The sequence below is a fragment of the Anopheles merus genome, chromosome 3R (assembly GCF_017562075.2).
Source record: "Anopheles merus strain MAF chromosome 3R, AmerM5.1, whole genome shotgun sequence".
NCBI lineage: Eukaryota > Metazoa > Arthropoda > Insecta > Diptera > Culicidae > Anopheles > Anopheles merus.
In genome coordinates this window covers 499668-621563 of record NC_054084.1, presented here as the reverse complement: position 1 = coordinate 621563, position 121896 = coordinate 499668, and the positions used below count along the sequence as shown (strand labels likewise).

At 46.0% G+C, this 121896-nt stretch overlaps 12 protein-coding genes and 1 long non-coding RNA gene across 44 annotated transcripts; 6 read left to right on the top strand and 7 right to left on the bottom strand.

Annotated features, from left to right (window-relative positions):
* Positions 1-4192: 4192 nt before the first annotated feature.
* Positions 4193-14598, top strand: LOC121596048. The gene is made up of 6 exons (XM_041920639.1): positions 4193-4354; positions 5711-6760; positions 10991-11122; positions 11198-11406; positions 11481-11814; positions 11885-14598. Exons 1-6 carry the CDS (start codon positions 4264-4266, stop codon positions 14002-14004), a joined length of 3936 nt encoding a protein of 1311 aa, XP_041776573.1. The 5' UTR covers positions 4193-4263; the 3' UTR covers positions 14005-14598.
* Positions 14324-15802, bottom strand: LOC121596049. The gene is made up of 3 exons (XM_041920640.1): positions 15157-15802; positions 14920-15082; positions 14324-14465 (listed from the first exon to the last, which is right to left on the bottom strand). The coding sequence occupies exons 1-3, from the start codon at positions 15632-15634 to the stop codon at positions 14432-14434; spliced, it is 675 nt and encodes a 224-aa protein (XP_041776574.1). The 5' UTR covers positions 15635-15802; the 3' UTR covers positions 14324-14431.
* Positions 15803-16833: 1031 nt separating this feature from the next.
* Positions 16834-21147, bottom strand: LOC121597223 (UV radiation resistance-associated gene protein). 3 transcript variants are annotated; one of them, XM_041922826.1, is made up of 6 exons: positions 20783-21147; positions 18334-19980; positions 18117-18268; positions 17947-18021; positions 17535-17867; positions 16834-17455 (listed from the first exon to the last, which is right to left on the bottom strand). In XM_041922826.1, the coding sequence occupies exons 2-6, from the start codon at positions 19975-19977 to the stop codon at positions 17194-17196; spliced, it is 2466 nt and encodes an 821-aa protein (XP_041778760.1). In that variant the 5' UTR covers positions 19978-19980; positions 20783-21147; the 3' UTR covers positions 16834-17193. The 3 variants fall into 3 exon arrangements, with proteins under 3 accessions (XP_041778760.1, XP_041778761.1, XP_041778762.1); XM_041922827.1 differs by lacking the exon at positions 20783-21147 and adding an exon at positions 20242-20373; XM_041922828.1 differs by lacking the exon at positions 20783-21147 and adding an exon at positions 20089-20217.
* A 3233-nt stretch (positions 21148-24380) lies between these two features.
* Positions 24381-41493, bottom strand: LOC121597979 (serine-rich adhesin for platelets). 9 transcript variants are annotated; one of them, XM_041924371.1, is made up of 6 exons: positions 40875-41208; positions 36352-36673; positions 36079-36265; positions 28158-35984; positions 27030-27920; positions 24381-26952 (listed from the first exon to the last, which is right to left on the bottom strand). In XM_041924371.1, exons 1-6 carry the CDS (start codon positions 40907-40909, stop codon positions 26891-26893), a joined length of 9324 nt encoding a protein of 3107 aa, XP_041780305.1. In that variant the 5' UTR covers positions 40910-41208; the 3' UTR covers positions 24381-26890. The 9 variants fall into 9 exon arrangements, with proteins under 9 accessions (XP_041780305.1, XP_041780306.1, XP_041780301.1 ...); XM_041924372.1 differs by having other exon boundaries at positions 27030-27917; XM_041924367.1 differs by lacking the exon at positions 40875-41208 and adding an exon at positions 41229-41493 and having other exon boundaries at positions 27030-35984.
* A 373-nt stretch (positions 41494-41866) lies between these two features.
* On the top strand, positions 41867-44446 carry LOC121597334 (fidgetin-like protein 1). The gene is made up of 4 exons (XM_041923014.1): positions 41867-41925; positions 42013-42339; positions 42414-42996; positions 43067-44446. The coding sequence occupies exons 2-4, from the start codon at positions 42197-42199 to the stop codon at positions 44207-44209; spliced, it is 1869 nt and encodes a 622-aa protein (XP_041778948.1). The 5' UTR covers positions 41867-41925; positions 42013-42196; the 3' UTR covers positions 44210-44446.
* A 72-nt stretch (positions 44447-44518) lies between these two features.
* LOC121597335 (cytochrome c oxidase subunit 6C) lies at positions 44519-45349 on the bottom strand. 2 transcript variants are annotated; one of them, XM_041923015.1, is made up of 3 exons: positions 45238-45349; positions 44884-45050; positions 44519-44797 (listed from the first exon to the last, which is right to left on the bottom strand). In XM_041923015.1, exons 2-3 carry the CDS (start codon positions 45048-45050, stop codon positions 44728-44730), a joined length of 237 nt encoding a protein of 78 aa, XP_041778949.1. In that variant the 5' UTR covers positions 45238-45349; the 3' UTR covers positions 44519-44727. The 2 variants fall into 2 exon arrangements, with proteins under 2 accessions (XP_041778949.1, XP_041778950.1); XM_041923016.1 differs by lacking the exon at positions 45238-45349 and adding an exon at positions 45133-45231.
* Positions 45350-47580: 2231 nt separating this feature from the next.
* LOC121596598 lies at positions 47581-50107 on the top strand. 2 transcript variants are annotated; one of them, XM_041921681.1, is made up of 3 exons: positions 47581-47648; positions 48701-49545; positions 49637-50107. In XM_041921681.1, exons 1-3 carry the CDS (start codon positions 47617-47619, stop codon positions 49921-49923), a joined length of 1164 nt encoding a protein of 387 aa, XP_041777615.1. In that variant the 5' UTR covers positions 47581-47616; the 3' UTR covers positions 49924-50107. The 2 variants fall into 2 exon arrangements, with proteins under 2 accessions (XP_041777615.1, XP_041777616.1); XM_041921682.1 differs by lacking the exon at positions 47581-47648 and adding an exon at positions 48008-48218.
* Positions 50108-50202: 95 nt separating this feature from the next.
* Positions 50203-52446, bottom strand: LOC121596599 (bifunctional peptidase and (3S)-lysyl hydroxylase Jmjd7). Of its 3 annotated transcripts, XM_041921684.1 has the most exons (7): positions 52355-52446; positions 51972-52158; positions 51751-51904; positions 51052-51204; positions 50798-50967; positions 50562-50726; positions 50203-50496 (listed from the first exon to the last, which is right to left on the bottom strand). In XM_041921684.1, exons 2-7 carry the CDS (start codon positions 52024-52026, stop codon positions 50234-50236), a joined length of 960 nt encoding a protein of 319 aa, XP_041777618.1. In that variant the 5' UTR covers positions 52027-52158; positions 52355-52446; the 3' UTR covers positions 50203-50233. The 3 variants fall into 3 exon arrangements, with proteins under 3 accessions (XP_041777618.1, XP_041777620.1, XP_041777619.1); XM_041921686.1 differs by lacking the exons at positions 51972-52158; positions 52355-52446 and having other exon boundaries at positions 51052-51212; positions 51751-51865; XM_041921685.1 differs by lacking the exons at positions 51972-52158; positions 52355-52446 and having other exon boundaries at positions 51052-51212; positions 51698-51769.
* A 3-nt stretch (positions 52447-52449) lies between these two features.
* LOC121596596 (MTOR-associated protein MEAK7) lies at positions 52450-58171 on the top strand. 3 transcript variants are annotated; one of them, XM_041921680.1, is made up of 8 exons: positions 52450-52875; positions 54269-54428; positions 54645-54872; positions 55033-55220; positions 55704-56008; positions 56099-56325; positions 56396-56578; positions 56645-58171. In XM_041921680.1, exons 2-8 carry the CDS (start codon positions 54300-54302, stop codon positions 56762-56764), a joined length of 1380 nt encoding a protein of 459 aa, XP_041777614.1. In that variant the 5' UTR covers positions 52450-52875; positions 54269-54299; the 3' UTR covers positions 56765-58171. The 3 variants fall into 3 exon arrangements, with proteins under 3 accessions (XP_041777614.1, XP_041777612.1, XP_041777613.1); XM_041921678.1 differs by having other exon boundaries at positions 54192-54428; XM_041921679.1 differs by lacking the exon at positions 52450-52875 and adding an exon at positions 53598-53670 and having other exon boundaries at positions 54192-54428.
* A 1191-nt stretch (positions 58172-59362) lies between these two features.
* LOC121597993 lies at positions 59363-75365 on the top strand. 14 transcript variants are annotated; one of them, XR_006005499.1, is made up of 17 exons: positions 59363-59807; positions 64535-65456; positions 66661-66893; positions 67154-67318; positions 68087-68508; positions 68578-68688; positions 68750-68899; positions 68965-69356; positions 69424-69529; positions 69597-69986; positions 70051-70255; positions 70335-70542; positions 70615-71166; positions 71239-71559; positions 71669-72006; positions 72077-72535; positions 72618-75365. XR_006005499.1 is itself a non-coding variant. In XM_041924404.1 (16 exons), exons 2-16 carry the CDS (start codon positions 65389-65391, stop codon positions 72427-72429), a joined length of 4014 nt encoding a protein of 1337 aa, XP_041780338.1. In that variant the 5' UTR covers positions 59363-59571; positions 64535-65388; the 3' UTR covers positions 72430-75365. The 14 variants fall into 14 exon arrangements, 13 of the variants coding, with proteins under 13 accessions (XP_041780338.1, XP_041780340.1, XP_041780339.1 ...); XM_041924404.1 differs by having other exon boundaries at positions 59363-59571; positions 72077-75365; XM_041924406.1 differs by having other exon boundaries at positions 59363-59645; positions 72077-75365.
* A 1489-nt stretch (positions 75366-76854) lies between these two features.
* LOC121597992 (sushi, von Willebrand factor type A, EGF and pentraxin domain-containing protein 1) lies at positions 76855-93262 on the top strand. The gene is made up of 18 exons (XM_041924402.1): positions 76855-77548; positions 80313-80482; positions 80551-80833; positions 80897-81088; positions 81171-81347; positions 83293-83475; positions 83549-85642; positions 85710-85876; positions 85942-86049; positions 86125-86218; positions 86291-86629; positions 86707-86857; positions 91268-91386; positions 91465-91624; positions 91697-91847; positions 91928-92291; positions 92362-92532; positions 92680-93262. Exons 1-18 carry the CDS (start codon positions 77485-77487, stop codon positions 92919-92921), a joined length of 5229 nt encoding a protein of 1742 aa, XP_041780336.1. The 5' UTR covers positions 76855-77484; the 3' UTR covers positions 92922-93262.
* Positions 86805-88858, bottom strand: LOC121597995. Its single transcript, XM_041924417.1, has 4 exons — positions 87940-88858; positions 87223-87726; positions 87031-87160; positions 86805-86963 (listed from the first exon to the last, which is right to left on the bottom strand). The coding sequence occupies exons 1-4, from the start codon at positions 88207-88209 to the stop codon at positions 86878-86880; spliced, it is 990 nt and encodes a 329-aa protein (XP_041780351.1). The 5' UTR covers positions 88210-88858; the 3' UTR covers positions 86805-86877.
* Positions 93263-94631: 1369 nt separating the features above from the next.
* Positions 94632-108787, bottom strand: LOC121597996. 3 transcript variants are annotated; one of them, XR_006005500.1, is made up of 3 exons: positions 108495-108787; positions 107669-107826; positions 94632-94964 (listed from the first exon to the last, which is right to left on the bottom strand). It is a non-coding gene; the product is annotated as an uncharacterized LOC121597996 (long non-coding RNA). The 3 variants fall into 3 exon arrangements; XR_006005501.1 differs by lacking the exon at positions 94632-94964 and adding an exon at positions 105173-105210; XR_006005502.1 differs by lacking the exon at positions 94632-94964 and adding an exon at positions 107377-107515.
* Between the last annotated feature and the right edge of the window lie 13109 nt (positions 108788-121896).

Below are 121896 nucleotides of genomic sequence, written 5' to 3'. Positions count from 1 at the left end.
CCACCCCTTCGGCACAAGAGAGTTTGCGTGAGTTTGTACTTCATAAATTGCTACAAAAAAAAAAAAACATTCTCAACCAGACGGGGGCCAAGGGGGCACTCTAATGGAGCATTGTCAGGTTTGACAGAGGGTAGAATGAAACGATGGACATGAGCTTAAATAATGATAATGGTGTTGTGGATTTTTATTTTCCCGCGTTAGATGGTGCAAAACGGTCATTAAATCCATTAGGGACAAAGCAAAGGCATTATAAAATCAATATCGCACAAAAAAAAAAACAAAAGTAAATTCCAACGGTACACTTCTGTTATGGCGAGAAAGTCACCGCCCAACAGCGACGTGATCTTGACGTTACATGCAAAACTCTTACCAGCTTAACGCATCGATATTGTTATGTCGTATTCATCAACGATCCTTTACTCACTCGTTACTCGATGGCTGGCTGCCAGCTCTGCCAATTCCTGCACGTTTTTCAATTGTAATCCCTCCTGTCGCGTGCATATATGATGTCAATTTTCGGACTACACGTAAGATAAACCCCTGCATGTATGCAAACGGTGCAGCGATTATCTGTTTTTATGCAAATTACATACTCTTCACTCTAGGCCTCTGTTTATGCCTTTTCTGCGAAATCGAAATGGAAAGTTGCTGTGTGCGTTAACGTGTGATTCAATTGCAAACGTGCGTGCAGATATATCGGCATTTGAAAGTAGTAGAGTGGTGTGCGCACACGCGGCATTGATCGTGCAATGATTTATTCAGCATGAAATCCGCACGAATTTATCACCCACTCAAGGGGCCAGCATTAAGGGGCGTCGAAATCAATAAGACGTTTAAAGGGACCATCCGTTGCGTGAGAGGCCATTTTCACCTTTCCGTGTGTGTTACTGCTGTTCGAATGTGAAAAATAGACAAGCTCCAGATAAAGGCTAACGAGACCTTATGATACCGACTTTAATTACATCGGTCAGAGTAAAAATCGATTCCACATATATCGGTGCTCGACTCGTGCTTATCACAATTTGTACAACGCAAAGCAGCAGCAGCAGCAGCAGCAGCAGGGACAGCAGCATCACGACGAACGCTTAATCTTTTTCGCCGAGTGCAGCTTTTATTGCGTTTGCGATATAAAAAAGCAAAGTGATCGTGCGCGCCCATCCGGTTCGTGGGATGCCGTTTTCACTCTTGCTCGCTGGCCTGCTTATCGTCGTAAACTATGAGCATGAATCCAATGATTAATACGCATCCGATAGAAAATGCAACCAATGCATCGAGGCAGACTCCTTGCGTGATTCATCACGGCAACACACACATGCCCCAGTCGAAGAAAGATAGAATGAACGCGGCTCATTAGTGGCAAATGGTTCATCATTTTCTTTTCCATCATCAGCCCGTATCTGGTGTGGTCTTCAAGGGAGGAGAGGGATGTTTTGTGGTCTGCGCGCTGCTTTGTCCTGCTGCTTCATCTCACATTTCACACCGTGATGAATTGCAATCGGTGCGCCATGTAATGACGTTCGCCTCTCGAGGGCGTTGGGTTGTGGGGTCGTTTATTGCGATCTCCATTGCCCCCTCTCAAACACTCCAGTGCGACAGAAAGCTTACCCTTTCAGTGCTTTTCTCTAATTGGCCATTCATTAGAGTGGTCGTCGGTGAATGCAGAATGCAGGTTGGTGGAATGAAGGAAACGAAAATGCATTGCAAATGCAACTGCTCGCTGCTGTTTGCGTGCGTGTATTAGATGCGTGTGCTCATTAATCAGCGAGGTGAATCGTACATCACACCGATCGGCTTTAGTGAGGGCTTAGTGCGCCGGTAATCGAGATCCTTCAACAGTCCTGAAGTGTTAGAGGGATCAGGATTACTTTAAAACAGCGTGCAGCGTGCAAGTGTCGTAAGTGATTTTAAAGTGGCTTTAATGAGAAAAAGCGCATTGCTGCTTATTGGGGCAAGTGTTAAACAGTTTTCACACGCAAAGGTGGTCCAACAAGACGAATTTAAAAAGCACCTTCACCATTAAAACGCTTTTTTGTTTGTTTCTGTGCTGCAGTTTGCATACTATCAGGCGACTTCATAAAACGACCTTTTTGCAAATCTTCTCTGACTAAAAAACACCAAACTACTTCTCTCCTTATCGTATTACTTAACACACTCGTTTCCTTGCCCAACCTTTGCCACTCAGTCTGGTGAAATCTAACGGCATCATCGCACAGCACTCCCCATGTATGTGTGTCTGTGTGTGTGCGACCGTACGTGATTGCATTTGCAATTCACCTTCGCCCGAAAAAAATGAACATAAATCATCATCGCATCGCTACCGGCGTTTATTAGTCCACTCGACCGGCTTTCTGCTGCGTGCGTGTGTGCCGATCGATGGCGGTGGTTGTGTTTTCAATTCGCAATCGGGCGACTCTGGGACTGGTCCGGAGCGCTTAAAATTGAAAGCTCCCCACCACCAGCTCCACCACGCCAAGTTTGGCTGCCTGTGGGGCATGCATTATGCATCGATGTGCGGAATTCGAACACGATCACGCGCCCGACCCGCCGTTCACGTGCGCTGTGCGCGAAATGGAAAGAAAACAAACGCAAAAGTTTAAAAGAAATGATCCATATGCGGGCATGATGCCGTCGCCTTTTCCCACCTGTACGGGTTTGTGTCTTTTTTGAGAGATTTGGTGTAAAATTGCCATTCCATTGTGGGTGGAAGTAGAGGGAGCAAGGAGTGGCGAGTGAAAGATATTTTTTCCTAACACCTTCATTCCATAGCAACGATCAGCGACAATTGGTGGAATATTGTGATAAATGGTTGGTGTAAATAATATTTCCACACAGCTTGCGCCTGTCCGGGTGGCGTTGATTTTTGGGTGGTCTACTGCTTACCGTCTTGTGCCATCGCTAAACAACCCCTCCTTCCAGAGGGGTTCGTAATTCGACACGATTAGTGGACTGCGGCACCTCGCACAACACAACACAGACACAAAACTGATCCATCGGAATCGGAAACAAAAAATGCAATTAATGCACTTTTTCCCTACTACGGTATTGGGTGCGGCCCTATGATGAGAGGGGAGGGGGGGGGGGGGGGGATAGGGAGGGCATGAAAACACTTAACCAGAGAACTGAATCGTCATTTGATGCAGCAGCAGCGTCATTCGGACCGGGGGCGCCAGCCACTTGCAAAACGAGCCGGCTGCCCCAATGGTTGTCGCTTTTTTTGTTGTTTGTTGATTCAAGCAAAACCCTCGCAACCCAAAAAGAAAACGTCGAAATTGAAACTGATGCGCTTTTTTGTAGGCGCACGGTGGGTGCAACTATGCAACTGCAACGAAATGGATGATTCATCAGAGCGATCCGTTTGCGGCAAAGATGAGGTAGCGCGTTTTTCAGCTCTTTATTTTATCAAGGGTGCGTTTTGATGAAACGATTTTTCTCATTTTACGCTTCAGGCTGAGATAACAAAAAAACACGCGAAATGAAATCTTTGCCAAATGGGGATGTGAAGACGCCCAATGCCAATAGGGGTTGGAAAATAAATAAAAATTGATATTTTTTATAACTAAAGATTGTGATTCTTCTCTCTGTCTTGCATAACAGTGAGATAATTTAACACCCCCTGCACACTAATCAAGCCTATAATCATTTGAAAATCCTTTTAAAGTTAACTCATTTGGAATAAATCGGCCCAAAATGTTTCACACCAACTTCCCATTTTGCCCGCCAAACAACGAATTAACAAGCATGGCTGCCGAACCTTAATGCACAATGCTTTCCAAAGCATCGATCTTTCCTCGAGCAAAAAGCACCATATCAATTTCCACTCAGCAGCCTTTCCCTTTGAAGGTCGATCGAGGCTTTGGAAAAGAAAAGAGGGGGCGGGGGCAGGGGGGGGGAAGGTAACTCAAATTATTAGCTGATTGCTAAAAATTAACCACCTAAATCCGACTAAACACAACCCACTAAAAAATCGGGGCCACCCTTTCCGTCCGACGCCTCCGCGAGCCTGCACACTCACACACGTACACGGCGCAGTGATGGGGCACGGCAGGGAGGAAAAACGATGCGCTCGATCGACGGTCCGTGCGCGCGTGAATAAATTTGCAAACGAAAGCAAAACAAGAAGCTTTCCGGACCGTTTTGGGCTTCATCGCCAGGCATCGGTTCGGGAAGGGTCTACGGTCAGTCAGTTGCGCTGGTGAGTTCGTGGTGTGTACAGTGTGTGGTGTTGTGTCCAAGGCGCCCAGCCCAGCGCCCGCTTAAGCGACCATGCCCGTGTTACTGTTGGTGAATCTTGAATCAAAGCAAAAGAAGCAGCATGCGTCCTTCTTCAAGGCCGTCGCAACCGGTGATACAAAGTGTGAGGAAACAATAAATAGTTCATGTACTTTGATGTAGTTGATAAATGCAAGTGTTTAGGCTTACATGATAAACTCCACAAGCTCCAATTGTCCGTACTCTGTGACTCTGTATCTAAGATATGACTACAAAAAAGATAAAAAAAAACTCAAGCAACCCTAGAACTCCCGGCTTTGCTGAGCACAAAAATATCGTTCCAACGATAAGTGAATTTCGCCCCTTCTGTGGCAGCCTCCCATACACACACACACACTCTTCAATGCCCAACCAGACCGGTGAAAATGGCAAACATAAAACGTGACGGCTCAATTCCATCGCATAACCGCCGACAGCGCCTAATTGGGGATTGAATTATTTTCTAGTTTTACTTCCATCCTCGGGGGAGCAATGCAGCATCTCCAGCAAGAGGAGAGGTAGAGAGTGCATCTAAAAATAGGGCCCTCTGGGGTCCGTTTTGGTTTCAGATTCACTTCACGGTTGCGCTTTTTTGCGCAAGGCGTGTTCTGTCGTTGCGTGGGTTTGGCCCACCGAAGGCGAAATATGACACTGATGCAAACACAGCCAGTTCCACAGTTCTTTGGTGCAGTATCTCACCATTTCGATCACTTTCTCTGGGGAGAGTAGGGGGGCGTTGAGCGAATTTGCGCAAATCTTAGAATCAAAATCACACTCCGGCGTGATCGTTCCATGCGGAACCAAACCAAGCAATTGTATAGGGTGTGGCGTGAATATATTTTAATAAATTTCAAACAATTTATTACACACCACCAGGCCGATGGCCAGAGGGCACATTTGGTCCTTGCTGGAAAACAGGTCGGACCAACTAATGCACAGCTCGCTGGTTGCTCTAGTGGCGGAGAGTGCACGAGTTTGGTTTCGTTTTACTTTCTTTTGTTTGGGTGTTTGGAATAGAGTCATTTGTGAAAGTTGAGAGGGCACCAATGCAAGGAACAGCAAGACAGAAACTGTTCCTGTTTGCTATTCAAGTTGTATATATTCGAGAGCAATGTTTTATATTTTAGTAGGTTAGTTAGCAAAAAGCAAAGGAAATATTTTAAACATTTTATGTAACTCACTTACAACAACTCAAAGCATCTTTTTAACCTGAAACCCGTTCGCTCCTCCTTAGGAGGAACTCCTTAAACTCTGGTCCATTGAATTTAGTTCTCCATTGAACTCTTGTCCACCGAATGCGCCATAGTGCCCCGCCCGGGGGTCGAAGAAAGTGCAGGAAATAGATAAAGGAGACAGAACTTATTAATGTTTTTCCACCCGTGACGGCGTGGCAAATGGTGTAAACGTGAGTGTATTAACGATTTTCCATTCTCTTCTACTCGTGCCCTCTCTCCCCATGCAGTACTGATCATGACCGACGCACTCAAGATGACCGACATGCAGCAGCGCGCCAGCATCGAGTACGAGCGGCAGCGCCACCTGGCGAACTGGCTGATCGAGTCGAGCCCGCACATGCCCAAACCGACCGCCGCCCAGCAGAAGCAACTCCAGCAGCACCAGGCCCAGCTGCAGCAGCAACAACTCCAGCAGCTGGCGGCCGGCGGTGCCATCACCAGCAAGCAGTCGAAAGCGGCCAGCAAGCTGCTGAAGCAAAACCCCATGTTCCTGCTGGCCAAGATCGGACACAACATGAACCTAGCGGTCGGTGGTGGTGGTGGTGGTGGTGCGGGTGTTGGTGCCGGTACTGGTGGCGCTCCCGCGGGTGGAAATTCGCTCGGCGCCGGATCCACCTTCAACTCGCAAACGAACCTACCGCTGCAGATCCTAGCCCCGGGGAGTGGCCGCGAAGGCAACAAACCGAAGCTGCGACGCTTCAACTCGCACGACACTAGCGCCAACATGTTCTCGGTGGCGGAGTTTGAAAACGCGCGAATGGCACGGCGCAACGAGCTGGAAAATGCGGCCCTGCTCCGGCAGCGCGCCCGCTACAAGCTGAACTCACTGTCCTCTGGGGGTGGTGGTGGAGGCGGAGGAGGAGGCGACTGTTCGACGGGCGAAAGCAAAGGCTCCAAGCTGAGCTCGAGCGAGTCCACCACGGAGCCACTGTTTGCGGAACAGTTTCTCGAGCGCTTCTCGCTGCCGCGCGTCATCCGGCTGTCGTACACCTCCTCCTCATCGTCGTCGTCCGTCTCGCCGGCAGCGGGCAGTGGCCATCAGGGCGACCAGACGATGACGTCGTCCAGTTCGGCCGAATCGAGCAGCACGGCGGAGCGGCCGACCAGCGGCTCGAAGGGCAAGGGCAAGAAGGGAAAGGCAGGACAGGGCGGCCCGATCGGCGGCGATCTGTTTCTGCTGTACCGGTACATGCGCGGCTATCGAAGTTACCACGTCTTCAACACGAAGGCGGGCACCAGCCGGAAAAAGGGCTACAAGATACCGCACGATTTTCCCGGTAAGTCACTACGCAGCGTTAAGAATGTCTTTCGGGAGTTTTGGGTGTCAATTACAGGCGAGCGCGGATTGAGCTTTAATGCGCACTGTGATGTGCTCTTAACCTTAAATGTTAATGTGATGTGCTGTTCGGGAGAAAGTTGGCGCCGCTGTCCGCTTCAATCAACTTAATTGAGTTTAAGTGTTTCAACAACCACAAAAAAGGAATTTCCTCCATAAGTCGTTGGTCACGCTAAATAGTTTTAACTGCTCGTATGATAATTTGTTGCACGATCGGACGACAAAGACGATCCGCTTCAAAAGGGCCGCAAAGTCTGTGTATTTGGGTCCGTTTTTTTGGAAATTTTGTGTCTTTACTAAAGTATTGCAATTTGAATTACGAAAAGACGCTCTATTCCTCTCGTTTTCTCATTCAAAGTGAAAACAACCACTCTTCTCTCTCCTCAAACGCTCCCAGCTGATTAACGCAAGCGATCTATCATGCTGCCATTCTTCGCACCTTTTTTTTGCACGCGAACGCACCGGTCGGGATACACACAAACCCCAAAACGTCCCCTCCCAATACCCACCCACACAGACACCCTAAAAAAGCTCCACGCGCGAGCTTCCGACGCGTAACCTGGCAAATGGTTTCGTTCGCGCAATAATTTTCTACGCTTCGCGCTACAGTTCCCGTCCGCCCGGCCGGAGCGCACCACACGCCGGCGTCGATAGCATTTGCATAATTCCGCTTGAAAGCGGAGGAAGAGAAGGAAAGGGGCAGCAGAAACGGTGAGAGGGCTCCAGGCATGTGGGTGTTTGTTGCTGGCTTTGCCTTTTCTTCTGCAAGATTGGCAATGAAAATTACATTATTTCACCGACCGCCCGTTGAGGGTGGCAAACAATTGCCTCCGCCTTCCTCTCTCTTTCTCTCTCGGCGATGCACAATCGAAGGAAGAGGAGGGGCTGGTGGGATGGTGCAATGGAACGCAAACTCGAACGATAGATACCAATCATGCTAATATGCGCACAACACTCTCCCAACACTATCGCCCCGTACCAATCAATCTGTGTGCATGGCTTTCCTTTGGCCGTGGGTTTTCTTTTCAACGAGAGGGGGTTGGGCTTGCTGATTCATCTCTTCCAAGCGCAACAGCAAACTCACCCCGCCCCCCTTCCCCTCCTACCAGCAATGCCACAGAGAAGATCACGTGTAAAGAATGTGTTCTAAAACAGCATGCGTAGGCAAATAATATTGGGAGAGGTAAAAAAGCGAACCACCAAACATGCACCCTCCCACACAATCCCTCCTACCGTGTGACGATGCATTTTTAATTGAATGCAAACAGAGGGAGAGCAGATGAGAAAAAGAGAGGGGGGGGGGGGGGCAGCACGAATGGAAGAGGGAAAATTGCATACCACGCTGCTTCTTTTTCTGCTGCGTGTGTGATACCGTTGCGTTGTGCACCATCACTTAGATTGCCTTTGCGCGCTCTGGCTTGTGTGGCGGCTTCGCTTTCCTTTCCTGTCTTTGCGCCTTATTGTTAGCTCGGTGCCGTTTGACGCCGCGGCAGGATGGTGGGCAAAAGTGCAACGTCAAACACTCTATCGTTAGCATTGCGCATTATCGCCTCGCGCATCGCCTCCGATACGTTGCGTTGCTAGGCTAGATCCACCTGCTGTGCCAAGCAGCAAGCGGCGCTCCAAAAAGTGCAGAAAATACAGATCAGCAAACGCAACAAGGTGGGCTCGGGTGGGGAAGACAAGGGAGGTTGGTGGTTGGACGAACTGTATCAGAATAGAATCTGTGGCTGGGGCTGAGGCCGTGTCATCATTAATCAAACATGGCGGCACCGGTTGCCTAGCAACAGCAGCGTGCTGCATCGGCTGCAGTAATCTGCATGTGTTGCTGTCAGGGGGAGTAGGGAAGCTTTGTGTGTGGATCGTTGTCAAACGTTTGCGATCTTGCATCTCGTTGAGGATTCTTTTTTTTTATACCCAACTCTTCCCGGGTCGTTAAAGCGTATTGTGTGTCTCAACACCCTCCCAAGAACCATCGAGGTGATTATCTTTTTTTAGAATTTTAATTGGAATTCAAAGGCCGCCTTTCTGCTCCGCTTACAATCCAAAGGCTGCTCGGCCCCTGGTAAAGGTATAAAATTAGGGAGGAATGCGTCATCGCAGCTACTAACAGCAAACAATGCACACCACCGACCGATGCGTCGTCTCATTGAGCAACGTACAAACCCGCATTTTAACAACAAACAGCGGATATGAACTTGAACCTCGGGACAGGGGGGGAGAAGGTGCTTGTGTTTGATCGGTTTCGGTTCCTTAGCTCACACCATTGCACTGCACACAATGCACAGCAGAAAATGCAGTTTCATATTCAAGGGCATGTGGTGTGTGTGTGCGCCTTGTGTAACGCGATTATCGTGATCAATCGATCCCGTTTAATGACACACGATACTCCATTAGTTTTGGGCGACATATGAGGGAAACGGAGAAGAGTAGCAGCAGCAGCAGTAAAGAAGAAGAGCGAATGAGATCACAATCGGTGTTTGGTTTCACATAGCTCCAAACGAAGTGTTTGAGTTAAGCAAGAATGAAGCACTTTTTTTTAATTTCCTGGGACAATTTTAATTTTTTATGAATTATGTTTGATTACATAGACAGAACATACGGTGATATATATTTTGGCATTGCAATAGAATATGCCTCTAATAGATCTGCATTGAATGATAGCATAATTCTGTTACATCGCGAGATTTGAAATCATGACAACTGCTTCGTTCAGTCTTGCTCTTACCAACTGCTCTAAAGAATACACTGAAGATGCCGGTTGATCAAGAGCTAATAAAAATGGCGTTAAAACACTCATCTCATATAACCATTCTCGAGTTGACAACGAAAGTACTACTTACCTTTAAACACAGTACTTTTCCACATGTTCCAGTAAGCTATTAATTTCTGCTCAACAAATCTCCGTATTTTCCCTCAGATTGATGATAGAAAGAAAAATTACGACACTTTCTTCTATTTGTAGTTAGCAAGAAGGTTATAATTTCCACACATCATTAAAAACAGAGCTGCAGTTTAATCGATGCAACAGGCATTCCCACGAGAGACCGGACCGTCACATCCCCTTGCCGCAAAAGAGACTTTGTTGTGATGGGAACCCCAACGCCGACCGTTTTGGAATATGCAATGCAGTTTCCCACCGGCTTACTTGCAGCAACGGTTTGCGTTGTTTTTTTGTTTTGTGTTTGTATGAAGACGAACTTTTTTGTAGAACTTCAATCAAAGTCAATTTAAAAAAGCGTGCCTATCTTAATGAAACCCACCCTGAGATATAGTTGGATTAGAAGTTCGTCCACCCACAAGCTGACAGGCGCTTCTTGCGGAGCTTAATAAGCTTACATTACCATTACTGAAAACAAGAGGAGCTATCTCAGGGTCTCTCAGGATAGGCCTCTTTAGGGCGGCAGCAGCACCAAGCAGTCGACAAATCGAACTCGTTTGCTGCTACTGCTAGCAGCGATCCACCGTCCAAATCGGACAACCATTAACCTAATTACTGCTTCTGTCTGACGAGAGGACATCCCACCTCCTACACACACTCAAGGGGAATGATCTTGATCGGCTACCAGAAACGCTCATCAGCGTGCGCTGCCTCTGACAGAGACCATTTGTTTGCATGTTAATAGGGTTTAGGTGCTTCTGGTTGGTCCACAAATGCCAGCCAGCCAGCTAGCCAGTAGCAGGCCAGAAAAACCTGTATCGCACACACCCGCCATTTACGCGCTATCCCATGATCTTCCCCGTGATCCCACGATCGAGTTATGCAACGGGGTTTGTCGGTTGGTCCACATCCACATTCTACCGCCGAACAATAATTCAATCGAGAAAACAATTGCCTCGGTGCATCATCACAAAAAAAGGGGCAAGAGCAGGGACCTTCGTATGCATTCTTTGTCATTATCTGTCACATTTTAATGACCTCCACGGGTGGATGACGGTCCCTTCTCGCTTCTCCCCTCACCCAGCGTATGCACGCTGATATGCAAATGTCGGAGCTTGGGAACTGTGACCAGTGGTGGCAAACAAAAAGGGAAATAGAAAAGCTATAATCAAGCTAGTCCGGCATGTGGGAACTTTGGGGTAGTACTGGTAGTAGCCCCCTTTTTTCCATAGCTCCATTGACAGTCGTACTTTACGGTTTCTTTGTGTGTTGTGTTTCTTTCCCATCCAGGGTACTTCTCGTTCATCAACGACAAGGGCGCACCGACGGCCACCGTCTACACGACGATCGTGCAGCTGGTGCGGGATCAGGTGTACAAGTTCCTGTCGCTGGACAGCCTTTCCGCCTACACCGAGTCGCACGGTAAGTGACAATTGCAAACAATCCCGCCTCAAGATGTGTGCCTTAACGTTGTTTTTCCTCAACGCTCAAACACAGACAACTTTAGCCACAAAACGCACTACGTGAAGGCGACGGCCAAGGCAGGGCAGGTGTACCGGCTGCTGGCCGTTTTCCAGGACGGCGATCACAAATCGGCCACATCGCCCTCTAGTCACAAGGATGGGTCGGGCGCTGGGAACGGTAACGTCGGGGGGCGCGAGAAGGAACGGGGCAAGTATGCGCAGCTGCTGGATGACAATCGGCAGGTAAGTTATTGTGCGGTTCGCTCGAATTTGGCATGTTCACTTTGACCAATTCGCTTCCTCAAACCCATCTCCAGATCTTCTACGTGTCGCTGTCCGCCAAAGGCAAGTTCTACGAGATCGAACAGCACAGTGCGCCGGTACTGCAGAAGCACGGCAACTTTGGCAATCACCATCCACTGCACAGCCTGAACGGGAACAACACGAGCAGCAGTAGCGCCGGCACGAACGCTGGGAATCAATCCAGCCAGCAGCAGCAACACGCACAGTCGTCGCCCCATCGCAAACCGAAACAGCTGAGCCGGGACTGTGTGCATCGGATCGGGTTCATCATGCAGTCGGATCCGTGCCTGCCGCTCAACCTGAAGCTCATCTCGCCGCAAACAGGGACACACTCCTCCACCGTGCCTGGTAAGTGTGCAGCAGCGTGCTCCGGTTCTGGACGCCCTATTTTTAATGGTCGCTCTTTCTCAAAACACAGAGTACGTGACGATCGCGAAGATCAGCGAGGAGAACTTCCTAATTGCGTGCCCACTGGACGAGCAGCAGCTCACGACGACGCTGACGCTGGCCAAGCTGCACCTGACGCCGCAGATGAAGTTCGCCAAGTGTACGATGGGCTTCGAGAACGAGCAGCACATGTTCCTGAACGCGAACGTGCAGACGGTGCTCAAGTTCTGCCAGTTTAACTGCGACAACTTTCTGCGCATAGTCGACCACGAAACGAACGCGATCGAGCTGCAGCAAATGACGGCCCTTTCGGTCGGGCAGCAGCAGCAGCAGCAGCAATCCCTTACCATGACTTCTAACACAACGACGACGACGACGACGACGACGACCGGTCCAAGTTCGCTTGGATCGTCGAGCAACAGCGGTGGTGGCAAGCAGCACGAATCAAAGAGCGGAGGGTCCGATGTGCTGCGAAGGTTTGGCCGGCTGTTTGGCGGTGGTGGGTCCGGTGGTGGCAGTGATCGCAACGGGTCCGGCCACGAGAAGGAAGATTCCATCATATTTTTAAGTAAAAATGACCTGGAAAGTCTGGAATGTGGGGCCGGCGGAATGGACGACAGGCGAGAGCACCACCATCTGCACCACCAGCACCATTCGCTGCACCAAACCACCAACAACACCGCTGCCCACCAACACCACAGTCTGGTGGTGGACGATCGAACGCTCGGCGGACGGTCGGAAGGGGGCGGAAGCACCCACGAGCCACACTCACTGCCGATGCCGAGCTACCGGAGCGAGAAGATGAAGGTGTTTGCCTCGCCGAGCGGCAAGCCGGCGAAGAGCACGACCGCAGCGACCGCAACATCGTCCTCGAGCAGATGGTTCCGTGGCTTCGGCAGCCGATCGAGTGCGAACGAATCCGTGTCGGCGGACGATGAGTGGGATAAGCGCACGAGTCTCGATCGGTACCGGGACATGTCGAAGCTGATCCAGGAACGGTTCGGTACGCTCGGCATGCTTTCGCTATCGTCACGCGCTGCCAGCACCGATCGGATCAGCAGCGCGTTTGACGATGGTACGATCGTGAGCCAAGACCCGTCATCTTCGGTGGCGAGCGTTGGCGCACGGGAAAAGTGTCTTTCGTTGCAGCACATCGAGCAGAAGTGCAAGCCGGATCTGGTACCGCCCCATCATGCGTCCGGCGGTGCACACGAGGATGAGGACGACGACGCTACCAGCGAGCTGACGGCTTCGGAGCTTGGGGACACCATATTCTTCCCGCTGCGCCACAGCACCAACCAGCAGTCGTTCATGACGCAGAAGCTGTACAACGAGTTTCACGTCAAGACGAAGCAGTACAGCAAATCGTCCTCCAGCATTCAGCAGCTGCTCCATCTCGCCAGCAATGGGCACCGATCGCAATCGAGCAATCAGGGTGACCACCACCTGATGATGTTGTCGGGTGGTGGGAAAAAGAGCGCCCTAAAGAGCCGCTTCCGAAGCAGCGCGAACAACCACGACGAGGTGGTGCTTTCCTTTGAGGACCTTCGCTACATCAACAGCGTTTGTGATGAAGAGGCGCAGGAAGCGGCTGGGAAGGAGAAGCGCCGCACCACCACCACCCCGAAGGCTGTCACGCTACGGGAACCTGCCAGCGGAACCGTCGCCGAGAGGACGCTACTGGACGATTTGCCGTACAGCAGTGTGCGGGATTCGATCGTGCTGCAAGCAGGGGACTCCGATCAGGACAGTTGCTCCGTACCGGCGGAAAGCATTTACGCCGAGATTTGTACCGAACATCCGGGCGTGGGTGCGAGCGATGGCGGTAACAGTCCCTCACCGACACCACCAGCACCACCGAAGCCGAAGAAAACTGTCCAACAGCAGCAGCAGCAGCAGCAGCAGGTGCAACCGCGGCCGGAAAAACGGTTCGTCAGCATACGCATCAATGTGCCGCCGTGCGATAGTGTAGCGGCGGCCGGTTCGGTCAGTCTGAATCCGGCAGGGGCAAGCAATATCAACACCACCACCACCACCACCATCAACACCAGTAACAGTAGTAGCAGCAGCTGCAACAGCAACACAAGCAGCCGCTGCTCGTCGGCCGTTTCTAGTCCGATGGAAGACAACATTTACAACACGATCAAGTAGCGTAGCTGTTGCTGTTGTTGTTGTTTGGAAATGAGACGACGACCAAAGTATTACCGGAATTTGTGATAAAGCCAGAACCCGGGGTTGGAGAATGCCTACGCCAAGGGCGTACACTCCAAGAGCCTGGTAGCGGTGTGGAGTAATGGAAGTAATACCGTTTAGAGGGTGCTCCGGCGTCGTGTACGAAATGAAACAGAACCGAACGCGACGCAAGGGAAGGCAGGTATAATTTAGGGTCGTTTTTAAAACGACGAGAAGGTTTATTCGTTCGGAGGAGGGGAACGCGCTTACCAACTAGGAGAAGAAAAGGACAAAAAACTTATCGTCAAGGGCGTGTGTGTGTGTGTGTAACTGTTTATTAAACGCTAGTGGAATTAATGAGATGATGATGGTCGGGAGCGAATTAGCTTACGTTGTTGCTCCTCCTTTAAGCGCTCGTAGACGTTCGTTCGGCACTCTTTCTATAGGAAATAATCAGAAAACCAGACAAAAAATGGAAGTGAGAAAACTGCTAGGATTAAATCTTTTTCAAACACGCTTGCATAAAAGTGGAATATTAAGAAAAGAAAAAGCCCCAACATGTGTGTGTGTGTCCATAACAACTAACACAAACCCGGAGGAGGAGAAGAAAAAAAAGAATTTAGTGTAGCAACGAAACCACACATGTAAAGAGCGAAACAAACGCACGTTTTTAGTGAATAAGATGTGGATTATTTAACTGTGGCTTTGTGTAGTGGGTTTTCTGTGCGAAAAGCGTGGCCAGCCAAGGGAAGGGAAGGGGATTTTAAACTGCACAACACCTCAATAAAAATGTCTTGAATGTAAGAAAGCAAAATCCGCCGCTCTGCGCTAGAGTTTGTTTTTGTGAAATTTTATCCGAAAAGGGTGGGTAGGGGCTTGGACATAGGTACTTACAACATTTCGTCCAATTTGCGCATCATAAGCCACGCAAAATCAAACTGGGCGTAGTTGTCGAACAGGTCGTCCATCACGCGTTTGAGCAGCTGGAGCAGTACGTTAAACTCGCGCAACAGCAGCCCCTGCTTGAGCTGTATGTGTTCGCCAATATCCAAATCATCTGCAAGAAACGGAACGATAAAGGTTCATTACAATCCTACTAGCTACTATAGGGATGGGGAGTATTAGACTCACACTTCGTTCGGGACAGCAGCTCCGTCTCATCCGCTTCGCTCATCGCTTTGTACGTGCGCATCAGCCGTGTCTCCAGGCCCTGCTTGCTGTTGGAAATCTGTTTCAAATTCGATGCTCGGATCGATTTCACCTTCGGCTTGGCAATATTGTCCTGCATGCGCAACACGGCCAGACGCTGCTGCTGCTGCTGTTCGAACGACACTAGCTGACCGTCCACGTACCGGACCGGGTTCGTGAGTATGGTGTCGAAATCGGGCAGCTCGAACTGGCTCGCAAACTGTTGCTCGCTTTTTGTCGGTGGGTTGGGATTTTTGCGCTTATTGGCGGGTTTGGCCAGTGCCATTTGGTGATCGTTTGCGTACTGGTGCTTTTCGATTACCGCTTCGAGCGAGTCTGTAGGTGTGCCGTTCCGATCGAACAGTTTGTAGCCCATCATCTGGAGGGCAATTTCCGTCAGCTCCGATACGCGCATGTTCATCGTGGCTAGGGTACTGGAAACAGCTAAATCTAATCGTTTGGATTGGTCACGATTGTTCCAACAAGTGAAACATTCAGTTGCACTAGGTACTTGAAAGCAGAGGGAAAACGAGCAGATTTCCGTGCGAGCTACTGGCGCAGTCGTTTGTTTACTTCGCGGAAACTGTCATCTGCATTGTTTACCCGTAGAACAAAAACCGCTATTCGCGAGCTCGCCAGCGCACTCTGGCGAGGTTTTTTGAAAGGTGTTGTGAGGATTTTTGACGTTTCGAACGAGGGTTTTTGAGGGTTTAAGATGACCGCTAAAAAGATCGCGCTGATGTGCGATTGTGTTGGCGGACAAATACGCCCTCATGCACCGGAATATGCATCGACAGAAATCGGGATAGATCGCTAGTACAATTCAATGAAGAACCGGGAATATCACGACAGATTCAAAATTGTTGTTGTTGGTTTTTTTTTGTTGCAATTTGCAATGCCCGCGACACGTGGTCGAAACGAATTTGGTACAAATTTCGCGAACGAAAAAGGCGAGCATGATCGTGGAAATCGAGTGAAGAGTCCTGTTTTGGCCGTCGAGAGATTGTCTTCCGGATTGGACGTAGCATCTCGTAATCTCACGGACACGTTCTAAAAAGCCTTGGTACTTGGATATGGCTTTTGATGTTACCCAGTCTACAGAGACTTGCGCCCCTTGCTACAAATTTTGTCGGCAGCTGCCAAGTTGGGTTTGTTTGAGGCTAATCCGCCACCGACCAATTTGTCACTCTACAGCAAATCCTCCAGAAGTGCCGAGAACACCAGATCCTTACGCACCACCTGTTCATCGACTTTCAGGCGGCCTACAACACGATAGCCCGAAATGAGCTATGGGACATCATGCAGCGCTTCCACTTCCCTGGGAAGTTGATCCGGCTTTTAGCCGGCCACCATGAACGGGATGGAGTACAAGGTGAGAGTATCGAACTTGACGTCGGAATCGTTCGAATCTCACAGGGGTCTGAGGCAAGGTGACGGACTCTTCATCGTCGCTCTGGAAGGTGTCATTCGAAGCGCGGGGCTAGTCAACGACGTCCATGACAATATCCTCCACCGGTCTCTCCAATTTCTTAGCTTCGCGGATGACATCGAAATCATCGGCAGGATAACAGCGAAGGTGTGTGAGGTGTACATACGACTCAAAACAAACGCGAAGCAGCAAGAATCGTATGCTGTCTATTGTGTTTAACTCTTCAAATTTATTTATCTTTTTACTCTCACCAATGATACAGCTTTTGCGAATTTAGAATGCGCCGTCCGTTTATTGCTGTATACACCGTTTGCGTTACCAGTTTCGCTAGTTCTCTATATGATTCCTAAGTCCTTCCGAAAAACAACTAGGGAAAGGGCATAATGTTCCAATAAATATTAAATTAAAACTCAAAACAAAAGGGAAGAAAGGATAACAATATTCTTTTGCTTTTAGTGACAACTTAGTGTTAAAGTTCATGCCCCTTTTCCTGCCACACGTTCGAAGGAGGAGATAATTTTCCGCAATGCCCTATTTTCGTCTGTTGAGTGTTAGAACTTTTTACCCCCGTCAAAATCGCACGGTCGCTGTAATGGGACGCTCTGGGCTAGGATGGGATCGGAAGAGAAGGTGCTGTCCCCACAGCCGCGCCTAGCCGGTACGAGATGGTCCTGCTGCTGCTGGTCGACGGCGCTGGCGCTGCTGCTACTGCTCGACAGCCTTTTTGCTTGCTGCAACGGATGTCTATTAAGCTGGTAGTGCCTTTGCATCTGCTGCCTTCGGTCCGTGTAGTTATCAACCGAGCGGGAAATTCTGTTCGGAAGCGAAACAGTATTAATATCCTCTCAATTGTGGTGCAAATAAATGGCTAACGTGCCCTCCTACTCCTCACCTATTACTAGAGGGGCTGTCACGAAGGAACGATCCACTACTGCTGCTACCGCTACTGCTCCCACCGGCCGTGGACAGCGAAATAAACCCGGGCGATGACGCCCCGAACACGGACGAGGGTAGCATTTGGAACGCTTCCTCAAGATCACGCTTCTGCAGCGGCCCGCCGATGCCGGGGATGGTGAGAATGTCCTGCAGATTAACGAGCGTGGCCCGCGGGTCGCCCCGGCTCAGCGAGAGCTGATGCTTAAGCTGGGAAATGTTCTGATTCAACAGGTACACCCCATACAGCAGTGCGTTCGGCGCTGGTCCCGAGCGACAGTGCAGGGGAAAGCTGCAGAAGGGGGGAAAAGAAACATGTTCAGTTGCGAATAAGCGTTTACCGCACTATTTGCATCGTAAATCACACTCACTCTCGATCCATCGTTGGTAGTAGCTTGATTTGGTCCACTATCTTCGAACGGGAACCGTCATACTTAATGGGATTTCTACAACAGGATGAGAATGCATGATAAATTTGAATTTTAGCTTGTGGTGGTGGCGGTGGTGTTGGTGGTGTGCGCACCGCTACACCGATACGCACCGTAAGGGAATATCTAAAAACGAGGAACACATCATCACAGCGTGGGCAACGAAGCCAAGAGCAACGCTGAGGGCCAGTGCCGGCGTTGCGTCCGTGTACGATTCCGCATTCGGCAATGGTACATCGTTAATGGTGTAGATGCCTTGACTCGTCTGCAATAGTAAAAGAACGGCGTATTATCGAACCTCACCTCACCACACTCCACCGCGAAACTTACCGATTTAATGTAATAAATTTCGTTCAGCCCCTTCAGCAACTGATGGCGCACCATTAGCATCTTTGCGCATACCTCGCGCACGCTGTCCTTCTGGCTAGCGTAAGCCATCTTCTGCTGGTACAGCTGCTCCTTCTCCCGCCCATACGTCCGATAGCGCTCCATCAGTGCGGACTCTCGCTCAATGTTGCTATCACAGGCCACATTCAGCCGATTGCGCAGCTGCTGCATTCCACCGCAAATCCGGTCGCGCTCCTGCTCCAGCAGCCGGCAGCGAAACCGAGCCCGCTCGATGTGCCGCCGTAGCTCCTGGCCGCGAAGCAACACCATCGGATCGATCGGTTCGCGCTCCTGGTACAGCAACCGGCTCAGCTGCTTGCCCATTCCGCCCGTCCGGTGCTGGTTCGCTCCCGTCCGGTACACCAAATGCTTGCTCGCGAACAGCTCCATGTTGAGACAGTAGGCACTCTTCATGCAGATGCGCTCGATGAGCGTTTTCACGCTGTCCGCCTCGTAACGGAGCCTTCGCTGCCGTTCCTGGATTGCCAGCAGCCGCGGTACGTCGTAGCTAGCGCGCACCTCCGGAGGGAGGAATTCCATAACAAGGTAGCGCAGCTTCAAGCTCGTCTCGAACGGTTCCGTCCAGCTGAGCGGTGACGAAGGACTGGTTGATCGTGCGGCATGGGGAAGTACACCACCACTGCTTCCCCCGTTGCTAGCCACCGGTGATACGGACAGCTTGTCGAAGCGACCTTCCACACCGAGCAGAGCGCCACCACCACCGTTTGCGAAGTTCCACTGGTGCGGTGACGTAGAGGAAGGCGTCTGGTAGGAGCCGAGCGGAGCCCCGGACATCGTTACCGGGGAGGAATTATTGCTAGTATCACAGTGTAACACGTTCTCGGCGGTATGTCCGCGGCTACCACCACCACGTCGAGCACCCACACCCGCCCCAACGATTGGAATCGTTGCGGAGGGCGAGAATGGCGACGCCTGGCCAGAGGATGCGTTCGGTTTTGGTACAGTCGGGCCTCCCGCTTCTACGGGCAAGTTCACTACCGGCGGTCTTCGTTCTTCCGGCTCGAGGATACAGGCGGCCGAGGTGAAGTAACCGCCGTGCAGCTGAAACACGAGCGTGTTCGGGCGGAGCCGCTTTTCGTTGCGTCGCGCCAGCGGTACCAGACCGGAAAAATATACGCCCCATGCAAACAGTAACCGGTCGGTCTGCTCGTTCGCTGGTTGCGTCGCCTCCTCTTCATCGTTCCTGGTGGCATCGCTGCTCTCGGGAGGCACTTTCGTTCCGGCGGACTGGTCGGGTCGGGCGGTGTGTTCCCACACCCGCACACACACACTCCGGAGGGAGGATTTGATCGTTGCCAGACAGTCGATTTCCGCCCACAGTACGTTGCAGTGCAGGTCAAGCTTTTCGCTCGTGTAAAACGGGGCGGAGTGAGGCGTCTGGTGAAGCGTAAAGTAAACGGTACATTTCAATCTCTCTGCGCCTGGGTCGCAGACTGGTGGCGTTGAGGTGCTGAGGTTACGCTCCGGTACGGTTATGTTGTGGCCGGAGATCTGCATTAGGCTGCGCAACCGTAGCTGCTGCGTCGATAGTGGACACCAGTCGCGACATCTCGGACGGTCAAACATTTTCTGTGGAAATATGTAATGATACGAGGTCAAATGAATGAAATGCATCAGGCTAGGCACCGTCCCCTGAAAACGTGCTTTATCATAGCAAGCAATCGTACGATACGAAACCGTCACATGCGTTCTGCTATACGCCAAGTGATACGACAAGACTTCATTTCGAAAAAGCGTTCGTGCAAAATGTATACAAACGATTACGACTTTCTTTCTGCTTTGTTCCAAGGCATGGTCCCCGAAGCATAGGGAAACACTTAATATCCATACCGGGACGAATAAAAATCCCCTCGAGAAGCTGCGTTAAGCAATGGAGCGCGTGCTCCTTTCTCTCCACCACAGGCTATCAACATTGCAGCTTTCGTTCCACATTTACTTTCTGCGTTGGTGGGTTTCTGGCCTACTCTGTTCACATAATTAGCTCCGATGATACAGTTTCACCCAGATGCCAGCTTACCTACCCCCTCAACCATACCCCATCGAGAAACATACTTCATTGTTGGCCAAAATCGATTGAGACAAACATGAACCTCCCGATCGATGACCTTACACCGGGTAAAATGGGTAATTTAATTAGGAAGATGAACCGTGTTTGGGTGCACCGTATCGGTATCTATTAGTGTATTCCATATGTTTACCACGCAACATCCGTTTTGCTTCAACGCTTCCAAATTTCTATGCACACTGGCAGTGTTTGGATGCCTGGTCTTATCGCGAGTATTCTTGCACACTTACGCTCAAGGTAGGCTGCTTCTCGACACGCTCGCCTAAAGCTAACCCCTCTGTCTGAGACCCCCTCCCTTTGATTTACCTCATCTTTTCTTGTTTCGCACGATTGGAAAACGTTTTCACGAGGAAACCACTCCACCGATATAGCGTCAATGTAGCCTCAATGCACTTGCTGCTGCTGGTGCCCCTGAAACACGATCCAAATTTCTCTCACTCGTTGTGTTGTCGTTGTGTTCGCCCTTTCACGGGGAAACTTAGTCACACGAATGGTCGAGCGCCACACGGATAGTAGGCAATGCGTTAGTTCCGTGCTACAGCGGAACCATCGTTCGGTGTGTAAATGCTGCCCAACTTTATCGAAACGCGTACTATCATCGATATTTCCACTCTTTTTCCACTCTTTCCGAATCGTTTTCTCGCTTTGTTTGCATCGCAGATTTCACACAGTGGGAGCCGACGGGGTTTAAATCGATTGACAGCTGACAGCCCGGAGGCACCCTGTTGCTCAATGTCAAACAAGAAATAACTATCTTTGAATTGCACGTTATTTTTTTAGTCTAGAAAATTGTGGCTTGAAGCAAAGGTTGTTTTTAGTTTAATAACGCTATCTTTCTTTCTCTAAAGCTTAAAACCATTTTATACCTAACGAATCAACAACTTGCATATGCAGTCCTTATTCTGTTAACCATTTTTACAGAAGTCCCCGGAAGAGATGAGAAATTATGACCGCCAGTGCAGCGAAAACCGTGCGCGCTGCGTTTCGCTGCATAATCTCTTCGATAATTCAAATTCACGTTGGAAATACTGTACCTTTCGGAAATCCGTGATGAAGCACAAGTAATTCTGCCGCAATTTTGTTTCATTATTCATTTATTTATATTTTATTCATTATTATCCAGGTTTTGTGTACTTCTTTTTAAAATAAAACAACTTTTCTGTTCTTTTTTTAACACAATTGTATGATATATCTATTCAACAATATTTATATGTATAGAGCTTAGATTATCAACCTGTTCACAAACAAATCTACAAATATTACAATTGTTATCCTTACGTGGGTTTTTCGCGTGTTTTGCTGAAAGGGGGATGAAGGGGGCGCGCGTTCGTATCCGGGTGTTTTTTTAGTGGACTTATGCATTTTTATTGATGCTCTTTTTCCTGCTAGCACTATACGGTGCAAGTGTTTGTGTGTACCGTTGTCTATTATCATACTTACAATGCTTAATGCTTATGTTTTCTTTTTACCATTCGCCACTTACAGAGTGGTGTCTGTTTCCCTTGTTTCTACTTGATTCGCATATCATTTGTTTTCTTATGCATCCCATATACATATATATATAGATATATACCTATACACATACCGTACATACCGTATATTGCTCTGCATATACATATGTATAAATATGCTCGTACGAACGCGTCCTACACATTTCATTCTTTTCCTACTCTCTGTTCGGGGTGGGTGGTATGTGGGTGTATGAATGTTGTGTGAGTGTTATGAGGTGTATTTTTGTGAATGTTAACGTTTTTATAACCTGTGCTACGCATAATATAAGCTTCTGTGTCCTTGCAGCAAAGCGGGATGTGCGAGCTTCCGTGGAAATGCACTTACATTCCTCTGCATATGTGTGATCGACCCCTACTGTTTTCCCATTCCAATAACACCCGTTACCCGGCAGCAGAACGTGGTTCTGTGTACGTTCCCGTCCGCCCGTCAAGAGGATGTGTCACTAGTGAATGGTGCGCGCAACGTATATGGCAATGAAAACGATATATTACAGCAACATAAAACTCCAACAAAAAACCAGCGCAAACAACACAGTGTGATCAACCATGGTCACAAGAAGGAGGAAACGGCAGAACATAGTTGTCTGCTTGCTCAGAAAGATAAGGTTATAGGTGTACTGTAGAATGTATAACCCCCTTTTAACTCGCGTTGACTAAAGAGCCCTCTCATCTGCAGATTACTTATATTTATCTCTGTTTTTCTGTTTCACCGTATTCCTTCTTTTTGGTCCTTTCCTACCAGCAGCGTTGCGTATGCTCTCTTCCATACACAGAGAAGTACAACTTTTGTGCCTAATGTTGTTGCACATTCAAGCACATTTCGGAAGGGAAAATCTGGGAAATTCACGCACACACACACACACAGCTAGCTAGCTAAGTTTGGCCTGTTTCAAGAATTAGTGAATTATATCATTCGGAAGAGTTCGAACAAGCAGCTTCCGTCGGAAGAAAAATGAAACATGAAGCCTTCGTCGCCGATGATGCTGATCATGTTCCTAAATGTGTCAGCGCTAAGATCTATAGAGAGCACACTACAATTCGCCATACGTGAGGGTTGATGATGATGCGAATAAAGTCGTTTGACATTGTACAACAAAATGGAGCGGATATTCTTTGTTTCTTTAGTAGCACTGTGGCAGCTGGCACATGCAGCATGATAAGTTCTCCAATCTATGATAGCAATTCTTTCGAATACAACATGAATGCCGAGGCGTGTAAAACCAAACTAATGTGTATGTGCTTCGTATACGATCGAGCAAACATGAGCATGATCGATACGCACATTTAACCAGTCACGCAATGGCTAAACTAAGCAAATAACCTACTCTTATCGTCCTATCGTATCGATTACCTCTTCCACGAGCCAAATACCATCGGAAGCTGAATAGGTATGATGTTTGCTGTAGCTTTCTCTCAGCCAGCATGTGCGCAATATAATCGGGTTTACACTGCAATGGCAGTACACCATGTACTCGTTTCCGACACAACGCCAATGCTTATACGACAACACTAGCACGTTAGCTGCTGTTAGCTTCATCCTGTCGAGTAGTGTAGAGTTATTAACCGTATCAGTGAACGAATGACTTTAGTAGTACGTGTTGTTATGAAGAATTTGCCTGTGTGTGTGTGTGTGTGTGTGTGTGTGTGTGTGTGTGTGTGTGTGTGTGTGTGTGTGTGTGTGTTTGTGTGTGAAGGGGTCTGCTGTGTGCATATTGTTTACTAAACAAACAAAGGAAGGAGGGCTATTGAGAAAAACTCAGTGACCGTCCTTAGAACGGATTACTTTTATCCTCAATATTACTTGTTGCTGTGCACCTATACTTGATAATAAACCTATATATACACAATCAAATTTTAAGCTCTGCAGCATTCCTGCACTCATCATTACAAATATCTCCCTCCTCTTGTTTGTTTTGTTTTATATTAACCCCCTGTTCACTGTAGCGCGCGGCTGTCTAAATCGTCATCATCATACATCCGTACATCTTCAGAATGATCTCTGATCACACTTCTAACGCACTCTAGTTGACTGACTGTCCGACCTGACGATTGGATGCATCGACAATTGCCCTCCCCCAAACTAATCTACCATCCGCTTCTGTTTATTACACACCACCGCCGCACCAACCAAACCCAATGCGGTTCTCGTTCACAAAACGCGCTCAACGCACTTACTCCCCCGACGCCGCGCACATTCAACTAAACATAATACGGATAAATTATTTTAAACTATAATCGTGTTTTTTTTCTAATCCACTCATTACCCTCTTTCTCCCTTGCTGTGTGCACTAAACATGCATTAATGTGTTGACGCGTCTGCTGCTAACGTGTGCTATTGTAGCGATATTTTGAGTGTTTTTTTATGTGAATATGTACGTGTCTGTGTTTTTTTAATTGTTTTTGTGTATTATTATCTTGCTTTCTAACATGTGTTCTACTTGTTGCCTCTGTCCCATCATATGCTATCTCATTCTGACCGTTTAACAGATCGAACTCAGCTTATACTTCAGTTGTAGAAACACCACGCTCCCCCTTTTTTGAACCAGTTTCGGTATCGAATTACTGAAAGATGATTTATCCATTCTAAAAGAACAGCATTGCAACAGAGATGAAAGAAAAAACAAACACACACACATAAATCGACTCGCTCTGTTTAAACCAAAAGCTTATCCACTACAGATGCACTCTCAAAGCTCGAGAATTGATCATTTGTATTCGAGAATCGCTCAAAAAAAAACAGTCTCACATGTTGATTAGCAAAGATTTTAATGCATGGTCAACATCACTACTATCATCTCCTTCTATATACCCCTGGCCTTTGATATCAGGGGGTTCTTTATTGCACATATTAGCATAATGACAAGCGTTTTCGAGCGATTCCTATCCACATAGGGTGCGTGCAGCAAGTATTATTAAAGTCGTTTGCGTAAGAAATTAATAGTGCCTTATATTCTTACGCACCCTCCCGTCAGTGTTGCGTGTGTGTTTTTGCAAGGAGAGAAAAAATGTATGTGTGTGTGTTTTTATTTGTTTGTTTGTGTGATTCTGTAGTATCCATTTCGCTTGTTCCATTTCAAAATCCGCGTGTATTACTAAACAAAACCTAGCTCAACGCACATTGAGATCAAAAGGTAAGGGTTCCCATTCTAAAACAATATACGAGTGTTCAAAGACAGATCATCTTGGAAGTGCAATTTAAACGATCGGATTTTACCAATGTCATATGCAATTGGTATCATTAAGAGATGAGACATAAAAAAGCGAAATGGGGTTTTTACATTTAAAAAGTAAGAGAACCGATTTGAGCTTTGAGTGTAAACGATGGCGTATAAGTTGACGTCGCTCAATGACGCGAAGGTACAATACTGATCCACACTTTTCCCCGCCACAATCTAACTCCAGCCACTTGCACATTTGTAAATGATGTTCATCGCTCTCTGCTACATTTAATTTCTCTTTAATTCACCATTTCCCCAACTCGCCATCCTCCGATTTCGACAGCAAACCAGATGCGAAAAAAAAACTTCGTTTTTCTATGTGGTACCTAATGTTTGTTTTTCGTATCATTAACTTGGTTCTTGGTTAGCAAATTTTAAGGACCCTCAGGCGCAATAATCTTTTGTTTGGTTTTATCATCATGACTCTTACATCCCTAACGCTATTTATAAGACACTTTTTTCCAACAGCAGCTCTCTTATATTAAGCATGCTTGCTGCCATTATTAGGTAAGCCAAAAGTTGTGTTGTATTTTGTTTTTGTTTTGAGTTTTTGAAGGTGTGCTTTCATCAAATGTTGATTTTCCATCGGGTTTTACTAGATATCGATCATCAAACTCTGACAAAACGAAATCATAATTCCAATCCGCTCGGATAAGTCACATCGCATGTCGCAATCCGAGACAGCGCAGCAATAGAACGAATAAAGCATCAATATAATTGAAGCGTTCACATAAAAGGGGAAAATAAATATATCTTTTTTTTTTTTTTTTCAAAAAATGAATTGTACAAAACACAGTACAATGCCATACCCATACACAAAGGGGAAACAATTAAAAATGGTTCAAAATCAAAGAATTAAAATTACGGAATCACACTACACAAAAAAACATAGAGCACTGGAATCCCTAGAAACAGGGTATTAGTTTTTACCCTAATTACATGCAAACACAACACAAAGGTTCTGTATCCCGTTTGCATTCTCGTTCACTTTCATTTCCTTACCCACACATTCAGTATAGTGAAATAGTTACCACAGATATTTCCAGGTTACTATCGTCATCCGACGACACGAACTCGTCTAGGCTGCAGTCGCTGTTAGTTGTGAGAATGATTTCACTAGCGTACGAATCTTCGTCCTCCGCGTTGCCTCCGGTTTCCTTCGCCGCTGATCGTACTTGGTCACCTGTACCAGCAGTATCATCATTACGACACGTCAAAGTGCCGGATCCCGCAGCCAAAGCATTATCTCCACCATTCAACAGCGCTTTACCGGCGGCACAGTTAGGGGTGGGTTTTGTCATCTCTGCTTTTACGCCTCTTTTCTGCGGCACTTCGCGTAGGTTTTGCGCCTCAGCTTCTTTATGCAACATGCCAACAGATTCATCGACGTGCCAGCTTGCATCACTGCCGCTCTGATCAACATCGTTACACTCCACGATCGTCACTTCATTCTGCTCAGCAAAGTACTGCTGCCTGTCTTCAGTTTCAGCACTTTCACCTTCCATCACAATAGTTCCAGTTGAAACTGGCCCAACATTGTTGACCGCCGTGCAATCGACACTCGTCAGACAATCGTTACGATGATGATCATCAACACAGTTGCAGCGGGCACAGGTAATAATACCTTCTGGCCTATGCCGATAGCGTTGCTCATCGTCGCTAGCGGCTGAGGCGCAAACTGTTGGTCACTTGCTATCTCGGGAGATCCTTCTTCGACGTCCCTCAGTCACGGTGACTTCGAGTCCAGCTGTTGAAAGGAGGAAATAGAAACGTTTTTCATCTTAGCAAATCTACTCGTATTGCAATTGCTGCATTCCGTCATACCTGCACTTCTCGTTTTACGGCGCAGCTCTGTCGCAGTCCCGGTTTCGATGGCCTCTACCCCACCCGAAGTTCCGGACCCCTTCAAACTGGTTCCCACGTGATGATGGTTCACATGATTTACCACTTTGCTGCTATGATTGCCATTGGCTCCGCCCGAACTCAATCCGCCCGATGAGGCTCCGTCCGCATGACCGGCCGCGGCAGCTGATAAACCGCCAGCTCCAGCAACATCGTTCACCACGGCATTATTATTGACCGCGGTACTATTCCCGTGATGGTTACTGTCGTTGTTGTTGGTTGTAGCAGCGGTGGAATTCTGCTGAAGCAATGCATTCGCCGCAGCCTTTGCCTTATTGTTCATCGCCGCCGTGGAAAGCGTCGATGACGTCATACGTACGCTGCGTCGTGTACTGATTTTCTCATCCGCAGAAGTACCCACTGTTGCAGGAGTTGAGGGTGCACCACCAACACTGTTTGTGGCGGATTTTTGTGTACCACCACCACCACCGCCAGCACTATCACTGCCGGGACTCGCATTGGCGTTGTGCGTGGGTCCATTGCTACCAGTGGCATTCGAGGTGGGTGTGATGGAAGATGCAACTGTCATGGTGCTCGTGGTCATCTCAGGAGACGATGCTGTGGAAGACGGTGGTGGCACAATTCCACCCTGCTGCTTGACACCGGACGCATTCTTACTGTGATGGTTGCGAAGTGATTTTTCTTTCTCGCCACTACCACCACCCCCACCTGTCGACTGGTTCGTTGTGGGTGCAGTCCCCTTCGGCAACGAGGCGGATGACGGTGGTATAGTGCTTTCACTGGCACCGGACGAAACGGCGGAATGAGCACCTTTATCTCCCGAACCAGTTGCTGCTGCGGCTGCTGCTGCTGCTAGGATTTTACACGAGGTTGAGGAAGATGAAGTAGAATTTGTAGTCGAAGTGTTGTTGTTGGTGTGGTTGTTGTTGCGAATAGTATTGATGGTCGTGGTAGCAGTAGTAGAATCGAAAGTAGAAGTAGTAATAGAAGAAGTAGCAGTAGAAGATTGTATGGTAGGAGAAGTAGTAGCATTGCTAGTGGTAGAAGTTGAGCTGAGTTTGGAGGTTAGTTTAGAATTTCGAGCTTTACCCGCGATTTCGATCAAAGGCTCATCGCTGTCGGAGGAATCCGCAACAATAGTAACCGTCGGTGGTGCCGTACTAGCGGCGGCTGCTGCCGCGGCAGCAGCAGCGGCTGCCGCATTGGCCGCCTTTCTCGACATGCGACCCTTGGCGAGCGTATTATCTGCCGATCTTCGTAGCGCAGGCTTCGGCGTTTCGGAATGGACTGTCGTGCCCGGGTCGCTAGCTGTCGTTGCTTTACGGGACTTCTTGGCACGCGTCGGAATATCATCGCTAACACCGGACTGGTTGGAGCTCTCCGACCCTTGCCGTTTCCGTTTGTTCGCGGCCGCCGGTCGGATCGCATTTGCAGCCGATTTAGGACTTGACCGATCATTGCCAAGAGTGGCACCGGCTGCTGTGGCTACACTGCCGCCTCCGGCAGCGTTGGACGTGGTAGCAGAAGCGTTTTGCTTCGCGGTACCGCCAGCCGTCCCTGCTGAGCTACAATTTTTAGACGCAGATATTGCACTGCTCCCTGAGTGGGTGGCGTTGCTGGCTCCTGCTCCAGTGGTTGCAACAGCAGTGGAACCATGCGAATCATGTCCCACTGAGGTTACCGCTGACGGACTCTGGCGCGGTGGAAGCTCAAGCGGACTCTCCAATTTGCTAGATGCGCGAGTCCGAATCCGATGTTCTCCACTATCCGAGTTTGATGGAATTTCTATGGAGAGCTGAGTTAGCATCTCCTTACCCTGTTGCTGTTCGCATGTCGAATGACCATCGGCGACACTTTTGCTCGAAGCTCCCGATTGTTCGCTTGCTTTCGCGGTGCGTGTGCTACTCCCTCCAATAGTGGTATTATCGTCTTCCACGCCAGTGCTATTTGCCGATGGTGATTTTTTGCTCGCTGGTGCTCTACTAGGCGACTCGGTCTCAGAATCAACCGATGGGTTGGTCTCACTATTCTCGGCAGGCAACGATGTCACGGACGAGTTTCTACGAGATCTTGCATCATTCCGAGCACTCCCATTAGCTGAAGACTGAATTCCATCACTAGCTGCAGCGGCCGTACGTCTTTCACGCGCTTTTTCACTGGAATAACTGTACAGCGGTGGTTGCTCATGACGCGGTTTCAGATCGATGTGCGGATCAGCCGAATCAGGACTTTTTGGTTCCGCTTTCATTTCGACCGGACTCGCCGTAGCAGATGGCGGCGCAGCTGCAGGCGTCGGAGATGATGATGATGACGATGATTCAAGCTTCACAGTAACGGAGGTGGTCTCGGCGCTTGCTGGCGCAACAGCAACAGCATCAGCAGCAGCAACAGCAGTACAAACAGCCGGTGTGGTAGCCGTGGCGACAACGGTAACTGACTGCCGTTCGTCAGAAGATTTTCTTAAACTCTTCTTTACACTACTAACGATAGCCTCGTCGGGATCAGACTTAACTAAGAGTTTTTTATCGTCCACTACCATTATTACCTTACTATCACATTCGCTTTTCACACTAGGGATATTTTTACTATTGTTGCCGCATTCATCGATACTTTTCTGTGTTGCAGAGATGCTTCCGTCAACATCGCTGGACACATTCACATCGAGAGCTGCATTTGTTGCGACCGGTGACATTTTGTGTTCGTCTTCCGGAAGATTGTTGTTGCCAACAACGTGCTTAGCGAGTAGTTTGTTGTCCATTTTGATGGATTCAGATGGAGACAAGTGCTGCTGAGACTGCTGGGACTGTTGTGACTGCTGCTGCTGCGGCGGCTGCTGCGTATGCTTTTCTCTGCCAGCAACGCCTGCCGCTTTTACAGATGTTTTAGTCTTGCTGCTCCCGATGGAATCATATTTTTCTGCAACGGATTTTTTCTTCCCCATCGTAGTATCGGAAAGTAACTGCTGTTTTTGCTGATGCTGGAGGTGGTTCTGTATCTTTGTATCGTCATCTTTCGTCAACTTAATGCCCTGTTTTTTCTCCGATGGCTGATTGGTGTTCAAGTGGGTGACATCGTTCAATAGATTTTCAGGGTCAATAATACTCTGCTGCTTTGTATCATCTTCGACGTCTATGTCAAGAATTTTTCTCAGATTTGTCTGATCCATGCTCTCCAGAGTTTCGTGATGATTGTGATCGAGCAAATCTCCCGGCTTTAGCAGTATAGAATGATCGCCATTTAGCTTCGCATCGGCACCACTGCAGCTAATCGCGACCGCGAGGTCATTTAAACCCTCCATCTTTGCCAACGCCGCCTCAATATCGTTGTAATGCTCCATACTGGCATCCAACAATGGTGTAGTAGCCAGCTCTTTTCCGTCCTTAGGTGAACCGCCTTTCTCTGACCGCACGGCAACAACATCCGCACCGTTTCCTTCAAGCATTTTTTCATCACACTGTGGACTATCAGCGGAAGGCATTTGCTTTCCTTCTAGCGTGCTGCTATTACTGTTTGTACTGCTGCTGCTGTTGATCACGTTACTGCCTGTGCCACTGCTGCTGTGTAAGCCCTGCGGGCTATGCGATGACAGCTGATGGGGACTTTTCTCCGACAGTGCATCCATCGATTCAATGCCACTATCCTCACCCTGTGCCTGAGATCCTGGTGAGCCCCGGACATTCGTATGGCCAAGCAAATGATGATTTACACCCAATACAACGCCCGCCGCTACCGTCGATGCAGTTGACATCGTTCCCGTCGAGCTGGCACTACCAGTGGTAGTACACACAGCGTTTGCCGTGCCAGGAGAATGGGGCGAACTGGACGTAGACGCCGGATTCGTACCCTTCTCTGCAGCAGTCGGTGGTGGGGCGTCCAATGGGAGCACATCGGCAATGGCACCATCCGCAGTGCTGCTGTCCTGCTGTTTGCTATTCTTTCCACTGTCCTCCAACGGTACGTCTACCAGCAACTGCTCCGGTGGTCGGTTTTTACTATGATGCTCCTGATCCGAATGATGATGGTGATGCTGATGATCGTGATGTACAATGCTGGTGTTAATTTTATTTAGCGTATCTTGCTGTGGCGATTCTTCTTCTCCGCAATGTTGCTGCCCTGAAGGATGACTTTCCAAAACAGTGGAGGATTTCTCACTTGAGGTAGATGTTGTGGTGGTGGTTGTATTGGTGGCGGTTGTGGTGATGATGGTGGTAGTGATGATATTGTTGCGTTCGGCCGTAGTGCTGCCTGTATTAACGGACGCCGCTTCCGCTGAGGATGAAGGTGATGAAGCTAACGTTACAGCTGCACTATCTCCTTTCTTACAGTCTTCCGCAACCGACGGCAGGGCATCCACGGTAGCCGGTTGCGACTGAGGCGCAGTGGCCGCACCCACAGCAACCCCATCTACCGAAGCTTTGACGAGATTTTTTTGAGTCTTACCGTAACTGCCACCATTATTGTTAATATTGATATTGTTATTGTTTATGTTGTTGCTGCCATTGCTGTTAGCATTATTCGCACCGGAGCTCTTGGAGTTTTTTGTAGCCGATTGGAGCAAGTTTGTCGGAGGCACTGTGCCGACGTTGGTCGAACCAATCGGTACGCTCTCACTGGTTGTAACGATCGACTCGTAGATGTCATTGATTTCCTGCACACTGGTAGTTACGGTTGTTGGCGTGGACGCTGTTTCTGCACCACTGCCGCTGCTGTTGCTGCTGACGGTGTTGTCTATACTCGTGCCGGATACAGTCGACACAGTGCTCGCCGCAATGGTACCACCACTGGCGGTTAGACTTATGCTGCTGCCACCGTTACTGAGTCTTCGCTTCTTCTCCGGACAGACGTATCCGTTCGGACTGTGTCCGGCAGAAGATGTGCTGCCGCTGCTGCCTCCAGTTGCAGTCGCATTGCTATGTCCTGCATCTGATGCGGCTCGCTTTTGCGACCCTAACTGTGCCTCGCTTGTCTGGTCGTTGCTCGATTGCACATCGGAGACAGTCATTTTGGACGATCCAGCAGTGTGGTTTTGATAAGCAGGTGGGGATAATGATACTGTTGGGCCTGCCGTTACGGCCACCATGCTCGAGATTGGTGCGTTGAGGTCAATGGAGTTACGTTTGCTGAAGGTGGATCGTTTCGCAACACCACCACCGTCACTACTGTCTTCTTCGCCACCGCTCTGGCTTTTCTTACGATCTTTGCGGGAGTTCTTGATCACCACTGAATTCTTCCCCCGTAAGCTTATGTGCAACGGAGGCACTCGCAACTCCTCGCCTGCTGGAGATGAAGTCTGCATAGCAGTGCCGATACTGTTTGTGCTACCGGTATTTCCGTTGTTTCCCGTCGCATTGGAAACCAGCGGGGCCGGGACAGAAACAAAGCTGCTGCCACCGCTGATACTCCCCATGGCGTTGGTGACTGCCGAGGGGACTGACGTTGCAGCGACGAATTGCTGAGATTGGGAAGCAGGATTTAACTGCAGCGACGTCAGCAACGCTGTGCCATCGCTGTCTGCCGTTAACCTGTCCACCGATGCGCTTGCCGATGCAGCAGGCATACTTCCGGTCGATGCAACCGTTAATGATGGCGATAGAGCGCTTATTCCACCGGAACGGGAGCCAAGGCCGCTTTCGCGTACGCCAATGGAATCTGGTTTTTCAAGCTTCAGCCGCAACTTGAGTTCCGTGCCGTTTTTACTCGGCGAATCACCTGACCCAGCTCCGTCTACTAGCAGCACCGAGGTGGATAGAACTTTCGCCTTTTGCTTGACAACCGTCTTAAGCGATGCTTTCGTTTTTTCCTTGGGCTTGTCCTTGGCCGCTACCGGAGACTTCAGCTTGTCCTTGGCCTTTACAGGTTTCGCACGTTCCTTTTTATGCTTCACCGGTTTGCCTGTGCTTACCACCATCTGCGGTACAGTGACATTGGCGGCACTGGCCGCATTGCTACCAATACCGCTGCCTGTAACGACGGATGTTGAAGGGACAACAGGAGCACCACCATACACAGCATTGCCCATGCTGGCGTTAATGCCCGGTGGTAAGCTTCCAGCATCCATCGCTACTAAACCGGCTGTTGAAAGCGACGGACGTTCCGAATCGCTGGCATCTGAAAAAAGCCGCGACGAAGAAAGCCCACCAACGCTGCCCGTAGTGTCGTCATCCGAATAGAGTGAGTTAGGGATCTCGGGGGGGAAATCGTTTCCACGAACCGCGCCCATCTTGCTGCTCTGCCTTCCACCTGCTTTGCCACCGTTTTCCGATTCTTCATTACCCTCTTCTACTTGCGTTTCTTCCAGCTCGCCCGTTAGCGGGTTGATCAGAAGCTGTGCCTTCCACCGGCGCTCGCGCAGTTGTGCATCGCTCAACGTCGTTCCACCACCACCGGGAGCGCCCATCGGCAGGCCAGAAATTCCAGAAGCCACCGCCTGATTCACGGACGCACCACCAAGAAGTGTACCCGGGACAGTCGAAATATCAGCCGGCTGTTGCAACGACGCTGGACCGAGCAGCGTGTGGTGATGCTGCTGCTGATCCATCAGATCCAGATCGTCTAGATCGTCCAGCTTAGTGTCGAGAAATGCACTGTCAAGATCGCTCGGTAGCAACGAATCCAGATCGTTCTTTGCTAGATCGGGCAGATCAACCAGACAATTGCCTAGCTCGAGCGAATCGGCACCAACGCTTGGGGACGTGGCAACGGTTGATGAAACAGCGTCCAGCGAATGGGATTGTTGTTGTTGTTGTTGTTGTTGTTGCGATTGTCCCAACGCCGCTGTGGGCTTGTTCAATTGTTGTTGACTGAGATTGTACTGCATCTGAAAGCGTGCAAACTCCTGGTAGCCTGACTTGGTGGCCGAATCCATTGGTAGCGTTGGCCACCGTTGAGTATAACCGACTGATTGCAGTCCTTGTTGCTGTTGCTGTTGATGCGATAGTGGCATTGGATTTGGCTGTCGAAAAGGTAGCTGTTGCTGTTGCTGCTGCTGAACTGGAAAACGGTTCAGTTGCTGCTGGGAATGTTGTGGCTGCTGCATTTGCATTTGGTCCTGCAGCTGGAACGCTGTTGGAGATGGGGGTGGCCGCATTCCCTGAGGATGACCATGCGACGACTGTGGTCCCATCACAGGTGCTCGATTGTTAGCGGCTAGCATAACATTGCCACCGCCACCTCCACTGGACATCGTGAGTTGTTGATGTTGCTGCTGCTGCTGTGGAGCTCTCACGGCCGGGCCAATCCCCACCGCTACAGGTCCACCGCTCGTCGATGGACCCGCCACGAGGCTATATCTTTGCATCTTAATGGTGTTCATGGTGGAGGTGGTGTTGCTGCTACTACTGCTGTTGCTATTTGAAGGCACTGACAATGGTGGAGTTACTAGAGAAGAAGGCGACACGTTCAACACACTCTGATTGTTACTGTTACTGTCATTACTATTGGTTGCTGATGCCACAGCACCTGTGGTCACTGCTGCTGTCATCGCAGTCATATTGTTACTTCTATTCACACTACTAGCACTGAGCATTACGCCAGACACACCTGGCACTGTTGTGGGCGCAGCCCCGCGCAAAGGACTGCCACTGTTCACTAACGTCAGCTGCTGCTGTTGCTGGTGAGCAACGGCCGAAACTGTAGCGGCCCTAGCCGAAACCAAGGGTGCGCCCATCGTGGGTGCCCCGCCAATCACTGGATGTTGCACTAGATGTTGCTGCTGCTGCTGCTGCTGCTGATTTACATTCACTACTTGATGGTTCACCGTGCTACCACTCTTGAGAGCTCCACCTCCCATCACGACACCGTGCACACTTGGATCATTGTCACTCGGCACTATCGGACTGCCGCCGCCGACAGCTTGTTGCGTTAACATCGTCGCCGACGGTGGGATGTTTGGAATGACCCCGCTCTTCACCATACCTCCACCCCCTGTACCACTGGCAATCAGCAGTTCCTGCTTCAAAATCGGCTGTCCTACACTGCGCATCAGCTGCTGCTGTTGCTGCAGCTGCAATTGCTGCTGCTGCTGTTGCTGTTGCTGCTGCTGCTGCTGCTGGGATGAACCGGTTTGCTGCTGGCTGTTTTCATTTTGCAGCAAATTCACCAGCAATGGACTGGACATGGCCACATTGTTGCCCGCGCTTGCCGTGCCCACCGGAATGGGCATCGTGGTCCCGACGACCGCAGCTGGAGCAGCAGCTGCCAGGTTCTCCTTCGCTACAACGCTTCCAGTGCAAACGGCGGATTGATATGGCGGCGGTGGTGGAACTGCACCAGTGCCTACCGGTGGTACAAACGCACCATTTGATGGTTGTTTCACTGCTCCTATGCCGACACCGGACACCGGGGCAATGGACGGACCAACCGTTACCGCCCCACCGCTGCTGTTTAATCCGAGCGTATTTTCGCGCCGCTGTATTACCCTTGCTTGTGTCATGCTTTCGAACGGATATTCGCAGGCGTCGACCACATTTGGCACATGGGCTGGAACCTTGCCGTCCATCGGGCAGATAGTGTTTGGCGATTTGAATATTCCGCTCCCGCCTCCACTAGCGCCCACGGTGTCCATTGGCAGTGGACCATTGCTAAGAGGCTTCGGAAGGTTCGGATGGACGACTTTAGAGGTACTGGGGCCGGGCAAACCATCAACAACAGCAGTGCCGTGCAGTAGCTGGTGTTGCTGCTGCTGCTGTTGCAGCTGTAGTTGGTGCTGTTGTTGCATGTGTAGCAGGTGCTGTTGCTGCTGCTGCTGCTGTTGCGCCGGAATCATTGGCTGAGCGTAGACACCCTGAGAATGCCCTTGCAAGACGACACCCGACGAATTTGGCTGGGGTTGCTGTTGCTGCTGGGACAAAACCCGAGCCAGCTCGCCCAAACCGCCAGTACTGTTTCCTGCAACCGCTCCATCAACCGCAGAGTTATCTGCAAAATTAAACCGTAAATCACATTTAGCTACCTGTGTTTCCTTTCAACAGATGTGAGTGTGTGTATCGCTCGAAACAACACAAATACTAACCAGTCCGCAAAACAATTTCCTGCTGTCCGGCTAACCGCAACGATAGAACCGTCTCTCCTTCCAGCTGCACCGACAGAATGCCTAGGGCCCGTAGTGCACTGTTTCCTTCGGCTGCGAGCCTCCGCAGTCGTACCGCCGCTTCCTTCGGTATTGAGAGGGTAACTCGCACACTGTTCCATGGTTCCACCTAGAAGTGAAACGCAGTATGTCGAAGTGGAAGGCAATTAACATTTGGAAACATTTCTCTCCGTAGTATCCCCACCCAACACATACCTTATCGACCGTAAGCTTCCCGGATTCGGATTTTTCCTTTCCATCCTCGTCCGGCTGTTTTTCCTCCACCAGCGTTGTGAGACTTTCTACCAGGCTTTCGAGTCGTGCCGGAAAGTCTGGATCGTGCAGGTTCCCTTCGCATATGACAACCGCCTTTAAAGTGCTGTCATTGCTTTGGATTTCACTGACACTATTGCTGATGTTGCTGCTGCTGCTGCTGTTGGTGCAGCCTCTGCTTCGGTTTGCTTCGTTACCGGCATTTCTACGCTTGCTACTACTGTTTGTCCGTTTCTGTTGATCACCGTCACTATCGGCCGCCATTCTGTAGTAATGGTAAGAACGTAACTTTTCAAATAACCATCGTGTGTGCGCTTAACAAGGGCCCACGCTAGGGATCCGAACGTTGATAGAGTAGCATAGCAATTTCTTAACATGACCATCATAAAAAAAACTTTACCAAAACTACCGGGAGGATATGTTTGACCATGTGCTTGTGTGTATGTATTTGGGTGAGAGCGAGGAGTATATAGCGGCTATCGCATTCGGAACGCGATACGCCAAAACGCAAGACACAGGGGCCTTGATTATTCAAATCCGAAACTTCTTCCCGACCCCTGCGGACCTGTGACATTTCGTGAACTTTTGATACACTCTGCGTCTCTCTTTTTTCGTAGCACAACCCTCATCCATTCATGGCGTGAACGAATATACAATTGGCGCAATGTGGAGTCCCGGGATGAAGAAAAATCTTCAACCAAAACACGACACATACGCACATTAGCTGTTTACTCATTCGATCATAAACCTGTCACGTCATCATTGGATCAGGGATTGGAGAATAGAGCCCCGGCGCAACCTGTTGCGCTATTGATTGTTTATCAGCATTCAATGCAAGATGCTTTCCAGAACGTCCAGGACGCCAAGACACAGTTTCCCGTCCCGCTCCGATCATTATCATCCATTGGTTTGAAACATTTAGGGTATGTCGCGGCGTTGATCTCGGATTTAACCAACACCTCCAAGGATATGGAGCCGGTGTAAATACATAATCAACCACTGATACAATTGATCGTAAACAAATCGTAATTACGAGGCTTCTTCTTCTTTCTATCGCCATACCATCAAACGGGATTCAATTACACGCGCGTGTTTAGGAAATGCTCACACATAGTCATTTCACTCGCTCATACTGTCTGCATCTATCGTGCCTTCCTGCTCTCGGGCCACTTATACTGCTCTCTTATCAAAAAAGATAGGCGTGCGCGCACACAGATTCAACCGTTATGTTGCAATATCGCTCTCGTAAAGGCGGGAACTACCGTCGTACTTTAGCATACTTTACCACCCGGTCCCGAATGTAATATAAAAAAAGGTTATTATTCATATAAACTATCAAAGCGCTGCGGCACGTAGGCCAATTCGCGTGTAAAAACCGGTCCTCCAAAAGAGGGATCTCGTTTGTTGCCCTCCTGTGTGAGGATGGTTGTAGTAGTGTGGTATTGTAACAAGCCCTCTTGGCTCTCCTACAATATAGACACATATCGTTTAGCTCCTTTGCCTTGGGACACACTCGACATCGTTCAGCCGAGAAAATATGAGCTGCGTTAATGTTGTGTTGGTGCACAATGTCGGGTTTCCTGTCGAGAGGGGGTGTTCGCAATACACACCACCAACACATGCACACACCACATCCTCCAAACCTCAACAAAACAAGCTAAGAAATACACTGACCAATTATTGGTGTGTGTAGTTGTGAGGCATGTACGTGTGCGAGGGAAAGAGACGCTAGAGCTTCTAAAACGACAAGGCAAAGCGCAAAGGATGATGATGATGATTGTTGGCAACTCATTGTGTACTTGGTTAATGGACAGTTTCACGAGGTTTGTATCCAAATAAATAGCTGTATTTTGTTAGCTTGTTGTATTTAACTAACCCGAAAGTGAAACCTGAACTTCGTGGACCCTGTCAATTCGAAAGCTCCTGTCAAATCTGTTTCATTTCGGGGGACCTTCCGTCGGCATCATAATTATGTAACCTAGAATCATGAATCGCTACATACAACGAGTGTTGCAGGCGCAGTGCCGTGGTTTTTACACATTGCTGGCACTTTAATATTTACTACACAATAGATATACGTCGTCTTTTTCCAATAATATCGCGCATTACGCTTAGCAGTGTGAACAAGAAACCAACAAACTCAGGGCCCCTGGCCAAAATGTGAGTAGCAGCAGCAGCCATTTTGATTTTAAACAGTGACAAGAAAGGAGAACGAATTCCTGCTTCGATGGAGTGACTGAGACGGACAACGCATCTCTACGCTATATACACGCACTCTCTCACACACACACACTCACGCACGCACGTACGCACACACATGCAAGCAAGCGCTATGCTCAACCTGCTGCGAAACCGAAGGCCAACAAATCTGCGCGCTCTTTCGTTCTCCCTCTTTCTCATACACACATCATCAACACGCACTTATACCGCGACTCTCTCTTGTTCTTTCTATCTCTTTTGCATTCAATCGAAATTACCGCACGCCTCTCTTTCTCCCTTGCGACCTCGCCGTATACACATGCATACCCACACGCACACACAAACACATACACACCTCCGCAACGCTTCAACACACGCACACGAACGTACACACGCCCCTGTACCACACGTTCTTCACACAACTGTGCAAAACCGCTCCATAATCAGTGCGCTGGAAGATTTACTGTTTTTCAAGTTATTCCACGCAGGGGCTTGTAGAGTTTCCCGGAAACGGGACTTTTTATATTAAATTATCTTCATTACATTCCCGTCGGATCTCATCCCATCTCGAAGGCCCACAGATCGGTGAAAAAATGATACACTCTGCACTAAATCGTTCCTGAACTGAGATGAAAGCATTTTTCACACATGTTAGGTGAAGAGGAGGTGTACTTCTTCATACACGTCTAAACTACATACACAACACGCAAGCTGTTGTGCGCTCTCATTTTTTACACACGCACACATACTGACAACTGATTATTATGCAGCAAAAAATGCGTTGGAAAACTCGTGTTCAACCCATCAACGTGCCCGAGGCCAACACATACTCCGTTCTTGCTACTAGCAAACACATTTTCACGCTTTTTATGATACGATGTTGGCGATGTGTTAGGCAAAATTTTCCTTTCGACTGGAACACCAACGTATGTTTTGAGCGTACCGCCGTCAACAGCAGCAGCCGACGAACCGATTCTTTGGGCTTGTATATGTAGGAGTATCTCGGATTGTATATGTGTTTGGTGCGCTTGTCGACCTACGAAACGCTTGTGAAGAACGACTTCTTACTCCCTCTAGCAGCCACTTACGCACTACACCCGCACGCACATACACACACACACATACTCGTACACACTCGCATCTATCCACATGTGTGGAAGCTCAACTCGTATGCTTTACACATGAAGCTGATGCTCACACGGGATCGTATTGCGTACACGCGCACTGTTTGCTTTGATTGTGAAAATACACTTTCTGCATGCCCATTGTCAGTGATTCACACACTTCAGGGTTAGATCTTCACCTACCAAATCGTTCAGAGGTTAGCTTTGCATTGTTCGACAACGTTGTTTCTCGTCCCGTTTACTTTTCACGCGACACGCACGCAAAGGGCAAGCACGCACGACACTATAGCAATGTGGGTAAATTTGTATGACCAGAACCGCATCTCCACACCACACACACGCATCCCAATCCGACCAACTCTGCCAACAACCCACACACACACACACATACACATACACACACAAACACGCGCGCGCGCGTTCTCGTACGTCTCTAGTACGTGTACACCATAAACATCGGTCGCTGTCAAGGAGGATAGCAATCACACACATACGTGCCCGTAACCAACACACACACACTGCCAATCGAATCAACAAAACACACACGCATGCACAACGCGAGCACACCAACAGGAAGCTCCAGTGCACAAACACACACACACACTCTCGCTCAAGCAACCTTTTCACCCAACGGTGTGACAGAGACGGGAAGAGCCCCCGCGGGAATGACCGACAGAGCGAGACAGTCACGACACGAAACACTAAAAAGAACTCCAGCATTTCTTCGTTCTCTTTTTCCTTTTGCAACCCATAATTCCATGGCGCACTCGTGAGGGGGTTTCCGTTTGGAACGGTTTTGGGTGCGCTGAACCAAATATGACCCCCGGAAAGTGTGGTGCATGCTATCCGAATTGCCTAGTTCCAGGCGAAACGGTGAAAATTATTTGTTTCACAAACACAGGCCATGATGGGAGGAACTGTGGACTTGTGGGCCAACATTGACGTGAATCGTTCGATTCAAGTTTCTTCTTTTCTTCACCAGCAGAAAAACCACATACTGCCGCTACCAACACCACCACCATTACCACATCACTACCACTAACGTGATCAAAAGCAACTCACACACAACTATTCCATCGTATAATGCACTTTAGTATAGCGGCCTACAAGCTTCCAATCATATTTAACACATCAGGACATTACCTCCCATCACCCATTCCCCCGCACGGAGGGGACATCAAAAGTGGACACCCCCTTGAACACTAAACGGGGACGGAAGTTATCCCGCTTTCCTTCCCGACGGGGATCTTCAAACACACACACACACACATACACGCACTAACGCACACATACACATGCATGCGTGCAAGCATTCGCTGTGGTAAAAGTGGCCAATTCTTCACGACTTTCCTGACTGGCTGTTAGCACACACACGCGAAATGGAAACCCACTGCATCGAAAAAAAAACGACCCCCGGAGCATTTTCGGAACGGCAATGCGACCCCCCGACGGTACTGGTCTCGTACGCCTGGGTGTACCATACACACTCTTTCTTACCCATTTGAGCCTTGCTCAGCCGAGAAGCCGAGGGTGACACACTTTTTGCGACGACAAATATCCACTTTACACGCTCAGTTGCCGCCAAACAATAACGAAAACACGATCGCCAGATGCCAAATAAACATAGTTTACTAGTTTACGGGCTGCACTGTACGTGGAAAGTCTGCATTTAGCGAAAATTCAGTACGTTTGTTGCAATCGAACAATAACAACGACCGCCATTTGCATTTTTTCCCATTTTCTTTCTCTTCCATCTCAGTGGCGAACGTTAGAGCGAGAGAATGTGCTGAAAAGCGTATGTGTAAGCGAGAGCGCTCGAACGATGAGGCAAAATTCGAACACGACGGGCGAAACGGATGGTCGCCCATGCAGCACATTTGCTGTATGGACGCCCTGATGTTCGAACAATTCGGATACATTATTTATACTCAAATTCATCATTTTCAGCGAGTTATAAAGTGTTTCATCATTTCAAAAATATATCAACTTCTTTCAGTATGCTTATGTCATTCATTTGATCATTCTAAAGAGAACATTTGTTTAAAAACTGTTCGTATAACAGATTATAAATTTCTATTTTCCAACGTTGCAAAATGTGTTGTCATTTTGACATTTAATGTGTTCTACGCATCGAATAGCACAACGGCACTTTCTCATAGGGATCTATCTATTATATTGAATTATTATCATATTGGTAAATTGCCTCATATTTACAACGTTTTTACATTTAAATCAATCTAGAATGTTTTCGATCATTTTTGCTTTTGAATTTACCTAACAGCGGTGCTGAACATGGAACCGCAACCACGCAAACCATCTTGTATGTTCAGCAATGCAATATTATGTGTACATCGCGCATGTACAGTGGACGTTCCACAGTGCCTCAAAAAGAAGCACAAAATCGGCGCGCGCGTGAATGTTTCGAGAGATCCTTCCGTTGATCAACAAAGAGTTACGCTCGTGAAATGGAAGACTCTATTGGAACCGTTGAGGAGATATATCTCTGTTTGCGTACATTGAAAGAAACTTCATCCCACAAAGACGCGAACCAAGCAGTAAACGATGTGCGAAATTTGAACTATCTGCTCCATATGGAATCGCTGCAAATGTATGGAGCAAAAGCACATACTCACGGCTTATCAAATGTATGTTTCATGTTTAATACCTACTGTTTGCTTCCAGAGACGATGAAAGACTATCAGCACAGCTGCTGAGCGAAGGTTTGCACAAGTACCAAGATTTAATGACCAATCCCGACGGCGTTAACAACTACTGTGACGATGTGCTGGAGCTGCTTAACACTCAGCCGTCGGAGGTGGCTGACGATGACTTTGAAATCATCGATACGGCGTTGGATGATCCGGTCTCATATTTGCCAAGCGAGGACTGTGCCTGTTACGGATCGTACGAGAACTGTTGTGAGGACGAACTTTCCCCAACCAAACTTGCGAGCATCCTGCACAAATCGAAACAATGCGAAGAGCAGCACCAACAGCGAATCGTTGATAACCGCGAAACGAAACAACAACCGGCTGCTGCTGCAGCAACCAGTTATACCGTCATTGAGGACATTTCACGTCGTGTATTTGCAAACGGTGGCAATCCAGCATTCACTCCTAAACTTCCTGTTGCCAAACCGGCATCGAAACCGCCACCTGCCGTACCAGTACCAGATCACCAGGAGCCTAAATCTGTTAAGCATGAAGGTTGTAGTGGTAGTGCTTTCCGAACGGCAAAAGATGAATTGCACATACAAAACATGAAGGTAAAGTGTGTAGAGCGTTGCTTGACGAATGCTTGTTGGTAACATATTTCTCTTTGTCGCGATTTTACAGAAATACGGCACTACGAATCCGCCCGGCAAGGCGCCACTATTTGCGTACGGTCGCAAAACGCTCGGAGGGCGGCGAATGCTTGGCAGTAAGTTCGTCTGTCCAGTGCGGTCTGACAATGAGGATCGCTCCACTGGAGCGCCTCACAATGGTTCGGATGATGGTCGGTCAGGGCAGTACCGCGGATATAGCAACGATAACAGCAGCAACGAGGACAGCCAGGAGGATGAGATCGATGAGCGGTTGAGAAACATCGACCCAAAAATGGTGGAATTGATTCGCAGCGAGATCATGGACCGGTTTCAACCACTTTCCTGGGACGATATTGCCGGCTTGGAGTATGCAAAAACCATCATCAAGGAGGCGGTTGTGTGGCCAATTCTGCGGCCAGATATTTTTACCGGTTTGCGCAAACCACCCCGTGGTATACTGCTGTTTGGACCACCCGGTACGGGCAAAACACTTATTGGTAAATGTATAGCGTCGCAGTCGAAATCCACATTCTTTAGCATCAGCGCCTCTTCGCTTACCTCGAAATGGATTGGTGATGGGGAGAAGATGGTGCGGGCCTTGTTTGCGGTGGCAGCTGTTCATCAACCGGCGGTCGTCTTCATCGATGAGATCGATTCCCTACTCTGCCAACGGTCGGAGACCGAACATGAAAGCTCGCGCCGCTTGAAGACGGAATTTTTGGTACAACTGGACGGAGCCGCAACGGCGGAAGACGAGCGAATTCTTATTGTTGGTGCAACGAACCGACCGCAGGAGCTGGACGAAGCAGCACGCCGTCGCCTGGTGAAGAGGCTGTACATTCCACTGCCGGAACGGTCGGCCCGTATACAAATTCTTAATCGACTGCTGGACCGAGAACGCAACAGCTTGGAAACGGATGAAATTGCACGCATTGGCGATCTTACGGAAGGTTTTTCGGGTGCGGACATGAAAGTGTTGTGCCACGAAGCTTCCATGGGGCCAATTCGCTCCATTCCGTTCGACCAGTTGGGTGACATCGCGAAGGATCAGGTTCGACCGATATGTTACGAGGATTTCCGCTTAGCTCTGACAAAGGTGAAGGCCAGCGTATCACAGGACGATTTGCAACAGTACGTAGTTTGGGATCGTACATACGGGGCCGGCGCAATTTAGGGTGTGCTCTATTATCTATCGTATAGGACAACCGCGAAAGGCAAACATATGGGACCGTATTGAGATATTCTAGAAAATGTTTGGCATATTTGATAGGATTTGCTTGAGCTTACGTCTGTTTTTCGTCGGATACGACAGCACTCCCTTGCGATGGTGAAAAGCAGTTACTAAATGAATAAAAAAACCGCACCAGCAAATTTGGCTGTGCTGGATTATTTTGCCTAATTGCATGGATAGTCGTAACGATGTGGAGAAAACGAGATTGAACTGATTGTCCCATGATGACATGATGATAAATCAACCACAAACTAGCATTATCCCGGTTACACTTACACGAGAGCGGAAACCCTTACTCATTCGTTTGGTTTAACCGGAATTTATTTTTATCGCACGATTACCATCAGATGCTGGATTGCAATCAGCTGCAAACTGTCTCCAAGGAATCATACATATCTCTCTCTTTGTTTCTCTCTCTCTCTCTCTCTGTTACTAAATAATGTATGCTGCGGGAGCCGTATCTAATCCTTGACCGATTGCAGCAGACCAGCATCCTTCATGCGCTGGAACGCCTTGTTTGCATCATAGGTTCTGCAAAAACAATGTAACCACATTAACTTAGTCCAGGGACGAGCGGGCCTACGCAACCAATCCCCGCACCACCATTTTGCACTCACTTGTAGAACTCGGCGTAGTCCCGCACCTTCGGGTCGTTGTGCATCACCTTCATCGCAACGACGGCAATGGTGCAGAGGACGCCCGACACGATCAGGTTGCGCTTGATGGTGGCATTGTGCAGGCCGCGCAGCACGGGCTTCGGGATTCTGGTAGCGACTTCAGACATCTTCAAGAAGAAAAGAAAAAAAAACAAACCGAATTTACATTACGTAATTTGGTCGTTCTTCGTAAGGCGTATTTTCCAATACTTTGGCCCACCCACTGCCAGTATGATTAATTCGTAAATATTCACGTAAATCACGTGTGTTTTAAGCGCACTGGAACTGGAATCGAGTTAAATAATCGCTCTTTACCTTGGCTCGTGTGTTCTGTTTTTTCACAGCACCGAATTCTGTTCCGAAAATCACAAGAGTGTGAAAAAAGACAAGAATGACAGTCGAAGTCTACTCGATGTAATGTCCAGTGTGGCCAGATTATTTTGGCGGTTTTCGGTAGGCGCATCAAAATTGTATCGGTAGTTTTCGGTAGGTTCAAGGTGGAATGTATACAGGCGGTCCCCGAGATACACGGTTAATGGGGACCGAAAACGGCCGCAAAAAACCGCGTATCTCGAATTTCCGCGTAAGTCGAATCTCGTGATTTCTAGCCAAAATATCACTAATTTTCGTGTTAATTTGCAACTAGGGGGTGGTTTTAGCCACTTAATCAATTATTTGATATGATTCTGAATGAAATAACAGTTTCAAACCTTTTGAAATAGTTTTTAACATCCGATCAAAACAGAAATTATTTGGCATTTTACAATAGATGTGTCAAATCAGTACAATTTGCTCAAAGAACTGTCAAATTTAGGAAACCGCGTATCTCTGAATCCGCGTATAAGAGGTACCGTGTATCTCGGGGACCGCCTGTAATGAGGTGTAGTTATAGCGCTTTTGGCGATCCCCCCCCCTGGGCTCCGATTTTGACAGATGGTTTTCCGCTTGCATATGTATTGATGGATTGTTTACGTTTTGCATGGTCAATATTTGGTGGAGATCAATTTGGGTGAATATTTTAGTTTATTAGAACACAGCCCGTGATTTAACATGGAAATTTTCCATCGAGAACAAGAAGCGCTCGCCAAACTCGGAAAACTAACTGTCAGTTTTCTTCGTCGATTCTTCTTCCTCCTAGCTGTCAAAACGGGCTTATAACTTGACCTGATATCTTTACGGTCCTTGGGTAGGTTAAAATTCGAAACTTAACTGAGTTAAAAGAAGTAAAAGCGAAAGAAGTGTTGAGTGGGAGGGGGGGGGGGTGCTTATGCGCAAAATGAAAGTTCCATCTCACGAGAATATGCATCCTTTATTTAGGATATGGATTAGATTTGATTCAGCGGTTACACAAATGAAGATTTTTCTGAAGTGTCGATCTGAAAATTGGAATTCTAAGCCAAAGAAGGGCTAAGATGCACATTTTTTTGTGGTGACAAGTTCTTTTTCTCGGGGCTCCACGCGACCGCTTAGGACCGCAGCAGTGCTCCTTGGAGACGATTTTATCGTACGTGCTGTCATTTGATTTTCGCTTTATTATTTAGATTGATTTAATTGTTTGGCTGAGTTTTGTAGTTCAATGATTAAAAAATTGAGATTTTTTTCTTCAAACCCTAGATATATATACATCGGTATTTCTGGTCACTTTGCCCAGGCAAGGCGAGCTTTTTGGTGGCCACCGTCGCAAAACCGTCGCAAAACGTCAAAACCGACGTCACAAGTACTGCAAACCGACGTCGCCAGCGAGCGAAACTCGCAACGATTTCGAGGCGCTGGCGACGGTCGTTTTTGACGTTTTGCGACGGTTATTGACCTTTCGAGTGAGCTTTTGCCCTGCGGGCCAGTGTGGCCAGATTATATTGGCAGATTTCGGCAGGAGCACTGTTGAGAACGCAACCATTTAACCTTCTTTTCTATGACCAAAAATACACCCTCATCTCAGAAATGACTTCAAATTTTCAGGGAAGCTTGAAGTCAGGTGTATCTTGGGGACCGCCTGTATAGGAAAAATAATTTGGAAAATTCCTTGGTAAGCTTTAACCACCTACAGCAAGATTCAAATTCAATTTAAACGATTTTCTTTGACGAGCAATTCTCGGAATCCCCACAACTGACATTTTCTACTTATTATGAATATTAAATTTTAACGGATAAAAATAAAAAATGCCAGGCAAACAAACGTGCATCAGCGCGATAAGTAATAAATGAGGATAGCGATCCTTGAAACAGCATCCCAAGCACCACAGATTAAGTGAGTGCATCTGTGATTTTCGGTAGGATAAATGAAAAATCGGTAGTTTTAGGGCGGTCATCTGTGAATCGGTAGGTAAATCGGTAGATAAATCGGTATTTCTGGTCACTCTGATTGGAAGAAAATTAACCCAATCAAGCAAGATCGCTCAACATGTGAAACCAAATTTGATTGGACCGTTTGCTTTGTATAACAGAAGTGCGCAATGGTGCTATGCTATCGAAGTCTATATAAAAATCAACATAAAAAAAGAAATGTTGCTATTTTAAAGCTTCGTACTGATAAAATTGTATACGTCCTGGTTACATGTTATTTGCAATTTCGTTTAAATTCAAATACCCATTTGCATGTTCAGTTAATTCCCTTGCTTCATCTAAATGCGTGTTTCAAAAAACCGTTGAAATATATCTTTCACTACCCCACAACAAAACCGCCTTTTCACAGCAATGCAATATACCGTTGGAAATTCACAAGCAGGGTAAAAACAAAGAACAAAACTTGACCGTTAATACCTGACTCGAATGTACCATACTTTCACTACCCAATCCAGGCTAATCTAACTTGAGAAAAAAACTAAACTAATGTTACGATTACGGGTAAAATAATGAAGAAAGAGCCAGTCGCCACGTTTTCATAGAAGCCATCCGGCGGGACGTGTTATTTATGTGTGCGAGGGAGCTCGAGCTTTTGTAGGGCGTAGTTTGGTTAGTTTATTCTATCGGGCTAATGCATAACGACCACAACCAAATGCAGGCGGGTAAAGGCATACGGTAGGGCATTTGTTTTAGGGATATCGGGGTTCTTAGTTCTTTATGTACTACCTGAAGATGGATGTGTTTGTGTGCTTTGAAAAAGGGTAACAATTTTTCAGCAATAGAGTTAGTATATAAATTGCTGCTCGGTTCCACCATCGCGTTATTCTTTGTCGGCCGTCCTTTCGTGAACAATTTGTGTGAGTTGCGGAAACTCGGATTTGTGCTTGTTTTTGTGAAAAGTGTGTGTTTTTGTGCGCGTTGAAAGGTGATTAACACCCAAAAAGTACATTGAGGTAAACACCCTTTCATATGTTCAAAGTGTAAAAAAGCTGATCGGTTGTATTTCATGTTGGCTGTGAATATCCCTTGATCGTGTTCGCTACTGCTATGATGCTTTGTAAAGTAGTACGAATACGTACGAGGGATATCTGCATTCCTAGTTCCGAATGCAACGATCGAAACGGTGGAACATGATTGCTTAAGAAAAAAAAACAAACAAACGTTAGAATAATTCTCTGTACTGGGGTTTAGTAACACACATTGCGACCATTGCACACATTCGAAAGGCGAAATGCTTGTCTAAGCTTACACCACCTCTTCTTTGGGCGTCCTTCCCCCCTATCCTAACACGAAGAATGTGACGCATTCATTTCGGCAATGGCAGACATGGCTCGCCTTTTTCGCTCACAGCATGATCTAGTGTTCTTTGGAGGAATTGAATTTGGTCGTAATCTTACCCCAATGTGTTTTGCTCTCTTTCTCTTCGACCTTTCAGATCGATTCTTAAAAAAATCCCCAAAATGACTGATCTGGATGCAGTGTCCGCACTGTTAATGCTGAGCGGAGGACACCAGCCCACACTGGTGCAAATAAACAACTCCACAGCCAATGTAGCATCGTCTGGCACGTCCCCACCGAAGCGGCGGGAAAGAAAGAACGGATCACCCAAGCAACGCATCGTACCGAAATCGACGCTGCGCGTTGCTTCCGTCCATGGCAACATTGCTCAGCACGAACTGTTTACTAGGGATGCGATGAAGCGCCCCGTCATTTCGTTGGTTCCAGTTAACAAATTGGAAGAGACGACTGTCACGAACCGTGCGCTAGCGGTGCGGATGGGCTCGTCTTCACCGGATTTAGAGCGGTGGGAGCGAGCAGATACGTTGTCCCCTATTATTGTACCGCATCCGGAAACATCCCACGGGGGACGATCGATCAGTCCGCGTATCATCGAGACGCCAGGGAACCATTCCCCCCATCTGCTATACGGTAGCCCCGGTATGAACGGATTCGCAATGATGCTGAAATCAGGTGGCAACCAATACACCAGCTCCCCGGAACCACCGTCGGATGGAGCAAGCGGCAACGTAGAGCACGGCGGCGCTGCTGGTGGTACGCTCGTTGCTATAGCGGACAAACCAGCACGATCACCCTCGGATTCGGGTGTCTCTTCCATACTGGACGAGATGTTGCAGCCGAACTTGGTGCTGCAGCGATGGAAGAAGGACAGCGGAATTCCCGATTGCGTGCAGAAGGAGCTGGACAAAATAGTCGAAATTTCCGCCTACAACAAGGATCTCTATACGAAGGCTAAGCTGGCCAAGTTCCCACTAGAAATGGGTAAGTAGCAATCAATGATTTTGTAGTAGCGAGTTATATGGACTTACCAGGTCTCGTGTTTGTGTTGTGTCCCCGCTTATTACCGATTTAGGATTCAACCCGAACAAATCGCGCATCCGGAAGAATTGTGAGAACGAAGCCGACAACCAGGACCGCGTGAAAAACAACGAGGCGTCACGTCGATCACGCCACAAGAAGAAGCTGATGACGCACATGCTAAACACCAGTCTCGAGTTCGATCGGCAGGAAAATCGTCAACTGTACATGCAGGAACGATGGTTGACCAATTTGATTTGCGAGCTGGAGGAAAAGGCACTGAACCGGGGAATCGATGCGCAGCTCGTGCGCAAGTTACGGCACGCGTGCGGATTTCAATGATCAAAACGGTGATCGGCGTCGGAAAGAAGACGAAGGGTTTAGAACCTAGATATTTTTATGTTTTAGCAGTATGCAGGCAAAGAAGAAGAAAGACAAAGGCCAAACCAGGACGGTCTTCTTTATGTGTATGGTTTTTGTACGTTTCCAGTGTAGAGTATTTATTGTGTTTACATTATATTAGCAAAGTGTATTCTTATGTTGTCTAGGAGCCCCTTGTATAGTCTGCGTTGCTTCAAGATTAGTTCTTGTATTTGTAAAGAAAACCCGTTTTAAATATAATATAGTGCGTCATCAGAAACACAGCCCAAATTTATTGTCCATAGTTGCAAAGTTTTTCCATCATTTTGTAGAAACAGTAACGGGCATCGTAGTCCATGTCGTACCAAAAGTTGACCGCAATGCATTTGTGGCTTTGTCGTACGTGATGATACCAAAGGCTGGGAAGGTACAGCAAGTCCCCAGCGTTCAGACGAATTTCGTAGGTTGTTGCATCCGCGTAGCAGGGAAACCGTTCCAGATCTGGCTGCAACGGATCCACGCCGACCCACTCGATCATCCGTGGTTTACCTATTTCTATTCAACGAAAGTGCTTGTTTGTCCTGCTATTCCATTCCCTTTCCAAACCCGTTACGACTCACCGTCCAGAATTGGCTCGATAACTATCGAATCGTCATTTTCCTGCATGTAAATACCCATCGGATACTGGCGCCGGGGTACGTTGTGTAGGTCGATCGGAGGGATCAGGATAAAGTCTTTGTATCCGGAAATCACACAGTAGATATTCTCGTACGGATCCTTGTGCACTGTGGACAATTAGAGCAACAGGTTAGAATCCGTCAGCAGAAAGCTGCTTGCCCTCGGGCACACTACTCACTGGATGTGATAGCCCTTTCATCTCCCATCCAAAAGTTAATGGCATCCGGCTGTTTGTTAAACGCTTCGGACGCAAAATCTAGACTGCTTTCGTTCACATCTATCCACAGCTCTTGAAAATCCTCGGTAAGGTTGGAATTTTGGCGCTGTATGTAGGGAATGACGTCCGGGCTTTTCCATAGCATAGAGCAATAGTGATTAAGTTCGAATTAATTAATGCCTAGTCAATTCCCAATGTCGGGTATTTTTACTCACTGCTTGTGATCAAGGGCGGAAAGGAAATCCTCCATTCGCATCGTTTGCTCGAGCGGCAGGACGAAATATTCTTCATCCTCGTGAAAGGCCAAACCGTCCGCATAGCCGTTGGGCGTGATCGCAACCGTTACCTCTTTGTCGGGAATTGTGTCTCTGTGGAACTTGCAAAACGTAAGGGATTGTTCGATTTCGGGTTATTTTAAGCAATTTACGCTTGCTGAATCAAATACTACTCTAAGGGGGGGGGGGGGGGGGGGGTTTGTGATTGAAACAGCATGGGAAGGCGCGACGTTTGCAAAAACAGATGCACATGCAATGCAACTACCTGGCAATCATAATTTTATCACTTCGTGTTGGTGTGCGCGTACAGGAAGGAAAGCGTTACCCCGTCGGCAATAATTTCATGTTTCACAGCTGTGCGCAGGTTGTCTCCCTCCACAGTCAATGAAAGGTGAGATGATCGTCCAATTAAACTTTCCTCTCTCGCGATGACTGTTTTTGGCAGTGGTTCAAAAATGCAAACGGACCACCAGCATACCATGCCAGCGTGGGATATGACACAGTGCGCGCGGCGTCATCACGCAAACAAACGGTAACATCCCAGTTCCCATACAAACTGCTCGTGAAAATATCACAACATGCGTACCTTGCGTCTAGCACGAGGGAAAAAGATACACGTACAGCTCATGCGTTACTAACCGAAAGTACTTGGAGTTCCATTTGTCCACCGCTGGCCAATCGTTCACAGCGTTGCGCATTATCAGGGGAAGGTTTTTCGCTACGTAGTCGCGCACAAATTCCAGCGAACTCGGGATACCGTACGTCTCCGGTATGTTCGACGGGAGGAACAAATCTGTGAGGGCGAAGAGACGGAGAACATCACATTAGTAAGGATTGTTTGGTGATCAGTGATAACGTACCTTTGGCCTCACTGGTAAGAAATTGAAAAGCATCTCGCAGGTTCGAATTGTTCATCTTTTTGGGAAGAATAACTGTCGTCGAGCTCGGGCCTACTCGCGCCGTTTCACGGGAATAGCTGCGCTCGCTCTGTTTAGGCTACAGAATGCGTTTGTATTTTTTTTCGCGCGGTTATGGCAGCTGATAGACCTGTCAAGAAAAGGTTTGTTTACATGAAGGCGTCTACAGACGGTACCAATCTTGTTCGATTGAAATTTGTGAATATTAAACGTGAAATTGTCGCAGATCTCGTGCAATTTTATTTTTATATTACATGAACACTGTTTAAGCAATACATCGATTAAAAATCAGCTATTTGACTGTAAAACCTTGTAAAATTAGTCACCTATTGCGTTATGTGCCTTAGACACAGCCATATGTCACATGGAGCGAAATGGCAATACCTGCCAAGCGGGTCGTAAATTGCACTGTTTTCGTTCACGGGCCGCAAAAGGTGGAAAAATCTTTGCTCCGAATGGCTCGAATGGCCATCGCTCGCTTATTTCATCCCGGTACGCGATAGTGTTCCGCACGCCGGAGGTTTTTACTGGTGGAGTTTATTTTCCCCAACAAGCTGTACACATCTACCCAGCTGTCCAAGTGATTCAGTTTTACAATTGGCTCTCTGCTACGAAGTAGAAAAAAGCGACACAATCTTCTCTAGTCGGAAGAAAAGAGTGAAAGTAAATAAGGGTACTAGGAAATCGTGAACGCGTGAAAAATTGCACAGACGTTGCCCATAAGTGAGCGGAAAATGTTGTGAAGCCAGGGAATGCGCATTTGTTTACGACAGTAGACTAAAAGCGTGTGTGGCCGGCCGTGGTGCGTTCTAACACCGCCGATAGTAGTTAATATCCAAGTGGAAAGGTAAATATTGTGTAGCTTAAGATTACACGGACACGGATGTGGCAGAATGGAAGGATTTAAGCAGTAGAGGAAGTGGCGATCAATGAGTGAATGTGTGTTTGTTTGTGTGTGTGTGTGTGTGTGTGTGTGTGTGTGTGTGTGTGTGTGTGTGTGTGTGTGTGTGTGGTGCATTTTCATTAGATACTAGAAATGGTAAAATTCCTAGCACTATTCAGTCCCAAAGGAAACTGACACCTGATCAACGCGAGTGGGGAAGGTCTACTATTTGCCATGGCACACAGTGCCTCCTTCCTCCGACTTCAACCCTGTGTAAACAAATGGCCTTCCGTCCTAGAGCGGGTTCGGTGGAGAACGTGGTGTGCTTTAATAATGATGCGGGATATGCTCATGTGATCACATCTTGAAACAAGTGTAGACGTGCAGCTTTCAATCGCAAGCGAGTGCATTCTGAAGAGTTCGAATCGACCTGCCTCATTACTTTCTAAACAGTGAATTTCGTTGGGGTCATCATAATAAAGCGTAACGTAAAGTAACGGATTGTTTGGTGTTGCTTTACTCTAATAGTGCTGTGAGAAAATATATGAAATGGATAGTTGAAAGCAAAGCATTAACATTGCAAAATATAATTACCCTTTTCACTAACTGCTTCATCAACCGTGCCAGCTCCACTCCGAAATAATGGAGCAAGTTTTATTGCTTGTGAATTGATTTGATTCGTTCGTGTTCGCGACGTATCGATCCCTCGCTACCTACGATCCAACGCTTGATAAGGGATCATCATCGCCTGCTGCTTGCGTATGTTGTTCATCATGTGGCCGATTTTTTTTTTTTTGGGTTGGACCAAACAAGTAGATAACAAGCCCCTCAAGCCTTCATCCGGTAATGTGTCGATCGTGTACAATAAACAATTTATGATATCTGTTTTCACCCTTGCACTACCCTCCGACTCTGATGGAGTCCGCAAAATCTGTCGAGTGTGACAATGGGTGGTGGACAAAGACCAAAGAAACCCACATCTACCGTTCGTCTAGAGAGTTTCCCGAGAGCTGATTCACAGTACTGCTGGTGGGGAATTGAGCCAGTTGATTGCAGATGTCGTTGGGTGATGACTTTTTTGCAGTTAACGACGAAATAATGAATTCTAGTCATGAGGGTTTAAAATATACCCGGAACTCGCCACTCGGATGATATACTATTTATTCATTTACGACTGGAAGGGCAAAGGGACGATTCGTGTAATATTCGCTGCCAATTATAAATTTTCTAATATCCTTTCACACCCTCTCTCTCTATCTCATTCTCTCTCGTCCTAGCAGCTTCTCCACACGCTTTGCACGTCAACCGCTACGACAGTTAATACGTCCCGGTGACGTTTTTTAATTACTAATTGCAGAAGCGCGGGTTAGTGAGGAAACAGCGAAACGATGGGAAACTCAAGTACAAAGCTGGCAGAAAAATGTTCCCTGCTGGCGAAGAGCGAAGTGCCCGTGGTGGCAAGCTCCTTTAAGCTAGTCAGCAAAAACTCGGAACGCATCAAGGAAGATGATCTCATGGTTGGTATCTCGCTTGCCGGAGAGCGGTGAGCCAACAAGTTTTGCTGCAGTTTTATTTATTTTCTTTTTCTTTTCCTTTTCCGCGTTCATCTTACCCATTCCCGTTCCTTAATGTCCGGTCTTTTTTGTCGTTGTTGTATCTCTTGGCGGTCGTTGCTATTCGGAATGAACTGGCACTGTTCCATGTTGTTGACTTTGGTGTCTTACCATCGGCAGAAATTCTGGGGCTCACAGATGGATCCTCGGTTGGCGCAGTACATCACCAACTTCCTGTTCGGACCGCTTGGTGCCCGGTCGCCGGTGGTCGAGTTTCAGCGGTTCGCCGAACTGTATGTTTATTGTGTCCGCGGCACTATAGATGAACGGATCAATGTGCTGCTGTGCAGTCTCGGGCAGCAGCCCGAATCGGAATCGACCGAAATTGCGTATCCGCTTATCAAGGAGGTAAGGGTGCATCACCGCCACATAGTAGATCGCCTGTGGTGAAGTGAATCGATTTTATTTTATCTTTATCAAGCAACACGGAGCATGCAAATTGTTTTCTCATGCTTGCGGTTTTTTTTAACCATTTCATACTCATCATGGTTTGCTTATCGACACACAGTACGTGGAAGCGGTCGTCAGCAGCTATATGCGAGCTATCCGGCTGGAAGGTGGCCCACAGTACAAGTCTTGGGAATCGCGAGGTTTCCGCATCGTTAAGGATTGCATCCAGAAGCTGGCGGAAAGTTTAGCGTACGATGTGGTGCAACAGGGCACACAGAAGGTTACCCGCGCCGATGCCGAACGATGGTAAGTGGAATATAATCGGACGCAGCTGACATCCTGCTGCTGCAGCGTGTACGTGTAGTTCCGTAACTTGACCTGCTTTCCGTCTGGCTGTATTTCTGTTGACGCTGGGATAAATGTTTCTCGTTTTTGCTTGGTTACGAGAAAAAAGCATTTCCTTGGATGCTGGGAAACGCAAATAAGCAACGTGTGTTCGAGCGAATGCATTTGAGTTGATTGCAATTTAAAGACAATTTTATTTCTTTTGAAACGTATTTCAAAGTATGTTTTGTAACTAATTTTAGCAGAAAAATCCCAAAAAAGCCCTCAACCAATCGATACTTGTATTTCATTCCTCTAAAGCGCATAAATTTGGTTGCGTAGTCATAGTAGTTTGTGCGGTTTAAAACTCCCTCGAGAAAATGACCGTATGAGAATGTAGATGGTGCTTTAGGTATAGACTGCTGTAGTTGAAGCCGTAACAAAACATGCATTATCCATTGGCAGGTTACATAAAAATCCTACCTTTCTTAAGATGCTGGAACACGTGTTCTCCCATCTGTACCACTATCGCAACGTGAAGAACGCCTCGGAGACGGATGGCAACGCACGGAAAAGCATCATCCCACAGGAAGCACTCCAATCCATGTTGCCCTACTGCGAGGGTCTCCAATATGTGCCGGACTATCCGGCTTTTACCGATTTGTCGCAGATGCTGTTTATCAACTCGAATCTGCCCGGAACACAGCAGAACAAGTGGCGCTTTCTATTTTCATCGCAAATCCACGGTGAAAGTTTTTCCACCCTACTAGGTAAGAGAGTGAGAGAGGAGTTTGTATTGAGAAATGTGTGTTGAAACTTTAAACGCATTTAACGTAAAATTTTCTTTGTGCTACCTTCAGGTCGTATTATGGACCAGGGACCGACGGTAGTAATCGTAGAGGACGCGAATGGATACATCTTCGGTGGGTATGCGACGGACTCGTGGGCACTCAGTCCCAACTATGTCGGCAACGAAAACTCGTTTCTCTTTACGCTGCGGCCCAAAATGCGATGCTTTTCAAGCACCGGCTATAATGACCATTACCAGTATCTGAATTTGCACCAGCAAACCATGCCGAATGGAATGGTACGAGTGTTTGGATTGGAAGTATCAAGCAAACTTGATTTTTATCTTTATACCATTTTCATTTTCGTAGGGTATGGGAGGTCAGCACAACTATTGGGGCATGTGGCTAGACAGCGAGTATGGTCTCGGGGAGTGTTCCGAGTCTTGCACAACGTACAAAGGATACTTTCAACTGAGCGCTACAAAGAAATTCAACATACGCAATGTGGAAGTGTGGGGTGTAGGTGATAAACCCGTGAAGGAAGATGAAGGGGTGCGTTCAACTGTAGTTGAAAACGATTAGAGTTTTTGTTGATGATCTTTTCTTTCTTTTCACCAGGAGGATGAAAAGTCGGGCGCACGGTCGGTGCTGGATGGTAATGCAGACAGTAAGGCAATCCTGAAAATGAGCGGCCGGGAGCAGTACTCGGACGGGTACCGGGAGGAACCGAAAGACTAAGGGTTGCGAAAACACGCCAGAAAGCAAAAGTGTTTCGTGCTGGGTCGCTCGATGGAAATCAACTTGGTGGATGTAACGGATACGTTCAATTTTAACTTTCTGTAATCGTGTTCAAATTCGGTGCACATCTTGACCGATGGCCGTGGCTGCCTAAAGTCAGGGAAAAATGTGCAATGCAAACAAACGACACCTGTCATGGACGTGTCATGCTCTGGGACAAAGTACGGGCCGAAAAGTTGCCGCGTATGAAATATGTAGCGTTTTAAGAACCAAAGTCTGAATAGTTTTCTTAAACGGGTTTACCATTGTAAATGTTTTTGTGTTTTTATGCTCCCTTCATCACGTTGGGGAAGAATTTATTTGAGCTAACAATTAATATAAAACAAGATAACACCAACATGCACCAAGAAACCATCCGTACACCCGCAATATAATCACGAGACTCTTCATCTGGCGTGAGGAACACTAACTTGTTAGATACTGTTTTGATTTGAGCTTTTAGGCGTTCCACGTTTTACTCAACTGTGGGTTTGTTTAGATCGAAACAAAGCAAACAAGCACAACACATAAATTATTTCCCTTTGCACAGCGAAAATAGCGCTGATGATATCAGGTAGCAGTATCCAAGATACGCAGTTAGATAAGTTTTACAGGAACATTTTGATTGAACTACAAGGAATGTAAATTCGCAAAGATAGCGGAAACCGCTCCTGGCGAGGAAAATAAAGTAGCGTAATAGCATAGCGTCAGGTCAAAATTTTGTTTTAAGTCTCTCTCTCTCTCTACCTTTCAACTTCAACAAAGCCTGGCAATTGGACGTGCAATGAACAAACGGTGAATAATTTAAAATATCATTTTCAAATCCTCAGTAGAAAACGGTATGACGTTTGTACAGTTAATTTAGCTTAGTAATGTGCCCTGAATCCGTCGATGTTGTGCAATTAATTCTCCCCCAATAGACACACACAGACACATCCGAGGTTTTCATAAATAGTGGAAAAGATGTCTATGCAGTCGGAAATTGGAGATGCAGAGATGTTTAAGAAGAACATCGATGTATTTATTTATGTATGTTTAATTATAAGGCAATGAGTATAGACCGCGAGGGGTTTAGTTTTGAATGTGCCATACAGGCGATGCGGTATCAAATTCAGGTCATCAGAAAATAGTGCGCCATTCGCCGCCGCAGAATTCTATTCAAATTGTTTCATATGTGCAAAAGGAAAGGCAAAAAGTATCCCATACTGGGAAATCCCATTTTTCCGTATGGTATGTGGCGATCATGACCCTCGTTGTCCCTTTCTCGATATGTGTGTATGTGTGTATTTTATGTAGCAATGTCGCCATTGTTGGCTAGATGCACGGATTTGAATGAATATGAAAATATAAAGCATGTGGATTATGCGATAGGAATGTGTGTTTCTTTTTGTTCACTTACCTGTTATCTGTTAGTTGAGTCCTGTCCTTGCTCTTGTTGTTCCTGCTTGTACCGGTTGCACGCTAGCTGGGTATGGCGCGCTAGAAACCGTTGACTGCCGAACAGCTTATTGCACACCGTACAAACTATTTGCCAATCGTGATGGCCAAACGTACGCTGATGGTTTACCAGTTGAAAGGGGAATTGAAAGTTTCGGCCACACGTCGCTTCCGGGCAAACGTTCAGCTGCTCACCGTTATGGCTGAATGCAACGTGGTACTTCAAATCCGATGGCCACCGGAAGATGGATCTACATTGATAACATCGATGTTTTCCGCCTCCAGCAACTTTGCGCATCTTCTTACGCGTGCCTTTTGGTTTGTAGATCGATTTTGCGCGTAGATTATCATCTTCGGTATCGGCAAACGGATTCCAAAACAGGCGACAAAATTCGGCTAACGAGAGATGAATGTTTACTACTATTGACCCGTTGGTATTGATCGGGATGAACACTTACCATCGTAATGCTTCTTAACGCGGAACAAATCGTCATTATATCTTTGCGAGAGCAAACTTCGGGGCATAATCGATGAGTTTGGATGTGGAGTATGATGTGGAGTGCTCTGGTTTGCAAATTCTGAAAGTTACATACTTAAGGCCTTGTTCAGCCTACTTTGGACCCTCCACTTTCTGTCACCTCGAATTATACAAATTTACACAAATTTACAATACATGGTGGCTTGCCAAATTGTAAAAATGTTAAGATTTAAAAATTAGGATTAAAATTCGTGTGTTTTCATTCGACTTCTTCGGATATTCGAGATTCGCTGAAATCTTGGCAAAACCGCAAAACCGCGAAAGTCGGGAGCAGACGGTGCATTATAGTAACGCTACTGTCCACTAGAGCGCGCGCTATATATTGAGCTGTGATTTAAAAAAAAGTGCTGCTGTCGTTGATTAATTTACATTTTTATTTCCACAGCCCAATTTGTATGGTAAAATATGTGCTTGAAAAGGGGAGGAAAAAGAATATTTCGTTGCTTTCGTAAAAAGATTAAATGACTCATCCACAAATGGCACACATTTTTCCCACCGGCACTGTAGATTGTACGGTAAAGTAAGGTTCTGCGCATGTCCACCCAGTAGTGATAACCTGGAAAATTTCTACTTGCCAGTTGCAAAAGTGTGTGTACTGGTACTGGTGACAAGGGACAGACGTGCGTCCTCACTGTGGAAAAGCGCTAGGAAAACAGAAGTTACATCCGACCACCACAGTACGGGAAGGTCAATCTCTGCTCCTCGCGCACAGTTTTTTGGCACAGCACCGTGGAAGAAGTTTTTGCAGTTTTCGCCCGCCGTCAGTGTGGGCCAATTGTGCGGACAACCGAGCGTGAGCATTAGCATCGAGAGTGTGGAAAAGTAGCTGGTGCTGCTGATGGTTTCCCCATCGAGATAGTGTGGAACGTGGGTCAATCGTAGTTTCGGCAAATGTATCGTTGTACGTGTGATAAGGAAAAAGGGGCTCACTTTCCAACGGAGACGTGGGCTTGTCATTAGGTTCAGCGACGGAACCCGAACAGTTGAATTCGTAACCTGCGAAACAGGCCCTCTTCCTGGTAACCTCATGTACGTCTTCGGATATAGCAAAAACAAAAAGCATAGAAATGATCACAATTGGTAAAGCTACAGTTCCTTATTGTCTTTGAGTCCCGCATCGTCCCGTCGCCCGAGTGAGATGAACATGGGGAATCTTGAGGCGAGCAGCGAAAAGGTGTATGAGATGAGCGGTGAGACGTAAAGAATGTGCTGAGTGTGTTAGTGCGGAAAAATCGTCTGATCGTTTGCCAGTGTTTGTGTGGTATGCATGCGGAATTTGTGAGTATGTGTGTGTGTGTTCTCAGTTTCTCACACATTTCTCACGCTTGCTCGTCCATCCGTCCAGCTCGGTGCTCACTAAGCGTAAAACCCATTCGGAACCGTTTGGTCGTGCAGAGAGACGAAGTACGCTGGCTCGGCCTGGCAACATTTTTTAGCCTGCCGCGTTGAACTTTCGCCTCGTACACGTTCGACGACTTAGGATGTAAAGTGTGCTAAGTCACGGTCGATTGTTTACGTGTATGGAAAAATTGGCGTCGCATGAGTGAAAATTTGTGAAGGTGCATTAATGAAGGTGTATAATTTTTGTTTGTTTGAGTTAAATTTGAAAATGCTGATGCGAAAAATGGTTTATTTCCACCGATCAATGCTGTTAGTAAGTGGCAATAGGTTCCGTTTCCAAAGGGCCTCGAAGTGGTTTATCTGGCCCTGAAACAGTTTCCCGTTGCAGATTCACTCCGTTGAGCGGGAATCGTACGTGTACGAGGTCGCGCCGTATGTGATCTTGCTCTGACCTCGACTGCTACCTTGAAAGAGAGCTAACCAGATGGGTGCCATGGGAGATGGAAGAATGTCGAAACCGGGACAACCATTATCACCCAGAATCTCTCGACATTCTTTATCGGCTCACGCTCACTCCCTCTCTCTCACTGCGGGAGCTCACCCGCTTGCTCCGCGATTCGAAGAGCATTCGAATACGCGTGTGTCCCCGTGTGTGCGCTGATTCCCAGACGGGTGCATCGTGTGTGTATGTGTCTTTATGTTGTAAATACTATTTTCCTTGCGATGCTGCTGTAGAACCTGATAAAAAGCGCACTTCGTATGCTAAACCAGGCAACTGTACGAATGGGAAGTGTGAGTGGAAAAGTGTTCCTGCATGCCTCAATTGCGTTCCAGTTGCCGAAAGTGTGCTCCTCAATGTCATCACCTGTCCCAGGATGTTTGGTGTTGGCGGTGAGCAGGACAGCCGAGAGACGAGAACGGGTGGCAAGAGTTGGCAAACGATGTGTGAGTCGTGGTGCTGCCTCAAGCATAATCTAATTTTGTGTTAAATTGATGAACTAATTTACATGGTGTGTGCCCATCAGAGGGAAGTGGACCGTTTGGTGTGATTTGTGTTTTCATTTTGCTCTTGGTTGCGATCGTTGAAATATTTTTAATAATTGACCTGGCACAGCACCAACGCTTGCGTATGAGGGATGTTGTAAGATTAATCATCTGTTTAGTGCTCAGTGCAGGTTTTGGGAAATTAACGTATCAGTACAAATTGGCATGAAAATATTTTTCGTAAAGGTCACGATAATTTTTCCAGCTTAAAACTGGGTCAACTGGGTGTACTACTGATTGTTTGTTAATTGTATGTAGGCGGTAAAACACACACATTCTGCCACCGAAACGGGAGCATAAACCTGCACATGCTTTTACCTACAGACGAAACGACAACCACATTCCAGTTACAGTAGAGTGGGAAGAAACATAATACTAAAAAAATACTATAACTTTGGTAGCTATTATTAGCCAGCAAAGTGTCGTGGACTGGCGATGCGTAAGTATAGGATCTAGGGGCAGTAAAATCGGATTGACCGCCTTTTTTGCCTTGCAATTGACTTGCATGGGAAAGTGGCGAACGGTCTCTGATGGCCTTCAAACCTTTGGATGGAGAGTTTTATTTTGGATCTGAAAAGTGAAGCCATGAACGAGAAAAAACCTTGCTGCCTCGTGCGAATGCCTTTCCGCATCGATGTTCACGTCGATCTTGTTGCGTCCGTGGTAGAATTTGGTGGACGTGATGATGAGCGAATCGAGGTAAACAGTATGCATATGTTATGTGAATGCTTTTCGCCTTCGTCAATGTGCGTAGAGAATGTCCATTTTATTTGTATTGTACATTATTTGTCAGAGACATTTTTGTATGGGTGTATTCAGCTTATATTAAAAGCTAGTCTAATAATTGTTCTAAGGATAATCTAATATTTATAGAGATTTAAGAGCATATATCATATTAAAAACTTACTACAGCAAACTATAGCAGTTGTTCTGGCAGTCAGATTGTCCATTAAAACAATAATCATGTCCATTAAAACAGAACCAATGGAATACATTTATTGCACCAGCTGCGTGCTTCCTCATCAGGAAACGCTCTCTTCAACGAACCAAGCTCCAAACACACGTATAATTCATCATACCACAATCTCCGTGGCCAATGGTTTGGATGCGCTTAATTGTCCACTCATCAAGGCCCCTCGCAACGAGCACTAGAAAAATTGCATCGATTTTGTATGACGCTGTGAACTGTGACGTTGTTACGTTACCACAGCATACAAGTCGCGTCATTTGGCGACGGCGATTGGGATCAATTGTGGATCTCTAGGTTGAAGAGGGTAGCAAAAAGACCTGTTACCATTACATTCTCAGTCGAGCGACGAGATCGGCATCGAGCCGATAATTATCGTCAACCAGGCGACCCAATGTCGTATGCCGTCATCGTTGCCGTGCATCGCATCGTGTTTTCAGTCACTCTGTGACGCACACGATAACGGTTGTGTGTTTGTGCACGAATTGTTTTGCAGCGTAAGTGACTGATTACGCCGATGCCAAGCGCAGGGGGAAGGATTTGAGGTTCTGTGTCGTCAAATAGTAAATTGGTTTGATAGTGCACACAAAACACACTTTCCAGCCTACACAAACTAACATAGTTCAACTGTTTCCGGAGATGAAGAACCGCTTCAATTCCCCCTTGAGAAAACGTTATATTTTTGGATAGTCTGTGTGTTTGTACTCACCCGTCTCCCCCAGGCTCGCTACAAACACATTAACAAATGCACGGCATGTAACCGTGGTGGTTTGAGGTGCGCTCGAGCTGATGGAGGCGCGACAACACGAGACAGACCATCGAGAGTCAGAGTACGCGGTATGATATTGGTAGGTCAGTGTTTTAGTTGACCCGATAGTTTCGCAGCGTGTGGAGGGTTTGCGCTGTTGCTGGCTCTCTGACACTCTGTGCCTGTGCTGTGCCGCGTTTCGTGTTTTATTGCCAACGGTTTGGCGTGCACCAGCGGGAGAGTGGGTGTCTTCAGCTTCAACTTGAAGTAAATTACTTTGCTTTATCCTATCGAAGGGCAGCACCGTGGAGCGTGGTGGTGTGTGGTGTGTAACGCTCCTTTCTCTCTCTTTCTCACTGCAGAGTACTTGCCCATCGATCAGAAGCTCAGAATGGATAGTAATTATTTAGTATTCAACTCACGAGTACGGTAGTTCGTGGCGCTCCATCGCCGTAATTCGTTTTCTGCGATCTCACCACCAAACCAACCGTTGCCGCAAGTGTGAGTGGCGTGCAATATTGTGCGAGCGTCGAGAGCGTATTAGTCAATCTATGCTGGAGCACCGCTTCGAACGGGAGTGCGCACGACTTAGACCACTGCTGCGGACGTACGGTGACAGATGCCGCAACAGCTGTGTGTTGGCCAGTGCGAGTGAGCGCATCTCCATGAGCGCGTGTGCGAATGAGTGTGTTGAATGGCTTTCGAAAAGTAAACAACCGTTCGTCCGCTTATCCATTATCGTCGTGTTCACCCCGTGTTCCGTGACGTTCTTATCGGTAAAACCCGCGAACGCAAACGCCATCCAACACCACACACAGTAGCAGCCACGGGGGTTTGACGGGGTTTTGTGGTTCAGCTTGTTGCTTTCGGTGCTATAATTGAATCGGACGATGCTTCTTCATAGCCAAACTTATCCACTGCTACGGGAAGGTATTAGATTAGTTGGTTCGTTCGTTCAACCGTTCGTTTCGATTCGATTCGGAAGTGTGCTGTACCGCGTGTGCTGTACGATATGATGACGGAGCCTGTCAGTGGTAATACGCCTAGTAATAGTGTGGGTGGAGAATGAGTTTATCTACCGAACGGTTATCGGTCTACCATATGGTGGTGGGTGCTGTTGACGCGGTCCGGCCAGATATGGCCTAAAGCCATGCGTATGTGGCTGTGTTCGTTGATCTTGTGTACGTGTAGGTTTGTGTTTGTGTGTGCATGAGCGTAGAAACACTAGCGTAATACGATGCACACTTGCGCCTGGTTTGTTCCGCAAGGGTTTCTATTTTGTAGTGACGCTAATAGTTAGAAACTGGCACTTTGTCGCTTGATAAAGAAAGTAAAGTAATTTATTTGGACGAGCGCGATTACGGGTGTGTACCACAGGAAGGGTAAAGAGCGATCGAGCTTGTTGTTTGATAATCACTTGAGTTGAGATGTGTTTTCAACTTGTAAGTGAACCGAGCACGAGCGCCTAGTATTCGATAAGACTGTGCTATTATGCTTCGATCTGTTGGATAGAAAACTACAATGTGTAGAAAATATAGAAGAAACGAACCAAAATTAGTATTATATCTAAATTAAACACCATTAAAAGGTCTGCAGTATCACGGTCATAGCCCTATCCTGTATGTTTCGTTTATTTCTCCTTTTCTCTCTCTACAGTGCTAAATTTATTTCTACCCTGTGAAAAAAGCACAGACGGAGCGAAAGTCGTTTGATCCTGTCCATAGAGTGATAATTAAACAAGTGGAAAATGACGCTAAAGTGTTGAACGCATTAGCAGAATGCTTGGAATCGTTCAAGAAGGCTACGATGTGGATTGGTACGCTTCCCTCATCGGTAGCGCACGGGAAACGAGGCTCGTCGAATCGATCGTTATAATGGTGACAGAGTGCTGCTAAAAGTGAGGTGTACGTCACGGTGTATCAGGTGTACGGTGTTTGCATGTGTTGAAGGAAAATCACAATCTCCGAGAGTAAAGCCTTCGAACCGGAAGCTAAAACGGAACGCTAAACGTGTACGGAAGTGTATATGGAGAGGTGGTTGTGTGTGTGTGTGTGTGTGTGTGTGTGTGTTTGTGAATGAATAAAAGTAAAAAGTAGATAAAAAGCCCCATTACTCAAATTGTGTGTGAATGAGAAAGAATATATATTAAAAACAACCGGGTGAACTTAAAGTGAACATCTCGGCGTGGTGCTGGAGTGTGTACATAATGCATCCGGTGTGGAGCAGTGCTGTAGTTAAGGGATCGTTCTCCAGTGAGACAACACTGCAAACCGTCGAAGCATTACCAGTGGGGAAATGGTACCGATAAAAAGAAAAATGTGGTAAAAAAAGAAAGCACTGGGATAAGAATCTAAATACCAATCGAGTACGGGAAAGGCGGCTTGTACAGTGAAGGAGGGCCTCTGACGAGTGTGTTGTAGAAAAAGGAGAATTTTCTTGACCTGAGACATTGTCCAACAAGAGTTTTTCAGTGTGAGTGTTACGTGTGTAGGCGGAGTCATAGGTGTAAAATGGGCAACTACTGTAGTTCCGGACAGACCAAAAAGGATAAGGATAATGTGTCGGAAAAGTCCGAAGAGTAAGTATCGGTCGAATGAGGAGAGATCTTTGTTTCCGCTTATGTCTAAAAACCATTCCAATAACATTCTGATAGTGAATGAGTAGCGTCAGTATAAGCAATGTAGATGAAAGCAGTTTAAATATTAACGTTATACGCTCACTGTCCCGTATCTCATCTCCTTGTCAACTGCTGCTGTTAGCAAAGATATTTCACACATAGGGTAACACGGTTGCATATGGCACGTCTACCACGAGCCTGCCAGCTATCGATCCGTGCACGAAGACCGCCTCGATGTGAGACATACTATCGGAAAATTAAATTTTATGCCCCATTATAACCGCCTTTGCTCTACTAGGGGTGATGATTTACGTGACGATACTGAACGGTGGGCTCTCTTCTGCTCTGATAAGCAGCTTGTAGCAACATGTGGGTTTTGTGTGCTACCGATACCCATGCGTCTGGGTATATTGATCTCTGTAGCTACCTGAGGCTACCTTTCTGCCAATGGTTTAGTTAGTGCAAAGAAAGGATTTGAGTAGAAATAACAATGGTTCCAATTACACTCCCGCTTCACTTGGCTAGAACTAGAGGTTCATAGGTATTGGTGTACATTATCGTCACAACACCTGCCAACTCATGGAGACGCATGGTATTTTGTGGTGAATTTTAATTTCATTTATTGAATCGGTGCGGGACGACGCAATATTTGCTTGGTTTGATAAAAATAGCTTGACTGGCAAGCGAAAACTAACACCAATTCACGGTAAGCTTAGTTTGTTTTTCCACCCGAGCAATCTCAATTCTTTTTCGCCTCCCATTCGGCGCTTCGCCAATGGAGACGCATGGTGCTGAGTGACGGTGTGCTATTGCTATGTGTGTGTGTGTGTGTGTGTGTGTGTGTGTTAGTTCTTCACGGTAGATTTATTATTGATGCACGGGCACGTTGGCTGTTGCATCGAATTCCGCGTTGTTTACCTTGGCCGAGGGCGTCGTTCGAGTAGCCGCTAATGTTGACGTCAGCCGTCGGCACATAAGTGCACGTACGGACCAATGATGGAGGTGTTTTGATTTCGCATATCATTTATCACTAACTTGTGTATGTTTTTGAGGAAGCGTCCAATGAGTTAAAGCAAGCACAGCATACAATGGTGATTGATTATTTTGTTACATTTTTTCATTGATAATCTTTTAATGTGTTGCCTGATTGTATGTTACATTTCAGATCACCATCTTATCAGCTGGCGGATAAAAACAAGGGCAAGGGGAACGATGTAAAGGAGGCTCCGCTAGCGGCTCCTGAAGTCACATCGGATGCATCCGGCACGGGCCAAATCTCAAACAGCTCCAACGTTACCAATGGCTGCAACTCGTCGACCGTGGCTGGAGGGGTGGGCGGGGATGGGGCCAGAGCTCAACCTAAAGCACTCCAGAATGTGCAATCGATGACACTGTCAGGTAAGCATTGCCGTATGAAATAAAATATATATAAAAAAACATTTCAAATCTCAAAAATACAAAAATGTCACATAAAGGTCAATAAAACCATGTAACTATATCCTTCAAAAGTACCGTTTAAAGTAATCTGCCATCACGTGCCGCATTTCATACCGTGGTACCGTACAGATCGGTGCTAACTAGTGTGCTGAAGATAGTAATTTTTCAATCGCCAATCAACTAACCTATCAATCACAATTTGTTGTCCCACTCTTACCTAGACTCCACCGCCAACAGCCCGATGACCGTGTCGCCACCATGTGATATACCGCCAGTGCATCAAAACTTACCGCAAAACCTAACACCACTGTACGGCAAGCCGACTACTAACAGGCGCACGGATAAGTACAAAAAGATCGTTCTCTACATACTGGCCGCAGACGATGGTAAGCCCTGTTCAGCAGGTTACAGTGTGGGACGTTTTTTTAAGTGTATGGGGAATTCTTTACAACCTTAAACATGGAGCGACGTAGAACATGGAAGTATTAGCAGTAGCTAGATGATGAACGAAACATTCGTTACATACACTGCACTGTAAATGGATACAGCAGCCACGAGGACTACCACAGTGGGCGTGTGGTAGAAGCAGTGATTGAATATGTGCTTGATGTAGCTCATACCACATCCTGATCTGACCTATTTTCGTCCCAATTTGCTACTGCTCCTATCCTTTCCTCCACGATCTCCAATGGTCGGTACACCTCGGTGGGAAGCGGGGATGTCGAAACGTGCATTTACTGGATTTGATTCCCTTGTGTCAATTATGGTCCCGATTTGCGATGGTTAGTTTATTTTTACTTTTACTCTGCTACATCCTCTCTGTAGCTAACGCTTCATGGCACATACATCCCCTACGGTATGGAGCAGGACGCTTCAGTACACTTGCATGACCTCCGGGTGATCGAAAACTCTCGGCAATATCCTCCGGTTATCGCATTGACCCTTTCCGGTGTGTCTGGAGCGTTTTGGCAAGCACAGGAAAAGCGATAAAGGTCCAACAGGAAGACTTTACGGGGAGAGGGAAAAAAGGAAAATGTTTCAATCGGAATAACGACTCGCACGGCACGGCGAGTCGATTGATTCGTGGAATACAACTGTTACTGGCAATTCCGATGGCTTACCAATGTAACGTATGCTCTTCACTATAATCGCAGGATTTCAAACGGAAAAGGCCATGCTGCGAGAGGTGTTTAAGGGGCTGAACCAGAAATGCCAGAGCCGCGGGTTTGAGCTGCATGTGGCCGATCTGCATGTGCAGCAGCCCAAGGGAAACAGCTTCGACGTGAGCAAGTGGTTCCGAGGACCGCTCGAGGCACAGGGCGGTCACGAGCTGGCAGCGAACTGTTTGGCCGAAATTGCCCGCCAATCCTGTGACTCGTACCTTATTCCGGTGCTGTTCCTCGGTGGCACGCTGGGCGATCCGCTGCTGCCACTGACGATTGAAAGCCAGGACTTTGTGGCGGCCCTGCAGATGGCTGAGCGGAATCCTGCGGAACGAGCGATACTGGAGAAGTGGTACGTGCTGGACGATAAATCGCAGCCCGCGTGCTATCGGTTGAATGCAACTGCCCCACCGGTAAATAGGCGATGATTGAAGATATATGGAGAGGGAGTTACCCATTTTTTCATCGTTGATTGATTTCAGCCCATGTCTTCAGAAGAGTCGCAGAAGGAACTTGCGCTACTGCTGCAAACGTTGATCGAAATATTTTCGAAAGAGCTGCGTGACTCTTATCTAACCACCGTCGTAGAACAGGTACCAAATGTTAATGTCGACGTCTTCAAAGCAACAGTTAATATGGAATATATTTTCACAGGAAATCAACAACACCGTTTTGATCAGTCAAGAACTATCGAAACGTTGCATCTGGATCCAGAGCACAGTAGCAGCACTTAAAACGGAAGGCCAATCCTCTGTAGAAGTGGAAATGGTGCGAAGGTTAACCAACATCCAGAACGATCTGAAGGTATTTTATTTGGTTGGTATCAATGCCAAATAATATTGAATTAATGCACGTTCTTTGCATACTAGAATCAACTGTCCGAGAAGCACATCATTCGCATCCCGGCCAATATCGCCCAACCGCAGCAGGAACAGTTTGGAGCGATGCTGGACACTTGCCTATCGCTTGAGATTGATGCAATCATCGATGAGCACGTTAGCAAGTACTCTATTCCACACTGCACGTATGGTGTCGATCGCCGTTTGTTGAGTGAGCTGGAGGAGGTCAATCGGCACTCGCGTGTGTTGAACGAAAATTGCGCCAACTTCAGTACGACCGAGCGGGTGCGCGAGTACCTAACGTCGGCCCGGGGCAAGCCACTTGTTGTGTACGGGCCGATGGGTGCTGGAAAGAGTGTCTTTATGGCAAAACTGTCACAAAATCTGCACACTTGGCTGCCCGATTCCCATCTAGTGATAAGGTAATGCTCGCTGAACTAGTCCTTATAAGCATGAGAGTATAACAGTGGTTTTGTATCTTTCTTACAGATATGCCAACCTTACTATGCAAAGCTCAGATGTAACCGGGTTGGTGGGTTCGATAACGGAGCAGATATCAGTATTAATGAAAGGAGTACCGACACGATGCCAGCATGTGAGTTTTGGGAAGATAGGAAGCCGTGAAACAATAATGGCTTTAACCATTCTGCACTTTTCCACAGACCGTTTCATCATATTCCGGGGTTCTGAAGTCATTGCTGGAGAGCTCGAAGCAGCAAATCACCATCCTGATTGATTCGATCGATGCGTTGCGTGACGTGGAAGATCTTGACTGGTTACCGGTAACGCTGCTGGACAATGTGAAGTTTGTGCTGACGGTTAGTTCCGCTGGCACTGGGCATGATCTGGCGAATGCCGAAAGCTGCGTGCTGCAGCGCCTTCGTGAGCGGATTGGAGACGATAGCTGCTTCCTGTATCTCACGCCCTTCACTCAGGAACAGTGGGAGGATGTGCTGTGTTTCGGAGGAGGCGATATTTACGCTGCCAACGGTGCATTGCAGCTGCCAGAAAGCTGGAAGAAATCAGACGAGAAGATTTCAATTCAAGCGAAGGTTGGCCTTAAGTTTGGTGCGATTTACAGCGTACTGAAACGCAGTTGTGTATTTATCATTCTAGATTCTCTGGTGGCTCGGCTGGCTTGGTATCACCAACCTTTCAAACACCTCCGTATCACACATCAGCGAGCGAGTGTTTGTGATTCTGGAGGAAAAGTTTACTGCCCCCATCGTGAGGCTGATCATGTCGTTGCTGCTCGCTTCACGGGAAGGACTGCTCGAGACAGAAATCATTACACTTATTAGAAATTCTAACTTAGTCACCGGTACAAGGAGTTTTCTTTTCATCTTTGGCTGAATGATCTCTTCACACACTTTATTTGGGTTGCATTTTTTACTTTCTAGGATCAACAACAAAACAGTGGACACATTTTTGTTGGAAGATGGGACCACTATTTCTTCACAATAAGAACATTATCGTCATCGATAGGACACTGCGGCAGGTGGCGGAAAAGCGCTACGAGGCCGATATTAAGCATGCGCATCAAATTCTGTACGACTACTACGAACTGCAACCGAACGTGTTTCTCGACAAGAAGGGTAAAGAGAAGTGGTAAGTAATCATCTCACCATGTCATCCGTTTGAAATAATTACTAACGATTTTAACTCCGGTTCGAATTGCAGTTTTAACTATAGGAAGATAGTTGAATTGCCCTACCACAAGTACAAGCTCCATTCGACAGCAACCGAGAGCGCCATCTTTTCCAACTCTCCGTACCTGACCGATCTAGTCTGGTTGCAAGACAAACTGATCGCTACCGGATGTGTTCATGTTTTAAACGACATTCGTCTAGTAGATAGTGCCACCAGTGCTGGTACTCACGTGGCCCTGCTGAAATCGTTTATTGAGACGCATTTCAAGGCCCTGAACTATGACGGTAATCAGCTATACTCGCTGCTGCATCCGGTATTGGTAGCGGAACAGCAGCGACCCGGTTCTCCCTATGCGAACAGTACAATCGTACAACAATGGCTGAAGACTATCAACAACAGCACTGTACCGTTCCTGGAAAAGTTGGTGTTAACTGAGGGGGAAGACGAGGAAGAAAAGCAAGCGGTTGACAACATGCCGAACGTGGTTGGGTTCGATCTGATCATGAACCTGAGCATTGAGGGGTACTTTGTCATTTCGCTTAGCACAGAGCGGGAAGAAATCTGCGTGTGGGACGTTGCAAAGTAAGTTGCGGGATAAAATATCAAAGAGGATACGGTGAGTTACTTTAAAACAATTTTCTTCGTTTTCCGTAGATGCCGTAAGGTACGCACACTTACTGGTGTACCTCAACCATCAGCAATATGTCCAGTTGGTGATTATGGTGTGGCGGTTCTGTGTCGTCGTGAGATTCGCATTATCGATCTGAACGAAGGCAGATTCAAGGTGACACTGAAAGGTGTCATGAACCAGAAGATGCCCTACTTTGGTCTGCACGATCCGGCGCATCTCGTGTGTCTATCGCGCAACCGCATGTACGTGAATCTGATGAACATTGAGTCAGGTGACTGTGTCACAACGTTCAAGGCGGGTGAAGATCGGTTCTTGAATTCACTCCTAGTGTCGGGGGATGGGAGGTAAGCGAGTTTGCTGAGGTACTTTTAGTGTGAGTTTTCTTACGCCTCTCTCTCGCTCTCTCTTTCTCTCTCTTTCTCTCTCTCTCTCTCTCTCTCTATTTCGTTGCAGAATTCTTGTGTGTGGTGATGAAACACAGAAACCGTTCCCGCTGCTGGTATGGCATCTGTCGCAAAAGAAGCTGCTATACGATCTACGCATACCGCATCACGATTTTATCACTTCACTGTCTGCTATTACCCACGAAGGCTCATACGTGTGTGTGGTTGCGAAGGAGCTGGCAGAACCCAGTCCTAACTTTATCGTGGTGTACGATCTACAGAGCGGCACACTGTTCAAGAAGTGGAAACCATCCTGCAACACGGTATCTCTTGCCATATCGCAAACTAACACCTGCGTCATTGCTGGACTCGAGGATGCAAGAATTTTAATTTGGGATCTGGTGACTGGTAAGAACTAGCTATGAACAAGCTTTACGGGAGATATATTATTCATGCTGAACTGATTGTTTGATTGTAGGTAACTGCCGAAGCACCCTGGTCGGGCACAGTGCCCCGGTAACCTTATTGAAGATAGATCCTACGGGAAAGATTCTGTTATCTAGCGATAAAGAGGGACGTGACATGTCCATACGGCTCTGGCAGCTCGATAGCGGCAACCTGCTGGCAGTGTACACCCCGGAGGAACGTATCACGACGTGTGAAATTCTTAGCGGTGGCTCCTATCTGGCACTTGCATTGGAGAACCGTCACAATCTGATCACGCTGAAGCTTCGCTCAGGTAAAGATGGGTGCACAGCCGATGAAGATCGAGCTGCGACAGTATACGGCAATTCCGAACACGATGGCAAGCAGTTTGATCTAAAGCAGTAATAATGGGGAGGACGGTGAGTCCTATCCTTTTCGAGTACCCTTTCATGAATGAATCTCTCCAAAACGAGTGAATGTAACGATAATGGATTGTCTTCGGTATAAGCATGTAAGTTAGAGTCAGAAATATGGCACAAACGCAAACGCAAATTTAATTAACCCATTACAAACCCATCTCCTATGGTTAACAGAATCGTCGTGGTAATAGAATCGAAATGATTGCGTATTCGGAGCAATGTTCTTGGAAAAACGTAGATAAATAGTAGTGCAAATCATTGACAACCAGACGCAAACGCATGTAAATTCAGCTTCATAACACAAAAAGAACACATATTAAAAATAATTGCATCCTAGCCATTGTGTGCTGCGCAGCATACAACCTTGAGTGTGAGCGATTCTAAATCTTCATCAAACATCTTACAGCAAAGTATGCGCGGTATGATTATCTTCCTTCATAAAGTAAACGTGAATGCCACAGGAAATGAACGATGTAATGACACTGCATGATGCAGTTGTTAGTTAGAATGGTGTTAGTACTCACCGGTACTGCTCACATACGACCTGTATCTGTGTTTTAATTAGGAAAAGGATGTTTTTCTGTAAAAACTATGTGTAACTGCTGAACCGAGTTTGACTCGATCGCGAATGTAACTCGCGGCATTCAACTGAGATCGCACAGTCATCGCTCAAAAAGTGGCTAAAGTGGAACTCCTCATAACGAGTACCCCTTATTATAAGTTTTTCCTCGCATCATGAGCAAATCTTAATGCTCAACAAATACCTCTCTTAACGAGTAAAATCTAACATAATGAGCAATATCATTTGTGTTCCTGGTCTGTTTCAAGCATCATTCGGACAAATTTGTGGCTCTACAGAAATAGTGAGCTACAAATGTCTTCCAAATTTTAAGTATTATGAAGAGATTGTTTATTTTTCAAATGCATTTATGCTCTTTATACCAGCACATTTGCGTTGCTGAAACCAATTATTTCACTTTTCATGCAAATTATATGATAAAGAGCCTCTCGCATAGCAAGTGAGTTACTGGAACGGATAAATCTCGTTATGTGGGGTTCCACAGTACATTATTTTAACGAAACGGATCCTCGTGGTCTATAAGACGGATGGACGGAGAAACGATTTCAGTTTTTGCTTTTGACCTTATTGTTGAACTTTCGACGGCGAAATTATAATTTTCTGCTATCTGAATGTGATCGAATAAGTATCGTTGATTATTGTTTAGTTAAATTAAGAAGAGCAAGTGCGTGTGTGTTGTGGTGGATGTGATGAGAATGAATTGGTTAATATTTGGGCTTAGAAATAATTAAAAGTTGTGTTGGTTAAGCAATTGGTTTGGAAGATAATTTAAACCCATGTTTATGTGATTTGATTTTTATTTATCTATTGGCTGTTTGGCTGTTGGATTGAAAACATGACATTTAGCAAGCGCCACACGTTGTTCTACAGTTTGTATAGTCACATACTTAAAAGCGTGTAGAATCTTAATCGAAATGTAGCAAACTTTCTCAATCCATTTTTTACAGTAGAGACCTTTTTGTTTGCGTATGTTGAATGAAACTTTTATAAAACACGATGTTTTACGCAAATTGGCCTCCTCTTGTGTGCGCATAGTGTAGGCTGATAAGAAAAGCAAAAGAAAACATAAAAACAAACCTATCTTACACACTCTCTGCACAGTCTTAGGAAATCTGCCATAGTGCAATATTTCTAAAACGTATCGCGTAAGGTAAGGGCAAAAAACAGAAGCAAATAGTAGTTGTCATATCTATTAAAGCAAACGCAAGCAACATAAGAAACGTTTCGAACCATTTCACCATATAAAAAAGCAGACATAACATACCAACACTAACATATAATGCAGTTTGATCATCGTCTAGAGTGGTAATCGGCAAATAGTCCGTAGCTAGCAGCAACAGTGTGCAATATAACATTTATGATAGTAAAGCCATAGCATGAACCATACACACTCGGCCAATGCGCAAGTGGTTTCCCTTAGCCCAAGCCTTCTGCCGCCAATATCGTGTCACCAGACTAAGCAAAAATTATTACCCTTAGAGTTCATCTCATCTGGAATGAGACATTGAGGCTGGTCCTTGATATGAAGTCTTGCAATGCAATCCATCCCACGCCCGGAAGCAAACGCTCCTGAACTCAATTCAACACTCTCAAAGCTCGAGAAACCACCTCCCTAATTACAGCTGTGAAACAAAACCAGGTACTGTAGAATAAGCCGACCGTCGGCGGTACGAAACTCGTGTAAACGTTAAGATGGGTGTGATAGTTTGAGGTACGAGGTAACTATACAACCGTAGCAGAAGATGCTGGTGGGATGGATGGTGTAACAAAGATCGGACACTTTTAAGTAGCTAAATAGGCGTGTATATCTTATATGTGTGTACGTGTCCCTCATACCACGTGGTTCCACGATGAAGAATAACACTTATTGTGAAGGAATAGAGAGGAAAAATGAAAAAATGGGAATAGAAATCAAAACAAAGTAACGCCATACCGTTCGTTGAGAAAGGAAATGTAGCGCAAAACAAGGGTTAAGTAAACACTATGCTAGTATGACAAAACGCACAAGTAATGAGGTAAACTATTAATATACGAAGTGAAACAGACAAGTAGAAGGAAAAATATATTAAAGATTGAAAAACTAGAAACAAGAAACGCAACACAACATATAATGCGATGAAGTACTATCAATTTTTATGTAAAACCTTATAAGTAATATTGTATTTGTTACTTTTGATTTATGAATGTGTGTATGTATTTGCAAGATGAAAACCAGACTAAAAAATCAAGAAAAAATTATTATACGTATATATATCACGAAACCGAACAAGTGAAACGTTGTAACTGGAGCAAACATTATAAACTGGCGAAAAAGCAAATGAATAATGAATCTGCTGATTGGAGCAATGTTTGTTTTATTTTATATTTTGTGAGAAACTGAAAGAAAATTGGATTGTTTAAAGTAAGGTTCGCAGCAATGCCAGTGCGAGAGCTACAGCCTCTACAACAATTGATTAAGAATTACCTTGGCCAACATAATTCATCTGGCGAGCAATCTGTACGATGCGTATCTGTATCAGTACACCGGACACACCCATCTCGTCGCTCTGATCTCGGGCGTGATTCCCACATGGTTTACGGTCAATAAATCTAAATTTAAAATACAACGCTTAAAGGCTTCTGTCAACGGCGGTTCGTTTATCATCAGTCCCTCTCTGCTGTGCCAGTTCTGTGATGGATTTTTTGCAAAATTGTGGTGACAACAAATTGAGTGTGTGTAGCTGAAAAGCCGATCTATAGACGGTGTTTAATGGAATTGAAAGGGGTTATAGTTTGATTTAAAAAAAATCTGGGTATAAGCAACATGATCATAACAGCCTGATCAAAAGGCAAGGATTATAAGGGCGACAAGCGACAAGCACGGGAAAATAGGGAGAAAGAATACGATGTAAAAAATACACTGCACCTATCTCGTATTGCTTGATAATTTCATGAACTATTTTTGAAATTCCTTACACGAGCGGTGGTGGAAGTGCTGCTAAACGGGCCATTCATCACTGGTCGCGTTGTGCGTGTACCACGCAGTAGTATGTCCCGGGTCGTTGTCGTCAGAACGTCTGTGCTCGTTAGGTTGTTTTTGTGTCCCGATATTTAACGCTATCTACACTACCAGACAAACCGTCGTCGTGCTTTATTTGTGATTGAGAGAAGAAGTGAAGCTTGCGATAAGGTGTAGCAACTTATCGGAAATCTGTTGAACTGTAATGTGGGAGTACAAATAAGCCGGGCACAGTACAATGATTTAACACTACAAGGAAAAATAGTAAAGTTGTAAAGAAATGGTATTTAACCAAAAGAAATGCGGCAGTTTTGTTAGTAGTTTGATTCAATGATAACAACAGTGTACTAAGTGCAAAGCTGGAAAAAGAGTATCTGTTGAGTTGTGTTGTTGGTTGCATATCTTAGGGAGTAAAAACGCTTAAACGCTTAACGCGATTCGGTTACAAGCGCGACATCGACCACGTGGTGGCAGCGGAACTTATCATGACGCTTCTGTGTGAATTTAGTGCAATTACATTAGTTTGAAAATTATTTATGTACGTTGAACACGAAAGATAACGAAGGATCTAGATAGTAACAGTAGTAACGGAAGTAGATATTTAGAACATAATTGTTCTTGTTACTAAAGAAATGTATATTTTCCCTTAAAGTGAGTGTAAATGTTTAAGAGTAAAGATAAAGTGACTTAGCGTTTAGTAAGCTTTCAAGTCCTCTGGCTTCCCCTCTACAATTCACGTCAAATCAAGTCGAAATCTCCGTGAGCGCCGGGGCGAAGATTTTTACTCATATCATACTACAAAAACTCTCTCGCCGAAAAATTCGCTCCGTTGTGACAGAACGCTGCAAAACGGCGATGAAAACAGTTCAATTGAAGCTACTGTGGCGGCACGGTCGCACGGGGTAGCTGGCGAAAAGCGGAAGTAGGAAGCGGACTGGCATAACACAACCAGGATCGGATCGCCTGACAGAACACGGGACCGAGCATTGTGAAATCGTCGTGAGAATCGACCCGACACTGTTCGCGAGTGGAAGTGCTCTCAAGTGCTGTGCAAGCTGCTCGTCATCATCATTGTTGCTGTGGTCGTGGACGTCGTTGTCAACGTTGTCCTAAGCAAAGAGCAGGCCAGATCAAAAGTGAACGACGGGAAAAACAGCGAGGAACGCCACAGTGAGCTGTACGCGGGAATACAGACCTCTGTTCATAAGAAGCTGCGGTACACCCAGTTCAGTAGTGCTCTCTGTGTGTGTAGGTGTTGTGTGTGCTCTTTTGTGGTTTTTCGGAAGCTGTGTTTGGTGGAAAATCGATCTCACTAGCTGCAGTGGTCATGTGCGGTTTCAAGGGCTAAGCTAGGCCAAGTGCAAAAAGTAGCTTTTCCTATGAAATTGTACACAACTTGACAAGGTTTCGAACTCGAGCGGTTATTTGACAAACGGTGCTGCACACGGTGCCGCGGACGGAAAATGTTGCTGCTAAAGAAAAATCTTCTCTACTGGCTGCTCCTGTCAGCCATATTGGTGAAAACGGGTGAGCCTTTTCTTCGGCGTGCATGAAAGGAGGAGCTTTTACGGGGCTCTCGGGCGGTTTTTTCTTCTTTTTTTATTATTCTGGGGTGTGGATGTAAATATCAGGGGCCTCATAGGCCACACGGTCAGATGTGAGGAAATGTCAAGTGGGCAAAGGTTTCATCTCCTTTCCAATACTCTGTGCAAACCGGGCCATGACCTTAACATGAACCCGTTGAAGTGAATCGGCGTGAAAAAAATGTGAAATTCCAGAACAGGCAATATTACATCGCTTTGTATGCTTCCTATGACAATCTCTTCTGTCCTCCTCTCACCGCTTTGTACCCTGTCAAGGTGTTCCCGTTTTCTCGTACGCTTTTTCGCAGAAAAAGGAGCTAAATGGGAACAGCGTACGAGTGGGCGCTCTCCGTTATCGGTCACATTTTCCTTTCGGAATGGCTTCGGGTTGACACGGGAAGGTCGTTGTGGGTTTTATATATTTTGTTTTCTCAGCAGAAATAAGAGAAAGACGTGTGTGTGTGCAAATTTGTCACGCTCGAGTGCGTGTGTAGTTGTATGGGTGAGCGAGTGTAACGGCTCTCACGTGCGCTCTCACGTGCAGCACATCCTGACCGTTTCGGGCGAACCTCGCTCATTCGTTTGCTCGCTCGCATCAATTCGACTTCAACCTGGACTCGCACAGCTGATTTTGAAATGTTTACATCTTTATCGTGCTTGTTTCATCAGGTGGCAAAAGAACGATGCGATGCGTTAAAGTTTGCAAAGCAAATAATTTGCTAAATGAATTGATTTTAGGGAGGACATTAAATTATGTTCTCTCATGCATCAATGACCTTATTCAAACAAAGCTGGAACGAAAAATTCAATTCAATAATCTTGTTACAATTCAATCGGACTTAACGTGCGCCCAAAATTACGTAAATAAAATAAACCAACCAATCTCCTAAGCAAGCCCTGTGGACGCTCCCATTTAATGAAATTCATACAATGCCTTGCACGCGGTCATGTTCGTATGCATTCCCCAGCCAGGCACGGCTCAGTTCACCTGGCGGCAATAAACGAGTTAGTGACCTTTCCGGTCAAACCAATCGACTGGGAGCGCGTGCGTTTGTTTTCGTGCACTTTGCTACACGATTGCCCTACCAAAATAGCCCTCCCGCTTAGGGTGTCACAAAGGGAAAGTGAGTGGCGGAGGGTTGACTGCAGTTCCCCGTTGTCAGCAGCCACGAATCATCGCACCATGAGCACACGTAATCGGTGTGGATTTGTCATCATCGGTCCCTGTTCGCTTGTTTTGCTCTCCCGTTTTGGCGACACAGAGCGATGGAGAATCCGTGGTTAACTAACCTTAAGTAGTGTATTTCTGTGTCCTAACCGCTCAACTAACTCAACTCGCCGTATGTGCAATTTCGACCGGTAGCAAACAAAGTGTCTCTCAGACACTCGTTCCAAAACAACGTTCAAACGAGCTACGGAACGGTGTGCTGCGGTGGAGATAGGGCTGCTGCTGTCTGTCTGACTGACTGTCTGCCCGGTTGCCTGACGGCTGTGTTACGGTTCGTCTTTCGTGCACGTCTAGCCATGATGTCTGCCAAATTGCCCCGAATGTGTTTGTGTACGTGCAGCATACAGGGCTTTCGTCACAGTCTGGCAAACTGATATGCGCCGTACGCCCAACACCCGGGGGGCTGGTTATTTCGGGATTTGCTGTCGCGAAATCTTGCACCCTGCCCCGGTATTTCGCTGTTCGCTCTCTCTCTCACTCTCTTGCTTCTCACCACTCCCTTTTGGTAACACAACAGCAGCAGTAAGAGCAACAGCAGGAACATTAGCAGCTGGCGAATGCAATCGCGCTGTCCACCAGTGCAATGGCTCCAACAAGTCTCGTACGAGCAGACGGCGACGATCGTACGACGATGATCAGCCGGCACGACACAGCGAACACTCGCGTGTTTGCTGGTGCGTAAAACCAACGGAAGTACTCACACGTCGCGCTGGGCCTTCCGTTTCGGTTGCACCAGACATCGTGTCTGGGCCATGAGGATATGTTGACACCACACCGTCACAATGTCTGTTGGGTGGCTTTTTTTAGCACTGGGCCCCGGTATGCCAACAACGCATCATGTCGGCAAACACGCGATGGCGTGACATTTTTACGCATCAGGGTACCTGATTTTCGCGACTGATAAGGCGAATGATCGCGTGCGTGGGTTTTTCCTATTTGATTGATGTGGTAAAGTAAATAATTTCACTGATGTTAAATTAAATGTATTAATGTGTAATAAATTAAATGTAATATAAAACAATTCAAATCTCAATTCGAAAGGTATTCTGCTGACACACCCAATTGATAGCCTTGCCGACTTCAAAAATAGAACATAATTAAAAGCCACTAGGAACGAGCAGCTTTTAAATTTGCTATTTAGTTGCCAATTTAAAGGAATGTTATTATTTTAACCCCAGAACCGTACCTCAGAGGCACTTGCTTGACCTCGTCGCAGCACCGGTTTGAGCACGAGTTACCTCATCATTGCAGCCGGGTATTTAAAATAAGAACGGAACACTAAGCAGTGAGACTGCCGAACCAAAACAATGACAGAATGCCGTTGGATCGCAGCCAACACGTCGATCGAAAGGATCATCTCCCTCCTCTACCCCTCCAAAGTTTTCGTTAATTTGAATGATCTTGCGATTTTGGGTGGGAAAAATATTTATATTGCTTTGTTGTTCTTGTATTTCCCTCCGCTTTCCACGCATCTCGGAAGTTTACTGCGTCCCGACGGCAGCCGTCACAGAGGCGGACGATGATAACGACTCAGAATGGGACGAAGATGAGGAATCATCGGAGGCAGATGATGATGGGCGGGTGTATAAGAATCCGAGGAATTCGCCCTCAACCGAATGTCCACGAGACGAGGAACAGGCCACACTGCTGGTAAGATGTCTCGGAGGAGAGACGTGATGTGAGCTATTGCGTAATACGTACCACGATTTCCTTCGCAGGGTCAAAAGTGCCTACGCAAGTGTTCGTCGGACGAGGACTGTAAGAGTAAGAAGAAGAAATGTCTATGCGATGGTGCGTGCGGTATGTCCTGCATTAAACCGGATCGGGAATGTCCGGACCTGTCGCAACCGAGCCTCGGGTCAGTGACACTATCCGGGAAGCATTTTGGATCGCGAGCGACGTACACCTGCCCGCATGGCTATCACGTGGTTGGGCTGCAGAGTCGACTGTGCCAAGCGGATGGAAGTTGGGCGGGAAGTGAGCCAGTATGCAAGCAGAACAGTGAGTAACAGGGAGATGGCAAGTTAGATTAGGCTGTGTATAACCTCTTTTTCTTTTATGCAGTCTATTGTTTGGAGCCACCGACCATCGAACACGCAAGACACTCCGCTCTACCCGAGCAGGCAACCTTTGATCTCGACTCAACGGTACAGTACCACTGTCACACGGGCTATGCTACGGCCGGATTTCCAAGAGCCAAATGTTTGGCCGTCGATGGACAAGCGAGCTGGTATGGACCAGACATTTCCTGCGAACGTAAGTCGGCCAAAGAGGAAAAAGGACATGCAGAGGCAAACATCAATAACGTTTCGTGTTTTGTTTGATGAACCAATTCCAGCACGTTCCTGTGGTCAGCCGCCCGATCCTGCTCATGGCTGGCATGCCGGAGAGAGCTACACGTTCGGTGGAAAGGTAACATACCATTGCGGTGAAGGGTACGAGCTGGTCGGAAGAGCCGAACGCTACTGCCAAGCCGATGGATCGTGGACACCGAAGGAACTACCAACCTGTGTTCGTAAGTAGAGTTTTATCGCCTCGTAAAATCGATGTGATTGATCTTTTCTTAATTAATTTGTGTTATTGGGGGGCTGGTCTCCGACTAATAAGCTGTTTGATCTCCGCATGTACTAATATATCGTGCACTTTTTTTCTCTAACACAATCACACACAATCTTGAATGCTGCAACTACTAGCTCAACCTGCGGCTGACTAGATAAACTCCTCTCGCGGGCAAGAAATTGGAAGTAGTGGGTCCAAGTACATAAGGGCCTAGCATACTAGCACACTACCAGTCATTCGCATAGGCACTCAAGGATAAAAAGTACCTATCTCAAAGTTTATGTTATTCAGAGTTTTCCGCATAGAAGAAATAGCATCGGAGAACAGCTCGGTCGAGCTTGCAGGGCCATAAAACGTAGAAGTAGATCTTTCCCATTCATTTCATTGAATTGCCGTTCTTGGCGTGTTTCACTCGTTGATCAGATTCGCGCGCGACCCGTCGTGCAGTAGGTGTAGTACATTAACATGACCAGAAACAAACACAGTATCATAACTTACTCGAATGTGCGTAAGCCTAGGGAACAAGCAGAGTAGAAGTAGGTGACGAGTAGTCGGGCAGCAGGCTTAAATAAGCGTAAAGAAGAGTTACGAAGCACCACGCTACAACATTTATCACTCTTAAAATTAGCCAACGTCAGCACGGGGATCGTGGTTGTGCTTCTCACGATCATTTCACATTCTCACAATTCTTCTTGCTTTGCGGCGTGTGGGTAAGGGAATTTGTCAAGCATCAAGAAAGGGAAGAAAATAGGAAGGCAAAAGGAGTATGTGGCATATATAAATATTACAGCAAATATTTACGTAGCGATAACCATAGTATAGAAGAGTGTCATTTTGAATTTACTAGAACCGCGTTTGAGTGTGCGAGTGTGTACGCGCGGCCAATAAAGTGACGAGCACGTTGGTGAAGACGAAAACAGTTTTAATGGGTCATCGCTAGGCAAATCAACACCTTGCCGACAAAAAAAGGCATTGGAAAAGAGAAGCGAGTAGCCGGGCGGGTTGACTAGAAGGGGAAGAGAACCAGAAAGCATAACGGGCTTGTATCAAACTGTCACATAAGTCTTGGCACGCGATTAACATTGTACTCAAGTGTGACGTTTAATTCTTGAATAAATTCATTGCCGCAATCTCTAATACTTGTTTCATTTCGTTTCATTTTGTTTAACCACATGATCGCAATTGCGACACGGGGGGAGGGAATGAGTAGGGAATGAAAAAAACAAGGATTTATTTAGTTTCTTATGCAGCTACTGGCATGCATGCAATGTCGGAAACTTGTTTTACATTATAATTAATTTTCTATGCTGCAGGTTTTGCTTTTCCTCCTAAATGGGAGTAAATAATGATTAATTTTCTTTGTTTTGTAAATTTTTCACCGGGCAATGAAACAGTAGAAGAAGGTGTTAAACAAAATGAAGCGAATGACATGAGTATTAGTGATTGGCGATGGTGGATTTATATGTCTTAAATGTCAATATCACAATGCAAGGAAAGGATAAATGAAAGGGCAGTGCTAATTTGAGCAGCAATTTATGAATAATTGGACAGACCTATTAACGATTTTTTGTGGCTGATCGGAGTCTATTGTTCATACTCCTCAAGTACACCGTAGGCAATCCATTATGCAATAATAGTAGAACACGCACCTTCTTCTCCTATTTCATTCTCTTTTAATGTGTGGAAACCAGCTACAAATTGTTTTCTTTTTTTAACATCTTGGGTATTCAAGAAAGAAATTAATGTTTTGTTTGTAGTAATTGATGCTGATTTTTCTTTGGTACGACCGAAATAATTCGGTAATGCTATGGAGTAACCAACTTACTCCTGGTAGTGAATTCATAATCATGCTTAAAGAGCTATGGTAGACAAAGTAATATATTGAATCCTTTTTATTCCAGTGGTCACATCGGTACAATGTCCATCGCCTGAAAATCCGAGAAATGGTAAAGCGATCTACACCAGCACATCCTACAACTCGGTGGTCAGTTACGAGTGTCGCTATGGTTACACCCTGGTGGGTGAAAGCTCTCGCCGATGTGGTGCTGACAAGCGTTGGACCGGAACATTGCCTGCTTGCAAAGGTATTTAGCACCATTATCTGAGGTTCCTATCACACTGGTTATTATCACGACCTGTTCTTTTGCACTCCGTTAGAAATAAACTGTGGACATCCCGGCACGCTGTACAATGGATGGTTGGAGAACATCGAAAGTGGTACGGGACTTGGGGCGAGCATCATATTCCGCTGTCATCCAGAAATGCTGCTGGTCGGTAATACCTCGTCCGTATGTCAAATTGATGGTCGGTGGCGATACCCGCTGCCGCAATGTTTGGCACCCTGTGTCGTTCCTTCCATCTCGCAAGGTCAGGTAATTCCGATCGAGTTTGACATCGACGTGAACTCGACGACAGTTGTGCCGACAAGTGGAAGTAGCTCAAAGGTAAAGCATGGTACCGTGCTGGAAGTGATTTGTGATGAGCATTACGAGTTTCCCTTCTCTTCACTATCGCCGCCCACCTGTAACAACGGGACGTGGAGCGTTATACCACGATGTGCACCGGCACGCTGTAAAACCATGCCCAAGCCGCCAAAGTTCGGTATGGTGTTGGCACCGAAGACGGAACATGGTATGCGAGCACGGTTCAAGTGTAAGGACGGTTACAATCTAACAGCTCCGGGTGGGAAACCGATACCAGATCCGAACAACTACGTGTTGATCTGTTCATTTGGTAACTGGACTGGTGAAATGCCACAGTGCACGGAAGTGTATTGTCAGTTCCCGGGATACATCCCCAATGGAAAGGTGTTGCTGGTGGGAAACATGGGTTTGTACGACTATCGGCCGTACGTGCGGAAGGTGATTAACAACAAGCAAATTATGTACGAGTGTGACAAGGGCTACGTGATTGAAACAGGTCCACCTGGAGCGACCTGTATAGGAGGGAAGTGGAGTCCGACGGAGCTACCGATCTGTACGCCCGGTCAGCATCCTCGGTTGCGCTGGAATCGTCGTCGTCGTTCGCTAGACTTGCGTATGCGATTCCACCGTTCAAATCTGCTAAAGCAGCACTATCGTTATTTGCAACGTAAGCTGGAGGAGCATGACGCTTATCATCAGCACGAATTGGTTAAACGTGCCGCTGCTATACCGTATCGTGGTCAGATGACACCCAATCGCCATTACACGTTCGAAGACTTCCAGCGTTTTCGTGCAAAGCGTAGCATCGATGCGAGTCGAAATGCACTGCTAAGAAGCGCCTTCCGCACCGCTATGGTGCGTGAGCGTCGGGAGCTTTCGGATGTGGAGAAAGCCTACAGCAAGTACTACGAGCGCATTAAGGCAAAGTATCGGAACTATGTGCAGAATCTGCTTGGCTTCAACAAGGCTCGTACCATGCCCACACACGACGATATACACGTGCAGGACGGTCGATGGCATTCCTACCCTGAGTCAGACCCAGTAAGTCGTAACCGAGGCGTGCAGAATGGGCGTGAATCAGAAGCAGGGCAGCTGATGGGAACACCGGCACCCTCACCAGTAGCTACTCGTCGACCTCGACCACACAAAGGCAAGCAAGGTGGTAAGGCTCGAAAGCCGAAGCTTCCACCACCGATCACAATTCCGGACATAAACGAACAATCACGCTATCGTTTGGATTTTGTCGAGAGTGCCGAAACTAATCGAACACCGGACCATCTGAATGAGAACGATATTTACAGCAATTATTTCCCACCGCCACTGACGGGGCGTTATCACACGAGCTGGCAGTTTGCATCGGAAGTGACGCCCAGTCATCGGAACGAGGGCAACCAGTACCGTACAACACAATACCGTGGCCGGAATCGAACGGAACCAACGGTGGAGGAAAGTCCGCTCGCACTGATGGAGAAGCTACAGTCGCAGATCATCAGAAGGAAGCGAGACACGCGCGATGCTGGCAGCTCGATGGAGGAAACGAAGCGCACACAGAAAGCGAATCGCAAGGCAGCGAACCAGACTGACGTGGATAGCATGGACCCGGCGCGGAAGGTGAAATTCAAGGGACCTTGTGAACCTCTGGCCAGTGAACCGTACGCACAACTGGAAATCGTTCGCCCAGGCAAGGACCCGAATGAAACGTTCGGTCCAGGGACGATTGTGCGCGTTACCTGTACGAAGGGGTATGTCTCTAACATTATAAATCCGAATGCGACAGCGAAATGTGTCAGGGGACGATGGAAGCCAACAAAACCAACGTGCAGTATGAGTAAGTTTAGTTGAAAGAAGTTTAAGGTGATGATGGAGACATTACACAATATTTGCTTTTCTGCTAGAACCCTGTTTCGTGCCATCTACCGAGCATGGCAAGTACTATGATGCATCAGTCGATCTGACGACCATTGATGCAGTGCGACCAACTACAGCCTCTCTAACCCCGATGGAGATGGTCGAAAATGGGAAGATGATCAATTTCCAGTGTGATCATGGCTACAACACGCAGGTGAGTAGGTGTTTATTTTCACAGTACAAACGATCCACTTCAAATGTGATATCTGTGAAAAATAGGGTCCCTCCAATCTACGCTGTTGGAACGGTGAGTGGGCTGTCAGTTCACTGCCGGAATGTTTACCTGCCCCTTGTGTTCTGCCGCCAATTATGCACGCAATCTATCAGGTAAGGGCAGTATCTCTGAAATAAGAAGAAGTGACATTTATCTAGACATAATTAATTTTAATTCTCGTCTGCTAGGGTGGATATCGTGCTGGTCTAACTATTGCACATGGCAGCTCAGTGATGATTCAGTGTGAAAGCGGCATGGGAAGTGCATCATCAGTACAGATGGGTAAGATAATTTTTGCTGTGGATCTATGTATACCACTTTTCTCATCTACCATTGCTCGCCATCTTCTTCCAGATTGTGCTCTCGGTTCGCTTACGCCCGAAACGATTAACTGTGGGTACATTTCGTCCCGCAAATCGCGCGATGACGACAGCAGCTCGATCATCGTACTCGATGGCAACAATGTGACTTCCTCCGAGGATGAAAACGATGGCAGAGAGTGCGGTCCACCAGGGAAGATCCATGGCTCGTTGGTGTACAAAAACGGTGAACAGATGGATGAAAACAGTGAGGAAGGTTTCCCGTCCGGTACGGAGATAACGTTCGACTGTATCGCTTCCATAACGGGCGAACAAACAACATGGAAAATTATATGTGAAGATGGGCAATGGATCGGTCGCTCAATGAATTGCGGTTAGTACAACATCAATATCAAGTATTATATTTCGTTTGAACAGCTTGGAACTGAACGTTATGTTATGCATTTATAGATGACGATGATCCACTGTTTCATCGAATGCCGTCGGCGAACGGATCGTGCATGTTCCGCAACAATGAGCCACACGTGGTTAGCTTCTACAACGATCTGGAAATTCGGGAGGACATTGTGGAGTTTCCGCCGGGGACGACGATCATATCGAGGTAAGTGGCGAATGGGGCTTTTAGTCGTATTCAGCTCCCACTGTGATGCTGATGGGACCGGGGAGTACATTTGTTTTGTGGTACCATTTATTAGTATCCAGCACAACTAGCCAAGAAAGGAGAGTAAAATTAAGTTAAAGAAAGGAATAAAGAGTATACATAGATAGACATACTTGTTTCTCCAGTTTGTACTACGACCGAGAGGAATTCGCATTGATACAAACACTCGGGTGGAGGTGCAAGTATCCATTCTTTGGCTCCTTTTAGCTGCGACTGCCACGAAGGAAGTCGCACATTGTCCACCTGTGAATGTTTTGGGCATAGGTCATTCTAAAGCGATATTGAAATGACCATCCATCACTTACGTGCATGTGTGCCCCAAGACCAGGCCCACCCATAAACACCCAATCGATGGCACTGTTCTCCGAGTCGGCTGGCAGAAAGTAGGGACGCTGGTAATGCTTCCGCAGCACATTCACGATCGCTGGATCACAATTGCTCCAACCAAAGTACCACGGTTCTGTTCCCGGGTCGTATCGGACGCGTGATTCGGGCAATGAAAACGCTTCTCGTATGTCGCGAAATCCGGTCTGGTATGGGAAGAACTGACAGCGTTCCGCTCTCGGCCCACTGCCATGTGTTTCATACACACGTTTGAAGAACCAAAAGTCGAAACTCTCCACTGCGGTCCAGTTTACAGTTGCATCGGTCACAATCACCGGTCCACCGCGGTATGCGTAGTCACGGGCGAACTCAGCCGGACTAACGTTCGACAGCCGTGGAACAGTTCCGTGAACCGTTCGACAGAAGCCACAGCTCTCCGGGGGTCGAAAAGCTTTCTGCAGCTGTGCCGGCATGGTAAGAATGCACTATGAAATGATTGAATGAGAAAAAAGAACGCAACGACACGACATTAGAATCTGCTGCAAAGGAGGGAAGGTGCTTTTTTGGCGAGTGATCTCGATGCACTTCAAACAGAAGAAGATGAACAATAAAACAAAAAATGTCCTTGAAATGTCGAAAATATGTAAACGTTCGCAGGAAGCGTTCATTACGCGAAATTAATTCCATTTCTCATTTACATCTTCATTTGCAAACAACGTTGCCAGCTGCAGTGGCCACCGTCGTCCGCCCAGGAGAAGTAGCGCAAGCACCAACAGCACCACCGTCGGTACCAATTTCCATGGGTTGGTCAAACGTTGGCGTATACGGTGGGCGCTGCCGGGAGGAAGCAGGGCGAGATAGGTTGCGGCGGATGTGGGGAACCGCTTCGTTAGAAACTCGCCCAACTCGATGCCACTCGAGTCGGAATTAATTAAAAAATTCTCCATCTTTTCATGCACTTCATCCATGGTTGGAACCGGTGTGGAAAGGTGAAACCGCGCCACAACACAAAAAAAATTGACTATTTTAGTTGCTGTAACGAATTTGGGAGCTAGTGTATCCGATGCTACCGGCTGCGTATGTGTGTCTATGTTCACTTTCCTTCGCTGTAGGAAAATCGTATTATTTCCACACTGAGAAATCACTTCACTTTTTGCTCATTGTTGTACGGCACAAGTCCTTCACGTGGCTCCGCTCCGAACCACTTCAATCGAACCCATCGCGCTCCACCACCACGAGTGATTTTCGATGCAAATTTTCCAACAAATTTCCTTTCACTTTGTTTGTTGCCCGCTGGTGTTTCACTTTACATTTTCGCTGGTACGCAGGCATACAACCAAGCTGGTTGGATTGGATTAATTTTTCGTGCTCTAATTGAGAACGCACTTGTTTGGCAAAGTAAGCTGGTGGGGTGGTAGATAAAGTTGTTGTACAGTTTCCATCCGTTTCGGACGGACCGTGCCTTACGGCATGGTTTGCACTCCACATGAAAGCCTTGTTGAATGGATAATTTTACGCTGTTCGAAATGTGCGAGAACCACTTGTTGAGAAGAAAAAAAAATCTGGAATGCTGCTGCGGGACAAAACATTTGGTTCCACAGCCTGTGACGTGTGAATTGATACTGAAAAAGGGAAATGCACTGATGCTGAGGTGTTTGCCAGTGCGTGCTTTTTACTGCAGCAGAAAAGATGGGGAAAGGCAGTTGAGTTTGGGAAAATGGAAAGGGTGTTAGAGGACTATGGGAGTTTTGGGACAGTTACTGGCCACATTACTATTAAATGAATGAAACGAAAAGTAACGAAGAGAAGTACAATCATAAAACTTCGTTATGAAAAAAGGAAAGTAAATGAGCTTTGCCACTTCATCAGGACCGTTAGGATGTACCATTAAATTAACTTTATGCACGATATGGTACATTTAATGTTTAACTGTTCATTCAGTTCAGTTCGTTTGCGATCTAGCGCGACAAGATGAAAAGCACCATATACACAGCAAAGTTTCGGGAGAAAATATTATCTACTGAAAATAAAAATGACATTCAATTGATGTCGCCCACCTGCGGGTCTGTGTTCGTTAGTAAAATCACCTTGGGAAAAGTTTTGTCCCGAACATTTGTCGTTTTGTTGTTGCTAGGAGCTTTTTTTCGGAAGCACGTGTATGATTTCTTTTTCTTTTTCGCTCTATCGTGTCCAATTTTAAAACACTCCTCTTGACCATCCAGCAAAAGAGACCACGTTCCGCTGTGCGGATGGAACATACGAACACACACAGCATCAAACGCTTATCAGTGACTCAGCAGACGCAATTCACGCAATTGTGATCATTCGTGACGGGCCCGTCTCCGGGCTGCTCCATCCATCTCCATGGCGATAGCGTTTCCCTTACAGTGGGAGTAGGGATGTGTATTTTGTGTTCACCTCCCATCCCATTGCCATTATCGAATAAAGTGATTTTTCTCCATTGCGTCGTCTGTTTCCACGCAGTTCCATTTGCGAAGTGGTGTTTTTAGATGAAGCTTTTCACACTGAGCCCACTTCCGATGGGCCGTAGGTCAGATTGAGTCCGAGTTCGTTGTAATGATGTGACTATTTGCTTCTTTCCCTCAACACTTGAATTCTAGGAAACTGGCTTAGTGGAAAGATGTGAAGTTTGTTCGAAATGAAGTAACTTAACATTGCTGTGGGAGCTTTCGGCAGCAGTTCATCCAGAGCTGTGGTGCGTTATAAAATTGTATTAAATTTTATTTTCGTACAGCTTTTTTTTGCTTTGAAATTACATTTTGGGAAACGAATCTCAGGCTCGTGTCCGGGACCGAGTGGAGATTTTGTTTACGAGTTCTGCTTGCTTTTTGCCTGCCGTCCTTCAAATGAGAGCGCTTCGTTTCTTCTCCCCTTTTTTGTGTTAGATTTTAGCTACATCTTTTATTAAGGCCTGGCGTTCTGTAACCGGTGGCAGTGATGGGCGTCAAACGGTTCGTTAACTTTTGCGCCAGAGATTGAATAAACATCACACTTCGATTGCTAATCGACATAAAAATGGCATTTGACTGACGTGAAAGGGAGAGGAAGTGAGTGAGAGAGGGAGAGAAAGAGAGAAATACACACACATTGGCATCGATCGATTGAAATCCCGGGTCAAAGTTTATCTGATTAAGAAGCCAACGGGCGTGACGGCTTGCTGTCGGTTGAATTTGAAGCTTTCGGCGGTTACGGATTCGAGGGATTGGTAACCAGCGCAATAGAGACGCATACGTTTTTGTCCGAATGAAAGGACGGAAAATGACTGCACCGATCGAACGCCTACACGCACCGTTGTTCGTTGATGAAGCGGGAAATGAATGCGATTTAATTTGCCCTTTTCCTATAGTAAGAGCGTAAGGCGGATTCGCTGCTGTACGTTTGCCTTGTGGCAACGTGAAAGGTATCATATTGCATGATTGAATTCAAAATGAATCACTGTGTTTGCCTTTTTTCTACTGGTAACGAATTGTTAGGTTCATTTTTGTTATACAGCGTTGTGTAAAGTAGCGATTTGTCGATTTTCCAATTAAAATCATTTCCTCGAAGGAGGTACACTGTGCTGGGGGTGGGGGGAGGGGGAATAAAAGCGTTGCCAGTGGAAATTTGAAAACGGACATTTGTTACTGGATGGCAGTGCCTGCTAAATTGAGCTGTTGGTCGGATGGCTGTTGGGTGGATCGAGTTTTTGTTTAGTGTGTAGACGGTGGGTAATAATAGATTCGTTTGAAATAGGCATTGTTTTTGAAATCGAATTAGATTTCTAGGAATATTTTTAAAATAATGTTGTCGTATTTCCAAGTAAGTAACCAGTTCGCTGCATATCTATATTTCCTATAACCTCAGTGCTTGTTTGTTGGATTTACAATTACTCTCTTTGCTTGTGTACACTATTTTTTTTGCTTGTGTGCAAAATAGGATTTTTTTTAATAAGATAAATGAACGGAAATATATTTCATTATTAAGAAAAACCTGTTCAAAATGTACTTGCTCAATCTTCCCAAACAGATGTGTCGATATTGGAAAGTACGCCATGATCGGTACCAGTGTGCGAACGTGCGTTCGTTCGGAGTGGAGCGGGCAGAAGCCATCCTGTTTCGGGTTGAACCAGGAGAATGATTACGCAAGTAAGAAAGGCATTCAGATGCTTTTTAGCGATAAGTCGTTGAATGAATCTTACCACAAAACATACTCTCACTTTGTAGTGGAAAAACCACCGACCATATTGATACGCCACCAGAACGGCCCGATAGCGCAGAGTAATGATGGTAAGCTGATCGTGTATCCGGGTACCACCGTACATCTCGAGTGTCTGTGGATGCGTCGCTTTGGAAATCCACGATGGAATGTTAGTCACGATTATCGGTAGGTTGTTCAATGTCTGTTGGTTTGCGAAGTCAGTACTGTAGTAGCTGCTTCAATTAAATTTCTGTGCAGCAAATATCCCGAAGGCTGGAGCTCGGATGAAGGGCGCGATCCACAGCTAGAGTTTCGCATTAGCATTATGCACGCAGTCAAGGATGATTCTGGAAGTTTCACCTGTGTCACACCAGCACGACACACGCACACGGTTGAAGTGGTTGTAAAGGTAGGTTACATGTTGCTACAACATAAGCTACTGGTCTTTCTATTCTGTATTCGTTTGTTGCGGGCTTCCTCTACCCTCAGGCGGTTCATTGTAACGAAATTCAGGTAAGACGAGGACTGTCCGCCAGCACAGGAGAGACGATGATGGGCACACGAGTACTATTCTCTTGTACCAACGGTAATGCACTGATTGGAACGCCTGAGATCTCCTGCCTGCCAAGTGGTAACTGGAGTGCACCGTTGCCCGTCTGCGAGAGTGTGGAGTGCGGTGAGGTCCCGATACAACCGAGCAGTAATGGGTCCGCACCGCGAGTTGCCATCTTGTCGCGAGAGGTTGGAGGTCGTGCGGCGTTTTCTTGCCCACCTGGCTATGGTTTGAGGGGACCCAGTGAAGCCATCTGCTTGCCCACGGGTGAATGGGGTGGTCCATTCCCATCGTGTGTGGGTAAGTGTTGTGCTAGAAACGTCTCTGATCATGTATCAGGTTGTTAACTATCTATTCTTTTTCGGTACAGAGGTTCAGTGTTTCCACCCAGGGGCACCTCAAAATGGTTACGCTCAGGGAACGCCGCCGTATAGGGCAGGAGATGTGGTCCAGTTCAACTGCAACCCGGAGTACATGATGCAGGGACAGCCGATCATCGCTTGCCAGGACAATGGGCGCTGGTCGGGAGGTCTACCAAAGTGTAAGTGTTTTACTGTCATTCTCATGCATTCTTAGACTATTTAACAATAAACTTTCAAATGTGAAGCTAGCAGTAAATCAGATGGTATAGCTTAACAGTTTTATAAGATAAATTTCAATGCCGTCCCCGTAATGTTCTGGTTTACAGGTGTACAGGCTTGTTCCTACCCCGGTACCGCCATCAGTGGTCGGATGTCATCGGTGAAGTTTTACTACTCAATCGGGGAAAGCATCACATTCACGTGTGACGCCGGGCTGGAGTTGCGCGGCGCCAAGATGCTCAAGTGTCTGAAAAACGGTAAATGGTCGAATGCCATTCCAACCTGCGTTAATCCTGACGCAGTGAACGTGCGCACCGACGCGAAAGGGGTGTTTAAGCGGGACAACTAAACGGTTCACTTAACGGAGCCGTTCGCCCAAGGAACGTAGAAACGACCCACCTACAGTGCAGGAGGACCTGTCACTGGATTGATAGACAGCTACAAACTCGGTTTCGACAGAGAGAGAGAGAGAGAGAGAGAGAGGGAGAGAGAGAGAGGGAGAGGGAGAGAAGAGAGAGTATAATAGCAATTTATTAGCAATCAGCGGGCAGTTCAAGGAATTGCTTCATCTCATAACCTTAACATAGGCAACCCATTGAGAGGAGTCACAAGAAAAAATAAGCCTCATAAAGGCGATGATCGTATCAAAAGAGGAGGTGAGGGGGGGGGGGGGGGGGGGTACAGCTACTTAATAATAAATAATAAGGATAAAACAACCGGAAACGATACAATAACAGACGCATAGCAATGAAAATATAATCATAATTGCATTTGGATTAAGCAAACCATCTCCACCATACCTTGACACCGACACAAATGTACACGTTAAGTCGATAATCAGCAGTTAAAAATCTCTTGCATTCATACATACCTACAAATATAGATTCATCACACACGCACACAGTTACACACCAAATTTGAGAGGGAAGTACATATCGCGTAACAGAAATGCTAGTAAAACTACAACGACACGCAGAGAGGAGTCTAATCAGCGTTAATTTGTTGTCGTCTCTTCCAATCTCACTGAGAAAAAAACATTAGCGAAGTGTGAAGGAAAAGATAGATAGAGAGAGAGAGAGTGAGAGAAAGAAAGAGAGAGAGAGAGAGAGAGAGAGATAGAGAGAAAGCCAATTGCATCACACTCGTAGATGTCAGATGACTACATGTACGTATGGATATTAATATTTCAAAATATTTCCTAAATGCTATCGGATTCAGGGGGCTTTGATGTTGCTGCAACACAGATGTTTGGCTAGAAGGACAAAGCTGACCATCCCCATTAGTAGTAGCAAAAATGGAGGAAGCAAACTTACTGGGAACCATTAAAAAAGCTGATCAAGGATATATCCATAAGCAAAGTTACGTTTAGGTCCGACTGTCTTGTTGTTTGCTTTTAATCTCTGATTGTTTTGTGTTGCTGTTTACTCCATACTCCCTCTTAATGATGAGGATGATGATGATGATGAGGAAGAGGAAGATGATGATGGGGATGATGTATTGATATTGCTTGTTTGATGGATTGGACGCACTGGCTGTTTTGACGGGAAAAAGGGTTTCCCTTGACGCATATTTAATTGTATCGATGATCCAGAACCAGCACCGATGGACACACCCGGTGTCACGTGTGTGTGTGTGTGTGTGAAACCATGGGATAATATTTACCCACTTTTTATGCCTTGACCCAAATGCAAGTGGATGGTTTTAAGCGAACATCTCTTCCCGTGCATCAGGCTGTATCGTGGTTAGTGGTTTATGTGGCTGGTAAATAAATAATAACCGTGCAACTCTGCAGCATCAGTTTTGATGCATAGGGGAGAAACAACTTTTTTGTTTTCGTTGTTGTCGATGCTTGTAGCGAACAAAATGGGATCGAATGTAGATTTATCGACAGCCGTTCGTCGCGCGGTAATCGCTCCTGGGTTGTGAGGAGCTAATTTATGCACAACTTAATCGCAAATGTAATATCAACATGGTCGCTTGTTTGTTTGTTGTTATTGCTGCATACGCGGTTCTTGTTGCGTTGTTTCCACCCCGATTTTGCCGGACTGGATAATCTCTTCACCTCTCGTCATTGCACATTCATCAGAAAAGGCGGGATTTTTTTGCGATCCAATATGAAGCTCACGTTATAATTGCTTGCGTCAGGTCAGATGAGTTGGTTTTGCTGTGTAAGTAGGCAACAGTTGACAAAACAACCACTCAATACTCCCACAAATACAAACACTGTGCAGAAAGTACTGATGGGAGGAATGCCGTGAGGTATGTTGTTGCACTGAATGATTCGCGTCTTCAGCAAAATAATCATTTAATCCTGCGCCATTCGTATGTCACATTAGGTATTGTTATGCGCACAATGTATCACTCCTTTATTGGCGTTACACTGAATTGAAAACTGTAAATAAAATAAGCAGGTGGAATTTATTGAACATATATTATATATTATATACTTACAAATGAAATATATCTATATATAAATATATAAAAACCAATATTTTACTATTTTGCTGGACACACACACTTATTTATATTTCTACCGTACAGAACGCTAAATACATTCGACGAGCGAATGCGGCCGATGGTGTCCGGTTTGCGTAGTGTTGTTTCAATTAATCCGAATTTCCCGCAGCGGTTCATTTGTCACTTTTCATTTGCAGTACGAGCGACAAGCGCGGTCGATGGTTGGCGTACGGTCACAGTTGGGTGACAGTTTTTAACCACCATTCCGCCGGATCACGATTCAATTAATGAGTGTGATTCATTTTAATGGGTATACGCTTTCTGTACGATTTATCATGTAATTTGTATAGCAATTGTTTATGCTGACAGTTAGCCGTTTGATAGACCTTGCGTGATATTATGATTCAGGGTTACGTTTTAATTTTAATTAACGCAAGTGTTCTGTTTATACATATGATAAGGGTATTGACATAATGGGATAAAAAATTGCGTGAGAAACACGTTTAGTTGTTTTTTTTGTTTTGTTTGACTTTTGAAGACTTTACTGCATTACTGAATGATGAAACCAAACAAGATAATAAGATGCTCATTTACAGGTTTGATATTCACCCGCACAACGATTATTCTTATCAGCTGTTTATTATGTTCGCTTTGTGTAAACTACACACAGGACACAACAATTTAAAATATAATTCAACCGCTCCTCAGTTGAAAAACAAAAAAGAACGCTCCTCGATATCTCTCTATCTGAAGGATGGTGAAAAAGGTAGTCGCTCCAAAAGAGACAATCGATTGCAGCCGTTCATCGATTTGCATTGTACTTCTTATCTCGTTTCAGCAACTCGACTCAACCAAATGGAACCCGTACCGGTTGAAAGTATGATAAAGAAAGCAAATTGGATGCAATTTAAGCATAAAAAGGGGAAAACCGTTCGGTCTGTGAAAATGTTTAGCACAATGCATAATCATCTGCCCGTGCATTGCATCCCACCATCTGGAGAGGTGTCATTTTCTATGATGTCAGACAGTGGCACATTCCTCTAAAAAGAGTATTCAGACTTCATAGTCGAGGTGAAAAAAAAAACAGAACTAAAAGGGCTTGCATTTCAATCAGCATCGATGAGGTTTCGGGTCATTCGTATGGAATGCAACCCATATCACACATCAATTTGTTCGAATCGATTCAGATTCATGTGCCAATCTGCATGTTGTGTGCACGTGTACGCTGCTGTCTAGGTCAGGACAATTACCGATAGAATGTGGAGCGAGGCAGAAGAAACCGTTTGTGAAATGTTGCACCCAATGAGAATCATTCGGAACAGAGGATTGAAATACGTTGAATGAGCTGGGGCTCATTTATGTGGTTGATGATTGAACATAACAAAAGACAGTGACATATTATTTAAGCAAAACGAACAATATTTAATCATGTGGTAATATTGAAAAGAATGCTTTCAACAAAAAAATGAATTTGGGATATTCCCTCCAATAATTGTGCAATGATGAATTCAATAGTCATTTAATTGTCCATTCACTCGTTGAATGTAAATTTTTGAAGCTTTTTCCCGGGGGATACTTACATTTCCATCATAGGAAGGCTTTCATCATATTACTTTTTACATACCGAATCTCCCACATGGTTTGTTCTGATGGTGCATTGATCACACATTTTCGAATTGATAGCACATTTCTCCAGACACTGCATGAACAGCTCAAGTGAACCATATTGAGAGTGGAGCTATTTTTAGATTTCCACACTCACCGATGAGTGAGCAGGAAATGAAGCTAAACCCGGATCCGTCGTGCACCGAGAGTGATTTCCAAATCCTTAATATGCAAATAATGCTGCAAGAAAGTGAACCAGGTGTGCGGAAAAGGTTTCCCGAGTCGTATCTCAAATCCCACCGGGAGGTCTCTTTTGCACATTTTTGCATACGAGTGCGTCTGTTTTCGCCTTGCAGGAAGGCGGCCGATTACACGCCTGATGCAGGAGATTGTGCGAATGGGCTAAATATGCACGGCCCTTGACAATGTGTCCCTTGGGCCGCCAGGGATGAGATGGGTTGATATGGAGTGTGTGTTTGGGAGAGAGAGAGAGGGAGTGCTTGAAAGAAAACACGATGTCGGTGACCCAGTTACCGTTGAATAACTTTGCTAATTGGTTCTGTTCGACTAATCGGTAATTACTGCGGGGCGTGGAAGAATGTTAGGATTGTTCGGATGCTAGGAGGCTGCTTCTCGGTACGTCATGTAAACCGTATGATGACCTGTAGTGTTTAATTGCATGCAAATTAACAACTATAGCTACGGATTGCGCTAATGCACTGAGAGAATTGTATGGAGCAGAAAACGTCTAGCATTAAGCAGCTAGAGTTATTGTTTGTCTGACCGCTTGATCTATGAATTGTCGTTGCACCCAATTCAACTGCCTTTGAAAAAAGTCGTGTAAATGGGCAAACTACACGAAAAACACTGCTGGTCAAACATTGAAACATTGTAGTGAGAGTTTGTAAGATTCTCTCCCAACACGTCGTTCATTGTTGACCGTTTTCACTGCGGTAGTTCCCGGTGGTGCAAAAAACACGGTCACCCTAGTAGTAAGTCATCTGAAAAACATGCAGAAAGAGGAAAAAACAATCTTCCAATTGTGCGGAATGTACGTGCAGTGCATAGAAATTGTTGACAGGTCCATAGTACATGTGCCACCGTAACCATTCGTCTCCTGGACCAATTTGATGAACTTACTCCGTTAGCTAAACTTTCAAAAGTTCAACAGAATCCAAATGAAGGCGAAAAGAATGAAGAATGAAAAAGCAAGTTCCTCTCAAATGTTTTAAAGTGCATCCGGCAGAAAGGCGAGTGCAGTGGGAGCTTCCATCAAATGTAGCCCGGTACTAGTGGTTAGCGAACAAAACTTTGGGCCAACTTTGGAAGGCAGAACAAGGAGTTCTCGACCGGGCCATCGTTTCGACGTGCTGGTCGCACTGCAATCTCGGCCGGATGTGAAGAAACATTCTTTGTTCGCGTAAGGTTCCTCCTGTACCCATCAACTAGTGAGTGTGAACTTTTAATTTTAAATCTGAGATTTGTGATGAAAACCGGAAAGGAAAGAAACACCAGCAAAGTCGCTGGATGACCCCGCCGCCGGAAGGCCCCATTGTGTCGGGTACGGTTTAAGAGCACGATCTGTCTTGATGATCTTAGGAGAGTAGCGATAAGCTGAGATACAAAATACATCAACTACTGCACCATAGTGTGTCCCTAGCTCTGCAATTGAATAGAAAATTGTTATCCAATGTTTTTTCTTGGTATGAAATTAATTTACAAAATAAGATACCTTGTGACCCGACATGTTTCAAATTGTTCCCCACAGTTCCTCCGGAAACTCTGTTCTGCCGTAGTATTTATTTCTGCAGATGAACTCCAATTAACTGCACGACCTATCTTTTGGATGCATGCATCGTACCGTGTATCGGGTCGGACCGTACCAGTGGGGATCTTGAATTACCCGATGGTAATTTGCCGAGATCATCTTCAAAATACATCACACCGGCAACCGACTCTGCAAGCAAATGCAAGAAAAGCTGCTCATATGCATCGCATCGGCGAGGGAGGATATTTGCTTCTAGCTTTCTCGGAAGAGCCGTTCACCCGTGGCAATGTTTATTACAAATGCCACTCTTGAGACACACACACACACAGACTTGAAAAGCGTTCGTTCATTCATTGGTTGGTGCTATCCGGCAATAATGCGGTCGAGCCAATGGCGGTTGGAGCTCATCGAGCTGTGCCTTTTTGCTGTTGTAGTGTGCGAGCGTTATTATCGCAGAAACTTTGACAAAAGGGTTCTATCTACTGCATTGCATCCTCGCTCCCGTACACACATTGCTCTTGGGAGAATGGTTTTATTTGATTCTAGTACACAGTTGCACAAGAGGAACGGAAGGTTGCTTTGTAACAGCTGGCTAGTAGAGACCTTCGATGGACCCCACAACTTTGTCTACTATGCAGGCTGAGGGCTTTTCTCTGATGACGAAGGCTTTTGGGTTAACCAGCGGGAAGAAAGAACCCTTCTAGGGGGAGTTCCGTCGTAGCTCAGATGTTGCTCAGTTTGGGTCGGTTCGTTGAGGCTTCCCGGTGAATGTCGTATGAATAACAATCTATCGTAATTAAAGTAAAACCGTACGCTGGTGACCTGGATCACAAGCTGTGAGTATTCTCCGGCCGTATGAGGATCATGTAGGCTCCGGGAAGGCAGTTCAAAACTGTCACGATAAGTGAATATACAAAGAAAGAGAAGCATGGGAAATTGTCCTACGGTTCCGTCGGTCGGTGTTGTAAGAGTGACAAAACGTGGGCGAATTTGATGGTTTTCCTGGTAGCACATGCGTGTGGTGGCCGTTTGTGAAATGCTTCGAACAATAAACGGAGACCCAACGTGGGTGCGTTGTAGATGAGCAGGAAGAAAATTATTATCGTTAAGAAACGGGTGCACAAGTCTGCAGCAGTCTCCATCCAGTTGCCGGGCTGATGCGGAAAAGGATGCAAAAATGGTATTTCGCTTGGCAGAAGCAATACAATGCACACACTTGGAGAGTTGGTTTTTGCTGCTGTTATGTTGTTGCTTTTCCGCTGTAAAGGCAAGCATATGATGTCGTGCATTTCGCTAAGTGTGCTGACGGTCGGCCGTAAAGAAAAAGCACAGTGACTTACTTTACTCCACTTGTTCGTAATTATGGGCCACAGAAGAAGCAAAGCACAGCAGTGTAAGTAAGTCATGCTTCGAAAATCACCCTCCATCTCAGCCACGGATGGAAGTACTCGGCACAGTACCCATCTGGGATGGTTTGATCTCATCTCTCGTTAGTACGGACGGAAAAGGCACAGGCAGTTTGAGTCACCCAGAAGAGAATACGCGAGACCATAGAACGACATAAAAGATCCGCTCATATGAGATGTGCAATTTGTAGGCCAAGGATCAACCTACCGGAAACGTTCCGGTACCGGACACGTCGTTTGTGGGCGCGATAGCGGGAATGCGGGTCACAGTGTGGTACCGGTGGTACATCATTTGAATTATGATGCTTTTAAACAACCATCAACGCGACGTTAAGCCATCGAGCTGCAACTCTTGCTACTTTCAGGAAGGGCAGGAAGTAAAACTGAATTGAGCACACCTGTGTGCATCGCGTCGGGCTTCTGTTTTTCTTCGAGCCGTACCATTACGAGGGTTACATCGGTACATATTCTGTAGCGAGTCCTCGACAACTTTAGAAAATCTGTATTGCGCTAACATGCTTTTAAAAAGGAATGGTGAAATAATGATATAATGCTTAAATTAGACAAATTTATCTACAAGAGTTTAATTGTGTTAGTGTTGTGATGCACGACGGGAATGCCGATGTTGCTGCTGGGTTGCATGACATGAGGCTCAACCATTTGAAAAAACTGGGAAAAAACTCGTTGAAACTTGATAATGAAACTGAACTGTTTATTTTTATGTATTAAAATTCAATGCAAAAAACTGAATAAATTAAAAAATCTAATTAAATATCTTTAAACTAAAACAAATATTTTCCTTTGATTTGGAGAAGATTGTTAAAGTAGTTTGTAACAATCAGGAAGGAACCCCAGGATGTGGTAAAATTTAAATAAACTCTTATCATTATAGGGCCCAAAACAATCAAAGTTGCCACCGAACACCTAACTGGATTAAAACATGGTTTCATAAACTTATTTTTACTTTGCGCCTTTTGCTCATTAGAATAATCCGAGGTGGACGCTTAACTATCACCAATGCGAACCAAGCAATCAGTGGAAGGCCGTTGAATGAAAAGTAAAAACATGAAGCAAAGAAGAGCGAAACGTGGAGAGCTAGTGAAGATACCATGCCGAACGGCGGCAGCAACACGCGCGTTTGTGTGCACGCGACAATGAAAACGGAAAATATATTAGTTTAATCGCTTTATAAATGAATTTGTCCTGCGGGGATAATGTTTATTTTTCTTCTCTTGTATCTCCCCAGTTTTCGCATCCACGCGGGAGTGCTGGGAAGTAGCTACACACTGCCACAGAGAGCGTTTGATATACTTCGCCGTTATATTTTTGCGTCTTGAAAGTTGAATTTCAACACATTCGCAAACCGTACGTTCGTACGGTGTATGGTGTACGGTGTATGATAAGAAATGTTCATTTGCATAGTTTTGGAAAGTGTGTTGCAATTTTGTTTACGCTGTATTGAAATATGTTTCAATTTATGACGACGGTGCCATCGGCACAGCTTCAAGGAAACGAGGAATGAATTTCTAGGGTGCGATGTGCAGGTCCTGTGAAGTTGTAAATTGTGTTTTGTATTGAAAAGCAGGAAGCTGTTTTAAAGTTGTATTGAAATGCTTTGCTGCACCATTTTAGTTGAATAAAACACTATAAATAAACCTACCTTACAAAAACAAAAAAGGTAGCATAGAGCAGAAAAGGTGTACGTTTCGTCAAGCTGTTCAGCGTAGCGAAAGATGTGTGCGGGCTTCAGAAAATTTGTTACTTCACATAAAATATAATGAGTTCCGGAGCGTGTTCCACTAAATTTGCAATGCCGCACCATTCCACTCTTTTTCCATGCCATGTCGCTGTGAGGTTTTTTTTGCGTTGTGCTAAAGGCAAGAAGCAAGAAAGCTCATAGGCGCTTTTTTCTTTTTTGTTGTTGGTTATTCAATGCCACATCGATGGTAGTGCCGGGGTTTGGTTTGGTAAGATTCCAGCAAAACTTTTCCTGCTTCAACAATTGCGACAGGGTAGAGAGTATCCTTTTTCACGTGACGGAAGCCACGGTTGGTTGGCCAAGCGACGAGCCTGTGGAATACTCACGTTTTGATGCTTCCCCGAAGCGCTACGTAGTAGGGCGTTACGATGACGCGTGTTGCGTACGACGGGCGCGTTTACATGCCGAGCTCAAGCGTCTGGAAGATGGGACGTTAGGCGGCACAGTGGCAACGTGTTCAAGAAAAGCAGATAGATGATTCAGTCAGTTCGACCGCTGCCGCCTACCGACTCACGCAGCCCGGCATTCGCTTTCCATTAGCATAAATAAGACGCATTCATTTTGTTTTACCGGTGTCGTACCATAAGTGGGATAGGTAGGGAAAGCTCAGTAATGACTGCATATTGAGACAAAAGCCCAAGACCAAGGAAGAATGTGGGATAAATCAGCTCTTCAGTATCATCTGGTTGGCCGAGGATATTTATTCCACGGTCTGTTGGTGTCGGAATCGTCCCTCGCACCAGAACTGTATCTCCGTGCTCTGGGAAGTACCATCCCAATCCATCCATACTATCCCAATCTGTACATCCCCACCGGTGGTGCACTAGGTTCGTATGCAAAGCGGAATGAGTGTATTTTCAAATATGCTTGAAGTATTTCCAGAAAAGACACTCGATTCCTCTCCTCCACTCCACAGAAAATTGGTCGCAAAAAACCACACAGGGAATGAGTTAATTTGCCAGCACGGTTACTGAGTCCTCAAAGCTAAAATGTCCCTGAAACGCTTTCGGGAGTTTGGGCTGGTTGTGCGTTTTGCTTAAATGTGCCGCTTTTGATGTAAGTAAGCGACACTTTGTTAGCAGCTGTCAACGCATAGGAAATGAACCGAGAAACGAAACATGGCTACCGATGGTGTGTGGTAGAATGTAATGCTTTCCCATGACTCCTTTTCTACTTCATAATGGGGGTAGCGAGTACACTTTTCCGGAAGTATGATCCGGTTCCCTAAGCACTAATGGTGTTAAAAAGCGAAGCGTTACAGTACAGTGGGCAAAACTTAATCCCTGGAAGTAAAATGTCCGGGATGCTTGTGGAGAACGAAAGAGAGAGAGAGAGAGAGAGAGAGAGAGAGAGAGAGAGAGAGAGAGCGAAAAGTAGAAGGCGCTTAGCACGATTTAAGCAAAGTATAAACAAAAGGAAACGTATCTGAACATGTGTCGATAATAACACTAATGCGGCTTACGGAAAGGTACAATTCGGCATGAGCGGGGAGGATAGGAGAGAACGAGAACAAAGTTTCATTTCGCAACAGAAAGTAATGGTATTTGTTGAGCTTATGCATAATGGACATATGACGATGTACATGTTTGCAGGGTCATTGCAGAAATGTTTGTTACGGTTGTTACTCGGCCGATGTTGTTTACTGTGAAGCGTTTACTAAAAACGGTTCGGTTTAATAACCGAAATGAAATGATGGTGAGTGAAGCTTAACATTTGCAAACGAAAGCTCGATTTAAGCTGGTGAATGGCACGTATGCGAAAAGCAATTCGAATGATGTAGCAGTATGACTGTACTATGTTATTTATGAATTATTTCTTCGGCAAAGATTTCAATGAGCTGAGAGATAGTGGAAGAAGATACACTTTAAAATCATATTTACTACAACTTACTGTAGGCATCACATCAAGAGCATCATTCCAGGTAAACCATTGCGCAATAGAAATCCCCGGAGAGGATAGAAGATGTGTTATTCTTGGGTAGATAATTTCCGCAGAAACTACCAAGCTCAACGAAAGCACTACGCTGCAAGCAATTAGAAAATGAGCGAAGCTCATCATTTTCTTGCAACACATTCAATCGTGCGTTGCATTCGTGTGATTGTAATGAAACGGAAGACAATGGCTGGCAGTCATTGGAAGGAAAAGCAGCTTTCCTTAAGCACGTTAGTGGTTTTGCCTCTCGCAAACCCGCTTGAGTCACATCTGTCAGTGGAAAGTCAGCATTAAGCGTTGAGTGAAGAAAAAGAAATCGTAGGAAGAAACAGAGAAAAGCTTGAGCAAAAGTTACGTTACGGCGTGATTTGGTGGTGTAAACCGGATCGGTTAACGGGTTGGTAAAGACATGCGGGATAAAGTTTTGGCGCACAGACACGGTGGAATGTTCATAACTTTGTTGAAATGGTCTCACAAAAATGTGTCCGCTTTCGAAAGATTTCGAAACTCGGGAGTCGGGAGTGATACACAATCTGTCAGCGGGAGTGGAAGATTTGTTCACAAATGCTTGCCGACCGGTCTGCTCGAATGACCGGATACCAGTGTCTTTTGTGCAGGCGAATCGACTGAGTGTTAGGACCTGTGCCAACCTGTGCGCTAGGCTTGCAAGCGAATCGAGCTTGTGCCATTGTAGACCAACAACGGCCGCCGGTGGAGACAAACTTTTACCATTAGAATTAACGGGCTCCGGAAAGCGACAGTCTTATTTGCGGTTTGGTGTAGTGGTAGCGGGTATGGGAGATGGTTGTGAAATTGTCAGGCAATAAAACGGGAAACCTAGGGCTTTAGGCTTGATACACCGTACGCCGTGTCTTGGAGCGGGGTTTTTATAGCCGCGAAGAGTTTAATTAAAATTTTACGCATTCAAACACACTTTTCACCGGTCGGGAAGGGTGTGTGTGAGTATGGGAAGTCAAACAAGTTGACAGTATGTTGCTGACTGTTGGTGACGGGACGATTTGCTTTAATTGACGTTGGCGCTAATGGCAGATGGCGGGATTGGATCACGGTTTAATTGTGTATCGGTGACGGAATAACGAGACTGTTTGCTGACGATGGTGCAATTGACGTCGATTTGAGCTTGTAGGGTGGGCACATTCAACACGAGTGCGAAGGCTTGAATAAGATGTGTTTTTAATAGAGAAATTAAATGTACATTCGCTTCAGACTGTGTGATATCGCCATGGATGGGCATTGTGTCAGCCTTTGAGTGCATTCAAAACCATGTAAGTACCTGAAAATCAATTTGCATTTGAAGAAAAAAACTTCCTCCGGCAACATAATTATGTTGCACTGCATGCAATTGAATGTGACAGTAATATGGGATTTATTGTTTTGTGCTTAAATTCGTATTTAGACTTTCTCATCACGGAAGCATATCCGCACATTTGTTTTCTCTCTATTTCGGCCAGCAAACACGTTCAACTCCTAACTCATCAAATTACAGTTCAATTAAGGACACTTCTCATGCTTCCTCCGTGGTACAGTTGCCTGGTACGTTCGTTGTCTACATTTCATCCCTTTATAATTGGAGTAATTTTTGCAGCACGTTTAGCTAATTGCTATTAGCGGGACAGGGTGGGCTCCCAAAAAACGGTACAACAGCATTTCCCGCTGTGACCATAATGGTTTACCCAGCCACTGGATTGACCTGCAAAGGGGCAGAGAGCGTTCAGTGAAGTTGCATGCGGGAGCAAGGAAACCGCCGTATAGCATAACGGGAAACATGGATTGTAAATGTCCGATTCGCATTGTACAAGGGTGTTTACATGGTACATGGTAGCAGCTGCAGACGTCGTTTAACGACGATACCAAAAGCACCGCCATCACCATCGTCAAGCGTTTGAGTAATAATGCAGTCCCACTAACGCTTCTCTCCATTCCCTCCCTTTAGAAAAGTTGCTCCAGCTTCGGGTGAACCTCGGGATGGTGCGATAATTGGTTGGAATTGATTTCCCTTTTTCACCACCCGGAACGATCCTAGTGGCCAGGCTGTAAATGTTGCAAAAAGGACGGAATGGTGCCGATAGGTGAAAGCCACCGTTTGGGTGCTCAATAGGGTAGAAGATATTAAAAAGCCCACCCAATCACCCCCCAACCAGCAGAGCGATACAAAATTTCGACTTTCCAATGAGGGTATGCGGTATAGTGAGTGGTGCGATGTGGTTGGAACCTACACACTGTTCCAGCCACTTACCGCGAAAGTTGTGTGAGTGATTCTATAAATTTAAATACCGTACTTCCTTCGCGAGGAATTTTGCAACGTAAACAGCATGCAGGCCGCGGGCCGTAAATCCACAGAACAGCACCAATAATGGGATGTTTGTGGAATGTTGATTATTTTGGGGGGTAAAGCGTGCATCCTAAACTGTCCCAGCGGGGCACTACGTACCATCTATCTTTACGCTTTCCAAACAAAAGTCAACTTCTCGCAAAACGCGTTTGCATTGAATGCGACCATACGGGGTGGAAAAGTTGCAACGCTTATGTTGGCACGAGTACGCTGCTAAGCGTATGATGAAAACGCGAACGGTTGGCAATTTGCCAGTAGGATGCCGATGGGTGGGCAATGATTTCAGTGAAAGCGATTCATCCTGTGGGTACGTTTTAGTGGAAGAGTGGGCATAATCGGTGTTGCAATGCAGCTATGCTGCCGAATGGGGAACATGATTGTTGTACGCTTGTTACACGCTTGATCTTGCCGTGGTAATGCTGCGCTGTGATCTGTAACAGCAATTTTCGTAGATATCCCGTGGAGACGTTTGCTATTTATTAACGCTTTTATTGAGCTGCTGTGTATTGGTGTTGGATGATCGATTGCAAAACTTTCTCTGTTTGTCTATTTGTTGGGATGTTTGTACGATACTAACTTTTGTCTGTGAAACTGGAATAAGATTCGACTGCGTTGTTTATTTTGAATGGTAAAAGTGTTTTAGTTGAACTACGCCTGGGTATTTTATTCATTATTTTGTGTTGTTGCTGAGACAGCGCCATGTGGATTGGTCTCGATGTAACGATGGACCTAAATGATAGTAAAATAAAAGGCGGGCTTTATGTTTTGTGCTTGCCAGACAGTGTGTAAACAAGTGAGATAAGTAAGCGAGCTTTGAACGTGCCAGGTGAATGTTGAAAAATGAAAATCACACTGCAAACCTGTGAAACCATAAGTAATCGTTCCGGTGGGCTAACACGTCCACCGCAAAACCGTCATAGGTACATGATGTGTTTGAAGAATGCATAAAGAAGCAACACTGAGCACTTAAATAAGTAACGAACCGGACAGACACAAGGGACGGGCCAGAAAATGAAAACATCCTTTAACAAATATAACCCTCGCCACACATGGAGCCCGGGTCGGTGCCACGTTCCTAGTGAAACCAACACCCACAAGGATCGAGTACAAAGCAAACATTATATTTCACCCCGTGTCTTCAACCATTAATGCTGATCCTTTGCACACGCATTTTCCCATGCATATGAAGTGAAAAGAAGGGAAAAGAAATCCAGAGTTTGTTGCGCACATGTTGATTGGGAAATGGGCAACATGAGCCTGGAAAGGTGCTTGCGTGAAGGGAATAGGAAACTGGAGGCCAATCTTTAGCCTATCTCCTATCACGGGCGAGTGTGCAACGAATCCATTTACGGATCTTTCGCATCTCAGCCACATCACCTTATGCAGTTTTTTTTGCAAAGAGGTTAGTTGAAGCCTGGGACGGTTATGAATAATTCAGTGCTATCATGTGTTTTGTTTTATTCCCTTTTTTGGAGGGCTGAACCGATGAACGCACGTGAAACCGACAACCAGTTTGACAGCAGGCATAATACATGGCCACGGTCACGTCACATCATAGTGTGTATGTTTTTTATTGTTGCCACAACACCATCACAACGCCTTCTTCCTCTACCGCATACAGTAGGCATTCACAAAAAGGGTTTCCATGATGAGGATGGGATGGCTTAAAGTGAAAGGAATTTTTGAAGTGAATTTGAAAAAAAACAGGCAAATACACCCACAAACCCTGAAACAACTATGGAAAGGGATAAGGGAATAATTTTTTGCCTTTTGTTTTGGTTTTTGAAATTGAGTTTTAAATAATTTCATTTCCTACCGTTGTATCGTATCCCATGTTTCATGCCGTTTTTCTCTCTTTATGTTTTTCCAAAGGGTCTACTGACGAGCTTGCCTGTGTTTATCCATCGATGAGCAAAAAAAAAAACCCCTACACAAAGGACATCATCAACACTGGTATTGGGTTCATTTCGATTACTTAAGGGAGCAAAAAGTGAACGAAAAACAGATAAGGGAAATAAATAGAACGTTGTGTAAACGGTACGCGTATTAGCAATGGTGAACGGAGATGAGCTTTGTGCAACTGCAAACATTTAAAAAGCTAATGAAAATATTTGGAAAGACCTTTTGTGTTGCATTGCGTAAAGTTGAGTTTGTCATTCTTTGCTTTTGTCTTTGAGATGTACAGCAAACAGCGCTTGATGGAGTGGTCCATATGAAAATACTGCGTGAGTAAAGGTAAATACGTATGTATTTTTATGATGTAATGAAACTTTATGATGAAAATGCATTTAATGTAAAAATACAGAGCAATAGTAGCAGATGAATAAACCTCAATAATCTAAATTGCATACCTATTCCTTATCATCGAAGGTAATGACTTTCATGTATGCTATTTTAACATCCACATACTATACGATAACATTTGCCAAAAGGTCTCAAATCTCATCTCTGTTCACTGCGCTGCATTGCATCCAGTAGTATCTTCCCTATAGTCAGGCTGTCTCGGTCTAGGCTGCAGTGGTGTTCACATGTCGACGCTGTTTGAATATTAATCTCCCTCAACACTCAAATCATTAGCTTGAGCAAACAGCTAAACGTGCTCAGCGTTGCTACATTACATTAGGTAAATGCACTTCACTCACCTGTTGACAGAGAGCAGTTGTACGTAGCGTGTTGGTTTGCCTGCCTGCGTTCGTTTCCGTACAGAGTTGGGCGAACCGTTTGGCTTCAAAGTTGCAGGGCGATTTTCCACCATTTCGGATGGGAGTGTGTGTGGTGCTAATGGTAGACCCTGCTCAACAGACCATTACGCCAACGGCACACTTGGACTTGTATTTAATGCACAAATTGAATACAATCTATAGAACTAATCAACAGCTAATCCTCCAACCATGTGCGAGGTTGCCGGAAAGGTCAGGATGACATTTCGCGGCTTGCTTTGATGAGGTTTGATGGGGAATATTTGCAGTGCAAGACTGTGTCTGGAAACACCACCAAACGATCAAAGGTGGTGTGTAATTGAAAAACAGCGTTTTGGATTGTTAACTTCTCTTAAAATATTCGTCCCAAAAATATATGTCTGATTTGAAACATCAGCAGTTTGGAAGAGTAGTTATTATTGGTAAACATCGTTGAAACATTATTTCTAGATGTATGGTGGTAAGCATTGCGGTTAGCTGGATTAGATTGTTTCTTGCATGTACGGTCTAATCATGTAGTATTACAGCGTTCATTAGCAAAATTAATCTAACTAGCTGAATTTTAGAAAGGAGCTCCGACGTAGATGCTTGTTTTGACTGCAGTGCAGCAATTTAGGCGAAACTAAATATGACTCTATCGTTCCTGAAACAAGGAAGTCCCGTAGTCACCTAATTACCTCTGCAACTACATATATAGTAACCACCGCAACATGCAGGGAGCACCAATCCCTGACGAATGTGTTTTCGGTTGATTCCAGCAAACGAATCATTACTTCCTCTCCCGTTACGCATACGGGGTTACGCTTGTAATCAGTTCCACCTCTTTGATGGTCCAGTAGGTCGGAACGGAAATGTAATATGCGTATAATATTAGCCTAATGAGGTTTTGTCACGTGGGAATGGAGTAAGATTGGTGCTCAGGAAAACACGCGCTGGGTGGAGATTATGATCGCAAACGGGCATGGATATTATTTAGACAAGTTGGTGTTGGTTTATAACAGCCAGATGAAAGTGGATGTAAATAATAATGCAGATTTTTATAGTTTCCTGTTACCTAGACACACCACAAATAATATTGATAAACTAGCTGGCAGTTATTCCCAAGATTGAGATAGTATCGTAAACCGCTAGGCACTTTACATCAAGTGTAAACTGCTACACCAAGTAGCAAAGTGATGTATGCAACAACAACAACAATTTTGCTCATTGTAGGGGGAATTAGAGAATTTAAAACCTAATTGCAAACTTAATTGTAAATTAAGTTAATTGAAACATCTTAAAATGTTGTAGATCTTAAAACTTATACTCATGCCAGCATAAGGTGTGTGCAAAGTTTCCTTGAAAATTATCCAGCCGTTTCTGAGGACGCTGGCAACAAACATCATGGCACGAGATTTTCATAGATATAGAGAAGAGAAGAAGAGATAGAGAAGAGAAGATCGATATAGAGATATAGAAAAGATAGATAAGATAATGTGAATTAATAAGAAGTTATGTCGGTTTATGCTGTGCTTCGATCAAATTTGTATAGGTGCGCTACCTTACGCATTTACTTACTTACTTATCCGCTTTGCGGTATATGAGTACCGGTACTACATAGGTGCTATACAGCCTCATCATGGTCCATCGCGACAGGTTCTTTGAGATCTATCGCAATCTGAACTGTTTTTTCAGACTGTAGAAAGACTGGTTGGTAGCCAGCATCCTTGCGCGCAACTCAGCTACCATACTATTGTCGTTGCTTACCTTTAACCCAAGATAGGTAAATTCTGGGACGACTTCAAAAGTGCGTTCACCTATCTGTACGTCACGCCTACGTAGGTTTATTGGTAGGACTGTTGATGTTGCCACCATCAGTTTGGTCTTTGCCTCGTTTATCTGCAATCTGAGGCTCTCTGCCGCCTGCTCAATCCCTTAGTAGGTTTCTGCTATATAGGAGAGCAGCAGACCAATGATGTACATATCATCAGCGTATGCCAGGATCTGGGTTGACTTATAGAAGATCCCGTAGTCTCCACCCTCGAGTAGCGGATGGCCTTCTCGAGCGCCAAGTTAAATAGGAGATAGGCAAGCCCGTTCCCCTGGCGCAAACCTTTGGTGGTATCAAAAGGCCCTGAGAGTTTTCCATCCACCGTCTCCTGGCGAGTGACGTTGGTCATAGTCACTACAACTAGCCTTATCAGTTTGGCGGGATTCCAAAAGAGCTCATAGCGTCGTATAGTTTTACCCTGGCTATGCTATCATATGCAGCTTTGAAGTCAATGAAAATGGTACGTGGTCGTGTCTGTATTCTGCCATCTTCTCCATGATCAGCCGCATGGTGAAGATCTGGTCAGTGGTCGATTTTCCGTTTCGGAATCCTCTTTAATAGTTTCCGACAATCTCTTCAACGTGCGGGACAAGACGATCCAGAAGGATCAGGGAGAATATGCTGCAGGCGGTATTCAACACCGTGATACCGCTGTAGTTGTTGCAGTCCAACCTGTCTCCCTTCTTGTATATGGGGTAGATGGTGCTGAGATTCTAGCCACAATACATTGATTCGTTGCCCACACCTCAGTGACAATTTGATGAATCTCGTTTTCTAGTCGTGCACCTCCATTCTTGACCAATTCAAATGTGTAAGGTGGGGCTCAATGTTAGGTTGTAATTTAGTACTTACATTCCAATGGTTGAAAGACCCCTATCCTGGAAACAATCCGTAAGACAGTGGCCTAAAAGTGTTTTCACAAGCACAACAACTTCCTGATTTACAGTAAAGTATAGCAACTTAGGGCTTTGTAAACAGCCTTTCTTTATCCTTCAACTACACACCCATGCCCCCGAGGTAAAACCAGAAATAATCCAATTAGCAAAACTGTGCTGCCTTGCCAGTAACCACTTGAAGCGAGTGCTTACCTCGCCAAACACTACCTTTTGTTGAGCCTCCCTACTCCATTCAAATCACTGCTTGTATGTATTTGTTTCGCACAACTAATCCCTTTCAATTCTACTGGGAGCCGACTAAACGATACACGATAGCTGTCCGATGCTGTCGTTCGGGAGTAAACGGACAAGGGCGTGAGAAGAGATTGCCCTCCCCTTGCACGTTCGTTTTCCCCTGGAGTCATTGCCTGTGACTGTTTTGCCGGCTTTGATGATCCCTGTGGGGTGTGGTGGATGGAGGTGATTATGGAGCCAAAGCCAACCATCACGTGTGGAAGGGTTTTAGCGTCAGGAGCATCTCAGCCTTCCAATAAAAACGACAGGTCAGTGCGTTCAAGCAACAGGCAGCTCTTTGATAGGACGAGGGTGTGCGTTTCGTTCGCTGTGTTGTCGGAGGGACTCTTCCAAACAACATTGCATTACGTGAGCGTGTGTGTTATAGAGTGCCTGAGATTTTCCTGATGTGTTTATTGACTATCGAGTAGCTTGCTATGCAAAAAGATCGTTTCCTGTGGGATGTGGCCAGACCTGCTGCTCATTTTCTCCAATCAGTAGTTTCAACTCACGGGTGTGTTGATGCTGAGAAGGGATTACCCTATTCGCAAAAATTTACACCTTCACACAAAGAGGCTAATGTCCGCTTTAATTATCGTTCCGCTTCTTGGCAGCTCGAGGCAGATAGCTGCGATTGATCGAAAAGGATTTCTAGGAGGAGGTATTTCTTTCTTCAAACAAGGACAAAAGAAACAAGAAGCTTGATTGCTTGTGGCAATCTGCATGAGTAACGTACCCCCAGGGCATTACGAGCTGAAACGTAACGATTGTCGGCTAATGCTTTGTGGCATTCTGGATCGATCCAGTGCGAAACAGTCCAGTACCAGCATCAAATCGGTCATCGGTAGTGCCGAGAAGCACGAAAAGCTTAAGCTCGGGTCCAGTGGGATATGCGAGCCGGAGGATCTTTGCGCTGCTTTGCAATTCGAACACTGTGTTTGGTTTGGATAATGTTGATATGAGCCGATTTGCCGAAAAGGGAACGTCATCGATGAGAAAATGAGATGAGAGGGGGGGAGAGAAAAATTGGGAATTGGCACGAGGGGAAAGTAATCTACTTGAAGTTTCTCAATGAAGTGCAACTGTGTAGTGAAATGGTAATGACTAGAATCGAGCTGGGAGCAATATCGAGCCATATGGTTATGACATCGTTTGGAGAGATGTAATCAAACGTCCGATAATGTTGATAACACTGTCATACTTGTTCCTTCTCGGAGTTATGATGTTTATGTATGAATATTTTTATTATATTTTATTTTTGTCCTACTCGTTGAAGTTTAAAACGTCCGTCTTCAGATTGAACCGATAAGCGTGACACCTTTCCGGTTCATTTCCCACCCGCTAGCCATAATCCTTCAGCAAGCACCGAAAACATAGCAATAATCGTGTAGAAACTCTGCAACATCCTTCCACTGGACGTGACCGGCAGGTCGAATGAATCTCTCAAACGTTTCCTACCCAATCGACAACGCATTTATTGGTTGTTCGTTTAGTTCGTAGAATCGGAACATCTCGCTCTTCCTACAGCTGCTGCTCAGCATTCCTTCTTGGGCTTGGTCTTTGACGCCCCCTTTCTTTCTTTCTGTTGTGCCTTGAATACATAGCTGTCGCCTAACATCGGACCGGAAAGTTTATCGAAAGCACAGTGGATTAATCAGCGATGGTCTGTTTGCAGCTGTGACAGCTTTTATTGAGCGAAGGGCGAATAACTCACACGTAAACGAGGGTCTAGCGTGACAGCGTGCGAATGAACGAGTTCCGAGCGGCTATGGGGCGACCGTTTGATCCATTAGCGGTGATGCAGTTTGGCTGTGGCGGGACACGCAGGCTAAAGTAACTTGAAAAAATTGAAACCTTTTCTCCCTTCTTTGACCGTTCATGCGGTCAGCACAATTCACTGCTGAGACAGGTTGTTTCAGGATGGCTCTGCTGGTGGCTCTCTTTTGAGGGCCCCCAAGACAAAGGATGGGACACGTTTTTAAGTTTAACACACTCATTACGGTGTCTTGGATACAGGACTCTTGGATGCTTTATGACAATATAAGAGTATGATGTTGCTTGTTCGGTGTAGCTCAAGAACCTTCGCGCACACAAGCATGCAATAAAAGGGTTTGATAAACGGCCGGGCAGCATAAAGATTAATTATGCAGGTCAAATGGATAATTATTGTTCCAAAAAGAGGAAAAGAGACAGAACAAAACACAGATTCACAGCACCCACAGATGACACGACGGGTCGAAGGATCAAACTAATGTGATGCGAAAAGACGTGAGGCGAACGTGTTTGAAAAGAATCGCCTTGATAAGCGGATTGGCAGGGCGGGAAATCCTTTACCCGCTGTAAGCTTAAAATGGCTTCTTGATTGCGAAAACTCCAGGAATGTGCTATCTGTTCCTGGCGAACCATCCGTCTGTCACCCAGACGCTGTGCGCTGTGTAATGCTGTGTCAGGGATGTTTTTTGTTGCTCGCTGTAATGTTCACCTGTTTCGTCATACCATTTGGAACCACCGAACCGCGGGTTAACGTCGATGATTTATGATCGGTCGTGGAAATGGAGTTTAGCTGATTGTTGCAGGTAGGCAGGTGAGTTCTGAGTTTGGTATTTCGGGTCATTCGACGGCAAATGGCAAAATCTGGGGATAGTGGAAAGATCCGTACCACACGATACTTTCGGGGTATGATCGTTGGAAAAGGGGGCTTGATTTATCAACCGACAGTATTTTCGTGCGGATTATCCGACGGGATTAATTTTTACGTGCCAGAGCAGTAGAATGGAAATCGTTGCGGCTTTTTTTGTTGCTCGAGTAAAGAGACAGGATTGGTTGTTGTTGTCGTTAGTACTAGCAAGATTGGTAGGTGGGTTGATTTATGGAGAGATTCATTAGGTTTTTTTCCTTTTCTGCCGGTATAACGGTTAGCTGAAAGGGGTCCATCAAAATTTGATGAACCAGCGATTGAACAAACGCGTATTGAAGTAGCCTTTTTACACATCTTTTATCTTCTCTTCCGGTAGCTTCCCTTCTCTGGGGACAATAAATCTTATTAATCGTTAAGGGGATGTTGTTTTTATCGTGGAGGCTATATAGGATGAGAACGGTGAGCCGTCGGCAGTTCATCAGGTGTCTGTATCGTTAAAATAGGCGGAATGTGATAAAATGAGGGCTATTGCATGTCAATAGCGATGCAAGGCGGCAAAAAATGGTCGAAATATTCTTGGTTCAGCTGAATTGTGTGATGAACTGCTTTACGTTCACATTTAACCAATCAGTCAAGGGAGAAATATTATATGATATAAATTTAAACCACTGAAGAAGAATTCATATCATAGGATGTCCTAAAATGATTCATTTTTATACCTGTACTAATTAAAATATAAAAATTTGCTTCCCGTGTACATACAATATTGTGTTAAATAGTCTAATTTTTAGAATGAGCAGATACATTTGAAGAAAACACAAGTTTCAGGAACGTTGGTCTAAATTTCAATACCCTCAAAATCCCGTCCAGGAAAGTTGATTGTAAAAGAAAAGCAAAAGATGCTCCTGGTAAAAGACTGTATATTCACTCAACCTGCTATACTTACCCTTGCTAGCTTCTGTTCCAGTAGCTGCACTACCCTCAGGCAAGCAATAACGTTCTCCTTGAGAGTGGGTACGGTTCGGGATGTGGGTTTTTCTTGCAATCGACGTCATCAGCATCATCATCGTCACCGCCAAAACACTGGAACCGGATGTGAATACCAAGTCGTTCATCCGGGTGTGACCGCCTGCACCTAAGAAGAAGAGCATGTGCGGCACTGATTGCATGCACTGCTTCCGGCAAAACCGGACCACAAACGGACGAACGGACGGATGGATGACGTACCCGTACCGGGACACCCCGAACACGTTGTCCCAGTGTTGTTGAGTACGCGCGCAACGACACGTAGGACACGAGAAGATCGCAATTGCATTCTCATGTCACGTCCGTGTATGGAACTCGGCTCTAAAGAAGCGCACGCCATTTCCTCCCCTGTGTGCAGGGATCTTTCTTCATTCGATTCTCAGCCAAAGCCACATCTCGGTTGGATTAGCCGCAGGCATCACATTGCGCTGCACACCGGGGCTGGATGGAGCGAAACTATTGAAGGCCTACACTGATGCCCCTAGGGGAGGGGTGGGACGGGCCCTGATGAAAGACCATTAATTTGTGCAAACAATGTTGTGGTTTGGCTGTGGATCGGTAATGGTTGGCAAGGGGGAAGAAGGCAACCAATGTGCAAAGGAGTGTCGCTATATCCTTATAAAGCGGGTCATTGCCCCGCGGGCACACCGGTCCACCGGAACAGAAACAGGTAAGTTATTTCTGGTTTGGAAACCCAAAAGAGTTTTCTTTTATTCTAAATGCCGTTGTTCGTCCGCAAAGAATCTGTCCGTGTGCTTTTGCCTACGTTAATAGGCCAACGAGCCCATCTTGGTTTACGCTTGGATGACGCGCATAGATAGAATAGAGCATGACGCAATAGGAGGAGTTTTGAGAGATGGCGTAACATATATGTTGTCTTCCATGCTTTCGTTAAAAATTTGTCAATGCCAGCGGGAGCTGCGTGGCCTTGTTTATCGTGTGCAAATTTCTTTTCTTTCCGGAACTCCGCGTGTTGTGCGTGTGTGTTGTTTGCTTTAGTCAGTACTCAGTCCGTATTGTGTACGGTAAATGAAATGGGTGAAACAGTAAGCATCTGACAACTGGCAACTTGGGAGAAGAACGCAATTCGAAAGGCATGTACCGTAATCATAAAATATACGAAAATCGTCCAACAAACTTTACCATTAACTTCTATCGCATGGATGGGGGGATTAGGGATTGAGTATGAGGAGCATTCTTACCACACAATGTCCGCAGGCGGAGCTACCTGGTCGTACATATATTCCGGATTTTGGTAGAGATTTTTCGGAAGCTTTGTGTCACGTGAGAAGGTTTTGCAAACACACACGCTCTCTCCATCATCCATACAGGTTGGTTTATCGACGTCCATCGTTCTTTTCCTTGCCTTTATCGGCAGCCCAACTACCGCACCTCACTGGTCTGAAGGATTCTCCGGTTTCCACCTGGTTTGTGGCAAGGTGCTCATCGTCCACAAACCAGAACCATCGAAATCCCGGCACGTCTAAGCTGCTTACAAAAGGATCTGCTCGTTTTCAATTTTACCTTCTTTCACCGTGCTCTGTGGTATGGGCGAGTTTCTGGATTGAAAAATAATAAAATACAGCAGGTCAGTGGCTTTTGTTTTAGTCTACTGGTGGTGGTTGTTTAATTGAAGAATACTGTGTTGAAGGGTGTAGGTTAGATATAATTTTTTGAATCATATTTTATGAACACAATTCGCAAAGCTTACCCGTAGACTACTATACTATTTTTCGTAAAGTTTTTGCTACATGAAAATCATAAACTAATCTTCCAAACAATATCCCTCACATAATGGAGATGCCTGGTCATTCACGAGCGCAATAAATTCAAACTACTAAGCGCATACTAAAATCAACCTTCATTTTCCAACGAGATGGATGATGATATCATAAGCATAATAGTCACTGCAGCACATCACCAAAAAGCTGAAGGTGTTTAGCAAAAAAACCAAAAGGCAAATTGAACACTACACAGCTAACATTGTGTCGCTCGTCCGGTTTTCCCTGTTATGAACGAAGATGGACGGCGGGATGAGTCAACGTGTCGACAGGGATAACAAACGACGAATATTAATATACCATGGGAACACACCCAGATGCGAGCAGCGCACGGTGTCATTATACCATCGGTAAACACACTCCACTCTGCTACCGACGTTGAAAGGCGGAACGGATGACCCCGAGTGCTGGGGGAGCTCGTGCACTACTGCTGAAGGTGACAACACGCAGTGACAAATTTCCCGAGAGCGTAATCACGGCGCTAGTGATGGTTGGAGCTGGTTGAAAACAGAAAAGGGATAATTGAATGAACTTTCTCATCGTACAGCGGTGCAATCAGTTTCGGGGTGATAGGAGCTGTTAGATGGCGTTGGAAGGGGCTCCCGTAGTGTTGTTGCATGTGTGGTCGGTAGATGGGAGGGGGGGGGGGGAGGGTATGGACGAGAGACTAGAGATTAGAACCCAACTGGGATAGAGTAGACTATGGTTTGTACCAGTGATCGATGTGTTGCTATTATAAAGGGTTAATGTGTTTGTTGCTGATACTATTTCAACTATAAAACTCGTTGTTGTTTAAACGCAACGAAACAAATGTAAAACGAAACAAGAACCGACGCACATGTGTGCGTCAATGTCCGGAAATGTGTACTTCACTTTACACCGTCTGGACGGCGTGGCGCAAACGAACGATAGGCAACAAATGAACAGCAAAAGAATGTTGTTGAAGAGGGCTGTGCAAAAGCGGCACGACACGGTATCACAATGATTGCTCGAACGTTTGCATTCCACTTTCACACTACGACACTTAAGTGCGTGGCGTAGTGCCATTTATCTTTTTCTCAGCTACCCCGGCCATGGTCACGTCTTGTCGCTGTGGTAATAGTTTTTTAAATGCGCTCTTGGCCACACTTGGGTACAGAAGAGATTCGTTCCACTTTTTCTTGCTTTCTTTGTGTTTCGTTCTGCCCGCTCGCCAAAGGTGATGCCGTTTTGGGTGTAATCAAGTTAAGTGCAGGTTAAACCTGGGCTGGTGCTGTAGCAAAAGTGAAAAGAGAAAAAAAAGACGGCGATGGCAATGGCTAGAGTAATATAGTCTTTTCTTTAAGCTTGCTTCACAGTCGAACGGTGAAGGGCTTTGCCCCGTTTTTCCGTAGTTTCCATGCAAGCACCAGAACGCAGGAAAATTGTTCAGCATAATTGCCAGTTGCAGGGAGCAAAATGGTAGGCGAGTGGATTGAAATGAAAGGCTGCTTTCCTGCAAGGCGATAGGAAAACTGCCATTAGAAAATTGGTTAGTATATCTTGAAGAAATAAAGCACCGTTGCTGGAGAAAGACTTCATACGTATACAGCCCTATTGGCATGAAAATGCTAGTGATTGGAACGAGGTGTATAGCGATGGAATGATCCTCTCCCTTCTCCGAGATAAACACCTGCTTGTCCATGTGCTTCGAATACGTCGGGCTAGTATCCGGTTGGCCGTATCGACATCACCAATTGCCGGTTCAACTACCAACGTATTTCATCCGTGCAAGATAAAAATGCATTTGTTTGGCTTGCTTGCAGTTCGTACGGAGTGAGAAATCAATTATCAGCATTTATCGGAAGCGGTTGCTCTTGGCACCGTCATCAAGTTCGAACGTGAGCGCGTGTAGCGTGCGATGTATTGTTGTGTAGTTTGTTCCATTTTGCCATCAATTCAATGGCACTGCTCGGAATGGAAAAAGTAACGATCCATCAATGGAATTGCAAAATAAAGCAAATGGAGTTGTTGTAAGAGCGCATGTGGAGAGTATGCAGCAATAAAGCTGACTGTTTGTAGGAATTGTGTATGCTAGGTATAACATTGAGTGTGGTTCTCGAGAAGCACCTATTATTGTCGAGTTGTTTTCGTACATTTCAAAGATTGCAAGATAATAACTTAAGAAATAGTAAAGGATATGAAACATGCCGCTTCGATGAAGTTTTCCTAGGGTCATTAATCACAGCAGTTCCTAATTGTACCTCTCAATGATTGTACATTGCTTAACATTGAATTATAAACGTATTTAAAATCTCCATCGTAAATGTAGTATGATATTGTTCCAGATATCCTTTTGGTTTCAGCGAAGGCACGTGTTGGCGATGGGAACGGTTGCTTTCGTTGCAACTCAAGGTTGGTTAATGCACGATAACGAACCGATTGAATGAAAATTACGAAGCATCATCAACATTTACCGCCCCACGGTGAAGTGGCAAGCAAGGCACCAGCACCGACACTCCATTCCTCCAGTCGCAATGATGAATTGTTTTTATTGAGTGAATTTGAAATCAATTCGATACTACAACCGGGACCGGGGAGGTAGGATACTGCCGCACAGAGGTGCCTCGCCGGAACGTGCACGCGTAAGCTTTCGGCTCACTTCACTTAACGACACTTATGGGCGAAAAAATTCCGAGCACGAACGGATTGCAAAGTTGTTTCGAGAGCAGCGCAAGCAGCAAATGGATGTTTCGGTCTGATTTTCGTGAAAAACCGGTACCCGTAAACGCGATGCGTATGCCAGTACCGCGTGCTTTACGACACTTTGGTCATAGTTGAATTGATGTTGAATGGTTATGCTGCTTATGCGGCGGCTCGGTCGCTTGTGTTTTAGGGCTTGTGTGCGAGTAGCGTTCTTCTTCTTTTTGGATCCCTGTTACCCGTTTGTTCTTTTCGGAAGGCGCACTCGTTTGTTCCGTTTGCTTGCACGCAACACTGATGGTGGCGGAAGGTTCCCGAATCTTGCGGCAAAGGAGGCGACCGTCGGGGGGCTGGAACGCCGCTGCCATAAATATTCATAACTGCCCACATTTGTCTTGGCGGAGCATAATTTTCGCTGATGTATTACATTTCAAACAATTTAATAAAGAGCAGCGGGGGATAAAATATTTAAATTTCACATCCTAACACCGCAAATCACGTGCCACGTGTATCACTCACGAAGCTTTCATCGATGACGCAGCGGAGATAATGGATGGCACGTGGTTTTGTGTGCTAGGAGCTGTGGTTCCTGGTAATACGCTTGTTTGAAGATTGGTTAGGGGATAGCCTTACTGGGAATGGGTTTATGTGACAGGTTTATCAATTTGAGCAAAGTTGTGTTGTTGTGATAAGAAAATGTTAGAAATAGGATTTTATAAAATGCATTTTTGATAAGTATACTGACTGCTCATTCTTCTGGCGCCTAAAAGCATGCGTTACCTACGCACTGATGTTAAAAGAACAACGCACGGTGAACTCCTTCATCTTTAGTGCGAATTTCATGTTCATCCGGTTCACATCGTACGGTTTCGGTTTGATGAAAATTTATTGCTAATTTATGATTGCGATTATAATTTAGCTGCCAGATGGAATCGCGGAAAAGGGCATGAAGCATATTGCTTCGCTAGAAGTAAATTGCAATTTTCCACTAAGCGGACTTGAGCTGCATAACTCACGATACTAGTTAGCATTCACATAATTTCGTTGAAAGCCAACGGAACAAAGCTGACAGCTGTAGCGTGTAGTCTGTGCAAATAGGACACAGCCGAGTGAATGCGAAAGCGTAGCACGTTGCGTTTTGCGAGGCGTAGACCAAGCGGGCCGCACTGTTTGGCTGGCAATTTTCATGTTTCTTTAAATGTCTTGCATAAATCAGATGGAAAATAGCATGAATAATTGATAGCTTATCTCAAAATATCGGGCAAGATCTCTCTGCCCCATTTATGATATTACGGAACATGGTTAATGCCTTTTTTTGCTGTCCTTTGTGCGTGTGGGCGCTGTCCGTGTGTTTCTGTTTCGTTTCACCCGGCGGAGGCATCCCTTGTGGACTGTGGTTTGGTATGAATTCAGTGCATATTTCCCAATCCCGAATAAAACCCACTGCACCGGGGTCGTTCGCTGTTTCTCTTTTCCGATCTGTCGATCAGTGGTGGTAGTGGCGGGTGTATGGGAATATTTTTGCGCATTTCACTCTGTGCCTGAAATCGATGGAATTCGACGGTGGTTACCATTATGCATAAGCCAAGATTATGCAGATGGAATTCGTCATCATCAACGAAGCAGCGGAGTAACGACAATATTGCCAACATCGGCTACATGATTGGACAGGCACGGCTAGACATATCTATTCCCGGTTCCTAAATTTGATAGGAGGGCCACAAAAAAGGGCGAGCAGAGGAGGGTTTGAATTTTCCACAACACCGAAGCCGATACCGCGTAGCAAGTATCGGACACAATTCCCAATAATCAATTTCTTCGAAAAGCCTGATCCTTCAGCTTGTTTTTTTTCTCGTTTCGGGTTCGGTTCTGGTGAGTAGGTGGGATCATATTCTCGAAGGAGTCACTTAGCTTCTAGAAAATGTCGTTGGCCCAAGAGGATGGATCGTGTGCCAGAATGTAGAATGTGATGCGGGGGAGCTTTCTTGAAACATGTTCATGTTCGGTTCTTGCCGATAGGCATCCGAGAGTATGTGGTCAAGAGCCACTTAATGGTCAGTGTGTGTTTGGGCGGGCATTTTGGAGAAGGGAATCTTGTGGTCAAGGTAAAAAGGTGACCTTTGTAATTATTTGGATTTTTAGAAGAAGCAATACTTGGAAATATGATCTGTCTTAAGCATATTGAATATTTCACAAAATTATTCCATGTTGTTTTATTCTCCTTGTTTCTTCCGAAAGAACTCAATTCTGTGCGTCATTT

Coding starts and splice junctions, on each gene's coding strand:
- LOC121596048 (XM_041920639.1), top strand. CDS start 4,264: ATGCCCGTGTTACTGTTGGTGAATCTTGAATCAAAGCAAAAGAAGCAG. Junction 6,761..10,990: donor GATACCGCACGATTTTCCCG/GTAAGTCACTAC, acceptor TTTCCCATCCAG/GGTACTTCTCGTTCATCAAC. Junction 11,123..11,197: donor CGCCTACACCGAGTCGCACG/GTAAGTGACAAT, acceptor GCTCAAACACAG/ACAACTTTAGCCACAAAACG.
- LOC121596049 (XM_041920640.1), bottom strand. CDS start 15,634: ATGAACATGCGCGTATCGGAGCTGACGGAAATTGCCCTCCAGATGATG. Junction 15,083..15,156: donor GCTGCTGTCCCGAACGAAGT/GTGAGTCTAATA, acceptor CGTTTCTTGCAG/ATGATTTGGATATTGGCGAA. Junction 14,466..14,919: donor CGCAAATTGGACGAAATGTT/GTAAGTACCTAT, acceptor TATTTCCTATAG/AAAGAGTGCCGAACGAACGT.
- LOC121597223 (XM_041922826.1), bottom strand. CDS start 19,977: ATGTTTGACCGTCCGAGATGTCGCGACTGGTGTCCACTATCGACGCAG. Junction 18,022..18,116: donor TTTTTAGATATTCCCTTACG/GTGCGTATCGGT, acceptor ATCCTGTTGTAG/AAATCCCATTAAGTATGACG. Junction 17,868..17,946: donor CTACCAACGATGGATCGAGA/GTGAGTGTGATT, acceptor CCCCTTCTGCAG/CTTTCCCCTGCACTGTCGCT.
- LOC121597979 (XM_041924363.1), bottom strand. CDS start 40,909: ATGTCCCCTCCGTGCGGGGGAATGGGTGATGGGAG. Junction 36,674..40,874: donor GGGGGAATGGGTGATGGGAG/GTAATGTCCTGA, acceptor CCATTACTACAG/AATGGCGGCCGATAGTGACG. Junction 35,985..36,078: donor GGAAATTGTTTTGCGGACTG/GTTAGTATTTGT, acceptor TTAATTTTGCAG/ATAACTCTGCGGTTGATGGA.
- LOC121597334 (XM_041923014.1), top strand. CDS start 42,197: ATGGAAGACTCTATTGGAACCGTTGAGGAGATATATCTCTGTTTGCGT. Junction 42,340..42,413: donor CATATGGAATCGCTGCAAAT/GTATGGAGCAAA, acceptor GTTTGCTTCCAG/AGACGATGAAAGACTATCAG. Junction 42,997..43,066: donor TGCACATACAAAACATGAAG/GTAAAGTGTGTA, acceptor GCGATTTTACAG/AAATACGGCACTACGAATCC.
- LOC121597335 (XM_041923015.1), bottom strand. CDS start 45,050: ATGTCTGAAGTCGCTACCAGAATCCCGAAGCCCGTGCTGCGCGGCCTG. Junction 44,798..44,883: donor GACTACGCCGAGTTCTACAA/GTGAGTGCAAAA, acceptor TTGTTTTTGCAG/AACCTATGATGCAAACAAGG.
- LOC121596598 (XM_041921681.1), top strand. CDS start 47,617: ATGCAATATACCGTTGGAAATTCACAAGCAGG. Junction 47,649..48,700: donor GTTGGAAATTCACAAGCAGG/GTAAAAACAAAG, acceptor TCGACCTTTCAG/ATCGATTCTTAAAAAAATCC. Junction 49,546..49,636: donor CAAGTTCCCACTAGAAATGG/GTAAGTAGCAAT, acceptor TTACCGATTTAG/GATTCAACCCGAACAAATCG.
- LOC121596599 (XM_041921684.1), bottom strand. CDS start 52,026: ATGAACAATTCGAACCTGCGAGATGCTTTTCAATTTCTTACCAGTGAG. Junction 50,727..50,797: donor TGAAAGGGCTATCACATCCA/GTGAGTAGTGTG, acceptor AATTGTCCACAG/TGCACAAGGATCCGTACGAG. Junction 50,497..50,561: donor TATCGAGCCAATTCTGGACG/GTGAGTCGTAAC, acceptor TTCGTTGAATAG/AAATAGGTAAACCACGGATG.
- LOC121596596 (XM_041921680.1), top strand. CDS start 54,300: ATGGGAAACTCAAGTACAAAGCTGGCAGAAAAATGTTCCCTGCTGGCG. Junction 54,873..55,032: donor CGTATCCGCTTATCAAGGAG/GTAAGGGTGCAT, acceptor ATCGACACACAG/TACGTGGAAGCGGTCGTCAG. Junction 55,221..55,703: donor CGCGCCGATGCCGAACGATG/GTAAGTGGAATA, acceptor ATCCATTGGCAG/GTTACATAAAAATCCTACCT.
- LOC121597993 (XM_041924404.1), top strand. CDS start 65,389: ATGGGCAACTACTGTAGTTCCGGACAGACCAAAAAGGATAAGGATAAT. Junction 71,560..71,668: donor CTAGTGTCGGGGGATGGGAG/GTAAGCGAGTTT, acceptor ATTTCGTTGCAG/AATTCTTGTGTGTGGTGATG. Junction 72,007..72,076: donor AATTTGGGATCTGGTGACTG/GTAAGAACTAGC, acceptor GTTTGATTGTAG/GTAACTGCCGAAGCACCCTG.
- LOC121597992 (XM_041924402.1), top strand. CDS start 77,485: ATGTTGCTGCTAAAGAAAAATCTTCTCTACTGGCTGCTCCTGTCAGCC. Junction 80,483..80,550: donor AGGAACAGGCCACACTGCTG/GTAAGATGTCTC, acceptor TTTCCTTCGCAG/GGTCAAAAGTGCCTACGCAA. Junction 92,292..92,361: donor TCCATTCCCATCGTGTGTGG/GTAAGTGTTGTG, acceptor TTTTCGGTACAG/AGGTTCAGTGTTTCCACCCA.
- LOC121597995 (XM_041924417.1), bottom strand. CDS start 88,209: ATGGATGAAGTGCATGAAAAGATGGAGAATTTTTTAATTAATTCCGAC. Junction 87,161..87,222: donor GTCTTGGGGCACACATGCAC/GTAAGTGATGGA, acceptor AAACATTCACAG/GTGGACAATGTGCGACTTCC. Junction 86,964..87,030: donor AGTACAAACTGGAGAAACAA/GTATGTCTATCT, acceptor TTTCTTGGCTAG/TTGTGCTGGATACTAATAAA.